The sequence below is a fragment of the Puma concolor genome, chromosome D3 (assembly GCF_028749965.1).
Source record: "Puma concolor isolate L17-30 chromosome D3, mPumCon1.1.hap2, whole genome shotgun sequence".
In the NCBI taxonomy this organism is placed as follows: domain Eukaryota; kingdom Metazoa; phylum Chordata; class Mammalia; order Carnivora; family Felidae; genus Puma; species Puma concolor.
Genome location: NC_141678.1, coordinates 82,074,494 through 82,218,672, shown reverse-complemented (window position 1 = coordinate 82,218,672; position 144,179 = coordinate 82,074,494).

Below are 144,179 nucleotides of genomic sequence, written 5' to 3'. Positions count from 1 at the left end.
TTACCTGAGACGAGGATTTTCAGTTACTCACAATATAAGATGTTCTGTCTGCTAATTTTTCCCAAGGTTTACAGAGGACAGTGGCATACAGGTCTTTATTTCTCTTGGAACCCTCAAGTCGCCAACGCAGCAAATGAAATATATTAAGTATTTACTAAACTTCTGTTGCTTTGGTTTTAAGTGAAAAGAATTGAACTTAGCTGATAAAAACTGGCAAATTACAAGTAATCATAGAAAGGGATAGAAGAAACAGGAAAATCATTAGCGGGAGACATTTCGCCTGAAGCCTTTTAATGTTTGAGGAAACATCTTCATGGACGATAACTGCTATATTATAGGACTGAACAATAATTCACATTCATAACGATAATTCTGAGTTGCCAAGAAAAAGCATAATTATGACCAAAATTCTAAAAGTCAAGAGTGCAGACAGAGTTTTGAAAGTTTTTGTGGTTGTTATCATTTCTTTGTTAAATATGCAATGGTTGAAAATAAGAAGGTTCAGTTTCTGGAAGTCATGTTTTAGCTCTCTGGAAATTTTATTTATGTGTGACAGTTCATTCTCTGAATACACTAGACAGACAAAATCCTATAACACTTATCTGGAAGGCAATGCTAATAAAAGTGGGAAATATTATTCTGGAGAAACTCCCATTCATAAGAACCCTGACAACAATAGATCCCGAGACATTTAAATAAGCCAACTACTTTAAATAAGCAATATTTTCTCATTTGTTCCTAATGAAGTAAAATTCTGGTAGTTACATGTCTAGGGGAAAAAAATGTTCCTTTGATGTGACCACATTTGGCAAATAAAGCTAGAGCACTCTGATGCAAAGAGGAAGATGAATTACAGGGTTGAGTTGTGCTTTTAACAGACTAGAATATTTGGAAGGTAAGTTCTAATGAGAAATACAAAGGATATATTACATACAAACTATACAGGATTGTTTTTAAATTATCAGTACATTGATCAGTAGACTCAGAAATGAACCAGAATTTAACTGTGATCAACTGAAATGTACATGAAATGAAAAAAAAACAAAAAAAAACTGGGGGTTTTTCCTAAGATGATTATTACAATTTAGCTTTATTTACATATTAATTATTTTAATCCATTTAGTTCATTTGACGCTGTCCTGTGATAGGCACTGTGTGTCGTGTTGCATATAAACAAGTCGACAAGCTGTAGCCTGTGGCCACTGACTACACAAAGATATAGAATGTCTGGCTGTTCCAATGACACTATTTTTACAGGTTCCCTGGAGTCAAAAGTACAGGAGAGACTCCATGAGAAGATTTTGGAGTTTTTAGTTAAGTTTCTTTTTTTATTTTTTAAGTTTACTTATTTGTTTTGAGAGACAGAGTGTGAGTGGGGGGAGGGACAGAGAGAGAGAGAGAGAGAGAGAGAATCCCAAGCAATTGACAGTACAGGGCCTGACGCAGGACGTGAACTCACAAACCATGAGATCATGACCTGAGCCGAAGTTGTTTGCTTAACCAACTGAGCCATACAGATACCCCTAGTTAAGTTTCTTAACAACTTGGACTATGGTCCAAATAAAGGGAAATTATCAATCCTTCAAATCAGTCCATGGGACAACACCCTAGTCAGTCCTTCAGGTCTCCCAAAGTTAATATTATTTCTTCTTCCCACACAGCTTTGTTCCTTGTTTTCTGCTTGGCAAAAGTGACTAATCCTTCAAGGCTTGAATCAGCTATAACCTTTTCTCTGAAGCCCTCTCTAAAATTCCCTTTATCAGGACTAATCATGTCATAATGTGCCTCCTTACAGCATTCCACACATGCCTTCTTTATTAAAGCACTTAAGAGGTTGCAGTGATTGGTTATTAGTTTATGTTCCATATGAGTTCATGGAAGTTAACAACAACGTCTTATTCATTTCTGTATCACCATCTTCCAGAATTAGTCCAGCTTACAAGAGATTCTCAATAGTCTTGGATTGCTCATAAGAATGGACCCTGGACCAGGGAGCATAAGGGTCTGCTCAAGTAAGGAAGCTCAAATTTCCTTCCCAAGGATGTTCCTAAAAAGAGCTGATAAGCACCGAGCACTCCATCAGGGAGGAATGAACAAAGGCTTGATTCTCCTTAACAGGTATTCAAGGGCTATTTTGCCACTGAAGTGCCCATAGAAGACCCATAGAAAACCTCAATATATGATGGATGTAAGACAGGAAGAGCTATTCAGCACTGACTCTCTGGGCTGGGAGCGAGAGAAGCTCTGAACCTTGAGGAGTGAGAAATGGCCTAGAGGGATCCACAGGAGGGTAGTCTGGTTGAGGGAAGGAGCTTTATTCCCAAGTTCCACTGCACTGTATTTGTGTTAGCAGCATAAAGACAAACACCACCATTGTGGTCAGCTTAAAAAAAAAAAAAAAATTAAACCTGTTTACAATCCTCTTTTAGTGATATATTTTTTAAGTGATAGAGCAGATTATTTACCTCTCAAAGACTCATTTTTCTCACTTAGAAATGCTGATGATTTTCTTACATGATTTTTTGTAAAGATTAAATTAATATATATGAATGTTCTTGGCACTCACTCATCGTAATTATGCAGTGAATGTTGGTTGGATATGAGTAATTTGGCAAGGGTGAGAATTTGTTTTAATCATTGCCTGGAGGCCTGGTTGACACAGAAGAACCTGAAACCTAACTAAACATTTAAAACGCTTCCTGAGACCTTGAAACAAACCCCTCCCATCCGTATAGGGGGAGTGATCGGGTCTTCCGCAGTTAGGTTTGACTCCACCAAGGATGAAAGTCAGAGCTGGGAGCAATCCTGAAGATGATTCACTGATGCTAACCAATCTTTTGTTTAAATATCATACGATTAAAGAAACACTTACTGAGAGCTTTGCGGTTCTTTGCAATGAACTATGATCACCACTTTACTATAATGAGACTACCCAGCCATGTCTCCTTTCTATTTCTTCTGTTGTTGGAAATCTTCCTAAAATACGCTAGTCTTCTTTTCTGCCTTAGAAGATGCTGTCCTGCAAATATAATTGAATCTTTCTATGATGAGTGAGCATCTTGTACTGCCTTGGGGGGATCGTTCTGTGTCTCCAGAATTGCAGTATAGCGTTGTAGTTATAAAGAATAAAGAAGATTGGTCTGTGGCTATTTGACCTCGGGACATACCTTGATAGTCTTTTGAAAAAAGAAAATCCTTTCTTCCAGCTTATTTTCTTGTGAATTTCCTCTTTACTAAAATTAAGCACAGAAGAAACACAATCCTAGTTAATTGAAGCTTTATTGGATTCCCATTGATGGGCGGTGTAATGTACCTTATTTTGGAATAATAGCTTTGGGATGGGAATGTGGGAAATGGTCTTGCAAATGCACCCCTGGGTTCTTTATCAGAGGGAGGAATTTCATATAAACATTTTCTATTAACTGTTAAAGGCTTGGAAACACTTAGGGAGTTGCTGGAGAGTTTTGACGACCAGCTTTCTCAAACGTATTGATAAATGCCTGTGTCTTTCATAAGGGGCTGGCATCGTTTCCTTGTTCTTCTGAAAATCTTTGATTCAGAATATGAAACTGCCAGGCCATGCTTCATTTATCTCAGCCTATTGTCTACAAAGTGTGACTTGATAATTGGAAAGCCCTTGATCTTTAATGATTACTCTAATGCCTTCATGTGCTTCTCACAGCCCCTCTGAGCCACACAGCAGGCCAGAAAGCATTAAGTATAAGCAGCAGGGCTATTTTAATAGAAATGCTTTGCTACAGTGGTTTTGTAATGTGAACACATTTTTACTTTAAAAACGAGGCTGTTCAAAATGATTGCTTTTGCCTCAAAATGAATCCAGGATGTCCAATGTCTTTACAGTAGGAAATGTCCAAGTGTAGGTGCTGCAATTAGTAAATAAAGTCCAGAGTCTCTGCCATAGGGACAGGTAACCACCGAATTGATTGATTAATTGATTGATGATTTGCTACACAGAATCTAGATAAGCGGGTTAGAAACTACATTAACTTGAAGCCCTGCTTCCCTACCTCACCCTCCTCATGAATCATTTAGTTTGCTGATGGTTATGTGCTTGATTAAATTATGCACTTGATTAAATGATATTCTCTAGGTCTAAAGTTTTACTACAGAAGCGTCTAACTTGCTTGAATGCGACTTACCCTAACGAAATGAAGGCTCTGATCTCTGCTGTCACTCACTTACATACAATCCAATAGTGCTCCTTCTCTGTCTTTCACTGGCATTGCAAAAGGTTCCTCTATACTTCAAATTCCACTGAACAGGATTTCACCTTCTACCACCTTTCACTCTTGCCTCAAAAGGGGAATGCATTTAACTCACATACCTGGAATCAGGGTTATTCTTTTGGATCCTTGATTTCCCCCAAGGTAGGCCTGGCCTAAATTCCTTCTCCTATAAGCTCAGAGGGAGCTCACACAAAAGGCTGATTATGTCCGCACTTATACACGCTCCTTCACAAGCGTCACACACCAGGAGGACATCCCAGTTAGAGAGGTGGAAATCTGACCCACTTTGCAATCCACTTCTTTGTGACTCGATGCATTAGCATACCCAAGTGAGCTTGAAAGATCTGGGATGTCCTACAATGGCCCCCAAACCCCTTCCTTCCTTAGTCCCTCACAAGTAGGATGTCATGGTGGGTGACTTCCCACATTCCCAGAGCAATCAAAACTAATTAGGAGTTCCTTTGATGTGCTGTTGAAATTCTAGATTTTCCGACTATTCTCCACCTCATAAAATAGACACAATGGGGAAAAGTAGCATTCTTTAGATTTTCAGGCCACTCTTTTCAGAGTTGAGGATAGTCAACAGTTGTATGAAAAATTGCCTTCATTTATAAAAGGAGTAGGCTTACAATTCAGAATCAAAGCTAAGGTTATCAGAGCAGGAAAAGGCACTCCTCCTTTGGTCAGACTTCACTCACTCTCCTAGATCCTGAGTTGACAAAAGCACTCTTTGAGATTTTTATGAGGAAACCTGAAAATTCACAGGAAAATTAAAAGAGAATTAATTGCCAAGTGTAAGAATTACAATGCAAATTTGGCCTTCAAGGTAGCCCGGGGCAGTGATTCTCAAAGTGTAACCTTCAATCATAAGCCTTACCATTACCTGGGAACTGGTTGCAGGCCCCGTACCCTAGATGTTTTTTAAGATGTTTTTAAGTGTTATTTACTTATTTATTTAAGGAAAGAGAGAGTGAGTGGGGGAGAGGCAAAAAGGGGGTGGGGGGGTGGTGAAGGGACAGGATCCCAAGGGAGCTCTGTGCTGACAGCAGAGACTCTGACATGGGACTCGAACCATGAGATCATGACCTGAGCTGAGGTTGCACACTTAACCGATTGAGACACCCAGGCGCGCCCCTGTACCCCTTGATTTTTATGTGCTGGAGGTCAAGCCTAGCAATCTGCTGGAGGTCAAGCCTAGTCAAACACAGACTGCTGGCAAATTCTCCAGGTGATTCCAACTATGCAAAGTTACAAAACCACTGCCTTTGTGAAAATGCCTTGCATTGTTCTATAGCAAAGCTACTCATTTAGCTCTGGGGAAAACTGTCAGGATGCTTAGCTCCCTTAAGTGCACTAGTGGGAAGATTCAAAGAGGCATCCTCTAACAGGTGAATTGTTTGCAAGCTGTTGCCTTAAAGGGAAGGAGGGGGAGGACATTTAGGAAATGAAGTTCAGTGTTTACAAGTAGGAGTAACCGAAATTTTAGAGCCATTCTTTTCTATAAGAAGGATGAAAATAAGGTAGATAGAGATAACCACATATTTGGAATGAAACTGAATACATCCTTCACATTAGGGTTTACCATAGCTATGCACAATTTCTTCCAGAAGAGAAAGGTGGAAGAATGGTGAGCCACATAAGAAAATACGTGTTTTTCTTTGAAATGTCCTTACTAAGAATTTCACCCTGTAGAGTGATCCAGAAATGATTCCAGTGTGGGGAAAGTTTAATCCACCTCAGAAGTCTCTTCAGTGTTGTAATAGAGCCAAGAGAATATGCTGGCTTTAGCCCGAGCCCATGAAGCAGAATTTCTAAGAAGTTATTTTATGTCTTAGAACCTCAGATTCTTCCTTGAATTCATTTCGTCTGGTGAAAAGCACTCTTCATAGCTCTCAAAAAGTTCTTAATAATAATCATAACACATCTAAATACAGTGAAACTTTGGGGAAAGAAAGGACCAATTACTATTAAATCTGCAAATTTAAATCCTAGGGATTAGATCTTATGGGGAATGTTGGGAACCTTTGCATAGTGGAGAAAACAATGCACACCACCTGAGTCTTCTAATTGTTTATGCATCCTTTAACAAATGTTTATTGGCAGTTGACTTGAGGGAGCTGTTTTGGTCCTAGAAGCATGGCAGTGAACAAAATTAATTCCCTGACCTCCTAGAAGTTAATTCCAAGGAAGGAGACAGACCAAAACGAATAAGTACGTAATATGATATCACGGAGGGATGAGTACAATGAAGGGGTATGAAGTAGGGTAAGGAGAGAGTAGCTCTGTACTTCTGCTGTCATGACAAAGATCATTCTCTTCGTGGCTGCCATTCTCAGATTTCTCCTTTGGAATTTGACAACCGCATCTTGGAAAATACTACAAAGTTTTTTCTTCTTACTCCAGTAATTGGGTCAGAAATGGGCATCCCATCCCAATATGGAGGCTCATCTAAGGCGATCAGGCCCCTTCTCTCCCCATGTTTTGTACAAAAAATATGAGAAGAAATTGCCAGTCTGGAGTTTTTAAGAGATAGGAAGAGGACAGCCAGCCGGGCAGGGGCCATTAACAGCTATTTCTGGTAACCAGGAGAGCCTCAGGAAACATGTGGGGCTCTTGGCACTAGCATGGACAGTCAGTGCTGTTCCTGAGTCAGTCTCCCCTCGGATAAGGCGCTGCGAGGGCTCCCCTCAAAGTACTCTCCATTGGGCCTGAACTATCTCAGGTGGGGCAGCATATCAATCCAGAATCCTGGAGGGAGCATCCCAAGGATGGAATTAGAATGCTTTCTTAACCCCTGAAATAGGTCCAATTCCTCTGTTCCGTGTTCTCATAGCTGCTTAAACGTCACTGCCATTTAACATTCATCACACCAGAATGACTTGTGCTCTGTACCCCCACTCTACTGTAAACTTCATGCAGTCAGGTGCATGACTGCACCTGTTCTGTCTCGTCAATCTCCATATTTCCTGTCCTCAGCAGAATTCCTAGAAGATAGAAGGTGCTCAATAAACACGTGTTAAAATGTGTTAAAATAAATTGAGTTAAATGTGCAGGTTATTGTTATTACTGTTTTTATAAAGATGACCTCTTTCTTTTCTCTCCCAAAATGAGCAATTGGAAGTGTTAGATCAGTATCTGAAATCGCTGGAGTGTTTAAGGTGGACACTCCAAAAATGAAGCATGCCTGCAATAAAAAATTGTTTTATGCTGTTCAATGCAAATTGTTGCCTAGCCTTTAGATTCCTATCTAATCCTAGAAGTGCTTTATTTCCTCTGCCTTCCTCATTTACCTGTACATATTTTTTTTTATTTTTTTTAACGTTTATTTATTTTTGAGACAGAGAGAGACAGAGCATGAAGAGGGGAGGGGCAGAGAGAGAGGGAGACACAGAATCTGAAACAGGCTCCAGGCTCTGAGCTGTCAGCACAGAGCCTGACGCGGGGCTCGAACTCACAGACCGCGAGATCATTACCTGAGCCGAAGTCAGACACTTAACCGACTGAGCCACCCAGGCACCCCACCTGTACATATTTTTAAAGGGCCTACGTTTTTCCAAAGATGGGCCCAGGTATTTATTCAGTGGATGTGCTAAAATTAGATTAAGAAACAATTTCTCACTCAGAAATTCCCAATTGAAAAATATCTCAGATTCTACTGGAGTAGAGTAGGTGCCTGTGTATAATGAGTAGATACTGTGCTTCAGTCATCCAATTTAGTGACCAGACAGTACCAAACAGGCAAACAAACAAAAAGTTACTCTAACCTGTCTTTGAAGGAGAATACCCTCATACGTTCACACCTGTGTTTCAATTTCAGAACAAATGCAGGAGAGCTTTCCCTTGTAATTTTCTCGAAGATTGTGCATAGGGGCAAGCAGTCTGGGTACGGTATGACAATCCTTTTAGGAGTCAGTGTGCATTCGAAAACATGAAGTAACAGGCGAGTTGTTCATGACTACTTCTAGACCCTTGGGTTACAGGTTGTTGGTGACATTTAGCATGCGTCCCACATCATGCACATAGAGTGGGAGCAGAAAACCAGAACGCTGCAGCCCAGTATTTTCTGATATGAGCTTGTCCAAGGACAGAAGACACCCTGAATTGCAATTGCAAGGCCTGCATTTACCCTGCCTGTGGGATTCAGATTCATCTAGAAGGCATAGGGATTTCAATAAGCTCCAGTAGGTGATGGTACATTAATGTATGTCTCAACTGAATGAGAAATATAATTCACGATAGGGGATCTCACAGTACAGGTATCCCCCGCTTTTCAGAAGTTTGCATTATGCGACTTTGCTTTGATGAAGGACCTATATCAGTACCTTTTTTGCTAAGCCAAAGAGCTCCCAAGAAGGTTTTCACTTTTATGAACAAAAAGGTGAAAAGCAAAAATAGCGTTCAGCATTTGTTTTGAAGCGGGCCATTGCAGAGGCAGCGTGCACCCCAGCAGTGAGAGTGGCACAGCCAACCTCCTTCCCCAGGAACTGCACTCAGCATCTAAGCATCAAGCTGCTAGAGCTTTGAACTGTGTCTGTGAGCATCTGTGCTTTATTTGATTTATTTTGTGCATGTGCTAACAAGATGTGTCCTAAGGTATAAGCAAAGCCTAAGATTGGTAATTTTGGGGGGTCTGGGAATGCCTCACAATTTTTCCGTATCAATTAATGGTCATTGCTTCTTTGCTTTACGCCACTTTGGCTTATGAACGGTTTCACAGGAACACTCTACTTCAAGATAGTGGGGGAAATCTGTATTGCCAGGTAGAAGTGATACTTATGCCTACCTAAAAACAGCTTGAAGATCGTTCACAGTCTTAGCCTTTCTTTTTTTTTTTAAGTTTGTTTCTTGTTTATTTTGAGAAAGGATCCACATGTGTGCAAGGGGCGGAAGGGGCAGAGAGAGAGGGAGAGAGAGAATCCCAAGCAGGTTCCGCACTGTCAGAGCAGAACCCAACTCGGGACTCCGACTCATGAACGGTGAGATCATGACCTGAGCCAAAGCTGGACACTCAATCGACAGACCCGCCCAGACATGCACTTGTGTCAAATCTACCTTATCACGTGTGGCACCCGTGCTATGTGAGAGTGACCGTGAAGAAGGAAACATTTCCCAGTCCAAAACTGGAGATCTGTTGATAAAAACAACTTCTAGTCTGTGGCTCTTTGATTAATTACCTCACGTAGGGTGAGTGATTATAAAAGGCAAGAATGTGAAGATATGGTCCCTGCTGGGCCCAGGAGTAGCAACAAATGTTGAGAGGTCCTTGGTTCTATCTGTCCATCTCCCTCTCCAATTTCTGCTACAGTCATACATCAGAGCAATGCCTGCATTAAAGAGTCAATCCTAAAAAAAAAGTCCTAGCTACAGTCATGAAACAGACTATAAATAGATTCTTTATGCCCTGTAATGGGCTGAATTGTGTCCCCCCAAAATGCATAGATTGAAGTCCTAACCCTCACGGTGCCTATGTTTGGGCGTAGGATCTGTAAGGAGGTAATTAAGGTTAACTGAAGTCATAAGGGTAGGGTCCTGATCCCACAGGTCTGGAGCCACCTGGGTGGCTCAGTCAGTTAAGCGACCAACATCAGCTCAGGTCATGATCTCACAGTTCCTGGGTTTAAGCCCCACATTGGGCTCTCTGGTGTCAGCACAGAGCCTGCTTCAGATCCTCTGTCCCCTTCTCTCTCTGCCCCTCCCCTGCGTGCACTCTCTCTTTCTCTCAAAATAAATAAACATTAAAAAGAAGAAGAGGCATCCCAGGGATGTGTGTACACAGAGAAAAGGTAGTAACTATGCCACGACGTCGCTGTGGTTACTCTCTATAATTCAAAACTTCCCGGCTCCTCCTTCCACTGCTGCCTTCCTGGTACATCTTTTTTCCTTCTAATTGCCTCTTTTCCACTGTCTCTCTTCTACCCAGGCATCCTCGACTCTGTACATACCTTCCCAGCAGGCCTCTGAGTGGAACTGAGATGGGGCGATTAGTTTCCAATGTCCCAACCATTCTCAATTAGCTATGGCTTTCATAGTCAGGTGATCAGAGAGCCCCTGGTGAAATGGATGAGTCTCCACAGTATCTGTCCACCTGGGTCTAATAGTCCTGAAATAATAATAACTGACATTTATTAAATTATTTCTGTGTTCACTCAAATATTTTAGGAGATTTATGTACATTAGCTCATTAAATCCTTATAATCACCTCCGGAGGTAAATTCATGATAAACGTGAGAACTAAGGCACAAAGAAGTAACATGCCCAAAGTCAGAAAGCGAGGAGGTTGTCTGACCTTCGGGCACACTCTGTTCAAGACCTGAACCTAGTGCAGAGCAGTGTTACTCTAGACTCTAAATCTAGATTTTAACTGCCACTTTTTACTTGCTCTAGGAAGCCATCTGTGACATACAGAAATAGCAGTAAGTTTTTCAGTCAAGAGGCTTAATTTCGAGTATCAGCTGTATTCCTTATTATTTTTCAAATCTTAGGAAAAACACTTCACTCCAATTACCTCGTCTTTCTCAGAGAGGGAAATTACCATCTATCTGATAAGGTTATCGCGAGGATTAATTGAAATGGCATGTGTGAAACACTTTGTGAACACTAACACCCAAATCTGAATGGTTATTAGAAAGTATTGTGCTAACAGTAAAGGAACATACAATTTGGAATTCAAAGACCAGAATTTGAGTTTTTTCTCCTCTCTAAACTTCACTACTCTTCACCTATTAAGTGGAAATAGTAAATGATGGGTTTCTCAAGGACACTGCTGTGTTGTGGTTGTTTCTAGCTTCACAGTGTAGCCTAGGAATTTCCCTGGAGTAAGTTAGTGCTCTGTTCATATCTCTTTGGTAAAATGATACCTAGTATTTAAAATGGTGTTGTGTTAAATGACAAATATATCTTAATGTGCTTTGAAAAACATAAGGCATTATGTAAATAGTTTGTATCTTGAAGGATGATCATACAACATCTAAAATAGGACAGCTAATCCCTTTGGGATGACCCTGACCATCAAGGTCTCAAATAAATCAAAGAAGAGAGAGGGGATAGATATGATCCACAAGACAAATATGTATGATGTTATTAAGTTATTCAGATTTTGAAAGAAAGATCACTGCTACTATGTCTTGATTCCTAGAAATAGCATTCAGCAGATCATTCTTCAGGATGCCAGGCAAATTAATGATCGCCCTGAGAAAATGTTCAACCTTTTTTTAATAACAAACAGCTATAAGAAACCAACTCTCTTGCAAATAAGCCTGATGATGCTTCTGTAAGATCGAGATTGTTGTTGATTAATGTGTTTGGCGTTTTCTAACCTCTCCCCTCCTGTTCTGGTCATCTCTTGCTGCATCCCAAACTGTATAGTATAATTTAGTGTCTTAAGACAACTATTTTAGGGGTGCCTGGGTGGCTCAGTCGGTTGGGCATCTGACTTTTGATTTCCACTCAAGTGATGATCTCACAGCAGGTGAGATTGAGTCCCATGTCAGGCTCTGTGCTGACAGCCCAGAGCCTGCTTGGATGCTGTCTCTCCTCTCTCTGCCCATCCTCCACTCACATGCTCTGTTTCTCTCTCTCAAAATAAATAAATCAACGGTTTTTTAAAGCAGTCATTTCATTTAAAAAGTGATTTAGGGGTCAGGAATTTAAGGACTCAGCTGAGTGGTTGGTCTCAGATCTGTGCAGGGCAAGGAGAACCAGAGGATCCATTTGAAGGTGCATATTCATTCACACATCTAGCACCTGTCCCTTGGCCTGTCTCTCCACCCTATGTTTCAGTTATAATGTGCCATCATCTCTTGGTAAAGGTGGATGCAGGGCCTGCCCAGGTTCCAATGTGGGGAGAAATCAACCCAACCAGGTGATGAGGGAGTGGCAAGATCACATGACAGAAAAGTGTGTGGGATGGGAGTTTGTTGAGGCCGTCTTTGGAAATTAAAGTCTTCCACAACTACCATGAAAAGTTTAATTGAAAGAAATAACCCAAATAACATTATTGTACACTGACTATTGTTTTGAAGCATGTGATTACTGACTTCAGCCTAACAAAAAATTGATTTTATGATCTTTATTCATCAAATATTCATATACCTACTATGTAACTATCACCAAACCAGCTCCTCAGAATAAAAGTAAGACCCAGTCTCTGCCTGAGGAAGGTCACAGTCCAGTGGGAATGCTGACCAATTCCAATTACAATACAGTATCACTTACATAAAGATATGTATGTAAAACTTCCCTAGTACTTACTAAATAATAAATAATAAGGGTTCGGCTGTCTTCCTTATTAAATAGGAAAATAGACTCTTCTCCATGACACCAAATTTCCATCCCTACTGGTCTTTCTTTCTAGGTTACTCATAGGTACTAAAAGCAGTATAGTGGGGTTGAATTTAACTGACTTCTAGTTGCTGTAGGTTCTTTTGTTCTACCTAATAAATATAAATATCTTTGAAGTCACACACACAGGCCGTGGATTACTCTAGCATAATTTTGAGCACATAAATTGTAATCAACAAATATTCACATTCTCAAAATCTCAACTGTTATTTAGCATTCAGATGCGTAGGCGCCTGGTTACTCAAAGCTTGGTGAAAAATCTGATACCTAAAACCTTTCTTTCTCTTTCTTTCTTTCTTTCTTTCTTTCTTTCTTTCTTTCTTTCTTTCTTTCCTTCTTTCTTTCTTTTTCTTTCCTTCAACAAACTGTAATAAAGGTCACAATAGTGACAGAGAAGCATAGGAAATTTCAACCAAATCACACACACACACAAAAAAAAGAGGAAAAGAGTCCAAGGATATTTCTAGCAGTAAAAATCCCCTCCAGGGGAAAGAGAGCCCCACTTTTATGTTTCAGAGTAAACACTCAAAGACAAAGCCAAAAAAACACATGAAAATGTCTCAAATAATTACACAGCTGAAAACTATTTGAAATACAACTTACTGGCAAATTCTTCAGGAGAAAAGTCATATTTTCCGACATATTTCATTTGTGCATACAGCTAATAAATAGTTTCATCATTATTATAGTGAACAGGTGACAGAAGTCATGGGTGACCAGATAGTTGGTCGTGAGTTAGAGCCATTCTTTTCGTGGATACAAGTATCTATGTGAGAGTCAGGCAAGAAAATGGATTTAATTGCACATTAGTGTGTCCTTATAAATTCATTTCTTTCTTTTTTTGCAAATTAACAAAGCAATGAACTTCTTGTCCAGACAGGGAGCTCAGTAGAAACTACAGGGTGGTGTGCATGATTGTAACAGTGTCAGTTCTCTCCATAGGTTTTGTTTTATTTTCTACAAAACATTTTGTGTAAGTACACATAAAATGATGTTATAAACATCATATTTGCAATTCAACACAATGGAACCTTCTGCATAGTTTATTTCAAATATTTTGATAGTTTAACACTTTTTTTTGTAGAGGTGTATCTTCCTTTTTCCTTTGAAACGTAGGGCCCTGGGAGGCAGAGATGACCCCAACCAAGTTATACCTAAGATTTAGTATTTTTTTTCTTTCTTTTGTACTAGAACAGTACACATATTATTGAATATTAATTTCCTATTAAAAGGCATCAGAGTTTTGTACTTAATTTATCTGCCTAAATTCAAGATCGCTTCCAACTTGTCTTGGAATTACTTTCACTCTCTTGTGTAACACAAAGGTTCTAATGTCAAGTCAAAATAAAATGGGCCACCTTAAACTATCAGTGTATAGTTATAGAAAGAATAGTCCATATTTTTAATGGAGAGAATACAGTTTCTCCAAGAAAGAAAATGTGTCTTCGTATCTTAAACCTAATCAATAAGAGAGCCTAGGGTGTAAATCAGCATCTCCCTCCATCCCCACCTGGCTTCTGGCTCCCTGGTGTTCCAGTCCTCCCAGTCAGCTCCCTTAAACGATACTGCCTTTACAACTGCCCTATTCTCTACTTCTTAACACACATATTTTCTAAAATCAAGTACTTGCCTCTCTTTGCCATCATTCCTCTGGTTTTAGCAATTGGGGTTCTTCAGGACCCACATACTATTGGGAGAATAGGGCAGGGTAAATCTTTGGAGGACAGCTCTTTTCCTTGTTTTTGTGGTTCTTTTGCAAGTTGTGGTTTAATATCTGTAAGTGAAATAGATCCTTTTCCCAAGATCCCTGTAATAATATGCTTTTTACATCTGAAATCAAATAATTAAATTCCTTACACCATTCCCTGCTGTATTCAGTCCTCATGTTGGATATTAGAATTTGAATTTCCAACCCCCAAATAAAATGACATTAAAACTTGTTTAGGGAGCACCTGGATGGCTTAGTCGGTTAAACATCCAACTTCGGCTCCAGTCATCATCTCACGGTTCGTGAGTTCGAGCCCCATTTCAGGCTGTGTGATGATAGCTCAGAACCTGGAGACTGCTTCAGATTCTCTGTCTCCCTCTCTCTCTGCCCCTCCCTTGTTCATGCTCTCTCTCTCTCTCTCTCTCTCTCTCTCTCTCTCTCTGTCTCTCTCTCTCTCTCTAAAAATAAACATTTAAAAAAAACTTATTTAGGATTGGGGTGCCTGGGTGGCTCATTGATTAAGCATCCGACTCTTGATTTTGGCTCAGGTCATGATCTCATATCTCATTAGCTCGAGCCCTACATCAGCTTCTGTGTTGACAGCAGGGAACCTGCTTGTGCGCTCGCTCTCTCTCTCTCTCTCTCTCTCTCTGTCTCTCTCAAAAACAAAACAAAACAAAACAAAAACACTTATTTAGGATAGTGTAATTTAAAATGGTTTATTTGCTTTGAATGGCATGTTAAATTAAATATGATTATATTTTCAGAAATAGAGCTTAGGAAACTTTTTGTTCAAGGACAGATTGACAGTGGGGATGTGAATATATATTGGTGAATTGTGCATTATCTCTACTTATAAATTTACCAGCATATGTATACATCTGTAAATAAATTGATGCCCAATCATTGAATCTATGCCAGACTTTATATCCACATTAGTGACTATCTTAGAATTTCTTTGTGGCAAGGCTCCATCAGGTTGGAATGATGAGGTTGGAAGCTCATCTAGGGCTATATTTATGTAGCAGGTTCATTCTGTACTTAGACTGGATGTTTCTTTGGATTAGTTCATGGGGCCCAATGTTGACAACAGTAGGGAGTGCACCAAGAGAATGCTGTTCTTGGAATTGTGATCCCTTGGTGATGTACCAGTGATTAAGATGGAAAGAACATCCTTTCAGCAGCCTTACTTTGGAATCCCCTTCCTTCCTTTCTCTTCTGCAAGCATTTCTAAACAATTTATCAAATGTTTGTCCCATTCCCCAGCCCAAAGATTTGCATTGTTAACCAACGCATAGAAGATACTATCCCTAATCATAGTCTTCTGCACCCCTTTCCCAGCCTCCTTCTCACTTTTAGTGCTCTGGCTTTAAGAAATCAAGGGAACTCCTTAAGTCACCTGCAGAGATCTCATTCTGAACCACAGAAAAAGTGAATTGGTGAGTCTGAGTAGGCAAGTAAATGAATGAGACTTTAGTCCTTTCTCTAGGAAGCCCACCTGAGCTTTTCTCTTTCTTGACCCACAACACTAATGTCCTTACCTTCCTTACTTTCCAGGGCACTATTACAAATGTTATTGGAGGAAAGGACCAGAACTCAAGAAAATCCCAGACACATGCCTCTGAGGAAATAGGGTCAATAATGCAATTATTATATTCTATTAAGTAGCAGTAGGTGATGCATGAAAAAAGAGGTTGGAGTGTGGCAGAACAATCCTTATGATCCTTTGATGACAATGAAGTGGCCAGTTAAGAGTGAGTTTAGTCCAGGATGTATCATAGAAAATCTATAACTGACATTGTGGCAAACCTCCCTGTACTCGGTTCTTCTTTTCTGGTGCCTGTCATTACATTGTCCTCTTTGTTCTTATTCTTCTCTCAGTGGGTCATGGCCCAGTTGGAGAGCCACTCCCTTGGAAACTTACACTGAATAGATGTAGGTCTGGGTGGCACCTTGTGAGAGCAAGACCCTGGTGCCACTCAGTGGGTAGAGATGTTGCCCTGTGCAGCCAAGACAAACCAATGAAGTAGCAACACACCAAGGAAATAATATTGACTTTGGGGTGCAACAGACCACTTCAGATCCCGGCTGACTCTTTCAGGGTGTGTTCCTTTGATAATTTTCCTAAATTTTTCTGGGGCTTAGTATTATTCACCTGCAAAATAAGGGCAATAATATTTTGTAATGTTGTTCTGGGAAGTATAATACTGCGTATGATGCTTTTGTATGTTATAAATCTCAGTCCACAGCATATTAAATACTGCTATCATTATTTAATAAATATGAGTCTACTTGCTCTCACCTTAGTTTTCTCCTTTCTGTTCTCCTATCCATTACTACCACGGTCTGAAGAAAATGGGAAAAAGTCAACCACAGAATTCTGTCCCAATTCATTTATGCTTTGAAATAGCAAAAGACACTATCAAAGAAGACTCCTTTGATCAGAAAGAACTTTGCCCTTGCCAGAAAAAAACAAAGATTAAATTATTGAAGAAAGAGATCTTCATTAACCTCCACAGGGAAGAAGATAGCTCTTCTGACCCAAAAGGCTATTTTCTTCTCTGTGTAGGGAAAGAAACAATGCTCCATTTCTACCCTAAGGCAGGTCCTTTGCTAAGGGCCAAAAATGCTTGGTTCCTCCCAGTCTCCTACCTCTTCCAGGCTTCTTTTCTGTGTGGGACCTGTCATCATACATACCTTTGATGAGGGAACCTAAGGCAAGGTGAGGGCAAAGCCCAAGCTAGCATACCCGCCCCTGAAAGGAGGGACATGTGTGACCTTCCCCAGGCACTCCTGACTGCCCAAGAACAAAGAAAAGGATGGGAAACAAATGCTTAAACTGACAGAGTCGCCATCAGTTTACCAATATCTTAGTACAATTACAAGAAAAAGACAATCTTATCAACAGCCTAATGTCCAGAAACTCCCTACTGTCTTAATGTTAATGCTTTGCTTGAAGGAAAAACAACCTTGACAATAGCTAGGGCTCCAGTAATCTGTGAGTCCTTAGCATATGGAAAATCCCTTTAAGAAACTTCCTCTTGCCTTTACCTCCCCAACTCCATAGTATATAACCAGTCACTCTTCACAACCCCATTGCAGTTCTTTCTGCCCACGGGTCCTGTCCCCCTGCTTTAATAAAATCACCTTTTTGCACCAAAGACATCTTCAAGAATTATGTCTTGGCCATCAGCTCCAAACCCCCATCACCCCAAGACCCCATCATCTTCAACCCCTTTGTGTGACCAAGGGCTCTAACTATGCTTTTCTTCCTCTTTTTTTGTGGGAGCAAAGATTGATGAGCTTTAAATATGAGAAGAGAAACCTGAATGGGGAAATAATGTGTAGATTTCCATTTTTATCGCTATAAAAATATTTTCCTTTCCCATTCACCCCCCCCCCCACAGAATAAGTGTTTTTCTGTTCCATTATATTTCAAATTAAATAAAAATAAACTATAAAAAAAGAGAAATGTTAGAAAATGTGGATTCCTGCTTAACTCTGGCACTGTTGGACTTGTCACTATTTCTTGTTGTTGGTCAATAGAGGTGAGCATCTTAAAAATTAATGAAAGCACAAGACCTGAATCCTCACTAGATCCTACTCCAATTTTGAATAAAAATCATCAAAGAAACATTTGATTGGTAAACTCATGTATATGGAGTCGTGCTGAGATAACCAAAAACAGAGTTTTATATTCAGGACTCAATGTGGGAAATAAAATGTCCATCCCCATGATGGGGCTTTGGGGTGGTGGGTGTCCAGAGCAGAAGGCCAAGGAAGAATTCTTGACATGTCTTTAGTGCAAAAAAGATGATTGTATGAAAGCACCGGGACGAGACCCACGGGCAGAAAGAGTGGCACCGGCTTGTGAAGAGTGTCTGGTTATATACTGTGGAGTTGGGGAGGTAAAGGCAAAAGGGAGGGCTCCAGAAAGACCTTCATATGCTAAGGAGGACTCAAAAGATGCCTGGGGCCTTGCTGTTATTAAGCTAAGGTTGTTTTCCCTCTAGTGAGGCATTAACGTTAAGACACTAGAGGGTTCCTGGAGAAATGTTGTACTCTGTATTTGCTTCAAGTATTTGTCAGGGGGCTGCAGGTTATAAGGAAATTTAATTTTACCTGCCATATCCTCCTTGCCCTTGTGCCCCACATCGCTGTGGAGGTGAGGGTGATGTTGGGGCTCCAGGAAACTGAGTCTATAGGTTTCTGGAAATTAGGTTATTGATAAGATGGTCCTCTGCTTGTAATTTACTAAGATATATGTAAACTGATGGAGACTCTTATCTTGCATGACTGTGGTCTCTATCAGTTGACCATTTGTTTGCCCCTTTCCTTTGTTCTTGGCCAGCCAAGAGTGCCTGAGAATGTCACATATATCCCACCTGGTGGGGGCAGTGGGGGGCGACACAGTGTTTGCAGGGTGTCAGTTTGTGTTATGCTCCCTCATCCTCTAGAGCTCTTACTACTGTAACAGTACCTGGCTCAGTCCCATCCTGTTTGTTGTTAGACTCCATAAGGACAATTATGTTCATACCAAAAATGCAACTAAATCATAATATGGAGATCAAAATCACAAACACATCTTTCTCTCAAGGAGCACCTGTTGTAGTGAATTGAGATCAGACCTCAACTCCTGTTGGGGACTGATTCACAGATGCCCCAGCAAGCCTGACACAGGGGTAAGGAACAGTCTGCTGGCCCCGAGTCTGAGCTTCTTTCGTATATTCCTTATACCTGGGATAATTCAGAATCTCTTCATATGTTTCATTACATAAGATCGGGCTGGAAAAATATTCCTTTCCATAGAAATTGAAACCCCAGACAAATATAATGTACCAATTTGGTATTTAAACCATTTTCACCAATGCAGGAGAGTTCTTTCCTTATTATGAAATCAAATTCCTCAAACTAAAGGAGATTCACTAGCCATTGCTAAAGGTAGAAGTGTCTTCTTTCTTGACATTCTCATTCAGAGAGTTCTTACTGGGCTGTCTGCCTACTCCTAACCATCAAGAAATGTGCAATACGGGGGGAGATGGGACGAATTGGAAGGTAGGAAATATGGGATGATTTAAATCCACCCCAGGTTATTATGGAATGAAAAGTTCTGTCATCTGACAACTGTTAAGGAGTTTAAAAAGAGCTAGTGGCTGCTTTCCAAGTAAAATATTAGTGAAAATATATACAGAGGAATGTCAGCCTAATGGAATTTCTAAAGACAATGTTGGTGCAAAATGGTTCCAGGCCAAGAGTGCAGGTCCCTGATGATGAAATAATGGGAGTCTCCAAGTGCTGTCAATCAAACAAGACCCCAGTTCTACTCACAGTACTACCAGAAAGCTGATTATTTCATCCCAGACCCAGCACACTGGAAGCACTGGTAAATACCAACGTCCTCCCTTTCCAGCACGCTGCTGGGTCGTAAGGAAGGGGTAGTGACCCTGCAGCCAGGCCATGCTTCTTCTCTAACCAAACGTATAATTGACTTGAAATGAGGAGAAAGCGGAAGTGGGTGCCAGTGTGGAGGCAGCTTTTCCAGTGAACCTCTGGTGTGACTCGGGTGGATATCCAAGGAAGGCACATGACAAAGACCTCAGAATCTCTGGGTCCACCAATTATTTCTAGATCGTTATTTGATTCCAAAGGTTTTGTGAGATTCCCCCTAAAAAATCTGGTTATAGATGATTATAAACCATGCAGATCTCTGTGGTCAGGTCCCCATAGTTTTCGTGGGTTTCGACCTGATGCAGCCGCTGCTCCAACTCCCATCTCTACGCAAAAATATCCAACTGATGATACTGAGGTAAGTTCTCTCTTTGCAAATAGTAGGGATCTGTGAAAAATCTGTGGAAAGTAATTTGGGGTTGCCTCCCAGTGAATGCTCAAGTTCTAGAAGGCAGAGATACAATATTGTACATTTTGAAACACTCTTGGACCCTCTTGGCATTTGGTACAGTGGTCTGGGACACATGAATCCATGCTATACACATTTATTCAACCCAGTAATCAAGTTTTGAAAAATTCTGGTGAAATATACCAAAACCAACATGAGATGAAATGAGGGAATAGTCATATGGGGAAAAGCAGGTTGCAATTCTGGATAAACTGAGGAAACAAATTAATTCACTTCAGAAAAATAATCAGTCTTCTGAAAACAGAAGAGAACAATAGGTTATGGCCCAGCTATAGACTCCAGAGCAATCACAAAATACGCGTTTTTGTCATTTAAACATAAGTGGAGGACCCCACAGGGCCTTCATCAGTACCCTCATGATTTTACGCCAAACTTTGAACATCCTTCCAGATTGGACCATTTTCCTCCAGCATTACTGGAGAGGGGTATTACTCCCTCTGCTTCCTGTGTCTTCTGATTAGTTCCCAAAGTGGCTCCAGCCAAACCATCAATTTTAATCAAAGACTTTTGCCTTGAAACCAATAAGAGTTCCATCATTGTCACATATGACACCAAGCCAAGAGGAGACAAGAAGGGGTGGAGTGACTGTGGAGCAAAATGTACGTATTATATGCTTTTTTCCAGTAACAAAGGAAAATTGAGCATAAAATAGTCATGAGTCGCTGATGATATATAACCCTGAAACTCCCATTACCTAGGAAAAAGCAGCATTGAACTGCATATTATCACGAACGTCTGTTTTGTTCATCCACATAGGAAAATGCTTTTGAATGCAGCATCTTCAGTGATTGGCAGAGAATAATTATATTGTTCCTGCATAGTCTTGAAAGATTAAAAGGTAGATTAAAAAAATAATTTAAAGGTAATAGTGTACATAGTTATTTCTCTTCAGTTTGTGTAAATAATCAGTAACCAGAATGGAAAAAAGAAAAAAGCCCTCTTTGATAATACACATTGTTATGCAGGGTGTCTGTCATTTCAGCATAATCAGATGAATTTTTGTTTGCAAATTATAAATTATTCAGAAAGCTTCTTATTACAGTTATGTGGCTGTTTACTGTGGGAGGGAGGGAGAGAGTACTTCATTTTCCTGATGTACACTCTAAAAATGGAGACAAAAACAAAGCGTTTGGCACATTTAGTGGGAGTGCCTGTTCCAAGCTAAATACAAAGGGAAGACAAATGCAATAATTGAGCTGCATTTATGAAACCAAAATATAATTGCATTTGGGGATTTTGCGGCTGGTTCTTCACGTGTAACCGTCTTTGTACAGCAGGCTCCGGATAGCCTGCTCAGAGACTCACATTCAGAGGCAGGGTCATTGTCCTTTCTGAAGGTCACAATACAGATCTGACAGGAACAAGAACAGTGTCCAAAGGCGAACTGCCACTTTGAGAAGCAATCAAGCAGTTTCCACGGGGCTGATTGCCTCCAACTCCACCTCGAGGCAATTAACAAAGTGGCAGCCAGGTCCTGATTAATCAGCAGAGGCACTAATGAAGCAGCCTTGCCTGAGGTTTCCTGCGCTCTCTGATTCCTAACTGCCTCTTTAGCGAATGACTTGGGGCCCCTAGTGAGCCTCAAGCCAGCAGCCCCAATTCTGCTCAGGCACAGACTTTGATGACAGAGGAGAAAGTCCTGCGAAGTGGTGCCTTTGAGTTGTCAGTTGTGTCTCAGAATGCTCCTCATATAAATATTTAACCCGGGAGGGTGAAATGCCAGGAGATGGGGTTAGGATTTGAGTTGAGAACTTGATTTGCTCACCGAGTTCCATTGCGGAGGACTATGAGAATCAGAAGCACTAGGTAGCTCGTCAATCCTGGAACAACATGGGGGCTGGGGATGCTGACCCCACGCACAGTAGAAAAATCCACGTATGACTTTTGACTCCCCCAAAACTTAATAGCCTGCTGTTGGTTGGAAGCCTTACCGATAACATCAGCAGCCGATTCACACGTTTTGTATACTGTATTCGTACAATAAAGTCAGCCAGAGAAAAGAAAATGTTAAGAAAATCATAAGGAGGAGAATATACATTTATAATACTGTACTGTAAAAAAAAAAAAAATCCATATCCACGTGGACCTGTGCAATTCAAAGCCATGATGTTCAAGGATCGACTGTGTGCACAGCTCTGAACACGGTTGGAGCACACAGCAGGCTCCCAAACACAACAGCCACACGTGCTCACCGGGCTTTCTAACTATGGCCAGGAAATAGAAAGTGGAAGGTGACCACTGTCATAGATCGGGGCACTCCAGAGCACAGCCTGAGACAGCATTCAAGGGTGAGTCTTGTATTTAAAAGATAATTCCAAGAATTTCTGGAAAAGGAGAGGGAAAAGGGGTAACAAAGTGTGTATCATCAACTAAGTTGCCACTGGGGGCAACTGAGGCTTAATCCCACCAGAGAGCTCAGAAAACTGGTGAGGACATGCCCCCAGAGTTGTCCCCAGGGGCAGAATTGCCAGATTCAGTCTCCCAGCTCCTTGTATCACGGATTAGGAGCTGCTGGGGTGGAGCGAGAAATCCATCTCCTAGCGTGTTGGCTTCCTAGACGCATGGGCAGAGCAGTCTCTGACACCATAGCAAAACCTCAAGCAGAGGCACTGGAAGCTGGGAGTCCAAGAGAGGCAGAGAGAGAGGGAGATACAGAATCCGAAGCAGGCTCCAGGCTCTGAACTGTCAGCACAGAGCCCGACGTGGGGTTCGAACCCACAAGCTGTGAAATCATGACCTGAGCTGAAGTTGGAGCTTAACCAAGTGAGGCACCCAGGCGCCCCTACAACATCTGTGTCAACTACAACACCAGTGTATACATACATTCAAAAAGCATTTATCATCCAATTGTCCTTAACACCTTGGGTTAAAATCCATATTGATTTGTATCTCCTAAGCACGCCCTGAGTGGTAGCTGAGTTCACAGCCCAGAAGCCTAGTCAGTGGCAGGAAGTTGTTTGTGATTTTTTTTAATGTTTATATATTTTTGAGAAAGAGAGGGTACAAGCCAGGAAGGGACAGAGAGAGGGGAACAGAGGATCCGAAGCGGGCTCCACGCTGACAGCAGAGAGCCCAGTTTGGGGCTCGAATTCACAAACCCTGAGATCATGACCTGAGCGGAAGTCAGACGCTCAACCAACTGAGCCACCCAGGTGCCTGAAGTTTGTGATTTTTAAAAATTCCCTAGCTAATCCACAAAGTAGACTCCTACCCCTAGTTACATGAGTTGGATGGCAATTTTTTTTCAATTTGTTTTCGTGTTTATTTATTTATTTTGAGAGAGAGAAAGAGAGAGAGAGCACAACTAGGGGAAGGGCAGAAAGAGAGAGAAAGGGAGAGAGAGAGAGAGAGAGAGAGAGAGAGAGAATCCCAAGCAGGCTCCATGCTGTCAGCACGGAGCCCCACACAGGGTTAGATCCCATGAAGGAGCCATGAGATCATGACCTGAGCCAAAATCAAGAGTCGGACGCTCAACCAACTGAGCCACCCAGGCACCCCAGGAAGGCAAGTGTTTAATGTATGCTTGCAATAACTTTAATGGTGTTGGTACTGGCTACTATAGATAAATTTTCTGGTAGCAGATCCCTGGCCAAGTCTACACAAGCAAACAGGTTATCACAGCCAGACCAAAACATCTTGGTCTCTGCTTGGACCTGACAGTCTGGATTCATATATAAGTGTCCATGGTGGACAGTCCTAATACACCCTTGGACACAGCCGTGCAGTCTAACATGTGCAAATCCAAGTACAACCTTCCGATGCAAACCAACACTTCAGTATCAGTGATGAAGAGTCCCCCCAAAATCTCAGCCAGTATCCCATTGCTCATCCAATAATTACGAGTTTTTTCCCCAAACCAATCATTCCATAATATTTTCTGCTGCATACAATTTTACAAACAAGGCTTATATCACTCATTTAGTGTGTCAGAGCTGTATGTTGGAATAAATTACGAAACTCACAGGGAAAATCCAACTGACGTCCGTCATCAGAACCAAGAGAAACTACAATAGGCAATGCCTCTTACTTCTCATTAATTATTGCCTTTGCAGTTGGAATTGGACTCCGTGCTTTTCACTTCCTGTTCTTAATTGTTGTTTAGAGATGCTGAGGGCAATTAAACAGCTCTTGCCTTTCATTCTGGAAGGGGCTAGATTTGGTGGCAGTTAAAGCGTTAGGATCCCGTAAACAAATAGCTTCCTATTTGTGTCCCATCAGGATGCAAGTACAAGTCTGAATCTATAAAGATCTTGGTGGTCGGTATCCTAGCTGCCTAATTGACTCTCTCTCTCTCCATATGCTGCAAGCAAATAATTAGAACAAACAAAACATGTAACATTTTTACCTCCAAACCACCTGCTTCCTGAGCCTCTCTCAGTCTTCCTGGAGCAGTTGGGTTTAAAAAAAAAAAAAAAAACAAAAAAAAAAAAACAAAAAACAAAAAACAAAAAACAAAAAAACAAACCCACACACACAGAAATGGAGGGACTTCCAGGATCAAACAGGTAAAAAAGTTCCTGGTCACAAAGGCTAAAAAGAGAAATAAGGCTATTTTCTCAACAATTCAGATACCCCCTACCTCTGTCTAAATTGTCCGTGTAAATTAATTACGAAACGTGATTGCTAAAAGGTTCATTTCTCAGAAAAAAAAAATACCTCAAGTGTTTCACTTCATGTCTTAAACAGTTGATGTGTATAAACATGGTCATGTGGTCTGCAGCTCCCTCCTGATATGGATGTTCTGTACCCCTTTGCGTGAATTTCAGGCTTCTGCACATTTTCACTACCTAAATGTTGCCATGGATTCCCAGGGAGGGGTCCTGAGAAGTAACTGAATATCTTGAGGCTACAGATGCTGCCTATGGTTGCAAAGAATGTCGACTACTCACCTCCAGGGAGGCCATTCTTGGGTCTGGTCATCCTGGATTTATACACTTTCCTGCAGATAGCAGTACTGTGTTGTAAAGGAAAAATGGCTCTCTCACCAAGAAGCCCTTTGGGCTACTAGGGATATGTTTGCAACCAGTAATGATGTGGGCTCTGGGTTTATTGAAATGCTTGTTTGCCTAGTGCTGTGGCTGGATTCTAGATCACAGTTCTGGCCATAGTACCCTAAACTAGCATCAATGGGGTCTCCCAAAAATTCATACCTAGGAGCCCCTGGGTGGCTCAGTCAGTTAAGTGTCCAACTTCAGCTTAGGTCATGATCTCATGGTTTGTGGGTTCAAACCTCACATCGGACTCTGTGCTGACAGCTCAGAGCCCAGAGCCTGCTTCAGATTCTGTGTCTCCTTGTCTACCTGCCCCTCCCCGGCTCACGTTCTCTGTCTCTCTGTCTCTCAGAAATAAATAAACATTGAAAAAATTTTTTTTAATTCATATCTAACCCGAACATCAGAATGCAACCTTATTTGGAAATAAAGTCCTGGCAGATATAATTAGCTAAAGATACAGATGAGATCATACTGGATTACAGTAAACCCTGAATCCAATGACTAGTGTCCTTACAAGGAAAGAAGACACACAGAAGGAAGAAGGCCATGTGAAAACGGAGACCCCCATCCTCCACCTGGAGTTGGGGTGATGAGTCTCCAAGCCAAGGACTGGCAAGCACTGCTGGGAGCCACAGCTGGTGGAAGAAAGGATCCATCCATATGACAGGCTTCGGAAGGAGCGTGGCCTCGACAACACCTTGATTTTGAACTTCTGGCCTCTAGGACCTTCTCAGTTCCTCAGTGTCTTTGGAAGATTCAATCATGATATAAAAAGAATTTGCCATAGGGACTCCTGGGTGGCTCAGTCGGTTAAGCATTCGACTCTTGATTTTGGCTCAGGTCATGATCTTACAGTTCGTGGAATCAAACCCTGCTTCAGGCTCTGTGCTGACATCTGCACAGACATGGAGCCTGCTTGGGATTCTTTCTCTCTCTTACTCTGTCTCTCTCTCGTGCGGCCCATTCCCTGCTCCTTGCTCATGTGCTCACTCTCTCTCAAAATAAACTTAAAAAAAAATTTGCCATAAACCATATTGCCATTATTTTTTAGGAGTAATATTTTGAAAAAGGAAGGAAAATGTATAAAGATTTTAATAATTTAAAAGACACAAATGATAAATTTTTAAATTTCTTTTCAGTGGAAGTCCAACATCCATCTTTATTAAGGATTGTTAATAGAACATTGAAGATTGGTGAATTCGTTTTGATTTTTTTGATTTGGGGGCACCACCCTTTCCCATATGTTCTGTTGAATGGCCTTTCAGGTTTCAACTTTTGTGCCTCTATTGCTCTTTCAGTGGAAGAAATTAGCAGGCCTTTCACATTTTTTGAAGGAGGCATCAGCTAGGGTCCATAGGAAGAGTAATGGCTTAGAAACCGTGATGAATGCCAGTTCTCCCAGGGCATATCAGCTCTAAGTGTGCCTGTGTGTGCGTGGAGAAAATGGCAGATTTGAATAAACATCCTGAAACATTTTGATAGAGTTCCAGAATCTGCTAGCTACCCACATTTATTGTGTGCTTTATTTGTGCTTGATCCAGCTCTTCCAGTAATGAAGTCAACCCTTTCACTGACGATGGCATTAGGGAGAAAAAGTTCTGTTAAAAAATGGCCCAGTTGTATTCATTCAGAAAATGTCTTATTCAGCTCTTTGTGCAAAGCATGATATAGACACTGGGATAGATGCAGAAATGATTCCCTGCCTTCAAGGACCTTATATAGTAGCAAAACAGACACATAAACAATAAATCATAATAGAATGTTAAAATGAGTCATAAAGTAATCTTACAGGGCATCCCAATATCCATGGATGTCTGGGCATAGCGTAAAGACTAGAGAGCCATTTTCCCAAGAACTCAGTTGTATGCATGGCTGAAAGGCATTTAGCATAATAATAATAATCTCAAGAAAAAGGGTCAAAACGGACCACCGTGACCTGAGAACAAAACCTGGAGATCAAGTTATTCTGAGGAAAGCTCAAGGAAGGGGCTCAAATGATCACACAACCGAAAAATGTGAATTCCACAAAACATGGAATACCACAAAATGTGTATGAAATAATCGAATTTTATTGAAGACCGGTAAATACGTTTTGTCTGACCCTCTATTCTTACGCTGTCGGTCTGTCTCTTAGATATTATCCATACAAACAAGGAAAAAGAATGGTTGGAATTAGGGTACTCTTTATGTTCTATGTTTACATGTCTATGTTGGCATTTTTCCTGTAATATAACGTATGTTAAACAAGCAAAAACTTAAACCATTAGCATTTCATTTGAAGCAAAAATTGTAATGACTGTTTAATAGCCCATTATATGAACGTTTCACAATTTATGTAAATATCCCCCCCCCCCAAAGACCTTTAGGTTGCACCTTGTTCCCTTTGGCAACTCTATTTATTATCTCTATCAGTTGTCTAATTTGGAGTCTTTGGGGATCACTTTTCTCTTTATCTACTGTATTAGTTCCCCAATGCCATAAATTGCTAGGACACTCAGTGTCTGCTAGTGAAAGAATTAATATTAATGAATAAGAAATCCCAGTACTGACCCTGAGGGCACCATTGAGAGTGAGGGCTTCAAAAACAGCTTCAGTAAGTCTAGGATATATAAAGATCAAGTTGGGCTAATGTCCATAAACAGGAAGAAGCATTAATTTGAGTTTCATTTGTACTTACCACAAAGAATAACCATTTATCAGCTTAAGTAAAAGGGTCTGTGACTTGCCAATTACTTTCTTTGTGTGAACACGTTAAACATGGCAGGCTCCTGGAAATGCCTACAAAAAGAAAAAAGAGTCAATGATTCATTTCACATGAATTTCCAAACCTTTATTTAGCATTTCTTTATACCGAGAAATGGGCTTAGTGCAGAGGGAATAGAGAAACAAATGAACAAGATAGGCTCAATTCTTAAGGGACCATTTGGCTAGAAAGGGAGATAAGAAAACAGTGTGCTGTTAAAAAAATATGTTAGCAGATTCCTGGTACTTTTCAGGCATTGTTCTACATGCTAAGGAGATACAGGCATGTTCAATTTGGTACAGGACTCTATGCTCAATGAGGAAACCTATCCTTAATGTAGATACATAGCCACGAGCTTATCAAAAAATAAATGTGTTAGTGTAAGGTATTTACAATGATAAGGTTTCCAGGTTTTCTCTTTAATTCTATAAAGTTATATACAAAGTGTCAAGGGAAGATCAGTGTCACTAATTTCACCCGGGGATGCAAGCAGGAAAAACTTTAAGACGGAGATAAAATTTGAAGCGAGTCTCCATGGTTGAGTAGGGATTTGCCACCTACAAAGAATGGAGCAGGCTTTAAAGGCACAAAAACCAGGTTAGCGAAAGAACAGTGAATGTTTGAGAGACCAAGAAGAAATCATATTGTATGCAGTTTTAAGAGTTAGAGTGCTCAAAGCCAACTTACCCATCAGGCCCAGAACCAATAGCCAAGGGTCCATGATACTTTTAGAGATCTACAAAATAACCTAATTTCTTTGAAAATCAGAAGAAACTAAAAGAACTTTTAGATCTATGAAAATTTTAAATGTATATTTTAACATAATTGTCTTAATGTAATAATATATATTTTTTAATTTTTTTAATGTTTATTTATTTTTGAGAGAGACAGAGAGACAGAGCACAAACAGGGGAGGGCAGAGAAAGAGGGAGACACAGAATGGGAAGCAGGCTCCAGGCTCTGAGCTGTCAGAACAGAGCCTGATGCGGGGCTCGAACTCACGGACCACGAGATCATGACCTGAAACCAAGTTGGACACGTAACTGACTGAGCCACCCAGGCGTCCCAGTAATATTTTTATTTTTAAATTATAGAAAGAACCTGGGAAATTCATGATGTGTCCTGGTGATATTTATGTATCTTCTTATATTAAGAGGCCTCCCTTTTTCCAGAATAAAAAAAGCAAATCTTTAGGTCAATGAAAATGTTTTAATATATAATTTTAACACATTTGTCTTTAAAAATAAGAGTCATAAAATATAATTTTAAATATTTTTTTGAAGAAAGGTGCCCATATCTGTGAAGTGCCAAGGGCCCACAAAAGCAAGAATGTGTCTTTGATGGTGTTTCATGTGTGCCATCTTTTATTGAGAAGCCAGCCTGGTAATACTAAATTGAGATTGAATTAAGTCAACCTAATGGGATATTTTAGTTGGTAATGGAAATATAAAAGCAATACAATTAAATAATTTCTTAAAAATTATTTTTTTAGGAAAATCAGAACTAGCAAACATCAATATATATATATATATATATATGTATATGTATATGTATATGTATATATGTCAAACATATACCCATGTACATATGAGTATATATAATATGTATAGCAAACATCAAATATATATAAATAAAATATGGATTTCAAGGAATTTTCTCTATTCTTTATACTATCCCCTTTTTTCTTTGTCTGTTCTTCTAATCCTCATTTTATTTATTCTATAACTTTTTCTTTAAATAGCTGCCTTAAAAATAGGGAGGTAGTTAAGGATTTAAAATTAAATGAATATGTGAGCAATTTGCTTGATTTAAACTAACTTCTATCTAATTTATTAATCAGTAAACACTGACATCCTTAAATATGTATAAGGGTTAAGAGAAGAATCTAAATTAGTTTACATAATTTAATCTTTCAATTTACTTGTTCATGTGCAGAAAGCTAATAATAACCCCAGTTATGTAACTCCCTTTGCTAAGCAAAGTAAAGATTATACATTCTTTGTTAATCACACATGCCCTTAAATTGTGGTCTGAAAACACTGACACCTCCCAATGTATGTGTGAAATGGAGAATTTTACCATATTGTTGCTGGTTTCTGTGCTCTCTTATATAAAGCAGACTTCATTGTTTTTAAATAACATTCCTTATTTCTATCTGACTTAGAACTTGTACTTATCCTTGTTTTTCAAAAGTGAAACCAACGTAGCGCCTCAAAGCTGGTCCTACTAGTGGATTCAAATGTACATGCAAGGTTCTATGTGTCCCTCCATCCATCTAAACATGCACAAACACACACATACTCTCCTTTTTGCTAAGACATTGTCTCCAATTAAAATGAAAATACTACTTACAATAATTGTACCCCCACTTTCAGTATGTATATATTCACACCTTTTCTTATAAAAATTAGAAACGAATGAAGACAAAGTTACCAGGAACATGTAGGGTTTCCTGTAAAAGAAAACAGGCTCAAAACTGTAACAAGTGGTAGGAAACCTTATTCCTGCTCAAAGTTTCTTGGTGACTGACCTGAAGACAATGCTAGATAATAAAAGATAAGCAGCATATTACCAATACAGTCACTTACTGGATGGTGCTGTCTTTGGACAGACCACTTGGCATCTCTGAGCCTCAGCCTCCACTTCTGAAAATGAACATAATTATAATTCCTAAGTCAGAAGGGTCTAACGAGCGTTAAATAAATAAAATTATATATAAAGAAAGCTCTTTGAAAACAACACACCGAAACAATTATCGTTTTGATAGTATCTACAATGTGTGAATATGTGTGTATATATGTACACACATGATACACATCTGTTCTATCAATATCCATTGGACATATGCGTACATAGATTACTTAACCCCATCACACATTAGAAAACACCTACAACAAAACCAAACCCATTCACATGTAACAATCACGACCTGGCATGTTACTCTCCCTCTGATGGACGACCTATTTCTAAGTAGGAATTGGTGAATGAAGAAAATGAAAAAGTCTAGGAGCCAGCAGATATTGGGTCTTGTCCAGACCCTTGCTGATTCTCCACCGCGTGTTACTGTTCTCTTCACCACTCATTAGCGCCAGTCCAAAGGAAGAGCAGGCTCTTTGCAAGGCTTGCACTAACCTTATAGGCCCCGAATGGTTTTCACCCTTTCCCACTTTGATATGATCCAAATTCTAGTACCCTCTGAAATCTCTGTTGGGCAAGACCCAACCATAACTTGAAGTCCGGTTTTGGTATCTGTTTAAATGATCAGTCAGCACTTAGACTAGCAGAAAGGAGAGTCTATGGAGGCTTTGCGTTCTTTCCTTTATAGTTTAAGAGTTCTCTCTCACATTCCCTCAGTGACTGTGCATGCTGGTAGTAAGTGTTGATCCTATTCTAGGACGACTTGCACTTCTCTGTTTTTCATTCACAAGGTTTGAGATCATTTATGCAAGTGTTCATATATCTAATGAAGAAACAAAATAAACAGGGCTATGGTCTCATTTGTGTTCCCCCAGAATTCACTTTTGGAAATCCCAATGCCCAATGTAATGACATTAGGAGGTGGGGCCTTTGGGAGGTGATTGGGTCATAAGAGTGTAACCACTGTGAATGGGATTAATTCTTTTATAAAAGAGTCCCCACAGAGCTCCCCTGCCCCTTCACCATGTAAGGACACACAGCAAAGGCAGCCATTTAGGCACCAGGAAGCAGGTTCTCATCAGATACCAAATCTGCTAGAGCCTTGTTGTTGGACTTCCCAGAACCATGAGAAATAAATGCTGTTTATAAGCCACCCAATCTACGGCCTTTTTGTTACAGCAGCGCAAATGGACTAAAAAACGAGTTCACGTTTCTATAGTTTGACGCCGAGTTTCAGAAATATTTTAATCATTTGACTATCTCTTTTTTTCCCTCTGTTCATTCACTTTTCATATTTTTCAACCCATTCAATATCCCAAAACAGGAAAATGAACGAAGAAAAAAAGGAGAGCTTTTCTATTCTACAGTCGGTGGGGGTGGGGGGGGTGAGAAATGAGTGATCAAAATGACAGCCTTCCTATTTTCTGATCCAGAACTTCTCAAACTTGTCTCATTTGAATCATCTGTGATCATCCTTTGGGCAGCTAACCCCAGTCCCCCTCCTGCTCAAAAATAACCTAACATAACCTCCAGGGGATCAGCACGAACTTACGTGTTGAGTTTAAGCTTGTTAAGATTTTTAACAAGTATCCTAGGTGATTCTTTTTTTTAATGTTTATTTTTGAGAGAGTGAGCGAGCTGGGAGGGGCAGAGAGAGAGGAAGACAGAGGATCCAAAGCAGGCTCGGCACTGTCAACGCAGAGCCCAATGTGGGGCTTGAATGAACCGACTGAGCCACCCAGGTGCCCCGAATTGTTGGTGATCCTTTAATCAGCAAATTTGTGAAACTGCCCTAGTCTAAAGGAGGAAGTGCTGTTCAAACTTGTTGCCTGTGATGGGTAATTTTGACTGTATTGTATACATATCTTTAACTAATATGGAGCTAACAAGTATACTGTTTGCATTTTTTACTTTGTGGGGAGGAGATTGCAGGAAGAGGAGTGATATATCCGGGATAATTGCTGAAACTCAAGTTCCTGAGCTCTGCAGGCAGAGACAGGGAAAAGCAACGGGAGCTTCTCTTGATGTGAGTTTAGACAGGAGGGAGGAGTGGGCTCCCCATAATATGGTCTGTAGAGAGCTCCCACAGAGAGCGTGAGAGGTCCCCTCCACCCACACTGGACAGAGACGGAGATTGGAATGTGGCTGTGTGTTGTGCTGTAACACTCTTTGCTTCCCCTATAACGCTTTGGGGAACTTAAAGAATTTTCTTGAAAGGCAAAATGTTGAAAACAAATCACTTCCTTTTGGAAAAGCCAGAGCTTCCCTCAAGGAACACTGAACTGTGCGGACTGAAAGTAGCCACACGCTTTATGAGGAGGGACATAATCCTGGATGGACACCAGAAACACCATACGTTTCAAGTAGGAATTTCTTGGAACAGTCGCCATTATCAGCCCAAGATATTCCAGGAAGTTGCTGCCAGTAGAAGTGAGAGAAACTGCTGAGAGGATCCCCCTGGGCTGCGATAGCTGCCAAGGGAGGAGTCTCTGAAAGCTTCCAGTACATTTCACTTTGGAGCCATTGGCAGGAGCACTTGCAGACTACAGCCACAGTTGAAAAGCTACACAGAACACCAGAGCCAGAGGGTGCTAACTGGTACTATGAAATCTCTCTTCTATTATCCCCAGTAACTGTGGACATCCTGGAGGAAATGAAAGATTCAAGATAAACCTTATATAACTGCATAATCCCACCCATCAACCATCTATCATTCTTCCATGATCAAATATTTACAGAGCCCCTAGACACTGCCAGAACATTTTCTGGGTGCTGGAGATAAGGTGGTAGGAAAGGAGTTGGTAGCTGCATTTTTACCAGGATTGAGCTTCGTCCAGACAAGCACAGGAGAGAGGTTGAGGAGTGATTAGAAGTATGGACCATGGCCACAGGGGTAACACACGACTATAAAAACATGTTGAAGAGCAATAAACCAATCCTCTTTTGGAATGAGTAAATTTGAGCTGTATGGGTAGAAGGTGGTGGTCAGAGTGGGATTCTTGAAATCAAAGTCTAGAATTCTAGTAATGAATTTATCGTGATGAACAAGGATGTGACCACAGCAGAGGGAGGCAGAGTAGAAAAATGATTTACTGCAAGTAAGGAGGTCAAGGAATGAAGAAGCCAGATTCCCAGATATATCATTCATGTAGATAATAAGTATCTCTCCTTCAGGCAACCCGAATGGGTCTGAAGGTTCTGGAATTCTCAGTTACAGTCTCCATCCAGATCTGTAATACCTGAGTTCCCAGAGAGAGATATGGAAAAATCATGTGTATAGAAAGGACAAGCAACAGTCTGGAAACTGTTGTAAGGTTCGTGAATATACACATTAGAGATGTACGAAGACCTGCCTCTTGAAATATATTCTCAATCCATCCAAATGAAGGAGCACTGAAATTCTCACTGTAGAGTTTCTCCTTTAGACAAAGATACCCTGTCTCCAGAGAACTTGTTGCAAAATAAATGTATTATGTTGCATGGGGAAGTGTGTATTAGGACATTAACATTCACAGGACATTAAGTCATGACAGTTTAACAGATTGACTAGTTGTCACATAATCTGAAGCAAGACTCAAGAAAACGAAGTAACTGGAAAACATCAAGGAGAAGGCAAAAGGAGGCTGGCTGGGAATGGCAGCTCCCCGTCGGGGAGCCCTGATTATCCCACCACCTGCAGGGTAGGAGGACGGTCTGGGAGACAGCAGCTTGTGGCAGGGGGTACATGGCTCATCTGTAACATGGAGGTAATACCTCACGCGGAGTATGAGATTTAAGTGAAAGAATATACATCAAAATTCTGGTTGCACATTAGGCGGTCTGTGAGTATCAGCTCTCTCTTGCTCACCTGCTTCTCTTATGTAGAATCCATATTTGGGTTCCAAGATGATTTTACCCACAAACACACACACACACACACACACACACACACACACACATGCATGAATGTTACTCTGAAAACACAGACAAAAGAATCTGTATCATTTCACTGCCATGCATGTAACTGTTCATTTGACTGGGTCTATAGTAATCATTTTGCTTTCTTTTGAAAGCTCCTCTGTCTTCAAATAAGATATTTTGCAACGTGTTTCAGGAAGGGAACTTTACACAAATGAGAAGATAGTGCATTCCATTTATAAAATTCTAAAACAACTTAAACTAACTTGCGATGGAAAATATCAGAACTGCAGTGGCTTTGAGGTGGGGTGGAGAATGAATGGAAAAGAGCACAGGGGAACTTTCAGAGATGACGGTAATGTCTGCATCTTGGTAGGGTTTGGGCTGCAAAATTCACTCAATGCGCATTTGAGATTTCGTTGCATAATATCGTAAAAAATCCAACTGTAGTTAGTGGTATACATGGTAAAGTGTTTAGCAAGAAACTAATATTGGCAACTTACTTTGAAATGCATCAAAAAGCAAAAGGATGGAAGGGTGCCTGAGTGGCTCAGTTGGTTAAACCTGTGATTCTTTCAGGTCAGGTCGTGATGTCCCGGTTCATGAGATTGAGCCCCGCATCAGGATCCACTCTGATAGTGCAGAGCTTGCTTGGAATTCTCTCTCTCCCTCTCTCTCTCTGCCCTTCCCCAGTTCATGTGCTATAAACAAACAAACAAACAAACATTTAAAAATATATATATGGAGACAAGGGTGTATAAATATGTGATAAAATAATTATAGTAAAAATTTATTGGCAAAATCCAGGTCGTGGATATAAAGCTGTGCACTGTAAAATTCTTTCAAGTTTTCTGTGTACTTGAACATTTTCCTAATAAAATAACAAAAAAAAAAAAATAAGTACATAGTAATAAGATAGTCTCTCACTTGACCTTTCCTGGTTTCTATCCCATTTTTGAGCAAAATGTTGAAATTGTTTCCTTAAAATAGCTGGTAATGAACATTTTAGAAACAGCAGCATTTGATTTGAAACAAATGCATTTTCATCAATAGAGAAGCATGCGTTCAGCCCTCAGGTGGTATGTGTGAAAAACACTTAATATTGGAGAGCTTCTTGTCACTTCTTGATAGCTGTCAGCTCCACATCCCAGGTGTTCAGCAAACTGTAATTTCCAGGGCTCTCTGACTGAGGGCATAGAGAACTCTACAGCTGACCTCACAAAAATATTATAGAAATCTACCTTCCATGAAAAACTAACCGTATCTAAGAAGACCAATATTTTAGTTCTTCGGGTGGTCATGCTCCCACAAATACATTTTTATAAATATGGAACCCCTTCTCCCATCCAGCTTACCCAACAAAAAGGCTTGTGTTACAAATATTCAAAGTATTTCCTGTAATAATCTCAGTTTCCAAAAGATGTTTGTAATTGAGCACGCTCACTTTTAAAGGTAAAGAGAAAAGACATGAGCCACCAGTGTAGAATTTCTAACGCCTTCTTCCTGGAAACATAACCTTCCACTCTACCCCTCCCTGGTTTTTCTCCTTACCTCTCTTGGTCTTTTACTTTGGGAGTGGTCCAAGGCTCAGTTTTGGGGTCTCTTCCTTTTCCGACTTACATTTATGATGATCACACACAGTTTCCTGACATCTTAAATGTCCTAAATGTCATCTAAGTGCTGGTGATCAAAATACATCTTTTTAGCCCAGACCTCTCCTGATTTCCAGATATGTATACTCAGTTGTCTACTTGACGCATCCATTTATAGGTGTAATTGTCACATCAAACTTAATATGTGAAACTAAGCTCCTGATCTATCCCCCACTTCTGCTTCTCCTAAGGTCTCGTCCCCATTTACATTCACAGCAATTCCAACCTTCCAGATGCTCAAGCATAAAAACCTTTGGATTCGTCTTTTATTCCTTTCTGGCACAGACCACATTTTGTCATCCACCAATCCTGACAACTCCGTCTTCTCCATGTAGCTAGAGTCCAACCACTTCTCACGTCCTACGTCACTACTACCTTGGTCTGTGCTACCATGATTTCCCATGTGAATTAATGTAGTCTCCTAAACTGGTCTTCCTGCTTCTTCCCTTTCTCCCCTATTCTCAAACCAACCACAGTAATGATCTTGTTAAATATGAGCTGAATTATCTCACTTTTCTGTTCAAAATACTCCAGTAGGTTCCTTCTTCATGCAAAATAAAACCCAAAGGCATTAAAAAAGTCTACAAAGTCCCACACAGTTTGGTACCCCATTCCAACCTAATCTGTTGCCTTGCCCTCATTCATTCCATTCCATCCACCTACACTGGACTTTTTTCACTGTATATTCCCCCTCAGTGCCTTCATTTCACATTGGCCATTTCCTCTGCTTGGGACCCTCTCATTCACAAGACTTGTTCTCTTGCCACCTTGGGATCTTTACTCAAATATCAGTGGAGCAGGTGGGTCTTCTCTGGCCTATTGAAAACTACATGCATCTACTCCTCCCCAGTGCTTCTTCCTACCACCTTCCCTACTGTGTTTTCTCTGTAGCACTTGACATTATGTAACATATTATGTGTCTTTGTGCCTATTTTCTGCCTTCAATGCCTCTAGAATAGAAGATTCACCAGGGCAGGCATTTTTGCACATTTTTCTCCTTGCTATAAAGCAACGGATTGAGAACTGAACTTTACAAAAACGGTATCATTTCAATTCATCAAGAATAATGAAGGATACAATGGGAGACCATGAATCTCTTTCTATTTCAGCCCAGTCAAATCTATCCCAATAATTTAATTTAGTATCACTGTGTTCTGATAAGAAGAGATCAAGGAGAGGTTACGTACACACATTCCTTAATTCCGTATCTTTCTTAATCTTTTTTACTATTGTTACCACTGGTAACCATTTATCTTATTTATCTATCCAAGGAAACATCTAGCCTCTATTTCCTTTTGTTTTAATCTCAAGTGATCATATGCAACTCCAAATTCTACAGATGCTTTATTTGACTTTGCCACGGTCTGAAACTGACCTAACCCAATTGGGTGGTCAGAATCTTTGATAAGTATCAGTAGCCTTCTATGTAAAAGGTAATTCATAGCAACAAACCCGATTCTCACATTGCTGCCAGATGGTGTTTGGCAATGAAAACCAGTCTCATGAAACATAATTATGTAATCACCTCAATATAAAGACTTTTATTAGCAAGAAGGCCCAGCCCTGCAACCTGTTTGCTATTCAGAAAAGGTCTTTTTCATTCTGACATATCAACTCACAGCTCATATGAAGGCTTATCCTGCTGGCCCTTGCAGGCATTTGTGTCTGTGTCTTTTATCATGGTAGCTTTTAGCATTATATTATAGTTAAAAGTATGTAGAGAATTCTGGCTTGGAATCTTTACCCTTCTGAGTGCTATTTCTGTGACCTTGAGCAAATTCTTAACCTCTCTCTGGTCCAGTTTTCTCACAGAGAATGTGGGGAGGATGACAGTAACACCTACTTCAATGTACTATTTTGAGAACTACCTGAGGTAATGCACTTAGAATGTTCTTGGCTATGTAAATATTTATTGAGCTTTTATGATATACCAAGCATTGCATTAAGCAATTTACACACATTATCTCATTTATTAGGTAAATATTATCATCTCCATTATACACAGAAGGAAACTGAGGCTTAAAATTTGTATTTTGCCGAAGTTATCACAATTAGTAATTAGTGGAGCCAAGATTTAAACCCAAACAGCCCAACATCAGAGCTCAATTCTTAATCAATAAGGTATGCTGAGCCTTCAGTCAATTTCACTTAACTTTAATATATTTGGATGATATGATTCAATCCCTCCTACATTTCCCAGACAACACATGGCTTTGATTTTCTAATATTTCTCTATGATAAGCAATAGTTGCATTTTTATATGAGTCAACCTGCAAAGCTATTATTTTTCTCTCACCCTTTGCTCCATTTACAACAGCTGATAACCAAAAAATTCCATCTGATTCTCAAAAGTCATCATTTTTTCTGCATGATTTCTTGTGTTAAGAACTATCTAGGTAGTGGGGAAATGTGTGCATTTGGGTGTAAAGAATGCATCAAGGCACAGTGTCTTCGTATAGTCTTCAGACTTAGAAAGGTTTCTTCTATAGAACATGTCAACTATCTCTTCTTCAAGTCTCTTAAACAAACAGCCAAGGAAACATCATACTGGGTAATGAAGATTTGGGGCCCAGGAGCAGGAAACCTATCTTGCTAAGGAAGGTTGGTATTAGGCAAAAGTCTGGAAGAATATTTTGAAATAAGATGAATATCGTAACACGAACAAGCTTGAAAACTTGTCAGCTTCTACCGCCGAATGCTTTGACTTACAACTTCTCTTCTAGCTCAGAGAATCTTTGGTCTCATTATATAAGGAACTTAGAGTTATCTTTGTCACTTCCAATTTTTTTCAAAAGTCTCATGTTTACATAGTTTAAGGAAAACACTTACCAGTGATTTACACCTGTGTAATTAATAACTTTATATCTAGAAGGACAAAAATCTTACATTTTGTTTACAAACCCAATCATCTATAAGTCAGAGCTCTCACACTGCATGTTCTTTACAAGACTGAAGAAGAGCTGGTTTCCATCTAACTTACGGATGATCCAGTTTGCCTCTTGACTATCTTTTGATTTTTTTTTTAATCTTTTTTAACATTTATTTTTGAGAGAGAGAGGAGAGAAGACAGAGCACGAGCAGGCGAGGGCAGGGAAAGAGGGAGACACAGAATCTAAAGTAGGCTCCAGGCTCTGAGCTGTCCACACAGAGCCCAACGTGGGGCTCGAATTCACAAACCATGAGATCGTGACCTGAGCCGAAGTCAGTCACTCAACCAACTGAGCCACCCAGGTGCCCCTTGAGTATCTTTTGCTTTCTAATGGCAGCCTCAGTTTTCTTGGTAGAATCCATCTGTAAAGCTTATTTCAGCTTCTTCTCTGTTTGTAGATTTCAGACTGGCCTATCATAAACTCACATTGGAAGTAAGAATTCCCACGATATGCCAAGGAGCTTTCCACATGAGTTTCTCTCTTCCAGGATCTAGGTCCTTAGGAATTCTCTGGGAACCAAAAAGGTGGTAAGGAAGTCTACCTTCCACACATAAAACACATTAAACTTGGCTGTTCCCAGATACAAAAGATAACTCAAGGACAAAACAGAGGAAAAGATACTAAAGGTAATTCAGGAACAAAACAAGGGAAAATGTACAGCAGATTTTTCCCTATCTTAAAAAGTAGGGAATTGCTAGTCCTTCAGCCTAGGCACATTGAAGTAAAAAGGTAGAATCACAGAGCAGAGCAGCAAAGGCACTTCAGGAGACCCTGTGATGTGTTGCCTTTTCAGGTAAGCTAAACCCTATTGAAGGTTACATGGGAAGTATACAGTCGGGGTGATTTGAACCTGCATCTACTGGCTCTTAATACTCCTTGGCTTGTAACATTATTTTTACCCTCCACACTATGTCCATGTGACAGATTTCACAGTTTTAGCATACGGTCTCTGCAAAGTGATAGAAATCAATCCCTTGCAAACCCATCCCTATGTCAGCCATGTCAGTAGACACAGTAAAGTGCTGGCATTCTCTTTACCCCTAATTGGCAATGGGTTCCAACCATTTATGGACACTTTTAAGAAAAATCTTTCTGTCGCTACTCCCTGAAATAACAAATTTTTTAAATGTTTTGTTGCTAAGACATTTGTGAAATCATCAGTATTTAAAAAATGGCTTCACGGTATTCGGGAGACAAACTACCACAGTCCTCAAAGAATGGTTTCCAAAGTGCATGGAGTCCTTTAAATGGCTCTGAGACCCCCCCCCCCTTCTGTCCCTGTTTTATTTGTGATGTTGAAGGCAGATTTGCCTCCTCACTTCAGCCAGCTTGTTGCTCTTCTGGGTTTGCATACAGGCGATATAAACTTGTATCTACCTCCCCAGTGAAATACATTGGAGATGCATCTGTATAAAGTCTTGCAGTATAGACTCTGATTTTCATCTAGGGTTATTACCGTTATTACTGTCATCATCATCATCTTTATTATGTTTAGGGGAACTTTGTGACTTATAACAAAGTATGCATAAAAAGTTCAGGAAACCAGAAGGAAAAAATGATGTATTTTTATATTTCTAAAAATAAAGTTTTACTGTTAGACAAAGTGCCTTGGGCCATTTGTGTATGTTTTCCACTTTGTTTCTTTTTGATATGTGTATTATTTATTTTTCAGATGAAACCTAAGTTCCTTCTTGATTTTCAAAGTTCATAAGCTTTAAAATATTTCCATGTATGCTAACTTTTTATTGAACATCTAAAATCTATGCCATCCGCTTTAGTTTTTTAACATAGAAGTTATACCTATGAAAAAAGTTTCTACATTATTTGCTGCCTTATTCTTTTTTATTACAGTTTTTGATATATTGTTAATATTTGACTCAAAGTACTTCATATTCTGCTTTGACCTTGCTTTTTATGAGTTCAAACAAATATGTGATTATTCTATTTTTATAAGGATGTTTTGCACTATCCAGAATAAAGTGCAATTATAATGATAAAAATATTGAACTTTCACTTCAGTTTGATAGTCAAAATCCCTCTCGTGACGTCCTGACACATTTGAACAAATAAAGGTTAAAAATACAAGTGTATATCCAACAGTAACCTCTGGACACATGGTGGAAAATCAAGCATGGAAGTTCTCAGAGTCGGGAAGCGTATGATCCAATCATCGTTGGGGTTTTATATCCTCTTAACATTTCTTTTGAAAATCTCAAAACCACCCAAATCTCAAAACCACCCACAGTCTCCATTTGCTGCTCTCTTCGATGTTACGAGAATGCTTGGCTTAATTCTCACAGAACTTGTAATGTATTAAGCACCCCGTATATCCTGGTATATACCAGATCCTTCTTTATAGTCACCCAAGTGTAATTAATCAGAAGTAGGTTTTGTTTTGTCTGCATCATACAGGAAACAACAGAGCTTCAAAGAAGTTCAATAGTTTTACTGGGAAGTGGCAGAATCAGGGCTTATCTTGACTGATAATAACTCCTGTTCCAGCATACAGTAAATTGGAGGGAGAAGAAAACACCAGTGTTTTGGGCTTTATCTTTTCTTAATCTTACCAAAAAAATTAAGTTTCCTGATTATTAGTAAGAATTTTCTGAAAGTATTTTTCATACATTGAAGTACATTGGCTCGTTTTGGAACATCAGTACGTTATTGCATAATTTTGAAGGATCAAAATTCACCGTGCATTCAGAGTGGGCATGCAAAATGTTGGTCTTCTCAAGAAGAATTTCTGTTCAATATCCATTCATTATTCACTAAACATGTACTTAATAGCTACTATGTACAATGCATTATGGAGCTGTTTAAACCATGGTCATAAGATGTAAAGTTTGAGAACTAGAATGTACCATAGTGACCATTTAGTGTAATTGTTTTATTCAACAGATGACATCTTTTTTTTTTTAAGTCATCATTTACTCAAAGTCTCCTGGATTCTAAGTCTGCCACAACTAGATCAAAAGTGCCGCCACAGGAAAAGTCTACCTGTTTGCAAAATATTTGTTGTTCTCCATTATAACATTAACGTCAGCAGGCCATCATGTCACGTGTTCAACGTAGAGGTAAAGGACCCTGCACACAGCCAGATGGTTTTTCATGTATGGAGGCCACTTCAGACACTCAAGTATAGAATGAACATCTTTCTTAAAACATAACTTTCTTTACACAAATGTATGAGGATATTAGTATATATAAGAATATACAAATGACCACTGTACTTTTTAATTTTATTTATTTATGTTTTTACTGTTTTAGTGTTATTAGTGGTTTTTTAAGTTTATTTATTTATTCTGAGAGAAAGAGAGAGAGAGAGTATGCAAGTGGGGGAGAGAGAGAGAGAGAGAGAGAGAGAGAGGGAGAGAGGGAATCCCAAGCAGGCTCTACACTGACAGTGGGGCGCAAACTCACGAACTGTGAGAGCATGACCTGAGCTGAGATCAAGAGTCAGACGTTAACTCACCGAGCCACCCAGGCACCCCAACTATCCTTAGTGTTTAAAAAAAAAATCCATCAATCACATGTGCCTCACACTACCCACGCTTCACAGGGACTCACATTCTCCACTGAAACCTACTTTTGCATTGCTGAGTCGGCCGCCTACATTCCTCAGTGTGCCTGTTATCATATGTAAAAAAATATAATCACATAGTGCCCATAAATAATGAGATATTTGGCCTCTTACCAAAAACATATAGGGGATAAACTTAATTTTCTGTCCTCAAAAAAGCTTCTTCTTAGACTTATTGGTGAAATATAAAATTTTTGTTAAAAAGCCAAATTATTTTTGCGGGTGACTGGATGGCTCAGTCAGTTAAGTGTCCAACTTCGGCTCAGGTCACAATCTAGCGGTCCGTGAGTTCGCGCCCCACATCAGGCTCTGTGTTGACAGCTCAGAGCCTGGAGCCTGCTTTGGATTCTGTGTCTCCCTCTCTCTCTGTCCATCTCCTGCTCATGCTCTGTCTCTCTCTTAAAAATAAACATTTTTTAAAAAGAAAGAAATGGCCAGATTATTTTTTGGAAAAGGTTTCTTGTTTGAAAGTTAAATACATTTCTTTAAAAATTAGAGGTAATCCTCACAAGTTGTTTTTACTGTGTGTTCTTTTGAGTTTCATTTTTGCATCTTTAGACTTTTTTTTAAATTTTTTTTTTAATGTTTTTATTTATTTTTGAGACAGAGAGAGACAGAGCATGAACAGGGGAGGGTCAGAGAGAGAGGGAGACACAGAATCCGAAGCAGGCTCCAGGCTCTGAGCTGTCAGCACAGAGCCCGACGCAGGGCTCGAACTCACGGACCGCGAGATCATGACCTGAGCCGAAGTCAGCCACTTAACCGACTGAGCCACCCAGGTGCCCCGCATCTTTAGACTCTTAAGCACCCCCACAAACTGGCAGTAGCTTCGAAACATAATGCGGCTCCTTTATGTTTTAGCATTTTAAGTATGGCTCACTCAGTCCCACTTCCGTTTTGCTTAATCCTGCCCTGCATATGGCTCTATTATGACCAAGGTGATTTCATTCTCTCCATTTCCTTGAATTGCAGAGCTACATGTATTAGATACCCCCCTTTTAAAGAAATGGGACATTTTGGAATCATTAAATGACTGATGGAAACTTAAAAATTTCATTAGTGGTAAAGTTCAGTTCAGATAGAATTCTCTTGCTTCCATAATTAATATCCCACCTGTTCAGGAAGTGAGCCTTTTGTTCCCCCTTGATTTCCACCCAATCTTAAATCACCCTTTCTGTAGACAATCATATTTGGGTCATTATCTTTATCTTATCTTTATCACTGATCCTGATTGTTCTAGAGAGAGAGAAAGCATAGTTTTTAAAAAGGGGGAAATCCTGTGTCTTACACAAATGCAAAATGATCACACGCAGGAGATTTTACTTAAATTCATTAATTAATAGGAAACCAGTGCAATGTTATGACTGATTCAGACAACATTTGAGAAGCTGGGGTTTTTATGGGATGATAAGATTCCCAGATTTGATTCAAAACTGGTCCACGTCCCACAGGATCATAAACCGTTGGGCTGATCTGTTCCATCGCAGACAAGTTACTTGTATCTCCACTTGACAAAATTCTACAAGTCAATGTTTAGCTGCATTAAGTCTGGGGCTTTTTGTCAAGAACAAACAACAGGCTAAGAGGTGTAAGCAATCCCAGGTAGCCTCTGCCTCCGTGTGACACTTAAAGCACATGGCACCCATCCTTTTCTCTCTATTTTCCACTTCCACATGATTATTCTGCCAGAGGTTATTTCAAAGTCATGCAGTTGCTCTCAAAATTTAGGAACAAAATTTTGCATATGGTCATGGAAGTATAGGTTCCTAACCTGAAACTAATGCTATCCGTTTCCAGCTCAGATTCCACAACTTTTTTAGTAATTCCTTTCAGAATCTGTAAAAACAGTGTGAGCAAATGGATTGAATAAAGGTAGTTACTGGATTTCGCAGGAATGTCATCGGAATGAGCTTAAAAATATGTTTAATGGGGCGCCTGGGGGGCTCAGTTGGTTAAGCGTCCGACTCTTGCTATTGGCCAAGGTCATGATCTCGGGGTTCATGAGTTTGAGCCCTGCATCAGGCTGTGTGCTGATGGTGCAGAGTCTGCTTGGGATTCTCTCCCTCCCTCTCTCTCTGCCCCTCTCTCTCTCTCTCTCTCTCTCTCTCTCTCTCTCAAAAATAAATAATTAAGCATTAAAAAATAAAAAGAAATAAAAATATGTGTAGCTGATGAACACGCCTTCTCTGTAAAATACTAAGATGCAAAATAGACAAAGAGGAACACTTCCCTTCGAAAGCCCACGGATGGAGTAGCAGGTCCTAACTCAATGTGAACACCTCCGGCAGGAGGTGGGTTTCTTTCAAGGCCATAAGATGGCTTAAGACTGTGTATAATCATTTGTATTTCTCTGATAAAGTTCAATTCCAAGAAAACTCAGAGGTAATTGCTTCCACGTTTGAAATTTGTGTAATGAGTCGCTCATTGAAATTCAATGACTTTCTCGTGTCTGCTTTTTCCCATGCCAGTCTCTTTGAAGATGTATTGATGTTGAGAAAGTGATTCAAAGCTTTGCATGCAATTCAACATAGTATCTGCGATATTCAGTTCATTGAAGCAGAATGGAGCTCAAATGTGCGGATTGGTATTTGTATCTATAGGCAGGGGAATGTCTTCCCTTCTCTTTCAGGTTTTAATGTACAAAGTAGTTTGACTACTTAGATGCATTCCTTGCCATCAGCTTTGAAGATAAAGCAAACCAGAAACATTTGTTCAAATTATTGGCAGCTTTTTTTTAACCACTCCTGATAAAGAACTTGACTTTCTAATGGACATCATCATAATAATAGAGAATCATGGGATTCCTTGGGAAAAACATTGGAAATCTATTTGTAAACAACCACTCCTGATAGTTTAAAATACATATAAAAATATATATGTGGAAATACGTGAAAGAGTTTTATTCCTGGTAACAAAAACAGGCCAGGAGAAAAACCCTGAATGGCTTTTCTACAATCTTACAGAAAAATGGTAATCAGTGGGTGGTCAGGGGGGACATGAATATTATACAGTAAAATGTGATTAAAAAACACCAACCCCATTACTTTTTCCTCAAATGGATGGTTGTGATTCTCCAAAACTCTTCTCACTTTTAAATCCCTCCTGTCATACTCCCCAAAGCACCCACCCACTTTGCTCCTCTGTCAAGTCTTTCTGGATCTTTGTTTCTCCTTCCAACGGTTCTCAACCCACTGGTTGCCCCTGTACATAATAAGGCTGAGAGCCAGAAGAAGGCTAAGAGCCAATGCAGGTGGACAGCATTAGGACATCCCTTAGAGAAAGGAGGAGGGGGAGTTATTATTAAATTATATATTGGATTAGACTAGATTATATTGTTTTCCCCCTGTTACCCATGGAACCATTTCAACTCCTTTTTTTTTCTTTTTTTTTTGTCCCCTCCTGATCATTACAAGGACAGAAGAAACCAGAAAATTGAAATTACTTTCTTCCATGTTTCATACTTTACTAATCATTTATCGTATCAGTTATCTTTACTTCCTGCTGTGCGACATGCTGTCTCGTGGCCCTCGTCTTTGCTCACACCACTTTTTGTGCCTAGAAAATCTTGCTAGTTTTTCTTTCTTTCACCCAGCTAACTCAAACTTGTTCTTCAACCTCTCCTAAATTACTTCCTTGAGAAGCCTTCTCTGCTAGGTTGAGTGCCTACTCTGGATGCCACCACAGTTAAATAAAGTAAAACCCATTTTTGGCTAAGAGTATGGCTAGTGGTCTCTATAAAAAGTAAACAATAGCGTTTTGTTAAAACTAAGTAATGACAATTCAAAAACTACATTCTGCAATTATCAGTTATGGCCAAAGGTTAAAAAGAAAAAGATACCTGCTTTCTAACATTGTACAAAACAAAAACAAAAACTGAAAGAGAAAAGAGCATGGACCATGTGCACGGTCTTGACTTGTACTCAGCTCCATCATTTACCACTTGTGTGATGTTAAAGACATACGGAGAATCACTACATTTTTTTTCAACTTTTATTCATTGTTTTAAGTTTATTTATTTATTTTAAGAGAGAGAGCATGAGCAGGGTAGGGGCGGTAGGCCGGGGGGAGGAGGGGGGGGAGAGCGGGGATGGGGAAGAATCCCAAGCCGACTCCACACTGTCTATGGAGAGCCTGGTGCAGGGCTCAAACCCACAAACCAGGAGATCATGACCTGAGCTGAAGTCGAGTTGGATGCTTAACCGACTGAGCTAACCAGGTGCTCTGTTTCCAACTTTTAAATCGGGAAAGTAATATCCATCATATATAATTGTCATAAAGCATCAATATGACACGACCTATAAAGCGAATTGCTCTTTTCCTGACACTTATTGAGTATAAGATAAAGATTGCTTCCTTGACCCACCAAGCTTAGGAGGGGTTCCAGTAGTTGTATATCTCGTGCACAAGTAATATACCCATTTAGAAAAATACTTTACTAATTAAAATTTTAACAAAACATATCAGTGATATGTCATTGTTTGGGTAGGAAAAAGCCCAGTGGTCACCCTGACCATTTCCTTCTCCAGCCATTTGCACATTATTATATGGAAGCCACTGCCATGACATTCATGTGGTTATCCTTGACCTATGATTACACATATGCATCTTCAGTAGGACGCTAAAATAATAAAAGCAAAAATACTATTTTCTTCTAAGAGATCTAATTTCAGTAAAAACGTGGACTGAGTTTTATATCTGCATCTTGTCATCTGCAATTGCCTTTATTTCCTTAACTACTGCCCAGAGTGCCCTCAGCAGCCTCTGTGGTGTCATAGCATTTCCATGCTGGCTTACGCAAGGGACCTTTATTTCTGAATCACTCATCAAGGAGTTAACTAAATAAAACCCAATGTGTTTGTGACACTTTGAAGTAAATGTTTATTCTGTTATATGCCAGCTGTCCAAGCAGATATTTGCTTCAAATTAATTTCAATGACAATGTTAGTTTGGATTTATGTTATTTTTACTGGAATTTACTTATATAATTCAATATTTATTAGAATGAAAAGTAGGGTGACCAAATTACTTATTTTTCTTATAGATGTCTCTCAGTCTCCTTCAAAGATAACAAATGTTCTCACTTATTCCTCTGTAAATATTCTAATTTAAATTTTTATTGGCAAGAAAATTTTCCAGGCAATTTTCTTGTTAATCCATTAATGAATATGCTTCTGACAGATGGAGCTTTTCTTGTAATTAATGTTATTTTTGCCTACAAATAATATCAAGTCTTCTCTCAAAGCAAAATGTTCTTGTTGCCGACTCAGGCTATTACTCCCTTGACTTCATTTCATTACTGAATTTCTTAGAAGTGTAATCTCCAACTCCTTCCTTGCCCTTGGATCCAGTCTTTAGCCTAAAGATGTTTTACCTTCAACTAGGTTAGCTGTGCATGGAATCCAGAAGAATTTGTAGGATTAAGGAAAAAAAAAAAAGCCTTCCAGTTGCTTTACCACAAAATAATAATACATTTCAAGGAGAGATAAGTATGTGGCTCTACTCCCAACCATGAAATGTTCTTGCTCTGAACTGGGCGTGCCTCACGCCACTCTCCAAATGTTCCGCTGACATCTCAGAAAGACTCCCCCAGCCCAGTGGGCACCAGATAAAGAGAAAGGTATTCTTCTCTCCTTTTCTTTTTCACTGTGAGACATTTCAAGCATACGGAAAATATATACACAAATAAGAGAAGTACCCAATGCATACAGTCCAGCTTTATTCAATCTTACCATTGTCCCATATTTTCTTTTGTTCTTCAAGGAAAAAGCCATGTTGGATATAGACACGGCCCTTTGTGTGCATTGACCAGATCCTGTTCTTTTCCCTTCACCTCCTGTGATCTGGTTCCTGAATTTGGTGAGTGTTTTAGCTTCCATGTTTCCTGTGTGTGCAATACAGATAGATAGATAGATAGATAGATAGATAGATAGATAGATAGATAGAGATATATATAGATACATATATATCTATATATATATACACATACACACATATGTATATGTATATATATATGCACACACACACATGCATATATAAATACACACACAGATAGATATACCACACAGATATATATAGATAGATAGATAGATAGATAGATAGATAGATAGATATAGATATATAGATATATAGATATATAATTATTTGTATGTTTTATATGTAAATTGTATAATTCTAAAGGTATGATTTTAACTTGAGGGTTTTTAAATTCTTAGCATTATGTACGTTCAGACTTACCCACATAGCTTATTTTAAGGGCTATATGGTATTTTATGGTATGAAAACACCAGAATCCGTATGCCCATTCTTGTGTTATTGGGGATTCGGTAACTTCAGATTTCTGTTATACTAACAACACCACAGTGAACTTTTTGTTCACGTCTCCATGGGTGCGGCGTGTGAGGCTCTCTCTAGGTTATATTATTATTCCTAGAAAGGAAATTTCTACCATACATTATGCACAACTACAGTTTCCAAGAACTAGGGAATTCTTGAGAGAAGTTGTGTAAATTTCTCCCAGTCTCGACAGTCTTTGATTTCTCTGCTCCCTCAACCACAAGTCTGATAGTCCAGTTTTTCTGTGTTTTTTTTTCAATTTTATGTTTATGATCTGACAGCTCATTATATTTGCAATTACCAATTCTCTGGTTATTAATGATATTCAGCCTTCCTATTAGTTGATTCAAATTTCCTTTCATATCTTTTGTCCATTTTGCTATAGGTTTTTTTAAATATCGATTTTTTAGGATGTCTTGATACGCTCTGAATACTAATTCCACTCTGAGGCTCTTCTGCTGTTGTCTTGCCCTTGGGAAAATTGCCACTGTTGGGAGTGGCAACAAAAATAGTACATTTTGTCCTATTTTTCCTGTTCCTCTTCACTGTGTCTGCTATTTATTGTTTTAAGAGAAGTAGACAGGGGCAGAGAGAAGACGATTAGAATAAAATCACCAACCTGCATTTGCTAGCATTGTCTTCGCCTTCCTTCCAACTCATGAAAATTAAGAATATTTCCAAGGTCATATAACACCCTTTTGGCTGAATGCAGTGATTAAAAATGAATGAAAAGCTCTCAAAAGTACAAACTCTCTTTCCCCCACTACATCATGGAATCAGAAAGTGATATAGCAAGAAAGGACCTTTGGGTTCAGGAGGCTGAACATTCCATTATATAACTGAACCCCTAAGACCCAGAGTTGAGTTTGTTTCAATAAACCAAACTTCCGGTCTGTCTTCTTCCTTCAGTCTCCAGCACTTTTCCCTGTTTGCTTTTCCTTTGTAATGCTTATAACTATAACTATTCAAAATGTAGTAATTATTTTAGCACATATTAAATCATCTTAACTATTTTCTGTCTCCTCCACTGTAATGCAAATTATATGAGGATAAGACCACTATCTTGTTTTGTGCTGGATTTCCCACCACAAAGAATATTAGTAGGTGCTCACTACGTATTTGTCTCATGTACTGACTGCCTACTGTGTGCCAGCTGCTTTAAGAAAAAGTTCTTGGCCTTAAAAAATTATTGGTAACTTGTCTACATTCATAGTTAGTTATAGTTTCAAGCCAAGAGTTAAGTTATTCTACCTTCATATTTGGGAGATGTGCTTCAGTGAGGGAGCAAAGGCAAGAATCTATAAATGGCAGGGGGTTGGGGAAGTAGGACAAAGTATTAAATGCTTTAAATTTATTCAGAAATGGACAATACTGGGACAGTCAAGATCAGAATGTGTGGATCACTTTAGTCAGGGGATAAAGGTAGGAGTAGATTTCCAATTAACTAATGAACTTGGCCCACTAGGGTGAGCCTGAGTGACAGATTCACAGGTAATTTGGGTAAACTTTGCAAAAGTCATCCCCTCCTTTCTGTCACACTTCCCTGCCTCTTGGTAAACTCATAAAAGCCACAGGAATTTTTGGAATCTACTAAGGGAATGTTGAGTTCTGGACTTTTTCCACTTATGCAATATTTTTATAAGTTTTGTGGTTACTTTAGCACATAGTTACATGATTGCTAGCTGCTCTGGAGTATAGGAAAAACTTCCCCAAATACAGTTACCTGTGCAGGCACTTCTGGCATCATATAAGGTACAGGCAGCCACAACGGAACTCGTAAGAGCCCCACAGTGGGGATGTGTCTGAGGTTCATTGTTTCAACCAGGATTTAAATTCCATCCCTGAATAAGAAAACTTGGAATGCCTGTGCCTGAATTCATACAGCTTATACATGGAAGAAACATGATACCTGTCTCCCTAAATGTGATAGTGATGAGGGAGTGTGGGGCAAGCTGAGGGCAAAGTACAGGCTGACAGCAACCCACCGCCTCCCCCCCCCCCCCGCCGCCACCTCCCCCAGGTGGGACATGTGTGATATTCCCCAGACACTCCTGGCCACCCAAGAACAAAGGAAGGGGGTTTAAGTGCTCGCCATGGCGATGTGGGAAACTAGGGCAAATGAAAAATTAAATTCCCTTACTGCCTACAGCCCTTTGACCACTCCTTGAAACAGGCAGAGTAACCTCCCTCTAGGAGCTCAGCTGCCTCAATGATGACACTTTGTTAGGGGCAAAAGGGAATCTTGGCCTCACATTACCTGACCCCCCAGGATCCTGTCAGTCTACTTTAACATATAAAAATTCCTTTGGAAACTTCCTTTATCTCAGCCCCCCCCCCCCCCAAGATATGTGCTTGCAATCATACTCCAAGCTTATGGACCCTTGATATACATCTGAAGGGTCTCATGACTGAGGTTGTACTAAACGGTAAGAAATGGCATTTTCCTAACAAAACCTAACTTCTCAAGGTCCTGGAAACCTTGCTTCCAAAATACCTTACAGACTTATTCTAGCCCTAACCCCCACCCCACCTGAGGATATATAATCAGCTACCCATCACAACCCCAGCACGCTTTTCCTGCCCATGGGTCCTGTCCCCCTGCTTTAATAAAATCACCTTTTTGCAACAAAAACATCTTCAAGAATTCTTTCTTGGTCATCGGCTCCGGACCACCCCACCATCACCTCAAAACTTCATCAATACCAATCTTAAAATTTTTACGTGATAACACCAATAAGGAGTTGTGAAACGAAAATAGCTTCTCAAACCATTAAAAACTAAAATTAAAAAATAAACTATTCTAGAAAAAGTACCTAACTATATTTCTGTTCTCTCTTTAGAAAGTGATACTAGAAAAGCAATGTCTTAGAAGCCACAAACCGAACTCGGCTGCAAAGATAGATAGAAAACAAAGTTTCGTGAGTTTCAGGTGGAAAGATAAGAAAAATATAGTGCTGGCTTAATGACGTTTGTCATACTCAGATTTGTTGTTATTTTAATTTGTGGCTTCTCGCGCTAATTCAGTACTTCTAATCTAATTCTGTATTTGTCATTTTGCAATCCTTTTTTTTTTTTTTTTTTTCTGTCTCAAAGACTCCTCCCTCCCCCATCCTGAGTCTCTGGGCGTCCCTGAGGGCCAGGTGTTCCTTGGCTTGGTCAGGGCTGTGCCCATTACATTCTGTCTCAACGCTGAGAGAAGGGAAGGAAGCACATTTGGTGGCTTAAGGGCAGAACCCTGAAGTGGCATAGGTTAGTTGTAATCTCATGCCATTGTCAAGAAATGTCTCGAAATGTTCCAGGATTTTTTTTTACCTCAAAACCTGGGGGTCGTGATGTCACCATTTCCAAGAATGAAGATGTGGACACAAAATGAGCAGCGTATTGCAGTGTAAGATCAGAAAGTAAGAACAGTAGGAAAGCTCTCTTTACAGAGAGGGGACATTTGAAAGTGAACGTCCATAACTGTAGGCAGGGGCGTTTGTTTCTTGTATAAGGTTCTGGTTGCCCCCCACCCCCGCCCCCCCACCCTGTTCCTTCTCAGGTTCTACCCTCATTGGCTTGACAGCTCTAGGTGCTGGGTTGTCCGTTCCTGATTGGGTCCTTTCCGTTGTATGAGGGGTGGTCTGTGGCCATACTGTTCCTTAGGGGTCGTACATTTTGTGGTCTACTTATGTTTAGTCAGCTCTTTTGTCAAATTCCTGAGGGAAACCTCAGGGGGAGTAGGTGATATCTGTTACGTTCTTAAGAGGAACCTTATGCCCGAGGGGGTTGGCTGTGGTCAGACACTCCCAGCGTTGTTCCAAAATACGTGTTTTTCTCCACCCAGGAAGCTCAGGTCCTAACCTTTCCCTCTCTGCCTATTTTATCCTATCTTTTCCTAACATGCGAGTTGTTTCGGGAATATAGTCCTTTGTGTAAGACCATATGCTCAGCCAAGACTCTTACTTTAAGGAGAAGGGATTTTGATAGATAACTAGCAGCCCCACCATATATGACCCATTAGAAAGGGATCATAGAGACCATCTCCTTATTGTCCTACCCTTCTCCCCTGCCACATGTCACACCCCATAAAGGGGGTGTATCTTAACACAGGCAGACAAGTGGGCATCCGGCCTTTCCTGGTTATGAAAGATTCACTAACCCTCAAGGAAACCTCCGTCATCTACCATATCTAATTACGAGAAAGTTATCTCCCATATTTGTGCTGAAATTAATTAGAGTATATTTCCAGGTACTGAAGGATGCAACATTAACTTTCCCTTTTTCACATGCAAATCCTTTTCCTTTCCTTTTTTTTTTTTTTTTTTTTTTTACTTGAGTATAGTATTGAGTACACAATATTACATTAGTTTTGGGTGTAAAACATAGTGATTCAACATTTCTATGTGTTCTGCTATGCTCACCACAAAGATAGCTACCATCTGTCACCATACGACACTATTACAGTGTCACTGACTAGATTCCCTATGCTGTGCTCTTTATTACTGTGACTTACACATTGGATAACAGGAAACCTGTATATGTCTTTCCCCATCCCTCGTGTTGTTCACCCCCCTCCCTTCCCTCTGGCTGTCATCACTTTGTTCTCTGAATTTACAGGTCTGATTCTGCTTTCTGTTTGTCTATTCATTTGTTTGTTTATTTGTTTTAGATTCCACATATGAGTGAAATCACATACACATGTAAATCATTTTCATAAGAAAAATGTAACACCGTGAAACTTGCTCTCTGACCAAGTTCTTGCTCTTTGAGTGTAGAGGTCCTCCAAATATTTTTCATGAGATGGTTCCAGAACTGTTACTTCCACAAGATTCAATTCCTTTCTGAATATAATTCATTCTTTCAACTCCCCTTTTAAAATGTGAATGTGGTCTGAGAGTATGGACACAGATGGGCAGCTACCCCCTGCTGGATGCTTTTATTCTGTTTATGATGCCCAAGTGGGTTCCTTTTTTTTAATCAACCCTCCTCCTAGTAGATTCCTTCTAAGATTGTAGGGACTACTGAAGTGCTATAATCTTTTTTCACAGAAACTTCTGGTGAGCGAGCATCCCCACCACATACATGTGTAATTGCAGTTAGCCCAAGTCCAATATCTGATCTGTATCTTTGTTAAATTTCTTTTTACCAGATTTAGCCCATTGTTTCATGCTATCAGTATGTTTTCAAGTCAGGATTCTGAAACCAAGGACATTAAACCTCAGATTCGTGGCAACACTAAATTTCACCGCCGTGCTTTCTCGTTGATAAACAGGTTGAGCAAGAAAGAATTGATATGAGAGCATTAAAAAATAGTATTAAAATAATAGTTCCCTCTTTGCTGACTAATGAATGTGTAAAAAGAGAAAGAAAATGTATTTACCTGCCATATGTCAAAGGTTTTGAGTACATTTTGTCATGTAGTCTCCACGGAAAGGAATCTAAAGCACCATCTAAATTATCGTTTATCTTACAAATGAGGAAGATTGGGTTCAGAAAGTTCAAGTACAGTTCCCAGGATCATAAAGCTAGAAAATAGCGGAGGTGTCTTCTGATTTACCTTAGTTTGGTAATACTTTCAAACAAGGGAATCAGCATCAGTTTGAGAATTTCATAAGGGCTCCTCAGGTATCTTAATATCTTAATATGCTGATGTCTCTTCATCCGCAGACGTGGAAATAAGGAAAATAATGACTCTGACGGGCTGCTTTGTCAAAAATCATTCAACTACTATCCACAGAAAAGGAAAGAGATTATTGCACCAACCTGTCTCCATATTCTCACTTCACATTGCTGCCTTCTCTGGCATTTACTGTCAGTGGTCCATTCCCGCACCCACACATCCACAAGTACACAGAAGACCTGAAAAATTCCAGCTGCCTGACGAGGGAGCGTGGAGCAAGCCTAGGGCAAAGTACAGGCTAACAGCACCACCCCCCACCCCAGACGGGATGTGTGTGATATTCCTCAGCCACTCCTGGCTGCCCAAGAACAGGGGAAAGGAAAGAAAGCAGATGGTTGACCGACCGATCAGTCATTCAGGACACGGGCCTTTTTCAGTTTACAGATAACTTAGTAAACTCCAAGAAAAAGGCAAGCTTATCCATAGCCTCATCTCCAGAAACCTATAGACTCCATTTCCTGGAACCCTAATATCGCCCTCATCAAGATGGAAAGGGGTTTCAGTGCTTGCCATGGTGATGTGGGAAACTAAAACAAATGAAAAATTCCCTTACTGCCTACAGCCCTTTGACCACTCCTTGAAACAGGCAGAGTAACCTCCCTCTAGGAGCTCAGCTGCCTCAATGATGACACTTTGTTAGGGGCAAAAGAGAATCTTGGCTTCACATTATCCTGACCCCTCCCTCCCCCATCCCTGCCAGGATCCTGTCAGTCTTCTTTAACATATAAAAATTCCTTTGGAAATTTTCTTTATTTCATCCCCCAAGATACATGCTGGCAATCATACTCCAAGTTTATGGACCCTTGATATACATCTTAAGGGTCTCATGACTGAGGTTTTACTAAATGGTAATAAATGGCATTTTCCTAACAGCACCTAACCTCTCAAGGTCCTGAAAACCTTGCTTCCAAAATTCCTTAGACTTACTCTATTCTTAACCTCCTTCTGACCTGAGGGTGTATAATCAGTTACCCATCACAACCCCAGTGCAGCTGTTCCTGCCCATGTGTCCTGTCCTTGTGCTTTAATAAAGTCACTTTTTTGCAAGAAAGGCATCTTCAAGAATTCTTTCTTGGCCGTCAGCTCCGACCCCCGCCACCATCACCCCAAAACTTCATCATGCCAACTAGACTCACAGACACCTACAAAACACTCCAGCTGACGACACATTCCTCTCAAGTAGACCTGAAACATTCTCCAGGAAAGACCACATATTAGGGCAATAAAACAATCCCCAGTGCAGTTCAAATGATAGAAATTATACAAGGCGTATTCTCTGACCACCTTAGAATAAACTTAGTAATCAACAATGAAAGGAAATTCAGGAAAATACCAAGTATGTAGAAATTGAATGACAGATTCTTACATAACTAAAAGAGCAAAGAGAGAAATCATAAGGTAAATTAGAAACTACTTTAAGATGCATGAAAATAGTAACACAACATACCAAAACTTACAGAATTTGGTGAAAGCCATGCTTAAAGAGAAATTTGTAGCTATAAATACCAATTTAAAGAAGAAAGCTCTCAAATCCATAACCTAACCTTCTACCCTAAGAAACAAGAATAAGAAGAGCAAGCTAAGTACAAAAAATAAAAATAAGCAGAGGGAAGTAAATAATGAAGATTATAGTTGAAATTAATGAAATAGAGAATGGAAAAACAATAGAGAAAAAGCAACAAATCCAAAAGCCGAAACTTTGAGAAGATTAGCAAATTTGACAAAACTTGAGCTAGACTGGTAGAAAGATTGAGAGAAAAGGCTCAAATTACTAACATCCAAAATGATACATGAAACATTACTAGTGACCTTACAGAAATTAAAAGGATTACAAGGTAATCCTTTGCACAATTGTACACCAACAAATTAGATATAAACTACAGGAAAGGACAAATTCCTAAGGAGTCAGAAACTACTAAAGCTGACTCAGGAAGAAATCTTCTAACAATCTATTTGAACTTGTAATGCCTCTGTCAAATAAAAGATATGGCAGGGGGAGGGAGCTATTACCCTAGAGGATTACTCTGGGAGGGGGGCCTGTTGCCGTGGGGAGAATGCTCTGACCTGGAGATTTGCAAGTGTCTGTAAGATCAGGCAGAAAAGAACTTTCCTTTTATAAGAAGTAAACAAGGCCAGAAACAACCAGTGTGGGAAAGTGTGATGTGCAGGACAGTCAGCCAACAGATAGGAAGTGTTTTACCCTGAGGTCGGCCTATTCCTGGATGGACCTTTAAGGAGGGTTTGTAAGCAGCTCAGGCTCAGAGTGGGTAAAGTTCAGGGACCTGGGGAAGGAGAGAAGCTCAATCAATGTTTGCTTAACAAGCATTTTGTTCAATTTGGTCGTGGGGACAAAACATTTCTGCCAGTCATTTAGGAGGCAAAAAGTAGGGATCTGGAGGGTTTATGTTTGACCTTGTCATAGAGGAACCAAGGTGGCATCCATGGGTCTTATCTAAATCATAGGTTTAAGGGTGGTTTCTTGCATTAAGCCAGCTCCTGAACACCAAGGGATTCCTGAACACAAATCTTCATTGTTTCCCAGGATCACAGCTGTCAAATAAAGTCCAATATTGTCCTCACTCTATTTTTCTCAGCTTTAGCTTATCCACCCGCAAAACAGAAAGTGCACCTGATTGGTAGCTTACTAACTTCCTTTGGTGAGGAAACTCTTTTTTTTTTCTTTGTGTTTATTTAGTTTTGAGAAACAGAGAGTGTGAGCAGGAGAGAGTCAGGGAGAGGGGGGACAGAGGATCGGAAGCAAGCTCTGTGCTGACAGCAGAGAGCCTGATGAGGGGCTCGAACTCAAGAACCACAGAAACCACACAAACCGTGACATCGTGACCAGAGCCAAAGTTGGACACTTAACCAACTGAGCCATGGAAGAGCCCCAGAATACTCTTTTTAAAATAAAATTCAACTGGAAATCCTATATGCAAAACAGATTAAATTGGAAATTCTCTGATGGAAGAGGGAGGGGAGGGCCTCTCCAGCTGGCACACCATATAATGTGTTCCTGCACCCTGGGTCCATATAAGGAGCCTAGAACTTGGTCAGTTAGCTTGACTTAACTTGAAACAGGCTTCCTCCTGACTCTAAGGCTTGACCTCCCTTTTCTTAGAGCATTTACTTAAGAAAACATAAGTGTGTATTTTTGCTCTGCCTTTTTAAAGTATAGAGAGATCGGACCTGTCCCGACCCACCTGGGTGGCTCAGTTGGTTAAACGTCCAACTCTTGGTTTTGGCTCAGGTCATCATCTCAGGGTTCATGGGATCGAACCCCGCTTCAGGCTCTGCACTGACAGTGTGGAGCCTGCTTGGGATTCTCTCTCTCCCTCTCTCTCCGTCCCGCTCCCGCTTGTGCTCTCTCTCTCTCTCTCTCTGTCTCAAAAGAAAGAAATAAACATTAAAAAAAATAAAAAGTAAAGTGTAGACAGGTCTTCTCCCAGCTTTTTTACCCAGCTTTGCAACCCAGGGATGTCTTTCTCAAGGAGCTGGAGTCATCCCTTTGAAATGTAATTATTGAAGGAGACATTACCCCTGTCTCCCAGGGTCTGGTAAGGTAGGAATCTAACTCCAATAAATGCCAATTAGGAAACACAGATAGTGTAATCCATTGACTCACTCCACCCCACTGTCCTCCAGTACATTTCCACTAGCTCACCCAGCACCAAGAAGCCCTCCCACCTTTTCTTTTAAACCAGTTGAGCTCACAGTCTCTTGAATAAAGTCTGCCTTGCCTGTGTAACTGTCCAGTGCAATTTTTCTTTGACACAACTCCTGGATTAAATTATTGGCATGTTTCTTTTTGCCGTTCTAACGTTCTGCAAACATGAGAAATCAGTAATAGGTCTGCGTTCTGGATTCAGAAAAACCTGGGAATAAAGATGGTAAATTAGTTTTGCTTATTAAAAAAAAGAAAGAAAATGGTAACTAGTGAAGAGATCTTAAAGTGACCAGAGAATCACAGTGATATTCTTCTCCCCTCTTTCGCTTCTGAAATTGCCAGAGGCCTCTAAATCCATGCTAGTCTTTCCTTGCCATCTCTGCGGATAAATCTCATGGTTCCATTTATGTCTTGCTACCCTGCGTTGAAACAGGGAGGCCCAGATGCTTACTATAGTGCTCTGTCCCCGCACTCAGGACAAAGGTTAGAAAACTCTTCTTGAAGGTTACTTTAAAAACAGGAACATTTGCTAAGCAGATTCTGTGTCAGACACATCCCTCTTTTAACAGCCATATTTGGGGCTGCAAGGCCGGTCCTCTGACACTGAAAATTAATGCCTATATAAATAAAACAAAGCAAAGCAAATCAAACTGTAGCTGCAGCAGAAGGCCCACTCAATTCCCAGGAGGAAAAAAAAAATCGTCTTTTCAAGTCTATTTAAAACAATGCTATTTCTTTATTATTCATTCCTTTCTGCCCTTTGCCTCTCAACTCCCCTTCACCACCTTTAAGATTTGCATATAAATGGCACTCTTTTTATTTCTTCAGAGTTCATCAGCCCCTGGTTGCTTATTCCCCACCTGAAGTCTAATCCTTGCTTTGCAACTTCACAATTGGTTGCTGTGGAAATGATTATGTTGTCACAAACAGAGGATTAGAACTTCAGGGTAGAGAATAAGCAGTGGGAGCAGGTGAACTCTTAATAAATAAAGATTCTGGTATCATGTAAATGCACCTAAATAACAAAAAGAACTGTCACAGGTGGGAAGGGGAGGAAAAACAGGGGGAAAAAAAAAATCAAAATACGATTGCTAAGCATTTCCAAACTGGAAAATTGTTAGCATTTACTAGCAAGAAATCATTTTGCCATGAAATCACAAGTCTGGGGTTAAAATAAAAAAACTCCGTACATCAGTAGGGAAAGATTGAGTTGCTTTGGATTCAGGGGACTCTAAATATTTAAAGTGAAAGATGTAGAGAAAAAAATAAAGAAATGGAGACTAATCATAAAAATGATAGCAGTTCCAATCCCGATCCCCCAAATAATTCGCACACACACAAAATGTCAGCATTAGCATCAAAATTGTCACTGTCATTTAACAGTATTATATGGAAAAGTCATTGCCAAAGTCAGGCAACATCTGATCATAAAATAATTGCACTGCATTTATATAGGCTTAGAGCTGCACCCTCCACGAGTGAAAGTAGAGAAGGCAAGTGTTTCTTCACTCTACTAACCAGGCCAACCAACCAGAGAAGCTCGAGAGGAAACCATTTGGGGAGCTTGATTGGCCGGTGAATGGGATAAGGTCAGCCAAACAAGTGGGTTTCCGAATTGTAAACCTGCAGGTGCCCTCAATCTCCATTGGAGGTCACAGAGAAGTTCTTGAAGAGATTGAGAGCAGCATATAGCATGTGGAGTCGCTTTGCTTTTCTCTAGCATTTTCCTTCACAGCGGTGCCTTCTCTCATTTTTCACTAAGCTTGTAAAGAGGATACACACCCACATTGTATAATTGCTTTTGTACCTTTATGCAGGAGTCCCTCCAAGGGACCAGCACTGTTTGCACTTGATTCACAGTGGATAGGAGCACATTTCCCCAGAACCACGTCTGTTTGCCTGGAATATTCATCGCTTGCCATTAAGCCAGGGTAAAAGAGTTCTTGTTTTCTCCTATTTGAGTAAGACTACGACACTGCCATCCATTCAAAGACAAATTTTCAATACTTACTGGACTGTTCAAAAGCATCAGTGAAGCCATATCTGAAGCCATAAAATGACATTTGAAGCCATCTGAGGATATTGGCAATCACAGATCCAAGAAATAGAAAATTACAGTAATTATTGGCCCTTGTGCTTGAAAACATCAATTCTCTTTCTCTTGCCTGAAATTGTATGATCTCTCTACATGTGGGACTTGTAGGATGCACTAAAGAAAGGAGCCCTTTGTTAGTAATCAGATAATATTCCTCTTAAAAGTGGGGAGAGGGGGACAAAGAAAGACTGAGGAAATCAGCCCTTTCTTATAGCAGCCTTAAAAGAAAATGCTTCCGCCACATGCTGTGTCAGCCTGAGCCTCAGGGAGAAGAAACTGTCTATCACATGGCTACAGGCTGGGACAAGGGAAGGGACGGCAGAAGACAGAAGCACCCCTCCCCCTTTCTGTCAGTCCACAACCTTGGAGTCGTAGCCCGCTTCAGCTGATGGCTTGCCTTCATAGAGGTGTCCTGACTTCCAACAGATACGAGTATGTTATTGTCCCCCCCAATCCAGATGACCTGTCCTGAGAACTCTGAGTATGGTCACACTCTGAACAGTGACAAATGTAGACGGGAAACAGGCTCAGCTTTCCCATTTCTTGGGGAAATTAAAGACATTTTAAACAACACAAGGAGAAGACAAGGACCTTGGCAGTGAGCTAAAGGCAAAGAGGGGAAGAAGGAGCCGGGTTTGATGTCTATCACAGTGGCGTCCTTCTAAGGAAAGGGAAAGGTCCTTCCTGAGGTTGCATGAAATCAGAAAAAAAACACAACAACTGTGTCACCCGACAGAGAACATGAAGAGCTACTCGGGGCAGCTTCGATGACAGAAAACTGACAGTTTCTATCCGTGTGAAAAGGCAAGTTAAACTCATTTACAAGGTTCAGTCCACTCCTTTTCAAACCAGTTCGGGAACTGGAGCAGGCAGTGGAGTCACCACACCGGCTTATTAGCATTTTTAGCAGGAATGTCAGTCAAATGTGGAGCTGGGCTTTTCGTCTTCAGGCTTTTCCTCTTTGTATCCTCTCTGCCGAACACGACCTGGAGGCAGAGGTCCCTTTCATTTTTATTTTTTTATTTTTTTTTTCAACGTTTATTTATTTTTGGGACAGAGAGAGACAGAGCATGAACGGGGGAGGGGCAGAGAGAGAGGGAGACACAGAATCGGAAACAGGCTCCAGGCTCTGAGCCATCAGCCCAGAGCCTGACGCGGGGCTCGAACTCACGGACCGCGAGATCGTGACCTGGCTGAAGTCGGACGCTTAACCGACTGCGCCACCCAGGCGCCCCCAGAGGTCCCTTTCAATAAGAAACTTCAGAAGAGTCTGGTTATAGCATAGCTCCAAAATTAGGTTCTTCTTTAAGACACTTAGGATACGAAACCCTTCACTGGGGACGTCAAACCATCCGCAAGGGGGATCCATGCCCTTCTTTCACTCAGCAGATATTTACAGAGTCCTCACCCGGCAGGGGGAACAGAGAGGAGGAAAACGGAGCCACCCTGTGTGGGTCTTCATCGAGTACAGGAGGCTGACAGGAACACGTAGATGCGCGGGTAGTTAGTAGATGAGCGTTTATTCACGTCACGTGAAAATTCCATGCACTAACTCAGGGCCAGCGATTGGCATCATGCAGATCACAGGCGCTCTCGAAGGCGAGGGTTCACCCAACTAGAACAGATCAGGAACCCCCTCTCCCGGTTGCCAAAATTTGAGCAGCACGGTGTGTAGAGAAGAGCCCAGCCCTTGGAGCCAGATTCCGGGATCCGTATCCTGATTCTGTTACTCAGTAGCTGTGTGATGTTGGAAGAGGTATTTAGGCTGTTTGCCCCTCTGTTTCCTCATCTGTCAAATGAGCATAAGAGCAGCTCTAACTCTCTCCCCAAAGGACTGAAAGGCTTATTATAAGAACTTTGTCCAATGCGTGATAGATCCCACAAGTATTAATTATTGTGATGAGACCTTCGAAGTTCATGATTCTTTCATGATTTTCTTTCTTTTCTTTTCTTTCTGATTCTTCCCGTGGAACGTGAAAAACCAGTCTCCTAAAAGATCAAAATGAAACATTCTTTATGCCTCCTGCCATCTCACTCACTCACCCCGTGTGTCCAGAATGCCCCCCCTTCTTCGGATCACTGCTTGCATCAGGAACTCTGTGCTTCCCTTTTTCTCAGCCACGTGCTGTTTTGTATAACACTCGGTGCCTTTCTGAGGTAGTGAAGAAAACAAAAAGGCCCAGTAGGTTAATTTGACTTTGAAAGTCCATTTAAGGTATGAGATACAGCAAAGAATGTTCAGATAATTAATGCTCACTGCTTTCAACTGCACTCACATAAAGTCCTATGCACTCTAGAGCGTGGAAATTTTTGCAGATTACCACGTTCTGCTGAAGGTCTCTCCAAATTAATTATAATCCAAGGATAGTTGTGATTATGTTCAGCAGGAATGGAAAGCAAGAGGAAACATTGTAGGGGAAAATAAAGTATGTCTCAAACAGTTTGGTATTCTATTCTGTTTAACTCTGTCAGTGAGAGGTAGCTGGGCCCTCCCAGAGCTTGTCACCTGTATGATAAGGAATTTGTCCCTCAGATGCAACAAGATGATGCCCCCTTAGTTTTAGAGGAGATGAATATTTCTGCTGGTAAAGGACTCCTCCTCCTGCCTCTACAAATAAGCAGTGAGGAGTTTGGTGACGTTCTCTGGAGAGCCCAAGGGAACCAACTCCTTTGCTGAGACTTCCACCCACCTGCACCACCCACACCTTGCGGCACATTAATCTGCTAATATGAAGACGTACTTTTAGCAGTCTGTTTCCCTCTTCAAGCCAAAAAAGAAATATTTTCCTTAGGCACTCCCTTTATTCTTCTTATGCAAAGAATTGAAGCTATTTCACCTGCCTCCCCATCATCTCTATGGTGTGATGGTATGCAACAATATTGTGCTGCAGGATGGTGTTGAGGGTGTGTGTGTGTGTGTGTGTGTGTGTGTGTGTGTGTAATCTCTTTGCACATTCATACACAGCTAAGATTGCACATATAATTATCTCTTTACAAAGAGCTTAAGAAATAAGGATACGAGATATCCAGAAAAAAAAATGTTCCGTTTGGGAGAAAAAAAATATTACAATAAACAACACTTTGTATTTCTCTTTTTTGTTTTTCATAATTGAAGTCATTAACATGTAAACCAGATCTTTCTCTTTCACAGTTACTCTGCTCTGGCTGTAGTTCCCTTGTGGACTGTTGTCTCTCTGTTGCCTCACGTCCCTGACCAGAATCTGTGTGGATGGCCTTTTTTTTTTTCCATTGGCCTCTTCAGTACAGTGAACCCAGAGTTCCAGCCACTTAGGACCCTGCACTCTAGGGTCATACATGCCAAGTAGGAACGAGTGCAGTGAGTAGATTTGCTCATCCATAGTTACCCCAGAACCCTGCAAATGTCGGAGCAGACCCAGGCTTGGAATGAGATTTCTTGGCTACTCACTCCACAGTGACAGGGCAGTCACCAGCCCATTCCTGAAATGCAAGAGTTAGCTTCTGTGACATGAGTCACTGACCAACCTTGGGGCACCATTCACATAGACTCAAAGGGGTACACCACCGTCTATGGGAGTCCTGCCAGCCCAGTGTCCCCTTTTCCACAAATGGGGTCACATCTATCCCACATCCTTTTCCTCTCTTTCCTTGACTTATGACACCATCTGTTCTTGCGGAAGGACCTGGTATTAGAATTTTACTACAGTGAAAATGTAAGCTGATGCCAAATTACTCAGAGGCATTTCTAAAGCCCTGTAATTGTGGACGAAAAGATGTCATTCTGTCAATAAACATTATTGCATTCCTCCCAAGCGTCAGTCACCATGCTCCATTCTGGAATTAGGAAAACTACATTCAGAGAGTGTTTACAAATTTACAAAAACCTTTTCATACTTAGAGAATACCAAGAATCACAGGCTAATAGATGTGATGCCCTTGCTTTGTTGCCTTTGTAATTTGAGTAGAGTGGTCATTGTTTTATATTTCATAAGAAGTTTAAAATTACAAGATTGCTTCAATCAGATTTCCAATGCAAATAGACTTGAAATGGACAAAAATAAATACTCTAACTTAACAGAAATTCTGTGAACTAGAAACAACCATCAGATCAACTGTTCTCCAACGAGTGAAGTGAGGAAGGAAAAAGATTGGTGTTTTCCATCAGTACAAAAAAGCTGAAATTTATGTGAAAGATTTTCTTTTTGCAAATGGCAATCCTATATTCAATGTTATCATATTGAAAGTATGTTTTCAAAAAAACATTTTTTTTTTGCTATTTTCCAAGCACTGAGATCAGCGTCATGAATGTCAACTTAAAAATGTCATTCTGGGGGCGCCTGGGTGGCGCAGTCGGTTAAGCGTCCGACTTCAGCCAGGTCACGATCTCGCGGTCCGTGAGTTCGAGCCCCGCGTCAGGCTCTGGGCTGATGGCTCAGAGCCTGGAGCCTGTTTCCGATTCTGTGTCTCCCTCTCTCTCTGCCCCTCCCCCGTTCATGCTCTGTCTCTCTCTGTCCCAAAAATAAATAAAAAACGTTGAAAAAAAAATTAAAAAAAAAATGTCATTCTGGATTGTGAGAAATTTAGTATATGTTGTTATTTGATTTTGCAATAACATATAACATAGATTGAAACGTTTATAGAATATGTGGAACTAACTCCCCAAATATCACCAGACAGCCTTAATTGAAGAGTGAGGAAAACACCATCAGTCCTCTTAGGATTGTCTCAGAAGAGAGGATTCAGAAGTGGGATAGTCACTGAACCTCGGGTTCTGGTCTCAGGTTATTTTAAGGCAGATCTTTCAACACAGGAAATTAATTGGGAGTGGCCACAATTTCTGATATAATTTAGTATTGGTGGACACAAGACCAAGGAAACCATTTGCCCCAGTGAATAGCATTGTCTCCAAAAAATTGATCTGTAAGCATTTCCTGAAGCAAACACTGAAAATATTTACTGGTTCATGGTCTCCTCTGTCCCAGGAAAATATTCCTGAAGCAAACAACAAAATTATATTTATCTAGATGTTCTACAGTCTCATCTACATTACATTAACACAGGTGATCTCAGTTCACAGGTATCTTTTGGTTTGCAAAGATACAACTGTTAAAGTAATAGACATTCTTTTTTGTAACATATTTATTCATACCCTCAAAATTATTAGGTTTTGTTACATGAAAGTCATTGTCTGTAACGTAGGGAAAGCCAAGATGAATTATAAGTCCTAACACTGAGAAGGTTAGGCAATAAGAAATATTAGATAAAATGCAGATAAAAATCTGCTGCCATAAAAAAAAAAAAAAAAAAAAAAAAGAGATAAATTCCTGAGGAGAAAGTTCTGAAGAGCAAAATATTTTATCATCTGTGAGATTTGGAGATAGTTTTGCAGGAGAGGTGATAACCTTTGAAGGAAGTGAGATCAGAGCACGCAGAGATGAAGAGAGAGACATCCCAAGTGGAAGGATGACCCTAAGCATGGAAAAATAGGACTTGTGAGAAATGAACAAAATTTGCAAAAATGGGTGGAAAATAAAATCTTTGACAAATGTGGAAATTATATCCTGGAAGAATGTGAAAGTGAGGCTAAATTATTTTTTAGGCTTTTATTTGATAGCAAATTAGAAACAAGTTGATGGTTGAATAATAAAGACATAACTTCATATGGGCCTGTGTTCCAAGCAGATTCATCTGGAAGCTGTATGAAATATGAAACTGCTTTCTGTTTCTAGAAATATTGCATACTAGATTATCTGCAAACTTTTCTTTTGCAAAATATCCAAACATGTTGAATGAAATATAACAAGTTTTCTCTCAAATATCCAGCTTGCAAGAAAGTAAGGGAAATCTACAGGGTCTAAAAATAGATAAAATTGAATCAGCATCCATTTACCCTTCAAGGGTGTTCAGAGGCCAGGATGAGGCCTTGCAACCCTTGCAGGCTGGTGACTTACACACTTGTATGGAAAGCCTGAAGAGCTAAAGTCTAATCTTTCAGTGAAGAAGCAGAGTAACCAAGCAAATCTATCTACCAATAGAAGGAGACAATAAGAAACAGAACTAAGAATCCTAAACCTTATGTATATGATTGCACACCATGAGATCTTCACTGATATTTGTAAACTCAGTTGTTATGTGATATGTAGACAGCTGATCACTCAATTATTATTCCTACCTGCTCAGATGCCTGAGTTCTGTAATTACAGAAAATTCTAAACATTAAAAATAGACAGAATAGATGAATAAACCCCCATAAGGCCATTACCAAGTTTCAACAATAATCAATGCATAGTAAACCTTGGTTCTCCTGAAGTTCCACTCATTCTCTTCCATCCTAGATTATTCTGAGGCAAATCTCACTCTTTGCTTTTATTCCAGGAATGCTTCGGTGTGTATATCTAGAAGGTTAAGACTTTTGAACTGTCAACATTACTATTATAAAACACAAAAAAGGGGGCCTGGGTGGCTCGGTCGGTTAAGCGTCCGACTTCGGCTCAGGTCATGATCTCTCGGTACATGAGTTCGAGCCCCGCGTCGGGCTCTGTGCTGACTGCTCAGAGCCTGGAGCCTGTTTCAGATTCGGTGTCTCCCTCTCTCTCTGCCCCTCCCCTGTTCATGCTCTGTCTCTCTCTGTCTCAAAAATAAATAAACGGTAAAAAAAAATTTTTAAAAAAACACAAAAAAATAACAATTATTTCTTAGTATTATCAAATTGGGGTCAAAACTCCCCAAATATCCCATAATTTTGTTTGGTTTTGTGTTTGCTTGGAGTTTGTTTGATCATGCCAGAATGCATTTGATTGATAGGGCTCTCAAGTTTTTAATCTGTGGTTTCTGCTCTTTTTTTTCTGGAAATTTGTTTGTTGAAGAAAGTGGGATATTTGTCCTTCAGAGTTTCTAACATTCTAGATTTTACTGATTGCATTTGACGGATGTTGTTTAAGGTTAGCTTGTTTGTTTCAGAAAGAACATTCCACAGGTGGTGGTATATATTTTCTATTGAACCACATCAAGAGGTGCATAGTGTCTGTCATTCGTTAAGATCAATCAATTGATTTAGGAGTTGTCAGCTTGCTTTATGCATTATAAAAATCTCCATTGGATTTGTAACTTGTTGATCATTTCTAGATTCCACTTTTCCAGCAATATTCCAAGAGCTGGCCTTTCTATTAAAAAAAAAAAAAAGCAACTTTTCCATCAATGGCTTTACACTACTCTGACACACAGTACATACGGTAAGGTCAAATTATTTCTTGAGCACTTCCCTTTATTTACCAGTTTTCAAAATAATAAGTTGGTGTTCTAGGATCCTCCGTAGGTCGCCAAAGAGGTTATTTTGACATGTCATCTATCCTATTTGAGTGTGTGATAGTAACATTGTTGATGTTTTAATTCACTGACAGTGGAATCATTTTGATTTTGTCTTTGATAACTTTCTTACTTCTTGGCACAACAAGATGTTCTAGGCTCATCTGACCCTTTTCCTTCATGATGTCTAAAATCTGTAACTTTCCCAGAGAATATAGAGACTACCGTCTAAGTAATAGGGATGCTCACTGCTTCTGGACTTGTCACTGTTCCTTTTTGCTTTTCTCCTATTCCACCCATCCATCTCCCCTCTGGCAATCATCTGTTTGTTCTCTCTAGTTAAGAGTCTGTTTCCTGGTTTCTGTCTCTTTTTTCTTTTGCTCTTTTGTTTCTTAAATTCCACACAGGAGTGAAATCATATGATATTTGTCTTTCTCTGACTTATTTCACTTAGCATTATACTCTTTAGCTGCATCCATGTTGTGGCAAATGGCAAGATTTCATTCTTTTTTATGGCTGGATAATGTTCCATTTTATATATATATATATATATATATATATATATATATATATATATATACACACACATATATATATATATGTATATAATCTTCTTTATCCATTCATCCATCAGTGGACACTTGGGCTGCTTCTAAAATTTTGGTTATTGCAAATATGCTGCTATAAACATAGAGGTGCATGTATCCCTTTGAATTAGTGTCTTTGTATATTTTTTTTTTTTTGGTGCATACCCAGTAGTGCAATTGCTGGATAGTAGGGTGGTTCTATTTTTAACTTTTTGAGGAATCTTCATACTATTTTCCACAGTGGCTTCACCAATTTACATTCCCACCAATAGTGCACCAGGGTTCCTTTTTCTCCACAAATTCATCAGCATTTGCTTCTTGTGTTGTTGACTTTAGCCATTCTGACAGGTGTGAGATGAAATCTCATTATAGGCTTGACTAGCATTTCCCTGATAATCAGTGATGTTGAGCATCTTTTCATGTATCTGTTGGCCATGTGGATATCTTCTTTGGAGAAATAGTCTGTTCATGGATTTGTCACTGTTTCTGGGCCTTTTCAGTGGGCCAAGTTGGAAAACAAATATTTTTAAAAGAGAAAATCTATCATGAGTTCATACTGATAGTTTCAATTCAAATTTAGAATTCAGAGTTTTTACTTAGCTTCTTTGATTGTGTGTGTGTGTGTGTGTGTGTGTGTGTGTGTGTGTGTGTGTGTTGCATTTTCTGTAATGCTAAAACTCTTGGTTACTTACATATGTTTGAAATTTCACAAAACACAATCACATGCAAATACACAGAAAAGAAAATAAAGGAGGAAGAGTACAGACAAAAAAAAATCATTGAGAATACTGTTTCCTAAATGTTCCTCAGTTTTTTATCCCAGGCCCTAGTTTGGGAAGGAGAATATTTTCCTATTTCTTTTTTGTTTTAGTTTTATTTATTTATTTTGAGAGAGAGACAGAGAGAGCAGGGAAGGAGCAGAGAGAGAGAGAGAGAGAGAGAGAGAATCCCAAGCAGGCTCCACACGTCAGCTCAGAGCCCAATGTGGGGCTTGAACCCATGAATTGTGAGATGGTGCCCTGAGCCCAAACCAAGAGTTGGATGCTTAACTGACTGAGCCACCCAGGTGCCCCCCTATTTTTCTTTTTTTAATTTTTAAAAATGTTTTATTATCTAGTTTTGAGAGAGGGGCAGAGCATGAGCAGGGGAGGGACAGAGAGAGAGGGAGACACAGAATCTGAAGCAGGCTCCAGGCTGTGAACTGTCAGTCCCCCTATTTTTCTTTTATTAGAATTTTTAAAATAATTTGTTTGTTTTGACCAAAGAGCAAGCAAAAGATATGGCTTAAGAAAAAAATACTTCATTCAAAATAAAACATAATACAAACTTTAATCATGTATACTAATCTGAGTGATGAATTTCCTCATAGGGGGCAAGTTTTTCTGTCTTAGTTGCTGAAGGACATTTGTCTCCAGACATTTTCTTCATGCATACTTTCAGTAGAAAGTGTAAAGTCTATTTTTATTAAATTTATTTAATATATACTGTACCATTTTTCAAATATAAAAATTAAGAAAGTTGAACAGTATTTTAAAATAAAAAAAAATTTTGGGGCACCTGGGTGGCACAGTCGGTTAAGCGTCCGACTTCAGCCAGGTCACGATCTCGCGGTCCGTGAGTTCGAGCCCCGCGTCAGGCTCTGGGCTGATGGCTCAGAGCCTGGAGCCTGTTTCCGATTCTGTGTCTCCCTCTCTCTCTGCCCCTCCCCCGTTCATGCTCTGTCTCTCTCTGTCCCAAAAATAAATAAACGTTGAAAAAAAAAAATTAAAAAAAAAAAAATATTTAAAATTTTGATGGCATAATGAACCCTTCTGCTTTCACTACGACACACACACACACATTTATATAATTAAATGTGTTGTTTAGGCCTGGTTGTTTTGTGTCTTACTAATCATGACTGCTACGTGTTATCTTTAGCTAATACCTCAAAGCACAATAAACACTTAGGCAGGCTTCATCCCCAACTGAAGTGTAACTATAGCCAAATATCAAGTAATCTCTTTGTTAAGTTAGAAAGTTTGAGGCCTCTTTCTTGTCTGTTTAGATGATCATTATGTTACATTGCAGTGTGAGTGACAAAGAGCTTATACAAATAATAGGAGAAGCATTGGTCCTACCATTGTTTCTTGGTTTGTTTGTACTTAATTACTCACTTGTGGTTGTTAATTCTCCTGGCATTTTTAAGCATTTTCTTTTGTGAGGGCTTCTTTTGCTAAAGCTAGATAAAATGATCTGTAAATCTATTATCAGCATATACCTAACTGAGACACAAGGCATTGGTCGTCCAAAAGGAGTGAGGGCACCGACTGCACCCCTACAGAGGAACCCCCTCCATTTGTCCAAGCCAGGTAGCAGGTGAGCTCCCCCATATAGGAAAGGAGAGGGCCAATGTAGTGACATACATTATGTACTAGTAATGCCTGTCTTCTTTTTCTATTTTGGTTTTGAAAACAGAGTAAGAGTAAATAGAAAATAGAAGATCCGGGGCACTTGGGTGATCCAGTCGGTTAAGTGTCTGACTTTGGCTCAGGTCATGACCTCAGGGTCGGTGAGTTCGACCCTGCGCCGGGTTCTATGCTGACAGCTCGGAGCCTGGAGCGTGCTTTGGACTCTGTGTCTCCCTCTCTCTCTACCTCTCCCCCGTTCATGCAGTCTCTCTCTCTCTCTCTCTCTCAGAAATAAATAATAAAAGCATTTAAAAAAATAAAGTCTTAAAGAAAATAGAAGGTCTATAATTTTCCTCATCCATGTGTGCATCATATTTTGTGTCCCCTTTGGGTGTATGAATTCCTAGACACAGAAGAAGGAGAACACCACATGATGCACGTTCACATCCACGTCTTGTAAAGCATCTTGTCTGCACACTGCGAACATCTCCTTTGCCAGCCAATATCTTGACAGGACTTCCTACAGGACGTGCTCTGTCCCCCACCCCACATTTCTGCCAAAATTCACACTTGCAAATCACTAAATGGGAGGGTGTTTGCAGAACTCCAGGTGAGAAAAAACTAACTAGAAGCTTTAAACAGGAGGAGAGTAAAAAAAAAGTATCTGGCAGCATATCTGACATAACTTGGCAACTTATTCAGTGTGTGGGATCAAAGAGAAAAAAGTTTTTGAAGTATTGAAGTTTTGTGCCCAAATGCATAGAGGGTTAACGTGGGTGGAGGCAGCAATGGTGGTGGCCTAGATAGAAATAAAAGACTCATAGTAGGAGTGATTTAAGGGGAGCGGGGGGAGTGTCAGTCCACTATTGAACACCAAGCCTTATATCCGGGGATTCTTTGAGTGTTTCCTTGGAGAAGTAAAACTGGAGTTTGGTGGATGGTCAAGTCTGGAAATCAATATTTCAGAGTTCATAGATTTGCAATAACTGACACCTATGGCAACATAAATAATGTTGAAAATGAAGAAAGGAATGAAAACAAAGGAAAAAGCTATTGCTAGGGAATTATGTTTTACAGGTTGGAAGAAGGGTGGAGATCAACAGTTACAAAGGGGAATCTGGAAAACAATGTCCTCAAGGCAAAAATAAAAGGACTTTCCACAAGAGGGTGCCCAATAATGTCCAATGTAGGAGGGAAATTTTTAAAAAGTGAGAACGAATTATCCATTATAATTGGTACCTTCAATATTATTGCTTTATTTATTTTTCTTTGGAAGAGAAAGAAAATTCCAGATAACAGTGTAATTTTCAAGCTAATAAGCGGGGAGGCAGAAAGCACATACAGGTTTTTCTTTAAAGCAATTTGGCAGTGATAAGAAGACATGAAACATAGATAGGTTTGATTTTCAGTTCATGTTGGATGGAAACAAGATAAGATATCAAGTTTTTGGACTTAACAAAGACCCAATGGGATATACAAATTAAGTATAAAAAATATATAAATCATTCATTGCTAGTGGAAATGCAAAATGGCATAGCCACTTTGAAAAACAGTCTGGTGGCATCTAACAAAGCTAAACATATTCTTACCATACGAACCAGATATTATGCTCCTTGGTATTTACCCAAAGGAGTTGTTACTTATGTCCACACAGAAACCTGAACACAGACATTTATAGCAGCTTTATTCATAACTGCCAATACTTGGAAACAACCAAGATGTCCTTAATTGGTAAATGGAAAGACTGTGGTTCATCCAGGCAATGGAATATTATTTAGCGCTAAAAAGGAACGAGCTCCCCAGCCATGAAAGACACTTAAATGCATATCGCTAAGTGAAAGAAGCCAATTTGAAAAGGCTACCCTCTGCATGATCCCAATTCTATGCCATTCTGAAAAGGGTAAAACTATGGAAATAATAAAAAGATCAGTGTTGCCAGGAGTTAAGAGGAAGGGAGGGGATGAATACATGAAGCACAGAAGGATTTTAGGGCAGTGAAACTACTCTGTATGATACTATCATGATGGATATGTGTCATTATACATTTGTCCAACCCATAGGACATAAAACACCGAGAATGAACACTAATGTAAACTGTAGACACTGGGTGATAATGATACATCAATGCAAGTTCATCAAATGTAAGAGATGTACTTCTCAGGTGGTCAGTGGAGATAATGGAGCAGGCTATGCGTATGTGGGGGAACAGGATATATGGGAAATTCTATACCTTCTGCTCAATTTTGCTATAACCCTGAAACCACTCTAAAGATTCAAATGTATTTTTTACAAAATAAAAAGGATTGTTGGTTAGAGCACTGACATAATACATTATTTCTCAAATTTGTGTTCACATAAGCCTCCTAAAACGGAAAAGTGTGCTGCTAATCCTGGGGTTTTAATATACTGTAAGTGCTTTACAGTCATGACAGCTATATAGTGACCTTAAACTCTATCTGCAAATCGTAGGAATAGTGCACAAGCTGAGAAGAGGACCCCTTTGCTTTCCAGGGGAGACAACCAAGTCTTGAGTTCCTCATCACCTGACTCCTCCTCTTTTTGTCTGATAATCAGTGGCTTGAATCAAGAGTAGCCAACATTTAGAGACCTTGAGACCGAGGTTAGGAAAGGGATTTGCCTCGATGCTGGACTGATGGACCAGGAGGAACACCTTAGCTCACCATTGGCTCACTGTTGGTCCTTTGGGGTTCAGAGCATTTGCAACTGAACAGTGGTGATAAGCTTCATGTCCTGGACTAGATCCTTGAACAGGATTGTTATTCCTCACAAAATCCACGCTTGACTATCTGCCAGTGCTTTATGTACCCTGCAGATTATGCGTAGAAATCCTACTGTAAGACTTCTAGACTAATTAAGCAATATAGAGGTCACAGGTGTTTGTTTAACACAATTTACCGTATTTTCTTGTTTTCACTTTCCAATGCTTAAGATCCAAGCACTATGTCAGCTCAGGAAAAGCATATTTCTTCTATCTTACATGCAAGTCCAAAAAAAGAAAGACCCCAACGACAGAGGCTTGGAGATTTGAACAGAGAAAGAGACATTAATTACATCATTGGCATTTTGGACCCAAGGTAAGAAACAAACGTTAATCATAGAAGTTATCCCTGTTCAGGAGCGCCTGGCTGGCTTAGTCAGAAGAGCGTGCAACTCTTGATCTCGTGGTTCTGAGTTCGAGCCCCACGTGGGTTGCAGAGATTACTTAAATAAATAAAACTGAAAGAAAAAAGAAGTTATCCCTGTTCAGAAAATACTAATGCAAGTGCTGGAATACATGATGCAGGCAATTAAGAATAGAACCTGGTAGTTTATGAGAAACAGAGAAGCAAACAAATGTAGGTGTTTAGAAAATGGAATATGTAACAGGCTGGTGATAAGACAATTTAATTAGGAATAAATTAAACTAGGAGTAATAAACCCACACACATGCACATTTTAAAGCAAGTGATAATTTTGTGTGCTGTGAACCTGCCTCTTAGACAACCAGATCTATAGTAATTCTAATTATTTTCCCAAAGCCACACATTTAGGCAACCTGTGTCTGCAACTAGCCTTACCCCCTGTATAAGCATTAAACCTTAGAAGGATAAAAATCCTAAAATGAAGCCACATGGATTTAAACAAAAAGAGACTTTAGTAGAGCTCTCGGCATGATATGCCAGGAGGTAAAGTGTTCTCAGGGACTCACAGAACATTCTCTGCTCTCCCTCTCTCTCCTGCTCTCTTGTCTCAATCACTTGCTTTCTCTCGGCCCTTGACTCTGTTCCTCTCCGTAGAATGAGTTCGTTCAGTTCCCATGTTAAGAAGTTCCTGCTCTCCTCCTTGTTGGAGGCAAAGAGAGAGACCCAGATAGCCCGCTCTGTGTAACCAGTCCAATCACGGAGAACACAGACTGATCACCCTGGCTTGAGACTTGTGACCTTCCATGAACCGATCAATGAGATTAGGTGGATAGTATCTATATTGAACAGAGCGAAAATAGATGCCCACTAAATATATAATGATTTTTTCTAATACTTTAAGCTCCTATTAGTAATTTAGAATTAGGATTTCATCATAGCTGGATAATGGCATTTTTTATTGTTTCTTGGTGGCCTGCTAAGATTGAGTACTCCTGATATATTTTAAGGAATTATTTGCTGTAGGGGTAGTAAACTTGCTTTCTCAGCCTCCCTGGGTAGCTAAGGTACAGTAAGGAAGCCAATCATCTCAGTTTGCCGTGAACTAAGGAGCTTCCCAGAATGCAAAGCTTTCAGTCCTAGAATTAGTACAGTCCTGAGCAAACTGGGACAGTTGGTCACCCTAGGAGCAGAGTGACTGGTTTCTATTATTCAAACATCCATATAGGACACTGATTCAGAGGGGGTCTGATTTGCAGAAGTAGGTGAGGCACTGTCTTAATCTATTCAGGCTGCTCTCACAGAATGCCATCAACTAGGTGGCTTGTAAACAAAAGAAATTTATTTCTCACAGTTCTGGAAGTCCAAGGCCAGGGTGCCAACAATTAGTGCCCTGTGAGAGCCCACTCTCTGGTTCATAGATGCAGTCTATCTTCTCACTGTATCCTCATGTGGCTTAAAAGGTGAGGGACCTCTCTGGAGTCTGTTTATAGGACACCAATCTCATCCATGGGGGCTCCACTGTCTTGATCTAGCCACCTCCCAAAAGCCCCACCTCCTAATACCACCACCTTAGGGATTTGGTTTTCAGCATATGAATTTGAGAGTAACATGAACATTCAGTGCATTGCAAACCCAGAAATCTATTCTGGTGCAGATGATGTTGAAGGTACTCAGCATCCCAACACTGATGAGGCCCGCAGGGGTCCGATCCATGTCACGGGCATGAGAGGTGCTATTTATGTCCTGAAGTAATGACCGTGCCATCATTGTCACTGGAGAGGTTCTGTGGTGTAATTTGGGTAATGTTTCGGCTACCTAGCCATCAAGACTGGGTCTTTATCCCCTTCAGAGATTCCATGAAGTACTAAGTATCCTTTAACACATTCCTTTCTTTCCTAATTGTGAAAAGGAGTTCTGATTTTTGCAAGCATCAAGCTTGATGCTCTCTGAGAGTCGGAAAATCAGTTCATCTGATCCTCAGTTTCATCATCTCCAAGATGAGAACAGCAATGTCCTCTCTAGCTGCATCAAAATGTTGCTGCGAGGGGCATTCGGGTGGCTCGGTCAGTTGAGCGACCAACTCTTGACTTGAGCTCAGGTCATGATCTCATGGTTCGTGAGTTTGAGCCCCACGTTGGGGCTGTGCACTGACAGTAAGGAGTCTGCTTGGGATTCTGTCTCCCTTTCTCTCTGCCCCTCCCCTGCTTGCTCTCTCCCTCTCTCTATCTCTCTCTCTCTCTCTCTCTCTCTCTCTCTCTGAAAATACATAAATAAACTTTTTTTAAAAAGTTGCTGTGAATCTGAGAAAGGATGATATATGTGAAAATACAACACTGTAAAACTCAGTAAACATTAGATAATTATGAAGGTCTCACTAGATAGGACGGAACCATCTTTAAATACTCTGAAAATTAAATGTTTTCACTTCCCCACAAAATGGATCTTGAATGTATTCCTAGGTTGCCTGGGTAACACATTTTATCCTGATAAATAGGTTTTGGTATTTTGATTTTACCATCCCTTATAAACTTCTCCTCAAAGAATAACATATCCAGTAGCCCCCCACCCCCCATCCCCTCCATGGTTTTATTTTCCATAATCTCAGCTACCTGCAGTTAATCATGGTTGTAAAGGAGATGACCCTCCTGACTTATGGTCAGAAGGTCAGTAGCAGCCTATCACTATGTCACCATGCCTATGTCATTCACCTCTCTTCAGCTCATCACACAACATTTTATTATCTCACATCATCACATGAAGAAGGGTGAGTACAGCACAATAAGATATTTCAAAGAGAGGCCATATTCACATAACTTTTATTATAGTATATCATTATAATTGTTATATTTTATTATTTTTGTTAATTTCTTCTTGTGCTTAATTTATAAGTATAGGGGAAAAAACAATGTCAGGTTTGTTGCTATCTGCAGTGTTGGGCATCCACTGGGGGTCTTGGAACATATCTCTCATGAATAAAGAGAACTACTCTACTTGGGAACAAAAGAGAAGAGTATATCGCTTTCCGTCAAAGCATCTGGAAGAATTCTTATCTCTAATAGAAAAGATGCAGTGTCGCCATTATTTTCTCATGGATAGTCAGTCCTCATCATATTAAAAAAATTTGCTGGTTTTAGATCTGTTGCTTATATAAGATAACATTATGACATATAAAGAAAGTGGGGATACCCATTTTAGTATCAGTAGGGCTTATCTGGACAAGCCCTTTTATAAAGACAGGCCCTTAAGAGATGTTTCCAGTAGGTCAGTGATACAGACTGCTACTGACCACAGCATCAGCCTTCTTCGATTCACTGGTACTCCTATGATTCAAGCCATCAGAGTTCAGTCCTAAATGATTTCTTAATGGAAAGACAACGCATACGGTGGTTACCAATGAGATGATCTGGTATCCATTCTTTTTTTTTTTTTTTAAATAGAAACAGGTTTTCTTTCCATCCACATATTTATTGAGGCGGATTCCATATTAATTCGGTGTGACCATGCCCTCCAACCATGGAGGTGAGCCTGACCAAACTCTTCTGCTCCTATCAAACCATGCTCTTTTGCCTCGAGTTCCTTGGTTTAGAGATGAATAGTTCACCTAAGTTGGGTGATTATTTTTTCCCCCACAAGATTTTTGGAGCGATGTTATCTGGCAAGTATGTATCTAGTGGATCACAAAGTAAGATGTAGAATTTGGGTGTTGTAGGTATCTGAGAAAGTGGATCTTTATGGGTGGAAATGACTCCAGTGTGTAGAGAGAGGCGCAAACAACCTTGTAGTCTCCAAGCATTGGTTCCACAGGTCCCAAATGCTCCACTGAGGCCCAGTCCTTCCTGGCCACCAAGAGTCTTACTTAACCAAATGGCCTTTAGAGTCACAGAGCCAAAGATTCTAACACTGCCTTTGTTCTTGACCACCTCACAACTCCATCCCCGAGATTCAGTGCCTTCATCCATAACACTGAGGCAATATAACCTCATTAGGTTATTATTAGAACTCAAAATGAGATGTGAGTAAAATGTCTAATGCAGTTCCTTTCCCTAACAGGTGCGTAACAAACATTTTGTTTTATTTTCTCTTTTCTCTCATTAGAATTACTGAAACTGCTCCTTAACTTGGCCCCTCATTGCCATTGTCTCCTTCCGTCCTTTGCATCCTAGACAGAGCAGTCCTCTTGAGCAAGTTCTGAGCACATCACTCACCGGATCAAATACCCCCAGTGGCTTTCCTATATTTCCAATTAAATTGAAACTCCTCAAACTGGTATTTAAGACTCAAAAATTTCCCTCTCCAGCCTCTCAACAGCTACCCCCATATCATACCCTGTGCTCCAACTAAAACCAGTTAGTGGATATTTTGTGAACACACAACATTATTCATGTCATTTCTTACATCTCATTTGCCCCAAATCCTCTCCTCTTCTCTTTTTCCCCTGACAAAAATCTGCCTATCCCTCCAGGCAAGCCCAAAGATCAGCAAATATATAAAACAATCCACCTGGCACCTGGTGGAACTATCTGTCCTCCGCACTCTCATGGTCCTCAGGTTGTTTTTCTTCTTATGTAAAGTTATGTGTGTACGTGTCTTTATTCTCATACTAGTATGTGAGCACCTTGAGATTCAACTTTAGGCGATATAATTTAGTGATCAATACTAGTAGCTTTGGAGTCTTCGGGCATCTCAAGGTTTAAATCCTGGTTTTCCTAGCTCTTACCTGAATGGCTTTAGAAAAAAGTTCTTAATTACCCTAAGTCTCACTTGGCTCAGCTGTATAATGGGATAATAATATTTTATATTATAGGCTTCTTATGAGGAATACATTAGATGGAATATGTTAGTCAAATATCTGAATATAAAATGTTCCTTGTTGAAAGAACAACTTAATTGTTTGCAAGATATTTTATTGAATAATTCAGTTATTGAATATTCATGTTATGAGAGCACGGTGGCTACTGGGAAGGTTGTATGAATGATCAGCCACAGACAGAGCTGGGTGTCTGAAGGGCATTGTGCACAGTTAGCATTCATTCATTCATTCATTCATTCCCTTACATGGGGATTCGTTCAACAGCCACTTGTTTTTGGAAATTAGGAGTCAGCAGGCATTATACTAGAAGCTGGTCAAAACTATGCTTCAAAAAATCTAAAATTTTCTGCCATAAGTCAGAAACCAGTTCTTCTGCAATGTGGATCATTTCCTTGGGTCTAAAGGAAATGATTAGTCAGACGAAGGGAAATGTAATAAATGTTACCATTTATCAACAGGTAGAAGTTGATTGCTTTATGCTCATTATTTATTTCTGTTAATTTTTGTACAGATCCACAGGTCAATATAAATATCTTTCTGTTACAACTGAGGACAGCAGAGGTCAGAGTTTCAATAACGTTTTCAACATCGCTGAGTTCACCAGTGAGTTGAAATTTCATGACGGTTCTGTTGGCTCCAGTGGCTTCTCCCTCTCTGTGGTGTGGCCTTCAATTCTGTGACAGTTTCACACAATCAAAGAGGTCAGGAATCGAAAAGTACCACTTCTTCATATATGATGAGAAAAAGAGGCCCCAGTGAAGTCAATAGAGTTGCCAAAGGTCCCCAGCTAGCCACCACATTTTAAAACGACGCTGCCACACAGTGTGGAATAATAGCATTGTCATTGAATATCTGCAGAATGGTGTTGATCTCTGCTTCAGCTGATACTTTCTCTAATAAACCCCATCTGCTGACCTCACTGTCTGTATTTACACATAAGCCATTGTCAGCAGTCTTCATGCCCCCAGGGAGGAGCAGACCAGCTTCCCCTTGCATAAAACCCATGACTTCACTCTCCCCGGAAGACATCATCCCCGCTAGGCCCCCGAAAGTGACGTCCAGAACCCATCTGCACCTGACAAAGATTTAAGTGGCTTGACCTTTGTAAAATGGAGCTTAACTTTCTCTTTCAACCTTTCTCTAAGAGGCCTTTCCTCTGCGCAGGGAAAAATTATTCATTTGAAGGCTTAAGACTCCTATGGCCTCAACAGTAGGTAGGTTTTAAAATGTTTGAATATGAGCAATAGAGACTAACTGCTACTGCAATAGCTAGTCACTTGACGTTTTAAAAGGACACCAGAAGTCGTCCTGGTCTTGCTCCCAGCTCGTGGAACCCTAGGCCAGCTCATCAGAATATCTCTCCACCACCCGGGGAAAGACAGGGGGCCACTCTACCTGTAGGAGTTATTTCATTGCTGCTTTCTTCCCTTCCGCCTTAACCTGAGGTCACCACTCGGAAACTGGTTCTCCCACAACGCCGACCATTTCCCTGGGTCTACGGGGAGTGCTAGGACAGAAAAAGCCCTGTAATTTCAAAAATACTGGCAAATTCTGATTTAGAGTCTGAGGCAGGTCTTAAGGATTCCTGGTAAAGTTGTCACGGTTTCCTAAACTGGGATGCTCACAAACAAACACTTTGACCAAAGATAGAGATCTGCTAACACTCACTGACATATTTATTCTTTTCTTTTCTTTTTTTTTTTTTTGTAAGTTTATTTATTTTGAGAGAGACAGTGATAGCAGGGTTAGCGGAGGAGCAGAGAGAGAGAAGGAGAGAGAGAATCCTAAGCAGGCTCTACACTGTCAGCACTGAGCCCAGTGCAGGGCTGGAACTCGCAAACAGCCAGATAGATCATCACCTGAGCCAAAATCAAGAGTCAAACATTCAACCAACTGAGCCACCCAGGCGCCCCTGTTTTCAAAAAGGAAACTTAGCCACTCAATTGCAACAAGTTGGGTATTTTGGGGGGAAAAAAAGAAATCGCTTCTTTTAGAGGTGCACAGCTTCTCAAAGCTCTGGAATTACCATTTTCTTGGTTTCCACATATAAAGGTTTGAAAAAATAATTAGATTCAAGACATCCTATTAGAATTGAAGGAGAACTAATCATCTGATTAGCAATTAATTGGTAGGAAGTGGAGGGCAGGGCACCCTGGTCATAAAACCCATTGAAAAAGGTTTTGTTTTATTTATTTATTTTTAATTTTGTTTCTTTTGTTAAAATGTTTTTATTTATTTTTGAGAGAGAGAGAGAGAGAGAGAGTATGAGTGGGGGAGGGATAGAGAGAGAGGGAAACATAGAATCTAAGGCAGGATCCAGGCTCTGAACTGTCAGCACAGAGCCCTATGTGGGGCTTGGACCTAGGAACCACGAGATCATGACCTGAATGAAAGTCAGATGCTTAACCAACTAAGCCACCCAGGCACCCCCATTGTTTTATGTCAAATATGATTTAGCACAATATATTGAGAAGAAATGATTTGGCCCATGCACTATAGAACAATACTACACATCTAGGCACTAATTCACTTAGCCAGCAAACATTTTTTAACATTCATGGGTTCTGGAGCCAGACTGCCTATGACCTGCCACTGTGGCTTTACTGCTGTGACCCTGAGCATGCTACCTTTTGCCTTGGGGACTCAGCTTCCTTATCAGTTAGATGATAAAATGAGAGTCCCCTACCCCATGTAGGTTGTAGTGAGGATTAAGTTTGTGTGTTAGTCTCCTAAGGCTGCTGTAAAAAGTACTACTAATTAGGGAGCTTAAAACAACAGAGATTTGTCTCTCGTGGTTTTGAAGGCTGGAAATCTGAAATCAAGAGGTCAGTAAGGCTATGCTGCCTCCAAAGCCTATAGAGGAGAATCCTTTCTTACCTCTGTTAGCTTCAGAGGCCCAAGACATTCCTTGGCTTATAGACGCATCATTAATCTTTGTCTCCATTTCTGCATGGCATTCTCCCCATGTGTCTGTTTTCACGGGGCCATCTTCCTTCTGCGGCTCTCTTCTTATAAAGACACTAGACATATGGAATTGAGGGCCCACTTTACTCCAGTGGGACCTCATCTTAGCTAATTATAGCTGCACCAACTCTATTTTCAAATAAACTCATATTCTGAAGTACTGAGGGTTAGAACTTAAGCATATCTTTTTGGGAGACCCAATCTAACCCATCACAGTAATAGTTTGCTGATATATGTACCAGGTCATCAAGGTAATTAGCATGGCAAGCAGTCAGTGATTACTAGATCAGTGATCAACTAGCCTTGATGTGCCTTGAACCTTATGTCAGGGACTGAAGGTGGAGAAAGAGATATTATGCAGCCTCTGACATCAAGAAGTTCACACTATCATAGAGATAGTTTGGCTTAATCTGCTTATTTTGCAGAGGAGAGGGAAGAAAACCATAAAGCAAGTAGATTATCATCTTTCTGCGTTCATTTTTAGGCATTACAAAAACTTAAATCTGTGGTTTTGAACTCCAACTACAGATATTCTGAGCTCCTTTCGTTTGGTTTTGTTTGGTTGGTTGGTTGGTTTTGTTTTTTTGTTTTTGTTTTGTTTTGTTTTGTTTTGTTTTTTGGTAGAATGGGGGCTGGTTTTGACCCTGGCAAGTTGTTTTCACAAATGCGTCTGGGTCCTTCTCTCTGGGGTCCTTTACAATCCTAACATCCTGTAATTCTGGTATAATGTACAGTGTTCATGTATTTATTTTCCAAATTTGATGTTCCAGGCAAATCATTTTTAATGTTTTTGCCTGATCTTGTTTTTGCTTGCTATTCCTATTCAAACTTCCTTAACCTGCATTTGAGCAGCTATATTCTGACTATATTTCCAATCCCGATAAAATTATACCTGTACTAGTGTTTGTTTCCTGGTGACTTCTTTGAAAAACAAATGCCCTTTGAAAATAATTGCTTTTCTCCTTTACTACATAACCTAGCAGAGCAATTATCAGGCTGGTTTTTGTTTTAAAAAAATAGGTATAAAACTAAAAACCTCGTGTGATTTTTTTCTGCATTCTTATATTGTAAGATATATGCTATCTAAAGAACTGTGATTTCTACTTATGTGAATAAAACAATACATTCTCTTAGAGATGTATTCTTGTATTTTATCTCTTAGTTCATCAGATACAATATTTCCATCTGAAATTCCCTTAAGATGAAAACATAAATTTAAGCATCCAGCAAAATTGTTCTAAAGGCAAAATGTAAATGATGTGACTGAATTATTGCAGAAAAGGGGAGTTTCCATAATTCTCCAAATGGCAATTTAAAATTTATGTTACTTGGTTTTGCATCCAGGCACTTATTTCTACCTTGTTCTCCCACCCTCTGCCCGCCCTTTTCATTCCTCTTTAAAACACACTAGAAAGGAGTAATGTGCTCAGAATGTCTTTCTTTCTCTAGGAGTCTATCAAATATTTTGTATTATTCAGACAGCTCTGTAAATTCACCTTTTGCACAAAAGTGTCCTTAATGGAGTTAAATTCAATGAAGATTACTGACCACTTGCTATTTTCTAGACAACATGCTGGGACATTGAAGACACAAAGATGGGATAGTCTGTCTGGGCTGAGGGAAGAAGGAAATAAAGAAGGACAGAAAGAAGGAAGGAAGGAAGGAAAGAAAGAAAGAAAGAAAGAAAGAAAGAAAGAAAGAAAGAAAGAAAGAAAGAAAGAGAAAGAAAGGAGGGAGGGAGGGAGGGAGGGAGGGAAGGAAGGAAGGAAGGAAGGAAGGAAGGAAGGAAGGAAGGGAAAGAAGGAGAGAGGGAAGGAAGGAAGGAAGAAAGGGAGAAAGAAAGAAAGAAAGAAAGAAAGAAAGAAAGAAAGAAAGAAAGAAAGGAGGGAGGGAGGGAGGGAAGGAGGGAAGGAAGAAGGAAGGAAGAGAAAGAAGGAGGGAAGGAAGGAAGGAAGGAAGGAAGGAAGGAAGGGAAAGAAAGAGGGAGGGCGGGAGAAAGGAAGAAAGAAAGAAAGAAAGAAAGAAAGAAAGAAAGAAAGAAAGAAAGAAAGAAAGAAAGAGAGAAAGGGAGAGAGAGAAAGAGGAAGGAAGGAAGGAAGGAAGGAAGGAAGGAAGGAAGGAAGGAAGGAAGGAAGGAGAGGGACAGCTTTGCTGGCCTGCTCCTCCTGCTACACATGCTCACCACTGTCCAAGGTCCTAAATTCTTATTTAGCATCCTTTAAGTGTTAGGCCCCTGAGATACCAACAAATTAATGACATTCCCACTATTATTAAGAGTAACACGCTCCTATATTTTAAAAGGAATGAATATCAAAATGAAGAGCCACTTTTTAAGTCCCAGATAGGCAGATCACACAGAAAATGTGGTGAGATTTCAGAGATGTGAGAGGAGGTATCCGTGGAGGCTCAGGTAAGTTAAAAAGCAGAGCTTTAAAGTCCTAATTCTTGTCAGAGTGACACAAAATTAGGAATTTGCTAAGTCTTGGGGCAGGAGCATTTAGTAAGGGGCAGCGGAGTAGCGAAGGGGCAGTGTGTGAAGTGACCATGGGAGCAGTGGAGACTGCAGTTTGGCTCAGCCTGGAAGTTCACATACAGAAGACCAGAAGACAAGGCAAAATGACAGGTTCGAACCCCTTGTGGCAGAAAGCATCGATGAACTATGGAACAGAGGAATGAGGAGTGATCTGGCGACTTCAGGATATTTATCATCTCTTTATAGCAGAGTGAATACAATTACATCCATCTGTTCAATATTCACTGGACACATTATATGCACATTATTTAGAGTCACTGTAAATACCGCACTTCCTTAAAACTTACTTCTGAACAAAGAGGGGATAGCAGGTGGAAATAAATGGACTTTGGGGACTGACAGAGCTTGGTCCACATCCTGGCTCCACCATTTCCTAGATGTGTGACATTTGTTAAAATTACATAATGTTTCAAAATTTCCTTCCACATTCTGCTAAATGGGGATAATAGTGCAACATCAGAGTATTGACAGATCACATTAAACACCATCAAGTCACCTAACACACCGGACAGGACAGAGGTAGTTCTCGTAAGTTGTCATCATTGATGTAACGTGGTCAAAGCAGGTACGTTGATGTGGCTGCTCAGAGGCCAGACGTTATGCAGGTGCAACCAGATGGTAGACCTGTAATTGCTATAAGAATGTCCTTGGAGAACCAAATGTTTTAAATGAATTGTGAAAGAAAGTGTTGAAATCAACCACGATCTCACTTTTAAAATACAAACACTGTCAACACCGTAATGCTTTTTTGTTTAGATTTTTTCCCAATATCCACTAAGATACTTTTTAAAATGCTGCAATCCAAGCTGATGGGTCAATTTAACATCCAAGCGTGCACTCTGAATTCCTGAGAGGGTGCAGGGGAGTAGGGATCTGTGTGTCTGCATCAGCAATGCAGGGGAGTAGGGATCTGTGTGTCTGCATCAGCAAAACAAGCTGCAGCTAGAGCCTAGGTAATGCTGAGAAGACTGAGGGGGGAAAAACACTAAGAAGAAAACCGATAAAGCAGAGGACACAATTTGAAATGACACCTGTGTAAAATAGTGGAAGAAAAGAGAGTCTTAGAGCAGAAATGAGGAAAACAAGCAAGATTCGGGGTGATAAGGGAAGTGACTTCATTAACAGTAATTTAGCTTGATGTTTGTTTTAATCAGGAATCTAGCTGTGTATCATTGAGATCCAGACAGAATCTAAACTGGGGGCCTAAAGAGCAGGAAAAATGTGGAGTAGCAGGAAGAAAAATAACCCAGCAGAGAAGGGTCCATGACCAAAACTAAGAGTAACAGCCACTGGAAACAACGTAGAGTGTTTTAAGCCACATTGCTTGGTGTAGATTTATGCATTCAGAGCATCTCAACTACACATAGTTAAGATCTCTGAATTTCCTCAAGCTCTACTGGTTATACACAAGCACTGACATAGGTGGACAGATTGAGAGAAAGTATTCTAGACAGCCCATCGGTCTGCCAGTCAGCAATATTTATTGAGCAATTCTTAGGGTCTAGGCACCTGACATAGTGCTTAACACACAGCAGTGCGTGGGTTGAATTACGTCTGTCCCCAAAATATGTCTAGATCTTAACCTTGAGAACCTGTGAATGGGACCTTGTTTGGAAGTAGAGTCTTTGTAGCTGTAGTCAAGTTGAGATGAGGTCAGACTGGATTGGGGTGAGACATAAATCCAATGACCGGTGTGCTTTTAAGGAGAGAGAGGGAAGGTGGTTGTGGAAAGACAAGCAGAAACCAGAGTAGGGAAGCTAGTTGCAAGGCTCATCAGCCACCAGCAGAAGTGGGAGGGACAAGGAAGGACTCTTCCCTGGAGCCCTCAGAGAGAACATGGCCTTGTTGACGGCTTGATTTCAGACTTCTAATCTCCCTAACTAGGAAAGAATGAATTTCTGTTGTTTTAAGCCCCTCGGTTTGTGATGCTTTGTTACTCCGGCACGAGGAAACTGATACATTCTGTGATCTCGTAGAGCTTGTATTTTGTCCGTGGTAATAACATATAGTATAATAACATATTATATATAATAATATATAATATAATAACATATTCTATGTAATAATATATAATAACATATTATATATAATAATATAATGTTTTGAATAAATAAAAAAGAGCAGTATCCAAGAGGGGACTTGACTGGTTTGATGGGTTTTCCAGGGCTGGCGTTTGTGACCAGTCAGGCACACAACAACCAGAGGGGAGAGTTTCCAAAAGAAGGAACAAATTCAAAGTCCCAGAGACTTTACAGGGGAAGAGGAAAGAGAGCGTGGAATTGTGATATAGTAATAAATCTATACCTGATCTTTGTCCCCAATTCCTGACACAGAGCTCTTAAAAGCCTTAGAATTTCTTCAGTGATGGGGTCATAGGGGCATCTGTTATTCTTCAGAATAATTCCCTTTTGACCATACTTGAATTTATGTTACAGATGTGACTGCTTGAGGATGGCATCTGGTTGCCAGAGGAACCAATTGTATGATAACAGGGTTGCAACTTTCAGCCCTGAGCTCCAGGGAGGGGATTTAGGGACTATAAATTGAATTCAATCACTAGTGGCCAATGAATTCACCAGTTATGCCTACATCGCGCGACCTCCATAAAAACCCAAAGCGAAAGGGCTCAGAGAACTTCCAGGTTGGTGACCCATCATGGTGCTGAGAAGGTGCCGTACCCAGAGAGGCTCTGGGAGCTCTGTGCCCCTTCCCACATGCATTGCCCTACGCATCTTTTCCATTTGGCCGTTCCTGAGTTGTATCCTTTATAATAAGCCAGTAATAGTAAAGTGTTTTCCTGAGTTCAGTGAGACATTTTAGCAAATTATCCATCTTGAAGAAGGCATTGTGGGAACTCCTGATTAATAGCCCATCAGTCAGAAGTCCAGGAGACTTGCTATTGGAATCTGAACTGGGGACAGCCTTATGGTACTGAGCCTTAACCTATGAGGTCTGCACACACTCCAGGTAGTTTGTGGCAGATTGCTTGGCATAGAAAACTCCCACATCTGGTGTCAGAAGCGTTGTGTGTAGTACAAGAAACGCAGTTGTCTTTTTGATGAGTTTAGTGCATCTGTGAATCAGACGGAGGGTCAGTTTGCTGTAAGTGCGGCAAGCGGATGTGGATGGAGATGGGCTCAAAGAGGACATTGGGGCCAGGCCACTGATATCACAGGAAAGAGTTTGGAATCTGTATTGATTGCAATGGGATGGCCCAGAAATGTTTAAGAAGGGGAGACCAACTCACTCGAGGATGATCTGGCTGCAGTGTGGAAATGGATTTAGGGTAACGAAGAGAAGGAGGGAGATCAATACAGAACCATTGCAGCATGATTGGCCTCATGCCATCTCTGCTGTCAGGCTCACAAGGACACCCAGTGGAGACGTCCATGGGTGCTTAGCCGTATGGTTCAAGCTTAAGAGAAAAGGAGGAGAACGAGATAAAATTTGAGACTCAGTAGTGTAGAGTTTGAATCCAACAGCCATGAGACTAGATGAGATTGGAAAGAGCGTGCAGCAGGGCAGAAGAAGGGTAGAGGCTGAGTCCAGGTTCCCCATCATGGACCATTGGGTGAGATAGAGCCAAAAAATATGATGCAGAAAGAGCATCCAGGAAGATAAAGGGAGTATATCACAGTACTGGGAGGCAAACATTTCAAATGGGAGATGGTGGTAAAAAAAAAAAAATGCTGCTCAAAAGCTGAGTATGATTTCTGACCTTGAAAAGAGTGGTTTCAATGGTGCAGGGTTGTGAACGTCTGACTGGAAAGCTTAGAGCAGAGAACAGGAGTGAGAAAGAGTGAGAAAGGCCAGGAAGGCAAGTACAGTCCAACTGTTCCTCCAGAGAAGAAAGAGTAGAAAGACCTGTAACCAGAGGCTTCATTTTAAAAATAAATTTGGGGAAAGCTTGAGAGAGGGTAATAATCAGTTTCAATTGAGAAATGTATTCTCGAGCTACTGATTTCATAGATGGAACCTGACATGGAAACTTCCCTGTTGACTATTCACCCACCTTGACTGTCCAAGTATGAGCAATATTACATGCATCCCCCCATTTGCCTGTCCCTATTGAGTAAGGAAAACCACTCAGGAATAGCCTAACATTTTAGAATGTTTTACCTTTATTACCCAATTTGATTGTAGGATCTATGTAATCATAGCCTTTGTTTGTTCTATTAATATTGGTTGTAAGGAACCATTCCTTAATGCAACAGGTATTTAGATCAGTAGCCCTGGGTAAATGGCATCCTTCAAAAATGCCAATAGCTGGGGCACCTGGGAGGCTTTGTGGGTTAAGCCTCCAACTCTTGGTTTCAGTTCAGGTCATGACCTCACTGTTCATGAGTTGGAGCCCTGCATTGGACTCCATGCTGACAATGTGGGGTCTGCTTGGGATTGATTCTCTGCCTCCCTCTCTCTCTCTCTGACCTCTCTCTCTCTCTCTCTCTCTCTCCCTCAAATAAATAAACTTAAAAAAAATTTAATGCCAATAGTTCGTAAAGAAGGTTCTCGTGAATACAAAAGTATTTGAATTAGGGACAAAGTTTGCAGTGGTGCTTCTGACACCTGCCCTAAGTCCTCCTGTTGTGAGGAAACTGCTTGGCTCTTGGACTGCTTACAGCTTATGCCAGAGGAGGACCATGAAATATCGCAGCGAGAGAGACGATTTGCATGACTTCCATAGGCTTTTATTAAATGTGCCTATTTTTGGTAGTGTACCATTTGTTCCCAAGTTTCTCTTGGTGCAGATCACTGCTAGCTGGGTTGTCTACCTAAATTTGAGGAGCCATGAGCATTGAAGAAAGTCCCAACACTGCCCCAAAGGCATCTATTTTCTGATTGCAGAAGGTACTCTTCATTGCAGAATAACAATAGCTACTCAAAACTCCAAACATTTATTGAGCTATCAAGTCCCTATTCCAAGGGTTCTATATTTAATATTTCATTCGGTAGTGCTAACAGCCTTGTGAGATTAGTGCTATTATGATCACAATTTTACAGGTGAGAGAGGGAAGACGTGAAGGGTTTAAGTAATTTGCCTGCAATTGTTAATTTTATGTGTCAACCTGGCTGAGTCATGGTGCCCAGATGCGTGGTGAAACATCATCCCATATGTTTCTGTGAGAGTGCTTTTGGATGTGATTAACATTTAAATTGGTGAACTTTGAATAAAACAGATTGCCCTGAATAATATGTATGGGCCTTATCATCCAATTGGTAAAACAATAGACTGACCTCTCCTAAGCAAGGAGGAATTCTGCCAGCAAATGGCCTTGTGATTTGAACAGCAACATTGGCTCCTTCCTGGGTGTTTGGTCTGTTAGCCCACTGCAGATGTTAGATCCCCATAATTTCTGGAGCTGGTCCCTTTATACACCATACACACACACACACACACACACACACACACACACACACACACACACTGTTTCTCTGGCTAATACATTGCCAAGGTCACATAGCTAGGCCACAACAGAAATGGGATTTTAGCCAGAAAAACTGATAAACATGCATGAACACACTTCCTTCTGTGATCAATACCCCAATTTTCTTTTGAGAATCTACTCTTCTATCCTTCCTCTTGTATGAGGCTTTAGAAGATCCTGTTAAGATCTTCTAGATCTAAGATTCTCTAGCTAAGAGTTGGACTAGGATGCAAATTAAGGAAAGAAAGACTTCTTCCTGGAACAAATGAGGATTTAAAGGGGTTGAGTGATCTCTTCTGACAGTAACAGCCTAAAAAGAAGTTCACTGGTTTCTCCTCTTGAGATCCCCTCAGCATCCCTGCTTTCTGCTCCCCTTTAGGGATTTCCTTGAATTATGTAAGCTTCTCTGTATGTTACCAATAAATTTCCTTTTTTCCTTAAGTTTTTTCAGAATCTTTATTCTATTTTTTTGTATTGTTACTGGTGTTGCTGTAACCAGAGAACCATAAATGACAGGGATTTATATTAAGAATATTCTATAGGGGCACCTGGGTGGTTCAGTTGATTAAGCATCTGACTTTGGCTCATTTCATGATCTCACAGTTTGTGAGTTCGAGCCCCGCGTTGAGCTCTGTGCTGACAGCTCAGAGCCTGGAGCCTGCTTCATATTCTGTCTCTCCCTCTCTCTCTGTCTGCCCCTCCCCTGCTCGTGCACTCCCTCTCTCTATCTCTCAAAAATAAATAAACATTAAAAATTTTTTTAAAAAAGAATATTCTACATAATAAAAGAATCCCAACAGAACACACTTGAGGCTGCATAAGTTACATCGTGGATATATAATGTACTCAACCAATTCTCTAGCATGGGTCATTCATGTTTTCTCTACTTTTGCCATTCTTGTACACACATACTGTCTCCAATATCACCAATTTGAACATGCAAATGAGGAATGGGGAGGATTACATTAATTTACATTTTCTCTGCAATTATCTGTTTATGCGGAGTCACCTGCTCGCAGAAATCAACTTCCTCATCCCGTGTGAATATAAGTGGTGTCTCATGTGCTTTCTCAACAGCGAGTCCCTCTTGTGACAGTGTTTTCAGCATCCCTCTCCATGCTCTAGTGCTGACTTGTGAAGTTCCTCCCCTCAGAAGTGATCCTCCCCAGTGAGGAAGACCACCATCCCCACTGCGGATGGTGGCCATGCTCAGAACACCCTCATGCATTGCAAGGGCGCCAATTGTTTGCGCTCTCAAGGCCATCAGATGGTCCTCAAGTTGCCAGAGTGATCCCCGTGCCATGCTGGAGTGAAAACACTACACAACTGTTGAAATGAAGATGCCCTACTTGTAATTCTCGGGTCCAAAGTTTCCTAAAGTGAACTATGGACAGGATTCTTTTGGTTTTTGCCTGACTCGGTTATTCTCAAGCTGAGGTAGAGGGAGAGGGAGAGTGGACTATTCACACATGGAGGACAGGTCATTTCAGAATTGGGGTGGTTGGGAGGAGAGGTGTGTGTGCACGTTGAAAATCATATTCAGTATTACAGTTTGATTTTGTATTTGGGAATTAACATGAATTACCTATCATTTTCTTAAGATGTGCCAGAGGGAGTAAAGCTAGAAAAAGTTTCGATTATTAGCTACAAAGAAAATGTAGTGATTCCCAGCTGGAGGCATAATTTTTTTAATGTTTTTTAACGTTTATTCATTTCTGAGAGACAGAGTGAGACAGAGCATGAGCGGGGGAGGGGCAGAGAGAGAGGGAGACACAGAATTCGAAGCAGGCTCCAGGCTCCAAGCTGTCATCACAGAGCCCGACAATGGGGCTCGAACTCACGAACCGTGAGATCATGACCTGAGCCGAAGTCGGACGCTTTAACTGACTAAGCCACCCGGGTGCCCCTGGAGGCATATTTTAATAGGGAGGCTGATTGGACTCTCCTGTAAGAGCATGAGCTGTTTGGTTTATTAAAAGCATTGTGTTTTTCCAACCCTGTCTCCATCAGACTCAACCCCAGCCAATGGAAGTGACAACCTACAGATGTCATGCCAATTCCCCCAATCCAATCCCTACTTTTTCCTCAAAGTAAAAGGTCTGTGTACATATCAATACATTTGAATAGATGCCAAAAGTAGATCAGGTCCGAATAACTGTACCCTGAGAATAAACACAAACTTTTGACATTAATGAAAGAAATTTTAGAAGACACCAATAAATGGAAAGATACTCCATGTTCATGAATTGGAAGATTCTCTGGTGTTAAAATGTCAACTTAAAATGTCCAAAGCAATTTACAGATTCAGTACAATCCCTATCAAAACTCCAATGCTCTTTTTTCAAAGAAATAGAACAAATCCTAAAATTTGTATGGAAACATAAAACAACCTGAATAGCCGATCTTGAGAAGAATGAATAAAGCTACAGGTATGACTCTCAGTCAAGCTGTATTACAAAACTATATTAAAACACTATGGTATTGGCATAAAAAATCTATATAGATCAATAGATCAACATAGATACCCCAGAAATAAAATAGTGTAGAGAGCCCACACATATATAATCAATTAATTTATGACAAAGGAGCCAAGAAGATGCAATGGGGAAAGGGTGGTCTCTTCAATAAATGCTATTGGAAAAACTGGACAGCCACATGCAAATAAATGGAATTCGAACACGATTCTATACCACACACAAAATTTAACTCAAAATGAATTACAGACTTGAATGTTAGACCTGAAACCACAAAGCTCCTAGAAGAAAACATGGAAGGGAAGATCCTTGGCATAGGTCATAGTGATGATTTTTTGAATTTGACACCAAAAGCAAAAACACAACAAAAGCAAAAATAAATAAATGGGACTGTATCATACTACAAAGCCTCTGCACAGCAAAAGAAACCATTAACAAAATGAAATGGCAGCCAGGTGAATAGGAGAAATTATTTGCAAATCATATCTCGCACAAGGGACTAGTATCCAAACTATATAAAGATCTCATGCAACTCAGTAGCAAAAACAAAACAATTTTTTTTAAAACTAAAAAAATAGGCAAAAGATCTATTAAATAGACGCTTTTCCAAAGAAGACATTCAGATGGACAACAGGTACATGAAAAGATGCTCAATATCCCTAATCATCAGAGAAATGCAAATCAAAACCACAATGACATATTCATCTCACCTCTGTCAGAATGGCTATTATCAAGAAGACCAGAAATAACAAGTGTTGGCAAGGATGTGGAGAAAAGGGAACCCTTGTGCACTGTTGGTGGGAATGCAAATTGGCGTAGCCACTCTGGAAAACAGTATGGAGGTTTCACAAAATATTAAACATAGATCTATTGGCAATGATCCAGTAATTCCAATCTTGAATATTTATCTGAAGAAAATGAAAACCCTAACTCAAAAAGATATATGGACCCCTATGTTCATTGCAACATTACTTATAATAGCCAAGATATGAAAACAACCTGAAAGTCCATTGATGGATGATTGGATAAAAAAATATGATACATGTATATGTGTGTGTAAATATATATATGTATATATATATATATATATATATATATACACACACACACACAAATAAAATTTGATAAAATTTGATAATAAAATATATATACATAAATAAAATTTGGTAAAATTTGATAAAAAATATGATACATGTGTATATATACACACACACACATAAATAAAATTTGGAATATTATTTGGCCATGAAAAAGAATGAAATCTTGTCATTTGCAACAACATGAGTGGACCCCAAGAGCGTTATGCTAAGTGAAATAAGTCAGACAGAGACAGACAAATACTCTTGATCTCTTTTATAGATGGAATCCCCACTCCCCAAAAAAGCTCACAGATACAGAGAACAGACTGGTGGTTGTCAGAGGCAGGTGATAGGCATCATAGAGTTATTTATAATTTTAAAAAATGTTGAACAAATGGGTTGCTTTTGTAATCAGGTAAAAACTAAATGCTGCAAACACAAAATAAAACCCTAACTTTTAAATTTTGTTTTACCGTATTCCAAAAGTACTTTCAAATAATTTAAATGATCAAAGGATGGAAAAACACTTACAAACAACCAAACTCCCACTGACTCAGAAAGCTAGTCACTTTTAATAGCTCTTTATATATTTTTGTAGTTTCTTTATGTAAATGCAATAATTTTATCTTTTCTCTCCTTTTTTAATACAAAAGAGAACACACTGCCCAGGTATCTGTGTCTTGCATTATCCAGTGAATAATCTTATCTTGAAGATCTTTCTGTATCAGTACACGTTCTTTTTGTGGCTGTATAGTATTCCACCTATTGGAAATAATGTATTTATTTAGTCATACTTACATTATAATTTTTTGGTCATCTTTTATGGTTCCAAATTTGAACCAGTATGCAAGTATAAATTGCCATTGAACCAATGAGTACTGGGTCACCATGTATATTCATATGTAATTTTGATACAGTTGGCCCTCTATGAAGGTTGCACTGACTATATGCCAATCAAAGTTATAGAAGAGGACTTTTTCCTCCAGTTTATCCAAGTTGAGTTGTCAAGTTTTTCTATTTGCTCACCTCCTAGATTAAAAAAATTATCTCATTTTAATATTAATTTGCATCTCTCATTATGAGTGAAGTTGAGCCTTTTTTCATATTTTAAATAATATTTTCATTTCCCTTTTCTGTCATCTATTTAGACACTGATCAGTTTTGTATTATATAGTTGAGCTTTTTCTTTTTGACTTCTAAGAGTTCTTTACATATTAAGAATATTAGTTCTTTGTGGTATGAACTGCAAATAGTGTTTTCCAGTTTGTCCATTACCTTTTGACCGGGCTTACAGTGCTTTTGTAGTGCAAAGGTTTTATTTGCTTCTTTGTGTGTTTGCTTTTACTGTTATTGGTTTTTGAGGATCATTGTTTCTCTCCACAGTGTTAAATTTCATGATGAACATTGGTGCGTTTCTATTTTCATTGATTTTATTGGCATTTAGAGAGAACTTCCTACCAGAAAATGAATATCCATCAGTTCCAAGGAATTTGTTTGTATTGTGTGTTTAAAGTTTTCATTTCCTCTGTTTTCTCTATTGTCTTTCCAAGACTCCTATAATTCAAAAAGAACATTTACTGAGGTATACGGAGGAGGCAGTGGGAGGGGGATTCCAGGGAACCAAAGGCTCTTAGACCAACATTGAAACAATTCCCTTGATTATACTCTGTCTTCCCCTGCATGCTGTGGGGTCTGGCACCTCTGATTCCAGAGGCCTTTTGGCATTCTGTAGGGTAAATCGACTTGCTGCCCATCAGTATCTCCCTCTGTAGACATTTAGGTTTGCCTTCCTACATCTCCCTCGGTCATTTACTGTTTCATCATCATCAATTCTCTGCCCTCACATGCTGTGAGTTGGGGTTACAGATGTCTCCCAGGTTCATAGAACATGGAATCTTTGTTTCAGCTTCTTATTCTGTTTACGATTCCCGGGTGAGTTTTAGGAGAAGAAGGAAGAAGCCAAGAATCACACTCCTCTCTTTAGGGACCTTTTGGCTAATAGAAGCAGTGCTAAACCAATATTCATTCACCAAACAAAAAGAAATGATACATTTGTTTTCTGTATGACTTGTTGAAGATACTCTCCCACTTTATGAGAAAATTATATCAACTCTGGAACAAATTCCTTTTATAAGAAATCAGTTTTAATCTCAGCTATTAATATCCAGGGCTCGTAAGAAAGCGTGTGTTAAAGATGATAGCAGCACGTTTTAGTCAGAAGCTAATTACCTCACAGGAAAGTTGTCTCAATAATGTTATATTCTTTTACAACTTGACATGGAAAAATGGCCAGTGCTATTCCAACTAGGGATAGTATAATTGTGTCACAATAGCACTGAAATGGGAAATTAACTCGCACGTGCATTATAGAAATTTGCCTCCTGTTGCCACTGATGGAGATGAGAAAAAAGATTTTTTTTCCTTAGAGTTTAGAAATCTTGAACATAATTTTCTTCGTGGACCCAAGTAGTTTATTCCTAAGGAAATTATGTCTGCCTTGTAATAAGTCTCATGCAAAGTAACTTATATGAATATCTAATATGCTTCATCGGATAGGATATAAAAATTAAAACTAAGCTCCATAAACCACAAAATTAGCAGCAATAATCACTAATATGTGGCCTCATTGTTGCTTCTTATACAAACTGCCTTCAGTTGTAAAATTAATATTGCACATCTAAACTTGGCTTTTTTCCAAGTTTACTTCTCAGTTCCATTAATAAAGAGGATTCTATCATTCCTGTTTGGGATTGTTTGGAAGATGACCACAGAGAAACTTGTGAGGTTGGACAGAATATTTGATGCCAATTCCCAAACACCACTAATAAGTCATTTGCTTTGCTTAAGGGTGCATACACTGAGATTTAATTATTCATTGGCACAAAGCATAAAATAAGTAGTCCATTAAGAGGTTTGATTCAGGTAAATGCAGAACCTAACACATACATTAGCCAATTCACCCTTCTCTAATAGATTTTACATTACTTAACAAACTGTAAGGTTTATTTGCCCATTAACATTGATGGGCTATACATGCATAATTCCCCTTAGCATTTATGGGACTTGCCCCGGATAATCCCCCGCACCGGCAGTGAGAGCAATAGACTTTTAAACAGGCCAGACTCTAAAAATGTACATCGGCACTTGGTCTGCAACACTCCTCCCAGTTCATCAGCTTCTCCTGTTTTCAGTCAAGAGATCTTGTGACTGAAGTGCATCCGTAGGATAAATAAAAGTACGAGAGGTTGGAAAATGTACAAGAATTGAGTTCCAAAGCACCATTTCCCAGTTTAAAGAAAGTAAGGCTTCAAACAGAACAGCAAGTTATTCTCACTACTTGAGCTCTACCTGCCCTTTTCGGGGGAGGCTCAAAGGTCAGAACTAAGGAAGGACACTTTCTGCGGGAGTTTTAAGAGTGCTCGATAACTTCTAACTGCGCCTGTGTTCAGGCCCTGAATCGGTCTGTTTAGGGGATGGAATGGAATCGGAATGGAAAACCAGAGAGGGGAGCTGAGTACAGTCATCCAAACTAACAAGACTTTTAAGAAGAATGAATGACAGCGTTCTGACCTAATGACCTGGATCACATGGGGTCAGATGCTTTTCCCTGTTTGTTTTTTCCCCAAAGGTAGACAACAGGCCAGTACCATGAGCTAACTGGTATCGAATGGAAAGTTTGAATTCTAATTTGTAAGGTTTAGTCATTTTCTGGTGGTCCTTGTAACAGTGGTAATAATCATATTTTAGGGATTGAATTTGATTTGATTTTGGAGAGGATAAGGTTTTCTACCTAACCTAAGTTCTTGCTCTAACAATGACAGAGCTTCCTGAGTGCAAGGCAGACAGGAAGGTAATAAGAAAAGTAGAAACTTTACTAGAAACAGTCTGATAAGAATACAGACAGGCGGCAGCATCCAGTAATTGTCCTAGTGGTCAAGACCTTATCAAAACTTGTAACAGTAAGCAAAGGAAGGTTTAAAAATAACATTATGGTCAGAGCAACGGCTGTCAGCTCTGTTAGAAGAAAGGGCAGCTAAATCTGGAAAGACATCTCTATCTGGAAAGGACAGTGCTTGGGGGAAGATGAGAGAGAGATGGAACTTCAGTTCTCTTTAGAACGTTGTCAGCCCATACCGAAAATAGCACTAATTATGTTAAAGGATTACAGCCCCTTGTACATGGATGTAACATCATCCAGAATTTTTACTCACGTTGTGCAAATAGTGTACCTGCAATAATGCTCTAATGGTCAAGCAAACTTGAGAAGGTTACCTGAACTTCCAAACCAACCAAACATTTGGAAATCTAATTATGTAATTGACACCCTAACAATCTCTTCACACTTCAGCAACAGAATCTTACTTATAAAGACCAGAATGTTTCGATCTATATATAGCAATGTATGAAGAAATACATATCTATCTGTGTATGTCTCCATTTGTCATGTATGCATCCATATATCTCCACTTCTTCTAGCCTCAGGAAAATAGAGATAACTAATAACTTCCCGACATAAAATAACACTTTAGGCAATTCTTAATACGTCTATAAAATATATATTTTTTCAAGACAAATAAATCTAATTTCTTTTTTTTTTTTTTTCAAATTTGCAAGGGGCGCCCGGTGCAGTCAGGTAAGCATCCAATTCTCGATCTTGGCTCAGGTCATGATCCAGCGGTTCGTGAGTTCGAGCCCTGTGTCGGGTTCCACACCTATGGTGTGGAGCCTGCTTGGGATTCTGTCTCTCCTTCTCTCTGCCCCTCTCCCACTTGCACTGTCTATAACTAAATAAGTAAATAAATAAGTGAATAAATTAAAAAATTGCTGTTATGTTTTATTCTGTTAAGTATCTCCCTAGTTTTTTGTATTCATATATTCTTTCAAATTTTCCTAAGGACTGTCTGTGCCACTAGGTAGTAATTTTAAAATAATAGATATCATTATTACTTTTTATAAACACAATAATAAACAATAAGTCTTTAAAAAATTAAGTGATAGAATATCATGAAATTTAAAATAATCAGACCCCCTCATCTGCCGGAGAATAATTTGAAAATACATAAATAAAAATAAATCCCTAGTAAACAGTTTCTTTTGAAGGGACAAGTTGTTAATTAATCATTTGAAGGGACAAGTTGTTGGTTATTCGGTATTTGAATAACATGTTAGGGGTAAGTGGGGACATTCTAGTCTTATATATAAATGCATATTATATTAATGATATATTAACATTATACATTTACATATCACAGTATTTTCCTTTATGTTTTCAAGTATTTTACCATCTTCAATCTTTAGAACAACCCCATTACTCAGGTAGGAAAAGGATTACATTTCTCATCTGACCCATGAGGAAGCAGGGGTTGGAGAGGTTAAATAATTTACTAAAGCTTCCAAAGTGAATCTTTGAAAAGAATGGATATAATTAATGTCTCATGAGTTCCTTCTTTCTAAATGTGAATGTCATTTTCTCACTTAAAAAAAAATCTTATGTTCCCAAATCTGTATGTTTATGTGGAGTACATTGAATTATCCAATGAAGTACATTGGAGTACATGGGAAGATCGTTTATATTCATCTAATATTTTTTGCCTGCATGTATTACTTGATTTATATTTGTGAAAAGGCATTATTTCCATTTTATAGTTCAAGAAGCTGAGGTCCAGGGAAGTTGAATGTTTTGCTAAGATCCTGCAGGTAGAGCATGTTGTGACCATACTGACTGATCTGTTTTTAGATTTAAAAAAAAAAGGACTTTATTTAGGTGTAGATAAATGATTGTCAGAATTAAGCTACTGTTACTGAAGTTAATGGTCTAGATTCTTCACATCCTCCTGTTTGTCATCTTTAGTATTTCGTTTCTCCCTTGAACTTGTTACCTCATGACCCAACAATGGCTACTGTAGCTCCAAGCACCATGACCACATCTGAAAACAGGAAATGGAGAAAGGGATGGGGAAAGAGGTTGGCCAGAGAGTCAAAGATCAGAGCATTCTCCTTTTGGTCGGGTAGAAAATAAATATTTTCTAGAAACTTCCCTAAAAGATCCATTTACATTTCTTCAGCAGAAACCATCTCAAGACCCCCTCCTGATCCAGGGAGACGTCCCCAGTTTCATACTGACAGATGAGCAAGACAGAATGGGATTGGGAATGGTGTCTGGGTTTGGCATTCGTTTCTTTTTCTCATTCTTGCCTTATTTCTTATATTTGACCTGAGTGATTTCCTGCCAGGACTCCTTCATGAAGAGTGTCTCAGAATTCATTTGCTAAGTTTCTTCCCTGTTTGACAGATTCCAGAACGCCCTGTCAGTGGGACTTTACCCAACCTACCAAGGGCACTCGGCCCCCAGGTTCTCCTCACAGACATGTCACAGAAGGCTTAGAGGAGCTCAACAAAATTAAATTCCTGGAGTATGCAATACGTGCTACTAATGGAGATTTCTAGTGGGATTGTGAAAAAGAGGCCTTTGAACTCCAAAAGGAATTCAGATATAGCCATCATCCATTCTGGCTGACCATGGGCCTGAGGCACTGTAGCAAACAGGAGCGCCCAAGGAGCAAGCCTTGTTTTGCCGAAGTCAGTGGATGGCCTCATGCTCCAAAACAGAAAATAGTCAGTTACATCTTCCCATTTGGGGACATCTTTTTCCCCAAATTGACACTCATTCTGAAAGTTATTTCCTTCTAGTCATAGAGTAGACTATAAATGTCTCCGTACCACACTGCAGATCAGTGACCCATGTAAGAAAGAAAAAGAGAGAGGCAAGGAGATAGAGAGAAAGAAAGATTAGTGAGAGCCATAGCAGACTGCGTAAAAGAGGAATTTATACATTTCCACAATAATAAACAGTGGATATTTGCCAAAGCACTTAGAAGTCAATAGACCTCTTCAGTGTCATTATTCAATTAACATTTATTTAGTGCCTTCTATCTGCCAGACACTGATTCACAGCTGAATTATATATAATCCTAGCACTCAAAAAGCTTAATCTGGTGGGGAAGATATATACACACATAAAAAACACACCTACTCAATCCTCACAATGACCTTATCCTCTGAAAATTGACATATGGACTGAAAGTAAGCTGAGAATATGGAACCTTTGGTTTGTTCATCCCTTGGCAGTGAAAGAATCCTGCCTCCTGAGTCTTATAAACACCAGCATCCTCTTACTTGAAGACAACATTACAACCCCTCTCAGATCTGTTGTCTTCCAGTGGATGCTTCCTCTTCTCAAGACTCACCACAATCACCCTGTTTTCCCACAGACTCACAGCTAGGATCAGATATCCATATGCTTCGGGGTGAGAAACTCAAAGACTAACATGGGGAGATATAGTTTACGCACCGAGAGAATTGCAAACTTTCGTTAACTTCTACCATTTATTTATTTTATTAGTTATTATTGGCATAAACCCAGGAAATATGTGTGGGAATGGATTCTAAGGGAATTAGACCTAGGAGGACAGAATACTTATTCATCAAATTTAATGATATGTGAGCACTTGCTAGAGGCTCTGGATTTAAGCTGTTGGTCTGTATGGCTGGTTGTAAAACTTCTTTTGGTTGGTTGACCAAAACTTGGACTTAACAGTGGGTTAAATTTAATGAGGTTGAGATGCCAGATCTCTTTGGTATAATGTAGATAGAGGAGGAAGCCCAAAGCTTTAGGGAGATAAAAATAAAGGAGTGGATAGATCATGCCAAATCATCTCTACACACACACACACACACACACACGCACACACACACACACACACAATTCTTAAAGGGCCCAAAGAACATTCCCTTTATTAATGCATTGAGAAATAAATAATGCAATGAGGAAACATAAGCATCTCCACAAAGCTCCATGTGTCTACCCTCTGAAGACTATGTATGATGGTGGGGGTTAGACTCAGAGTAATTTGCTGGTGAGATCAACTCCCTGGATGGCACAGAGCAAATGGCGGTGCTATCCAAAGACAAGATGGTACAGCAGGGACAAAATCATTTTTGTGATATTTTAACAAGTAGGGATCTTTGGTGGACTATCTAACTGACTACATAGTCCTAGAAATGAGGTGGATGAGGAACCTACTAAAATGTAGATCTATAAAACAGGTCTGGTGACCATAAACCAGATTAATAGTCACCAAATAATAATATGAACTAGTACATAGGGAAAACAATGAGAAGGAAGGCCACACCTCATACTGAAAAGATGACTGAATTTCAAGTCAAGAGACCTAAGCCTTCATCTCAGCTCTGCCATCCGCTAGTGCTATTACCTTGGACAAGCCACTTAGCTTCTCGTGCCTTAGACACTTGACTTGTAAATTGAAAAATCAGAGTTTAACTTGACGCGACCCAGCTCTAAATATTCTGCACTATATGTGTCTGTGCTTCTCGTTCTTGTGCTCTGTACCCACACGCTCAGTTGCCCCTTCTTAGAAGGCCCCTAATGACTTAGTGTTTTCTTCGTGTCACTCTCTAGAAATTCTCTGTTCCCCACCGCCCCCAGTCCTGTTCTTTACAGGCCTATCCAGTTCACCACTTCTGGAGTCTTAATCTCAGGTAGGGTATCTATTGTGGTTTGTTCTTTTTGTAAATCTCGTCGTGGCCCTCAAAATCCCATTCTTGGGTGACTTTTCCTGCAGGCAACGTGGCTTTGGGAATAACCCAGGTTCACCACGTCTGACTCCAGGCCCCTGTCCTTCTCAGTTCCCCTTGAAACTGCAGTGACCTGTGTTTTCTCTGACTAGAATTTCCATTTGGCATCTAAATCTGTTCCCCACACTATAACAGTATGTTCCACTAGTGTTACACAGGTTGGTATTAGAATAATTTACAATTTTGCCCTGCTTTCAAATGATGTATGGAGGATTTCCTGAATGAACAGTGACTGTAATTGCTGAGGATATTGAGCTTTATCAGCCAATTACTGAGCACAGATGATTGCTTTCAAGTATTCCTCACAGCGTACTTGAAATAAAAAGCAACTGGCCCAGTTATGTCAGTGAATTTCATTGCTTCCACCCATGGGCTTGAGGGGGAGAGGAGGCAAAAAGCCTTTGCACCAGAGAAGATAAATCCAGCACGAACGGTCTTTGCTTTCCAATTCCTATTCCCCATGACCAGTATTTTCACAGAACCTCCAGGGCTGGCGTTTTCTGCTCTTTTATAATCCATTTCTTTAATGGCAATGTCAGGCAAAGGTCTTAGTAAGGAGGCCTTTAGCTTGTACTCTTTAAAAGGGCAAAAACAACAATATAGTTTTTCAGAGGAGAAGGAAAATAATTTCCACATCCTTTTTGGATGTTTATCCTTTTTGGATCCTCAGTTTTGTTTCCTTCCCTTGATTTTCATGGTGAGAATAATTTGGAGGTGTCTCTCCCCCTGCTTACTATTGGTGTTTGACAGTTGAATTATTCCTCCTGTTTGCCATAGAGTTTTTCCATGTACTGGTGGTGTAGCTTAATCATTCATCTATAGCCCAGTTGTAAGTACCGTAAGCAAAGTGGCTGAAATCAGTAGATCTTGCATTTTACGACTGCCTAACCTTGCGTCACGCTCAGTCAGTTTATCGTCTCATCTTAGAACTTCCTACAAAATAGGAAACCAGAGGGTGCGATAACAGGGAGAGATGAATAAAGGAGTGTGTGCTTAACAAAGAGTTAATCATAAGGCTGGAGATTATAAGCCAAACTGCATTGGGGGTGCAGTGTCGGGCAGGGCAGGAGCTGGTCACATATCCAGAAGGCTAATTGATAGGGGGAACTACAATTCACAGGTAGTGTAATGAGATGGAGAAAATGTATTTGCCAGGAAGTCTCTAAGGGACATGACCCTGTTGTTGGAAGGAATGTTTTGGTAGGCACTTGGGGTGCAGTTGGCATCCTCGAGACACATGCTCAAGTTATAACCTTTGAGAGTTAGAAAAGAAGGTATGTGGGGTTAGCTGCAGCGCTGCCTCTCTTGGCCCAAGTGCAAAATGGCAGGTCAGAAACAAACTCTTTATGAAATAAAGTTCTGTTACCAGTAGACCCCTTTTCCAGATCCTCCTCACCCCCTGCGACTGTGTTAGATCTCTTTATAAATGACATGTTGAAAAATACTTAAAGAATGGATAGAAGTCTAAAGAGAGCCAATTATTGTCCCACCAGCAGCTTGCTTGGTCTTCCTTTAGTTTCCAAGACACTTGTCACCTTAGGTTAGCTTCTGCCGATTAAAGACAAATCTATATTTTCTACATCAAAAAAGTCTACAAGGGCCAATAGGAGCAATTGTTCAATTAAAAAAAAATTTGGAGGACAGGTAAGAAATACATCCCTGGTATGGAAGCCTTTTAACTCTTTCTGTGTATGTATACAGTAACACACACTGGCCCATTCCTGTAATGAACAGCTCCCCCTTAATCCCTTTGAAGGTAAGCCTCTTAAAAGAGCACATTAGTTTTTTCTATATCCTCTCCTCTTATTATGCCTCAGCCAGCCCAACTCGGTGGCTTCCATTGAATTAATCCTTCGAAACTCTTCTGGAGACAGTGACCAATTGTCCTGAAATGGCCAAACGCAAAGGCCTTGTTCTTGATCATGGTGTGCCACCCCCCCCCTTAGTAATTGCTCAAGGTCTCTTGGATTATGAAAACAATACTCACATATTCATAAATTCAAGTAATGTGAATAGATGTATTCAAGAGTCAATTGAGGCCAATTTTAGAATCGAGCAAACTTTGCCCCGAATTGGACAGCGGGATCCATCTTCTTTGCCTCAAGACATGGCCTTCACTTCCACTTCAGGCTGCCAATATCAGCACACAGCTTCTACTTTGGGTGTGATGGAGAGAGCCACTCCTCCTGCCACCAAGTAACAAACCCGTTTCAAATCTGCCGTATAAATCCAAATGGCATTTACATCACCCTCTGTCATATCCAGATAGCACCATCCTGAAACCAGTCGGTCTTCCATATCCCTTATGTAGCTTTTCCTTTAAGTATACAGCACTTTATAGGATTGCACGTTTCATTTCCTGGGCTAGCAACATGGGTGATGCCTGTATTCGTTCCTTAACGATGCTGAGATTCCATCCCAGACAGCTTCCTTCATAGGCTTATTTCCTTAGGATAACAGCTCAGTACACTTTACCTTCTGCACAATAAATATATTCTCTGTCCACCTCTGCAGCCCCATTTGTATGGCCACCATTTTCTTTTTCTCTCTGTTTCTTCATTCCTGTGAACTGCTTCACATTTAACTGCTGTCCACCTCTCCCAGGAGCCAAGCCACCCCTGGCTGAGCTGTTGCAACAGCCCCAGATCTGCCTCCAGGTTTCCTCCCCAGGCAACTTAGACATTCTTCTGTAAATTAGTTCCTTTGTCTTCTAATTTTCTTCACAAATGTCTTCCATATTTCCCTCCCTGGTAAATCTCCTCCACTCCTGTGTCCGTTGTCTTTCAATCCCCATGCCCCCCTTTTCCTTGTCCCTTTCATTAAGGCCTGATGTTACACAGAGAACTGTCACACTCTGACCCCAACATTTGCTTTTAGTTATAGAATCAAAATTAACATTTTCATTATTGCAAAGGCAGTAAATGTTCATTATGAAAAATGGAAAATTCAGAAAAAGACAAATCAGAAATTAAAATATAATTTTATTACCCATATATGATATCTATAAATATACAGATATTACATGGAGAGATATACATGGATATTATATATATATATATATATATGTATATATGTATGTATATACTTTCTTCTAAACAGAGTATCGCCTGTACTCTGATGTGGCGTATATCATATACTCACTGAATAATCATGGATTCTCCTATAGATATTCCCAAACCTCTTGCAGTTATGTGAGGCCATATGATTATTGCTATGATGCATGTCACTTCTGGAATGAAACATAAGCTGTGGCCCGTGACCCTCTGGCTGCCTCATTTGCAGACAGTGGAACTTCCATCAGCCTGTGTCTTTGCACAACTATGTGAAATGCAATGTCCCATGTCATCCCTTCCACCATCGACCTAAATTGGATCGAGGAGACTGGAGTGCAGTGAGATATTTGGTTGGAGTGTAGACTTTGGAGACATGTCATAACATAGATGGTATCCTGAGCCACAAAACTGGGTCAAGTGAGGGATAATAACTGTAGATAGTGGAGAGAAAGGCCAGTGGGGCATACCAACATTAGGAGAGAGGAAAAAGTTGTAGGAGCCAGAAAAAAAAAAAGATGCAGAGCCTTCTTGGGATTCTGTCTCTCCCTCTCTCTCTGCCCCTCCCCCAGTCATGCGCATGCTCTCTCTCTCTCTCTCTCTCTCTCTCTCTCTCTCTCAAAAAAAATAAACTTTAAAAAATGAAAGCCAAGAATAGTTCATTGGACTTAGCAACACAGAAGCCATGTTCCCTTGTGTTGTGGGTTGGTGTGCAAAAACCTGACTAGAATGTGATCAAGCTATGCCCACTCTCCTCATAAGAGGTATACTTCATTTCTGTCACACTGTTACTTATCTCCAGCATTTCTCTTTGCTTCTTTCTTTTTTTTTTTTTTTTTAATTTTTTTTTTTTTTTTAACGTTTATTATTTTTGGGACAGAGAGAGACAGAGCATGAACGGGGGAGGGGCAGAGAGAGAGGGAGACACAGAATCGGAAACAGGCTCCAGGCTCGGAGCCATCAGCCCAGAGCCTGACGCGGGGCTCGAACTCACGGAGTGCGAGATCGTGACCTGGCTGAAGTCGGATGCTTAACCGACTGCGCCACCCAGGCGCCCCTCTTTGCTTCTTTCTTAAGATTCTTTTCTCTTTTCTTTACCTTGCCCCTCCGTTCGTAGGCACTGTCTACTTTACCCATTAGAGCCCTTGGCCTATCAATCAGCTGTTTTAAGTTCCGAGTCTGATAAATCCCATCGTCGGTATCACCTCTGGTTCTGATGTTTGCTTTGTTTCTTCTCATTTTCCTATTTGCCTTCATAGCCTTGCGATTTTTTTTTCTGGATAACCGGAGACGATGTGCTGGGTCAAGGGAACTGCTTTAAATAGTCCTTTAGTAATGTGGTAGTGAGGTGTGGGGGAGGGTAAGAGTTCCCTGGTAGTATGAAAGGTCTTCTAGGGAGCCTGTGCCTCTGGACTGTGAACTACAGTGTTTTTCCCTTAGGCAGGGACAGGCTGGTGAGAGTGAGCCAGAGCTGGGTACTTCCCTTCCCCAGATCAGTCAGGCTCTAATAACACCCCAGCAGGCTAGGCTCTGGTTAACCAGTCTTCCCTGCAGGCGGGTCTTGTTAAGAAGAACAGAGTGCTCTGCTGTATTTCAAAATCCCTTTTACCCTTCCTCTACTGGAAGCAGAAGATTTTTCCTGAATATTTACTGTGGGAACCCGGTTGAGTTCCTGAAGGTAAATCTCACAGTATTGGGGGGGGCCCACCTGTGACGGGGTCCCCTGGAGTTTCTACCTCTCAGAGGTATCTACGCGGAGCCTCTAGCAATTCACCAAGTACTGTTCAGGTTTTCCTACCCAAGCGCTGATCTCCAAGGTGGCTTCTGCTTGTGAGTCTCTGTTCCAGTTAAGCCATGACCCACCCCCCATAGTCACCTGTTTGTCTCTCCAATCTTAGGGGCAGTGGATTGCCCTGAGTCTGCCCCTCTCTTTTATAGATCTAAAAGTAGTTGCTGGGGGCGCCTGGGTGGCTCAGTTGGTTGAGCATCCAACTTCGGCTCAGGTCATGATCTCGGCGGTTTGTGAGTTCGAGCCCCGCGTCAGGCTCTGTGTTGACCGCTCAGAGCCTGGAGCCTGTTTCGGATTCTGTGCCTCCCTCTCTCTCCTCTCTGACCCTCCCCCATTCATGCTCTGTCTCTCTCTGTCTCAAAAATAAATAAACGTTAAAAAAAATAAAAAATAAAAATAAAAAATAAAAGTAGTTCCTGACTTTTTAGTCTTTTTGGCTTTTAATTTGTTGTTAGAATGGAGTTGTGACTTCCAGTGTGGAACCAGAAAACACCTAGGTTGAGTTTTTAGTCCCTTCATCTGCCCTCACAGATATTTTAGTAAAAAGCTGGGGCAGGCCGCCTCTGGGTCAGCTAACCAGACAGCATTTTGAATGAGAATTTAGTCATCATTAATTCTAAATTATTTGTTCACATTGTGGTTTCATCCCAGATTAATCATCTCGAAACAGGAATTACGTTTTATACATATGTTGGTGTCATTAGCCCCCAACACATTGCCAGGCATATAGTAGGCACTTAATTTTTTTAAGGAACTGAATTCTTTTTTTCAATGCCAGGCAACAGTATAATAAGAAATATAGACAGGTTGAAACACTAGAGCCACTTGAAGCTGAAAAGCCCAACTCGAAAACAAAATAAAAAGCATTTAATTCCCTAAAATTTGGCAGAAAGCATAAAACTCATTTATTTCTCATGGCTGAAGATAAAACTGAAAGCCTGCTTATGATATTTGACCAATAGCAAATGTGACCCTTTGGTAGGAGAAACGTAAGAGCCCCCCAGAGCCACTTTTGACCATATTTCCGTGGCCTTGCTCACCACATTGTTGACAGATTGACCACACAGCTCAGTAACTCAACCATGGGTTGGCCAGTTGAGTGATCATTTAGCCAATAATCAAAATGCACGGGGAAAGGATCTCTGTGACATTCTCTGCTGCATCAGAAGTGAGACCATAGCTAATTAGAAAAGACAATATCCGTGTTGCTGGATTTAGAGCACTAGCCGGGGGCAGACAAGGGAAAAATGAGTTTATTTCCTAATGCAGCTAAGTCTTACCTTTACAGGCATAAACCAAAGAGGAATAGAAAATAAATGGCACATAATTTTGCATTTTTATAATAAGTTTGAAACTAAACACTAGGAAACCTTGTCAGCCCCTGCTAAGCTGATTCCAATTAAGGCTTCTGGCAGTATTCCAGCTGTTTTACTCCCTCAAATAGCACAGAGCATAACAAGGTTTATGAAGCATTCAAAAGTCAAATACCCTATTAACATAAACATGTAGTGAAATCAACTCTTCTACCAATTTTCAGCTTGCTTTCTTTCTTTCATTTAGGGTGGGATGATAGAAGATGATGTTTGCCTCCTTTGTGGGGCTTTTTTGTGTTTGCCAGAATGCAAAGCAAGATTTCCATTTGGAACAGTACTGGACTAACCCCGTGTACCTACTCAACAAGGGCACATTTCTTACACTGAATTCCTTCTAACACTAATTTTGATACCAAGGCTTGGGTTTTTATTTTCCGTAACAGTGCTGAATCTAAAAACAAGAAAAAGAAGAGTCAGTGGTTCAGGCTGAAATGTTTATTGTTGTGATTCATGTACCCCTCTTGATGTGCTTGGAAATGCATTTGTTAACTTACAGTGCCAACGCCAAGATTTAATGTAAGAAAGGGTCATTTTCTTTGCCATAGAAGTCAAACTGAAGAATATAAGCAGGTAAAATATTTAAAATGAAAGAAAAACAAGGGAGAATTGAGGCAATAATTTTTTGTAGAGATTGAGTGTAAGAAATAAGGAAGAAGGCTATTTTGTCCAAAGCCAGCATCCTTTTGGCAACCCCCTAAAAAGGTGATAAGTTAAATGGTGAATAGGTCTGCCTTGGACAGTATCCCAGATACATCTTCCTCTTTGATTCAGTACAACTCAATAATTTAAAACAGGAACTAACTAGGTAAAAGTCATGTTTTCTTTCTCCAGTGATCTATAGTAGACATTTTCTTAGAGAATGTGAAAATGGCTTTACAAATGGAAAAGAAAGGAGAGAAAGAAAGAAAGAAAGAAAGAAAGAAAGAAAGAAAGAAAGAAGAAAGAAAGAAAGAAAGAAAGAGAAGGAAGAAAGAAGTTTGTATGTATGCATTTATACAATAAACAGAAATAAGTATGTGCATGTGAGTCTTTAATGTGTTTTATAGATGATTGTAATCAAAATATTATTGAATATTTATTCATTAGGTTAAGAAAAACGTAATAAAAACCTAATTCTGGATTTTTAATTTATAGCGGCCACTTCCAAGTTGAACTAATATGTTTCCATGAAAATAGTCTGGTGACTGCCCAAATAAATAGAGTAGCGTATACATTTTGACTGAATCATTTGGTGTTCTCATTAAAATACAGATAAGAGGAGGGTATTTAAAAGTTTATCCCCTGCCCTTCCCTGGCATTTCTATACTAAAATTTCCTATACACACTGGTTTCTTTAGAGACTTAATTATCTATCCCAATGAAATAGTAAAATCTATAATCTTATAACTCATGGGTTAAATAAATGTCTTTAATGCCTACTGTATACGAGGCACTTCACTGGAGTGTAAGGATTCCATAAGACCTCAAGGAACATATCTCTGGGTAAGGGAGACAGCCACAAACCATTCCATAATGTGACAAATGCAACAATAAAGTTGTATACAAGGCTCAGTAGAAGCATAAAAATGCTGGAGAAGAGGGAGGCCATGGACCACAGCAGAGCTTCCTGGCTACACAGGCTGAGTTTGCATCAAACAGCCTGGTCCCAGTCCCCACGCTCCAGTTAGGAATTGTGCGACCTTGGCTAAGTTTCCTTCACTGATGAAATGGAAATGACACCATGTGCCTCACTGGGTGTTGTGAGGATTGAAGTGTTCAGTGCTTGTGAAGCACTCAGTGGACACTCGCAGTTCCTGGTGGAGTAGTGGTAATGGAACTGCTCACAGAGACGGCCATGGCCATGCGGAGTCTTAACGGCGAAGCAGGAGTCGCAGTGTGGAGTAAAGGAGGACCATCGAAGGAAGAAAATCAAAGCAGTAGTACACAAAAGACAAGGGCAAAAATCATTATGATATATTTGGAAAATATGTCATAATTTGGATTTGTATAAAATCGGGAGAACCTGACAAAGATTGCCACCTAGATATTGAAAATAGTGTTGTGATTTTTTTCCCTATCTTGAAAACAAAATGAAGGGGCGCCTGGGTGGCGCAGTCGGTTAAGCGTCCGACTTCAGCCAGGTCACGATCTCGCGGTCCATGAGTTCGAGCCCCGCGTCAGGCTCTGGGCTGATGGCTCGGAGCCTGGAGCCTGTTTCCGATTCTGTGTCTCCCTCTCTGTCTGCCCCTCCCCCGTTCATGCTCTGTCTCTCTCTGTCCCAAAAATAAATAAACGTTGGAAAAAAAAAAAAAAAGAAAACAAAATGAAAAAGCATGCACATCGAGAGAAAAGTTCTGACGTTATTTTCATTAATACGATGTAGTCTTTGATAGGGTGGACGACTCCCAGCCCAAAACCAAACATATTTTATGACTTTATCTTTTGTAAAAACTCTACTATAATTTATGATTCTGAAAGCATTTATCTTAACTACTTTTAGACAAACTTAGATAAAGTGATATTCTCCTAGTACGTTGACTTTCTTTTTGTAATTTTATGCAGTTAAGCATAAAAATGTCTAGGAGCACCTGGGTGGCTCAGTCAGTTAAGCATCCAACTTCAGCTCAGGTCATGATCTCACGAATTCATGAGTTTGGGCCCCACATCAGACTCTGTGCTGACAGCTCCAAGCCTGGAGTCTGCTTTGGATTCTGTCTCTCTGCCCCTCCCCTACTCACATTCTATGTGTCTGTCTCTCACAAATAAATAAACATTAAAAAAAATTTTTAAGTATAAAAATATCTAGAGAATGATATAATTGACACCCATAAACACACCTACCCTCAGCCTAAGAAACGAATTACATTTCACTTTGAAGCTCCTTGTGTACTTTTTGCGGATCTTGGCCGCAGCCTACCTCCCCAGAAGTGTGCGAGAAGGGGTCAACCCACGGAAGTGGGGTTGCTCCAAATCTGCACATTCTCAAGGAAAGCCCGTCTTCGGGATTGGCCCTTGGCTAACTCCTGGGAGATGAGCTCAGAGCCCTTGGAAGAGTCTACCTGATAAGAGAGCCTTTATGTTGCTGAGCTTTTTCATCAAGTGGCACCAGTTTGATCAGTAGGGCCTGTTTTTGCTCTGGGGGCTTGAGTCTGAGCAGCCGAGGGCTAGAGTCTCAGGCACCTGACAAGACTCAGGTGAACTTTTCTGATGGGCATTGCTCCATATGTGTGGTCCCCCTAGGAGAAGACACGGTGAAGCTTGCACCTGGATTCTCCTAGACTTCTCCCCATGCAGCTTGCCCCTTTGCTGATTTTAATCTGTCCCCTTCTTCTGTGTAATAAACCATAACCGTGAGTATAAAAACGTTTCTGTGATCTGAGTCATTCTGTGAAGTCATCAAGTCCAAGGGCGGTTTTGGGGTCCTCCAACACAAGCAGCAACTTCTGGCCTGAATTTGGGCTTATCATTATCATGCATTTATTTAAAAAAAATGTTCCTACTCATGTAAATACAGTACAACAGGGCGTATTTGAAATATGCACATCTTACTCTTTACGATTCTTACATAATCTGCTTTGATCACCCAGGATTATTTTGTGAGATTTACCTACAATGAGGCAAGTGTCTTTAGTTCATTGATTGTAACTTCTGCTTAGTGTTCCTTTGCTCAGTATGCCATAATTTAATTATTCATTCTTCTGTTGATAGACATTTAGATTTTTTTCTCACAGTTTGCTTTTGCGATGGTACAAAAAACATTTTTTATAGGTCTACTTAAACATATATGCAAGACCACCTCTAGCATTATATTTTGCCAAATTGTTCCCCAAATGGATTGTATGATTTCCATGTCCAGCGACAGTATATGAGAACTCACAGATGCCACATTCTAACCATATCTGGACTATGAAATTCACTTTATCAGCCTGACGGTTGTGAAATGGCATTTCACTGCATTTGGCCGGTAGTGAAGGGGAGCATCTTTTTATTTTATTTTTTTTTAATTTTTTAATGTTTTTATTCATTTTTGAGAGAAAGAGACAGAGTGTGAGCAGGGATGGGGCAGAGAGAGAGACAGGGCGACAAAATCCAAAGCAGGCTCCAGGCTCTGAGCTGTCAGCACAGAGCTCAACGTGGGGCTTGAACTCATGAACTGAGATCGTGACCTGAGCCGAAGTCGGGCGCTTAACCGACTGAGCCACCCAGGCGCCCTGGGGAGCATCTTTTTAAGGTATTTATCAGATGTTGAGAATTTTCTTTATGTTAATCTCCTGCTCATATTCCTTCCTCATTTCCTCATTGAATGTGTTGCTGTTGTTGTTGTTTAATTTGAAGAACTCTTAACACAGTAGGCTTTTTAGCTCTTGCCACTTATATGAAATGAAAACGTTTGGCTTTCTTTTTCCATTTGACCATTTGATAGATGGAGGTTTGCTCACTTTCACTTTAACTATTTATTCTCTGCCTTAGGGTGTGTGCCTTCCTATATTGTGTAAGACATCTTTCACAGCTCAAGGTTAGCTCATATATTTTCCTCTAAATTAGAACGTCAAATTTTTCGTTTTTCAATTAGCTCTCTAATAATATTTCGGTTGATTTCTATGTATAGTGTGAAGGAAGGACAGATTTATTCTTTTCTATATGTACCACACAGTTGTCCCAATGCCATCTATTACATAGTTCATCTTTTCTACACACTTGGTAATTTCACTTCTTTATTTATTTTACTTTCCTTGGGAAACTTTTGTTTCCTGTTTGTCTGTGTATACCAAGACTTGATATAAAACATATTTCTTACTGTGGGTCCATTAAGAAAAAGTTGAAACCAGTCACCCCACAATAGAAAGATTCCTGTGAAGAATCTATATAAATTTTAAAAATCTACATTAATATTTATTGTTTCTATCATGGACTCACTCGAGAGATATTACAATGTAGATTGTAGTTCTAATTGTTTCTTTTAAGTTTGTGTATTTTGAGAGAGAGAGTGCGAACAGGGTAGGGATGGAGAGAGAGTGAGAGAGAAAGAATCCCAAGCAGGCTCCACATTGTCAGCGCAGAGCCCTCTACGGTGCTCGAACTCCTGAACCGTGAGATCGTGACCTGAGCGGAAATCAAGAGTTGGACGCTTAACAGACTGCGCCACCCAGGTGCCCCTATTTTTCATTATTTTTTAACCTTATTTTAATGGATGTGGGTACTAATAAGCTGCCTTTGTATGTATACAGAGTGAAAGATCAGTTCGTCATAAAAGTTATATCATAACTGTATTCTTAATGATTTTACAGGAGGGGAAAACTGTGTCTGTTCTGTTTCCCACGTAGTGCCAGTGCACTGAGTACTTCCTGGGACATGGCAGTCATTGATAATGTGTTTAATGAATAAATAAAACATGACAAGAGTAAATACTCCATCTTAAAGTCATGTGTTTACATTCCCTTTTATCCCTGCATGCCAGTTTTCTACCTTTCAATTCCAAAGTCCGAGAGAAGAGTAAGCTTTGCCGACATTAAATTTGGAGCTTTCCACACATGCATTCCCGCGAAACTAAACTAAGAAATACTTTAAACAGGAAATGTCACACTTTTCACATGACCACATTCGTTCTTTTTGGACTGGCCTTTCTCCCCTCTGTTCTACATCCTAAAACCCAGTAACATCAGAAAAACCTCTTCCATGTGCTTCCCTAGCTATTAGCTAAGTCACTGCACGAGTGGTCTAGATGTGTAAGAACATACACCTCTTCATTGTTACTTAACAGTTCCACGCATAAGTCTTAGTTCCAGTTTCCAAACTCCATGATGACAATGACCATGACCATGATGTTAATCCTCCTCCAGGGTCTAAAACTGTACTGTTACCGCTCAGAGGCATTTCATACATGCCTGGTGAATGACATAGTGAAGGGACTGAAGCCTGATTGCCATTAGTTCGTTAGACCCAGGGCCACAGAGGCACTGCTTCCTTCTGTGACACGGGTGGGGCATGATTTGATTTATTTATTTTTCATTTTTTTAATGTTTATTTATTTTTGAGAGAGAGAGAGAGAGACAGAGTGTGAGTGGAGGAGGGGCAGAGAGAGAGGGAGACACAGAATCTGAAACAGGTTCCAAGCTCTGAGCTATCAGCACAGAGCCTGATACAGGGCTTGAACGCACAGACTGTGAGATCATGACCTGAGCTAAAGTTAGACGCCTAACTGACTGAGCCACCCAGGAGCCCCATGATTTGATTTATGTATGAAATTACACCTGTGTGCTGTCATTACAATTATTCTCGGGCCCCACTGAGAGTCGGAGGAAAAGTTGAAATTTTAAAATAATTCCTTCTATTCATCTCTTTTATGAAATTTCATTTTTTGTTATGAGGCAGTATAAGGCATATTACCATTTTATTTGAACATTTATTTTGACCAGATTGCAAATTTTCTGTTAATTGAGTCTTGAATTGGCCAATATGCCATTGTAGATTTGGTCCATAGCTTCTGCACATGGAATTTTTCATGGACTTTTCATCCACATCTGCTCATCTAGTTTACTTCATCTAGTAGAGTGTTTCCCTTACACACAGGGGCAGAGGGAGGGGGAGTGAATGTTGAGTGAAGGATGAAGAAAAACGAGCTTAAAAACATTCACACTTAAAATTGCATCTATATCCAGGTTATGCAATAAAACATTAAATGAGCTCCGCTTTTCTTTTTGTTGTCATGCTATATATGTCCATATTTTGTATTATAGCAATAACACGTGTTAATTGAAAAAGCTGAGAAAAAGCAGATAAGCAAATAGAAACAAGTTACTTAAAATCCTACTATCCAGAGGTAACAACTGTCTGGTTTCTGTTGCATATGCTTCCCAAACCTTTCTCTGTAAAATATATATAAATATAATTTTTAACAGCTCATACTCATAATTTTGGTCACAAATATTCTTCAATTGACAATTTTCCCACTGAATGTTGTAAGCTTCTTTCTATGACAATACTACATGTATATGAATATGTGATATACAAATATGTCAATATATCATATTTAAGGATTGCGGCTTCTACACAGACCCATGTAGCATACGTAGATCAATCCTGTTTTAGGAAATTTAGTTAGTTTTCAATTTTTCAATAGGTTTCACATTTTCACAGTGACCATTTCTGTACAACTGTATTTACAAATATATAATACTTCCTGGAGATAAATTTTAGAAAGAGGAGTTGCTAAACCGATAGCATGATTTCTTTTCCTTTACATTTTGGCATAATATACCAAATGGCCCTCCAGAAAACTTATACCAACTTGGACTCTTTGTTTTACCCTCCCTAACAAAGTGCTAGGTATTATTGCCCTTCATTTTTCAGGCTTGGCATTTAGGTAAAGAAAAGGGCATTTCCTTTTTTTGTTTTTTTGTGGGTTTTGTTAAACTATTTTCAATTACTGGCGACGATGAATATCTTCTCGTGTGGCGATGGGCCAACTTCATTTTTCTACTAGATTAATACTCTATCTTATTGATTTTTCAGAATAAGCTTTCTTCCAGAGACTGGCAGTCTAAGTTTTTAATCCAATAAATAAAATATTATTTTAATAAAATCCTTCATTCCTTGAGTGAGATCCACTCCCCGAAATATTTGCCTGAAGGATTCCAACAAGAGACCGTTGACTGAATTCCCTTCTCACTCCACTTTTCTATTGTATTCCTTCACGGCGCATAATGAGAACCGTTGTAACTTGTGTTATTTTCAAGATTAATAGGCTCACGATGCAAGAGATGCGACATTCCGAGCATGAAGAATTATTAACAAGCAACAACGTTTTGAGAAATGTTCTCGCATTTCAAATGCTTCATTGCTTCATTGACTAGTGAACACAGGAGCTCACTTGGAGGCAGACGTTGGGTTTGCACATATTACAATTGCAAACAGTTATCCCCAAAGTGAACATAGAGGAATTAAAGAAACAAAAAACAAAACAAAAAAAAAGACATAAAATTCCCTCATGGGAAGAAATATTACACTGAATTTGAAAAATGATTTCTGTCTAGGAGGTGCTCTCTCCATCTAAAGCTGCTGTGCGGTCAACATAAATGCATTGGCGTGGGCTTCAGGAGCAAACTAACCGTGCCCACCTCAGATGGTAGTCAGTGCTAGCATCTGAAGGGCTAATTCATCCTGCAAAGTGTCATCTTGACAGAAATGGTAAATCTAGTTTAAGAAAAGACAATAATGCCCCTCAAATGATGCAGTATACTTTGGGTGGGCATATATATGCGCATTGGGGGCGGGGAGTGTTTCTGTTTTTTCAAGAAGATTCTCAGAAGGGATAAACACTCTGTTTCTTGTCATCACTCTCATGTTTTCCCATGTCCCACTTTCTCTCTGGAATGATCTTTATTTTCTTGTCTCTGTTTCTCTTGTGTCAATCAAAATAACGTTCTTCCTCAAAATCCAGGTCAAAGGTGATTTTGTTAATCCAACCGTTTGAACTCAGCAATCAGAGTACATTGTTGCTGTTCTGGACGTGAGCATCAGTTTCCCTCTCCGTCAATAATAGCAATAAAGTCACACTGCAGTTGCCCCTTTGCATGTTAGCCTCCTCTAGCAAAGTGAGGCTAGAGGCAATATTTTATTCTCCCACTCTGTCCAGCACCTCCATAACCTTGCGCTTTGGGTTCTCTGCATTCAAAGTGGGGGTGCCGAGAGCAATTACTGTCTATATGTATGGATGAATGAAATTTCACATAGACAGATGATTCTTTGTCATGTGACCAAAGCTTCCTTCCCCTTCCTTTTACTTTTCCAGAATCTGCACGCGTGCCCAAATCTGTACCGTTACCCCATCCTGTGGCTGCTGCCTGGGATTTCAGTTTGCTGTCATAGTTGCTTCCCAGGGCCCGTGCTGTCTTAGTGCTGGACCTCTGAAAAGCCTCCCGGTGACATTCTCTGCATTGGTCATCATTCTTTGCCTCCTTGAGTTTCCAAAGCGAAGGCTAGTTGGGTGACCAGTTGAATCTGTTTTTTCCTCCAGTGCATGCCAGGGAGCCCAGGTTGCTGAGAGAGAATCCCTTAGATGAGACATACAAACACTGCCTCATCTGCAAATCTGGATTCTGTTATTTACTCCGTCAAAGTAGCATTTATTCCAATGCGGTGTTTCCTTGAAAAGTTAAATGCTGTGTGTTAAGCATTTATAGATGGCCAAGTGAATCATCACTCCTATGGCGTGGTTAGAACCTGTGACTGTCCCATTCACTTATTATTAAGTCAGCAACACAATGCAAACCAGGCTGAGTCCGCACCTTCAGGGATTTAAACTGACACCTTAGAAATCAACTTGGATATAAAAGAAATACTATGCTAATGCCTGGATGATACCATTATATCTTGACATATTTTTCAGTTCCACCTGACCTGTGGTATGTCGGTAAGGAAAACGCATTGACTATAAAAGGATAAAGTTGATATTATATTGCGCTTTCTATCGAGTGATCTTGCAGAGGTCCATAAAAAGTTTTTTTTTTCAAGCGTTTTATGGTGATGATATTATTTTGCAGCAAGTATGGCAAAAGATTCAGAGTTCAAATACTTTTAAGACCCTCCCATTGATTGCCTTGGAAATTTCAGCCAAGTTCCTTAACACTTCTAGCCCTCAGTTTCCTCATCTTTACAACAAGGGTTTCTCCATCACCTCAAGATGTCATTTCTGGGGATGACATGTGAACACGTGTGATACAATTAAAAAGAATAGACTAGTGTGGGCCACAGTCCATGACAACTATCGTGATCACCTTTTTTTGTCTCCAGACATTCACTAGTCTTTTCTGTCTGGGATGAAGTGGTCTACCTGGACCCTAAATATTTGAAATGAGTCTAAAAAATAGAGTCCAGAGGTGAGGCCTTAGAGAGAAGCTGTTTCCCTGTTGCTCCTACCACCTCAGCCAATCATTACTCACCTTGGTGTTCACGTGAAGGGAGTGTTACTCAGGGGAAGATTAACCTCTGACTTCACAACTCTGCGCTGCTTCTGAAATCAGATTTGCCACCCTAAATGAACTCGTCAAAATGGTGATAGCCTTTTTGTATATCCCAGGCTGTTTAATTTACTGTGCATAACTAGCCACGCTCTCCCTCAGGGGAAACTCATAAACGATCTCAAGCCTCTGATCTTCCCTGTTAACAGTGGACAGAGCAGGTAAGTCACAGTCAAGGATCCCAGCGGGGCGACAGGAGGCGGCCCCTGCAGAAATCCTGACGTCAGGGTTAACAGGACGTTGGGTCTGGGCTTCACGTTCTCAAACTGTAATGAAAGATATGCATCAGGCATCCCTTTAAAAATGTATTTGGGTGCGAAATCTTGGTCTTTCTTATTTTATTTCTTTCTTTTTTTTCATCCGCGAGCTTCTCTGGGTCACATCATGCTTTAAGAAAATAAAAAGGCTTCGTTAGTCAGGCAGTATCTGTAACAGATGTCAGTTCAAACTCAGCACCCTAAAGGGAAGCAAAGTACACCCTTGGCAGCCAGAAATGAATACATCCTGAATCCAACAAGACAAACATGTCCAAAGGGCTATTCTAACAGATTTGACTCCACATTGTGAAGGGCTTGAGTGGATGTGGCAATAAAGAGTAGATGTATATTTCAACACCCTAGGAGTTCATTTCTGTCAATCAGTGGCTGGAATTTACTTTGAGGATATTACCTAAAGGTGTTTTTGAATCACTGGACATTTGGAAGCCTGGTTTGAAACATGCATTTAAATGGAAGCAGAATGTTTTAAAAGCTTTCTGACCATTTGAAGCTGTTATTCTGAAAATAACATTTCAGAGTAATATAGCTAATGCCATTGGACTTTCAGAGGGGGAGGCTGACACTGAGTAAGGTTGAATGAATTGTTCCACAAATGTAGCAAGGAAGCAACAGAACAGAAGCCAGACTGGCTATTTTGTGTTCTGCCACTCTGCCATACTTAATCATGAAGGAATAGCATTAAAGAAGGAAGGTTACTTTTTAAGTGTTAGAAAGGTTTCCAAGGGGGGAAAAAGAAACCTGGAAGAAAAAATTAAAAAAAAAAAAAAAACCCACTAAGAGAACTTTTGTTAGGACTTAGGGTTGGGATAGAGAGAAGAAAGGGAGACAGAGGCTGTGGTCTTTGTCTTTGAATTTTACCTTCCCCAAAAAAGAAGAGGTGCAAACGAAAAGGAAGCTACAGACCAGGCTTTCATCACAAACAGGAACAGCGGAAGGATAGAAGTGAGTAGAAGATCCTGAATTCAGAATCGAGACATGCAATTTCAGATTTCATTCTTATTCCTCTTGCAACTGTGGAAGGAGGTCAAAATCTCCAGAAACCGTAGTTCCTTCATGTGTAAAATTGGGGATTTTTTAGTTATGTCTACAATTTTAAGTTCTATACTTACTTATATTTCTGGCTTACGCTGATTCCCTTCTGAGGTTGAAATTCAATAGTGTTCATTGAGTAGCTTTGGAAACGATAAAATGCTATGTATATATCCATGCCTTTATTACTTTTGTAAATACGGCCAAAGCTTTCAGGCCATGGCGCTCTACCCCCGGGCTCAGAAGCACAATCATCCACCAATGCGTAACATGCACCATCTCTAACCTTTTCTGCAGTTGTATTTCTTTCCTATTGCTGCTGCAACAAATCGTCACAAACTCAGTGGCTTCATCACAACTTCAGTGGCTTAAAACAATACAAATTTATTATCCTAGATCCATGGAAGTCAGGACTCCTGAAATCACAATGTTAACAGGGCTACCCTCTGTTCTGCAGGCTCTGGGAGAAACCTTTTCTGGTTCCTAGAGGTCACCCGCATTCCTTGACTCATGGCCTGTTCCCTTGCATCCTTATGGACCTATGCCTCCCTCAACACATTTCCTTCCCTTTCCCTTTAAAAAATAAATTTAATGTTTATTTTTGAGAGACAGAGAGAAACAGAGCACGAGAGGGACAGAGCAGAGAGACAGAGGGAGACACAGAATCCGAAGCGGGCTCCAGGCTCTGAGCTGTCAGCACAGAGCCCGACACGGGGCTTGAACCCACGAACCATGAGATCGTGACCTGAGCCAAAGTCGGACGTTAACCGACTGAGCCACCCAGGCGCCCCTCCCTTTCCTTTTAAAGGGCCTCGTGTTACAATGGGGCCCACTCAGATAACCCAGGATAATCTCCCCATGTCAAGATTTTTAATTCAACCCTATCATAGTAACATATTCACAGGTTCAGGGGATTTGGTTGTGGACATCTTTAGGAGATGCATTATTCTGTCTACTACATTATTAACCCCATTTTGAGATAAAGAAACCAAAGGTCGTAGTAGTGAAATAATTTGACCAAGAAGTGAGGCAGGCATAAAGGAACACCACCACATACACTGATGATCAGCCTCTCCTAGATTCATTTTAGAGCTTCAACAACAAGCCCTGAAAGAATTGAGCTGATCTGCAGGAAATTAATTGTCTGACAGAACAAAACTCAACATTATTTAGAAGAAGAAAACAAAATCCAGCCTAGGCTCCAGAGTCGAACACGCAATCAAAAATCACAAACAAGCAAGGAAGCAAAACGATATGATCCATAAATTGGGGAGGGAGGAACAGTCAATAGAAACAAACCAGACAGGATAGAGATGTTGGAATTAGGATACACAGAGCTTAAAACAGATGAACAAGTAGGTTTTGTTTTTTTTTTTTTTTTTATGTCCAAGGTCCAATATTCTAAGAAAAAAAGTGCTTGCTTCATTGAGATTCAGCAAATTATTTTTTTCAGATTATCTTTATTTGATTTGAGGGATAGCGAGCAAGCAGGAGAGGGGCAGAGGGAGACAGAATCTCAGGCAGGTTCTGTGCCATTAGTGCGGAGCCTGATATACGGCTTGAACTCACGAACTGTGAGATCATGACCTGAGTCTACGTCAAGAATCAGATGCTTAACCAACTGAGCCACCCAGGTGCCCTAATTCAGCAAGTGATTTATTGAGCACTTTAAAATGTGCTGGATATATTATCTGAGAATAACAAAATAAACAAGAACAAAATCATCCCCTGCCTTCATGGAACTTGGAATCTAGTAGAGGTCAAGATTAAACGTGCACTTTTCCCTTAATGCTATGGATTCAGTGCGGATAGGACTAGCACAGAAGGAATCTGACTTGTTTGGAGGAAAAATAAAATTGGAAGTAGAAAAGTAACAGATTTCTCAAGAAAGTTACTCCAAAATTCCTATATTCTCTACCTGTAACTTGCCTTGAGTTTGTACCCCAACGTTCCTTCACAGAGGTAAACCAATTCCTTCTCCCATGAATGGCTATCTCAGGGTACCATTTCTTCTTCTTTTTTTTCATGTTTATTTTTGAGAGAGAGAGAGAGAGAAAGAGTGCAAGTGGGGGAAGGGCAGAGAGAGAGGGAAACACAGAATCGAAAGCAGGCTCCAGGCTCTGAGCCGTCAGCACAGAGCCCAACATGGGGCTCAAACTCATGAACCATGAGATCATGACCTGAGCCAAAGTCAGACGCTTAACAGACTGATCCACCCAGGCACCTCTCAATGCCCATTTCTTAATGTGAAGTGATAGTGAAAGACAAGGGTCTAGGGCTGCATTCCAGACTGTCACCCAAAGAAGCAGCCCCTGGGCTCTGGAGGGGACACAACATAAGCCATCATTGGTTTATTCGGGAATATAAATAGTGCAAGCCACCTCTCTGAGACAGAAAATATGAAATCGGAAGCATAAGTCTCCTTTGAAAAGAAAATTATCTTTAATTAAAGAAAAGCCGTCTTAGTTCAGGCTGCTATAAAAAAATTACCATAGACCAGGCAGCTTATAAACAAAAGAAATTTATTTCTCACAGTTCTGGAAGCTGGAAAATCCCTGAGTGCCTGCAGACTCAGTGTTTGATGAGAGCCCACTTCCTGGTTCATAGACAGGTGTCCTCACTGTGCCCTCACACGATGGAAGGAATGAGAGAACTCTCTGGGGTCCCTTTGATGAGAGCACTAATCTCATTCATGGGGCTCTACCTCCATGACCTGATCACCTCCCAACGGCCCCACCTCCACATGCCATCACATTGGCGATGAGGTTTCAACATAAGAAATTAGGGGACACAAATATTCAGTCTAGCATAGAAATGATGAAGGAGTCACTTGGGTCCAAAATACTTGATTTATTCAGGTAATGCTTTGTAAATTGCCTTCCCTGCGCTGATGAGAAAGCCGAGGCAGGTAGAGTATCTATGACCCACGGCACTAAACAAATTGCCTATTCTCTGACTAATCAATTTGAGGCAAAGATAACAAGCAAGATGAAGTCTGAGGGTGTTCTGTCATTTATCAGAAGTTATAGAACCTCTCAGTTGAGCTTTCCGAATTCATTGGAAGGAGGTAAGTCCCTTTGTTTCAGATTTGTTGACTATGGCACTTCTCTTTCCTATCCGAAAAATAACTCTTTAAGAAACATGGGGTTTTTTCAAATTTTTTTTTAAAGTTTATTTATATATTTTGAGAGAGACAGAGAGAGCATGAGTGGGGCAGGGGCAGAGAGAGAGGGAGAGAGAATCCCAAGCAAGCTCCTCGCTGCCAGTGCAGAGCCTGATGTGGGGCTTGAACTCACGAAACCACAGGATCATGACCTGAGCCAAATCCCAGAGTCAGATGCTTAACCAACTGAGCCCCCAGGCGCCCCTAAGACACATCTTTGGATACATTTGAAATGTTATGAAACTTTAAGAAATTATTAAAGTAGAACACACATAGGGAAACTGTGAAACTTCAGATGACTTACAGCTGTAAAACATGTCTACCCTGGGAGGTGGTGATGTTTTTCAACCGCACCTGTTGTTAAGCAGTTACCGACTCAACCAACAGACAAAGTCATGTGTTTCCCCTCCTCCCCCTCTTTTTTTCCTATCACACCTAGAACTAGCTCCTTTGTTTCACCTACCACATAAACCCCATGTTGCTTCTGTTATATAAGATGACAGCATGCTTTTCTGGTTTCCCTCCGCAATGGGTCAGGTAGAGTTTTGCTTCGAAACCAGTGCCTTTATTCCCTGCAAAGAATCCTGTGAACCTGTGGATTTGTACCTTGCCGAGTCCTGTGATGAGTTTACAAGGCATGATGACATAATGTGAAGCTTCAGATAGGTGAGCCTCGTCTAGACCCTTTTTGGCACAGATGGTTTTCTCTAGTCTGTCCTGCCCAGCATTCCCTGAGACACCTCTGCTCCCCAAAATTTTCCATTCTTTCTTTGCCTTGTCGATTATTGCGTCGGCTATTTGGGTGGTGAATCATTACAATAATGTTTTTTTTTTTTTTCTTTTACAGAAAAAAAAAAAGAGACACCACTTCAGAGGCTTGTCTGTCCCCTGCTCACGTGTCTGATGAGAGAAGTACAGGTACACACGTGGCAGACAGAAAGCAGTTCCTGGAAGTCCCGGGACCCGGGTCTGCACTTTCTCCTGTGAAAACAGGGCTAGTAATTATAGACGGCCCCGTTTGTAAACAGACAAAACCCATGGAACTCTGTTGTTTCCGTTACCCAGGGTCTCCGCCAGCTTTGCTTGCAAGCAATGGCTAAAATCCAAACCTCCAAAGGGCTCAAATACCGAGGAAAAAAGAAGAGCTAAAGGCTGTGTATAAAGAGTATATTTTCCTCAGTGTCAGCCTCATGCACACCTCTTACGAAGGATAAAAGTATCACCTGGTGTAAGATGTTCAGCCACATTGGCCCCCAGACTTCTGTACTTAGAACAAGGCTTGAGGAAAAGTTAGCATGACTATCACCCCCTTCTGCAGCCTTCTTAACAGACTGGCAGAATGGCATCTTAAGGCCTCAGGAGATGCATGATTTGAAAGCATAGTAAAGGCACAAATGTCATGCAAATAGATGTTGCAGGAAAACAGAGTTCTGTGAGAACGAAGGACCTCAGAGCTTGCAGGTCTCAAGTAGCCTCTGTAAAAGGTCAATTAATACAGGAGGGAGGGTCATGGCCAAGAGCGGCCCCCCATCTGCACAGGTGAGCCGGAGGAACAGCCGCTAACACACTCGCCTCCTCTCCTGCGCCAACGCCGGCTCATTCGCCATGCAGACCAGGCAGCTGGTGTCAGAGGCATGTCTTTGTAAACATCTCTACTTTCTAAAAGAGAACATAATTCTGCTCCCCTGGTGTATTTCTTCATGTATAGCTGTCTGAATTGAAAAGGCAGATGTTTTATTTGGGGAATTGACTGCAAGGGTGATTGCTTTCAGGTGAAACAGTTAATAAATTAAAATTTAGGGAGCAAGAGACGTCTCCTTAGGGAATAGAACGCCACCAGCTAAATGTGGGGAGAGCGGAGCTCAACCCAGTTGTTCTTGGAATAGCCCTGTGGATAGTTACATAATCAGAAGGTGGGGGGGGGTGTGGTCGTATTGATTAGCTGTCTAAAAATGGCCCTGCTGCTAAACCTGAAGCCAACATTGTGTTGCTGAAATAAAACGTGTTGTACAAGGCTTGAGCCCCATACAAAGGCAAGGGCTGTATGCCGCGCATCGTTGGGCCTGGGATCTCGGTTTCTTTGGAACATGGATCTCTCCCATTTGGAAACCTGTCTGCCTTAATCCCACATCCACCCCCACCATCACTGCACTATCTTCGCATAACCCTTCTCAGAAAACAATCCTCGAAGTAACCTTTACCTACCATTTGCAAAGCCTCCTTCCCTGCTCAGTTTTCAGCAGCCTCTGACTTCATTTCTCCTTCTGCCATTTGTTTCACTGGAACCCTCTCGGGAAAGACCCATTGGCCCTCGTCCCGCACAGCCCCTGAGAGCACCCTTCAGTCTTCACATCATGAGACTCTGTGACAATGTCCCTGCCGGCTCTTTCCTCCTTCGGAAAATCCATCTTTCCCTGGTCTCCAGGAGCCCACATCTTCCCGGCGTTGCTCCTGGATTTCTGGGCATTCTCCCTCCATTCCAGACTGCAGAAGCTCATGGTGCCGCTGAATAAATTTGCTCCATAAATAAGAAATGAAGGAAGACAGTGAGTGAATGAAAGGTTAAATTCAACTTCTAGAGGAAGTATGGGGGAGGGGGCTGTGCCCCACGGACAGGTATTGTGATTAAGCTTTGGGTACCATGTCTTTTTTTAAGTTATTTATTTATTTATTATTATTTAGAGAGAGAAAGAGAGAGAGAGATACAGCATGAATGGGGGAGGGGCAGACACAGAAGGAGAGGAAGAATCCCAAGCTGGCTCCATCCTGTCAGTGCAGAGCCCAAGACGGAGCTCGAACTCCTGAATTGCGGGATTATGACCTGAGCTGAAATCAAGAGTTGAACCCTTAACCAGTTGAGCCACTGGGTGCCCCAAGCTTTGGGTGCCAGAATTCAGAGGTCTGGAACACAATCTAAACGGGGAGAAGGGAGTAGGTTCTGGAGAACATGTCCCTTGTCCTACAAGGGGGTGCAGCAGGAAGTAAGCCAGTGAGGGCCCCCATATGCCCAGCGCAGGGCAGTGGCCCCATGGAGCCCCTGGCTGTGGGACTGGTCAGTCGTCACCATCTTCTGCTGTCGTTGGTGGAGGAAACTGAGACATCCCTTTGGTTGAACTTAAGAAACCCCAGAATCAGGTTCAGAAGCCCAGGAAAGCTTCTCATCCATTGTCAGGGCATGTGTTGAAGAACGGGGTACCCTGGAAAGGTCCATGCTTTCTGCTGGGTCCTGGCCCATCACAGTTTCTATATGTTCTATATATTTCATACATTCTATTCTTATCCTACTGAATTGCTTTTCTGATAATTTTTTACATTCATATCTTACGTTTACATTCTAAGCGAAAATAATAAATGATGTGCATGAGGAAGGCTCCAGACAGTAATTAGACAATATTGCTTTTCACCCTGCCTGGAGTCTGCTAAAGGACCAAACGAAGGAAATCTTACAAGCAAAGGTTGTGGAAAAGAGACGGAGAACTTAATCAGACAGAGGTTTAATTAAAAACTAATGAAGTGAAGAAGCTGGGCTTACCCAGGATGAAAATTATCTCATTGTACATTAGCCTGTTTGCTCATTATCTAAGCTAGTATTTTCAACTTACTCATATGCATCTAGAGAAAAATAATACTTTATTTAGCAAAACTGATCATGTACACCACCTAACTGTATCTATTTACACACGTGCACTCATTCATTTCACATCACGGAATGGCAACATTCGGGAAAGTTGTGTATGTTGCATATGATTTGATGCTACTAAACAGGGATATTTATGATGAAAATGCAAAAAAAATTCAATGCCTTAGACTTGAGAGGATCCAAAGGCTTTGAAAATCATGCCATTGTAGGCCAGGGGAAAAAAAAAAAACTTTTGAAATGGCCCAAGTTTCCCCCTTTCTTCTATCTCCAACCACGAAACTTTTGAGATCTACACATCCCTCGAATACATCGAGCATTTCTACACATCGTGTTTTTGCTGATGCTAGTCTACATAACCTGAGAATGTTCTTCTCCCTTTATCATTGGATAAGATTGTACTCATTCTTCAAATCATAGATCTAATACTCCTTACTTGTGAATTCTCCCCCCACTTCCCATGCTACTGGTCAGAATCAGTCATTGCCCATTGTTTCTACAAAGCATGATGTAACTTACAACTCTTTGGGTTCAAGTGCCATTTCTGCCACTTGCTAGCTATGTGATTGTGGATAATTTTGGCCCCTCAGTTTCTTTATCTATGAAATGGGGATAATAATAGGATATACCTCATGAGATCCTCCTGGGGCTTAAATTAGCTACAAAAAACAGGTGAAGAATTTAGAAACAATGCCTAAGACATCATAAGTGCCCATGAAATGCCAGCTGTCATTATAACTTGGCTTTGTTACAACACATCATATAAATGATTACAAAGTCTTCTATTCATTAGTTTATCAGAACTTTGCTTTATTATTCCCAGTTCCCCAGTGCTTATCACAAAATAAGCTCTCAACAAATTTTTGTTGGACTGTAATACAGTGGCCCTAAACTTCCTTATACGAAATATCTTAACGTTTACAGTGCAATGAGTCTTTTTCTATGAGTTGTTTGTTTTACAAGCAAATACAAATAGATAATTTTACCAAAATTAAAAACTATTTACAATTCAAGGGCCAGGAAAAATAGTCTGAATTCACAAAATTTCTATTGTACAGTAGTTTTGTTAAAGATAAGTAATGTGGCTACTCAACAAGGGGTAAACCGTGGTTCTGAATGATGAACTTACTAGGTTGTATAATACTGCCCTGGCCTATTTCACTAGCATTTTCTACAGTGATATTTTATATTGGTCATACTTTGCAAATATTTTGAAAGAAATTATTTCAACCAAATTTTTCTTGGAGATGCATATATATATACTATCTATATTATACACACTGTATATACTATATATAATATATATAGTATATATATATTATAGTATAATATAATTTAGTATATATGTATATAATATATATAGTATATATATAATATAGTACATATGTGTGTGTGTGTATCTATATTTTTTTTATAAATTATTTTCATACGGTGAATGAAAGGTTTGATCTGAGATTCTCCCAGCTAGCAATCTGAGGAGTCAGAAGATACAGTATCATTTGTTGGTGGACAGTTTGTTTTTTTGCAAGAATAGAGTGAAGATGTGAATGCCTCATTTGGAGATTTTCTAGGTAATTTAGCAATGGATAATTTAGGTACTAGAAATCCTGATTATATGGAAAGCTCTGCTCCAGGTTAGTACAGAGTACGAAAACAGCCATTTACACGTATAATACGTAGATATAACAACAGTCTTTATCCATAGATAGCAGAGTGAATGGCAAGGGGTCCCTGTATTTTGGTGGAGTGGAAAAGAAGGACTCCATCCGGAGTTAGATCTCTAGTGACCAGGAGCAGAGTCCAGAATATAAATTAAATGACAGCATCATGAAAAACTACTTAGCATCAGAAGCATAACTGCACTGCCCCCTGAGATGCCTCCGTGTTGATCCTGGCCCACAAATGTGTTGCTAGTGAAGGAGTGGCTGTTTCCTCCCCTCCCCACCCAGTAGCTGCTGGGGTGTTTCAGAGAAAAGGAGCTTAATACTTGCACTCAGTGTGAAGTCCTCAGATCTATATCTGCCGAGATGATGGCGTTTTCTCTTCAGTCAGTGGAAGACCTGGTTTAACGGGAACGTGTGTGTCCAGATCTGTCTACGATAAAAATGAGAGGTTTCTTCACCGAGGTCATTAACATGTTGTTTAAACATTCCCAGATGTAACTGGGGAAAAAAAATGGACAGTGATTTAATATCCTTGGCTCTCCTCTTTCCTTATGGGCAGGAAGTCATGAGTCTCCCCTCTCTGGGCCAGTATTTCTCCTCTCAAATATCAAGACTCCCACTGCTTCTGACCATTGAAGGTGGTACTATGAGGACTAAAGAAATCGTTATTTGTAGATTCTTTTGAGATATAAAGACATGGAGAAAGCTGTGCTTTCTCCACAACAGGTAGAGACGTCTGCTGTGAGAAAAACCTCAATGGGGGGAAGCCCTGGACAGAGCTACTGAGATGAACCCGGGTCTTTGGAGAAGGACTCAGCTGATCTTGTGTAAAATGGGAATTTCTTTTTTTTTTTTTTTTTAATCCTTTGGAAAGACACACAAAGACAGAGAAGGGGGTGAAGATGGGAATGGAAGAGAGAAAAGAGGAGAAAGTACATGGCGTAATCCCTTGTGACGTCACTAATCCCGGGGGAAATGTGAACCCTTGCACGTGTATGCAAACAGTGGTGAAGCTGAGCGTCACTCCTGGGCACAGATCGTGGATGCAGTCTCAGGATGCAGTGACAGAAATGATCCTCACAAAGTAGCTCCTCCAGAATTTGTGGAAGTTCTGGGGGTGACTTGGGCTGATATAAACAGGGGCCTTGATCCTCAGTCAACTTGACTTAGATCTCTGACCTCAAAGTCCTCGAGTGCTGTTGGAGGGGAGGCCGGGTCTGGATTTCAGGGAGCAATGCTTTCTCAGTAAAATTAACTAACATGGTCACAATACGGGGACAGGCTTAACACTCCTTGGAGTGCTGTCTAAAATTCCAGCCTTCAAGTTACACAATTGTGGTACACATTGAAGAACAGAGCGAGTGATTCTTGAAAGATTTGGCTTGTATCTATTTTGTCCTCCAGGTTTTTCTACACTTAGATGTTATGATTGAAGCTAGAGTTACAAACATCCTTTGTTATGAAATCCACTTTAAAAACTGCCTATCTCTAAAACTACTACCAAGAAAATTGGCTTTCCCCCATATTCGTTCCTTAATGGCCTTAAAACAATTATCTACTGCTATTAAAATGCATGTCAACATCAAAGATATTATACTTTGGTACATGGTTCCTATTATAAGCTATCACTATAAGCAAAGAATTCACTACCGTGTGATGTTGAACTTGACATTTCTTTTGGCAGCATTAAAAAAATAATGCAGTGCACTGAAGGAAATGCCTGGTGTTTAGATCAACATAAGGAAATAAGAAAACTTTACAGTAAACCCCTTCTTAAGATAAAGCATCATAACTATCATTGCCTTCTTCTGCTTACTGTAGGTTACAATTCAGCTTCAGAATGGTCTGTAACGTTTTAGGACATAAATGACCAATTACATAAAAATAAGCAGTGAAAAGTAGCTGCAGTGATGAAGATCCAGTCTGAGAATGGCTTCTCTGGACACCTGTTTCGCGTCTGCTAAGTGAAGGCGTTACTATCCGGGAGGGCGCCTCACCTGTCCTGGAGGAGGTATTGTAGCAAGGATGGGTCACTGCACAGAGGCCCCCAGGAGCAGAGGGTTCCCAGTCTATGATGGAGAAGCCACAGAGTGTGGCTGCCATCTACAATAAAAGCCACTCTCCAGGGCCTTGTTCAGCAAGAGGCTTTCCTGGGGGCTCTGGCTTCACTCCGAATCACCCCCTCCAGCTTCCTCCGGGCCCCTCTTTCCACATCAGTAGAAACCATCCTGCTTCTCCCCATGACCTCGGTCCCCAGGATGGTACACAGGCTTAAGTGTTTGTGTTTTTTTTTTACAAATTACACTCTGTCTTGATCCTGGGAGTGAATAAAAGATGTTTTAATTAAGATAATTAAAAAATATATCAAAAATTAACAGTAAGTCAAACAAAGCACAGGAAACAAAACATTGTATAGGCACAGTAATGCTTCGTCAGAGTCCCAGAATGATGCAATTAATAGTTAACTGGAGGCATTTGCTTTTCCACTGTATTTACACGCTATCTGGCATTTTTTTCTTCAGTTATAAGCAGCCTGTTGAATGTAGAATGTTCCCCCATTAGAATGTCTCTGATTTCTTCTTCACATAGCATTCTTATTTCTGATGCAGACAATATTTGTTTTTAAAAAAAGTTATTTTCTTTCTTCTCTGAGAAACTATCAAGTAAGAATGCATCCAAAATGTCTTATAACCTTGATAATAGCAAATTGTCCTCTCTAACTGGAAGCAAACATTTAATTTTAAAGATTATGGTTCTACTCATTTGATTCATCTATTTATGGCTCTCGTCAGCCCTTGAAATTGCTGAACATTCTTATTGAAACTTTCTTCTTGGTGCACATAATTGTTTTCTTTGCCCAATCTCCTTCTACCTCAGGCTGGTCTGGTTTGACTGCAGGGAGTATGTGTGTCCTTTTTTTTTTTTTTTTTTTGTCTGACAGTGCAGTGCAGCCTTGGGGCTTGAACTCACAAGCCATGAGATCATGACCTGAGCTGAAATCAAGAGTGGGACACTTAACTGACTGAGCCACCCAGTTGCCCCCAAGATTCTTAAGGACAGTGCAGCAGCCACAGAATGCGGCATATAGCAGATGTGTAATACCTGGTTTAGAATGAATGAATGAATGAATGAATAAATGAATGAATGACAGAGAATGAATGAATGAATGACAGAGAATGAATGAATGACAGAGAATGAATGAATGAATGACAGAATGAATGAATGAATGAATGACAGAGAATGAATGAATGAATGACAGAGAATGAATGAATGAATGACAGAGAATGAATGAATGAATGAACGAACGAACCAGTTAAACAATTGGGGCACTCACCTATTCTGAAGCCGAGAAGCATTTATACAAATCCAGTGGATAAAGCACCAAGGGGTTTGAATCTCAGGTTCATGAGAATTGGAAAGACTTGGATTTATTTGGCCTTATCTTTTGTTTATGATTTTATCAGATGTGTAGGTTGTTAAGCTACTGCCTGTCATTCTCAACTCTCCCTTCTGAACTTCGCTCTTGATGCTGGTGTTGGGACTCTGTAAAACCCATTTCTCATTTGCCTGTGGTGCACTATATGAGGCAGGAAGGGAGCCAGAAGGCCGGAGAAGAAAGGGACACACTCTTTCCATACTGCTCACTGTTTTAACAGCATCACCGTAGCAAAGATCTGTCCTGGAGGCACAGTTGGCTTCTTTACAGATTATCCCCCAGATTATCCCCCAGATTATCCTCTAGAACCAACCTCAGAGATACCAGCACTAGCCCAGCAGCATCTTCCTGAGAGATCTGAGTCCCAGCAAGACCGTGCCTTCTCCGGCAGACAAGACTTCACCATTCACAAAGCTTCTCTTTAGCACATTGCCAGGCTCTAATAGACTGAGGTGGGAATGTGGCACGTCAAGTGACCATCCAAGGGGAGAGGCTTATCAGGAGTAGGAAATGTCACATCCACCGAGTCACAAGGTGGAGCAGGTGCACCAGTATGTCATAGATAATAGACAATTCTGCTTTCAGGCCAAGCTGGTCCACAGAGCACCAAAATATTAAACAAACTAGTGTCCCAAATCCTATGTTGCCTACCTCTTTTTTAATGTTTGTTTATTTTTGAGAGAGAGAGAGAGAGTGGAGGAGGGGTAGAGAGAGAGGGAGACACAGAATTCGAAGCAGGCAGGCTCTGAGCTGTCAGCATAGAGCCCAACACAGGGCTTGAAGTCACGGACCATGAGATCATGACCTGGGCTGAAGTCGGACGCTTAACCGATTGAGCCACCCAGGCACCCCTCACCTACCTCTTGAACTGACATCACTTCTTCAGCTTTCCTTTATGGCCTAATAGGTGAGGTGGGGAGAGTGGGGTGGATTCCCTACCCTGGAGTTTGTCAATAGAATAGAAGAAAAAAATAATCTGATCCTTTTTCATGGATGGATCAGCTTCAAATATTTGTGTGGACTGAAAATGGACAGTTGAGAAAGTACAAGTCCTCTCTAGGAAGCCCCAAAAATCATGAGGGTGGGGAAAGTGTCCAGAAAGTTACAGCTTTGAGGAATTCTCCTAGTCATCAGCCTTGGGTAAGGAAGATATGCTCTGAGGCTGGGATATATGCAAATTCCTGGCCAAGAGCAAATGTCTTGGAAGGCGACAGGCATTGAAGGTATAATATCCTAAGAGCAAAGTCAAGGACGTCTGAGCAAGAGGCCCTTGGATGGACCTATGGAATTATTGGGCACCAAGTACATGGGTCTTCATGTGTCCTACCAATGTCTGCCAGAGCATTTGCCACAGATGAACATAGTACACTAAACACACAAAATTACCCATCCAGTGAGATCAGACAGTTTCCGTCCTCACCACTCCAGGGCCTATGCAAAGGCCCAGGGACGAAGCAGTCATTGAGACAGGGATGGAGTAAAAACAAAACTCAATCAAGATGAACTGTCACTCTCCAAAATTTCCGGTGATGAAGAATATTGGACCTGTCAGCTGAGATAACCTCTTGAGTCCTCAATATGGTCTCATCTCTGGAGGAGACCAATCAGGACCTTGGTAGCAAGTTGATTGCAACAGCCCCTTTCAGCTTGGAGAGAATGCTGATGTGCTCTTATTGGATTGATACATATTCTGGCTAGGATTTTTCATCCCTGTCTGCAATGCCTCTGCACCGGGCTCCCAAACTACCTGATTTATTTTTACCAGATCCTGCATAATACATCCAAACACTAAGACACCCTTTTTATGTCGAAGGGGTGACACTGGACACATGCCCCATGAACTCACCGCGAGATCTGACCTGAGCTGAAGTCGGACGCTTAACCCACTGAGCCACCCAGGCGCCCCTAGAATTCCCTCTTCTGTTTCTGTTCAGGGACTGACAACCTTAGGGGTTGGCTTGCTGCCCTTCATGACACAGAACACATGGGACGAAAAGCTATCATACTGGCTCTGTATCCCTCAAAAGGTAGAATCGAGAGAACAGAAACAAGGGAAGAGTTAGGAGTGGGCTCCCTGCTAAAAACAGTGAACAAGAATCAGGATAAGCCTAGGATCTCTTTCCAAGCTGAAATGAATGTGCTCTTTTCCTTTTTAAAATCTGATTTAACACCATCATGGGCTGCATGTTTGTTCTCCCCAAATTTATGTGTTGAAATCCTTACCACCCATTGCATTGGTGTTCAGAGGTAGGGCCCTTGAGAGGTTATTAGGTCATGAAGATGGACTCTTCATAAATGGAATTGGGACCCTGATACTAGAGACCCCAGAGAGATGTCTCCTCTCTTCTTTCTCTACAATGAAAAAGTGGCTGCCCACAACCTGGAAGAGGGCTGTCACCAGAACCCGACCATGCTGTCATCCTCCACTCACACCCTCAGCCTTCAGAACAGAGAGAAATAAGTTTCTGATCCATATAAGCCATCCAGCCTGTGGTTTTCGGATAGAACAGCCCAAACTAAGACAAATGCTTTAGTATATTTATATGGTTGTGGGTATATCTCATGAGCACATGTTTGCACATGCACATGTAAAATAGAATGAACAGCCTAGATATTAAGCTCTATAGATAATATCTACAGATATTAGTAAACTTTCAGTTTAGTAACTGAAAGTAAATTTTCAGTTTGCCTCGTAGTGATCATGGCCACGCTTTTACATGGTGGCTCTATAGCAAATGTGTGTTGAACTGAATATCCATTTTATTAAACTGAACATCTTTCTAATTGAACAGTGGGCTTCCACATGAGGGGGAAGAAAGAAGGCAAAGAGAAGCCAGGCTTTTCACAGCTCAGTAGTGCCTGCACGTGACACATGGGCACTGAGTTGTTTTGACATTCCTCTCTAGGGTTCTTGATTTTCCACTCAGTCCCTCAGTGATTCTTTCCAACGAACAGTGTGCTTTCTTTAATGGTACTTCCTCAGTGGTGTGGCTCATCTGTCACCTGTAAAGAAGGGTATCATTTGGTTTACAATGAAGTAGAATAGAAGCCTTTGAAACGATGTTCAACAATGCATGTGCAATTTAAGCAAAATAACTCCACCCTGAAAAGGAAGCAATACCCTAGACAGTTGAGCATGAATTTTTCTGACCACAAACTTTTTTTTTGTTTTGAAAAAACATCATTTCACCAAAGGAAGAAAGTCCATGCATAAAAGGATGCTCCGAATGATTGTCGACTTGCTGTGCATCCGGGTCTCAGGCACACTTAACCCATCTTGTTGTGCGACCTGAAATCCAAAGGGATTAGTGCATTTACCGAAAAGAGGCAGAGCTAAGTAGATTTTTTTAAAGCAACACGACTTTGAGATATTTTTCCTTATAGCATTCTTTCTTGTCTTCCAGAAACTCCTTGTTGATTTTGACAACTTGACTTTGGAACGAAAACACAATGCTAGTGATTTGAACATCCCAGTGACTTCTCAGAATTTGCAAATACAGAATCAAATCAGGCACAATATGACACAAAACGTTGCAAATTTTGAATTCTTGCTGTCCTTTTTGGCCACCAAAGAAAGGGTGATGACAATCACTTAAAATATCTAAAGACAATAGGGGCATTTGAAAGCGAAGCAGAGACACAATCTGTTACTGGTATGAAATAGATCCTCCTTAGCAGACATGATGCTAAATGGATGGCTTGACAAGCAGAAAGTAGGGCACACTGAGCAACAAAATCACTTGGTCAGGTAATGTCAGGTGGTATGTGGGGAAGTTTATATGCTACAGTGAGCAGGTGATGGTGTATCTGACACATTTAAAGTATATATTTAAGATTGAGGAACACTTTGATCATACACTGAAATGTCAGCTGTGTATAGTTCCTCCTAACCTTTTAAAAATGTAGGTATAGAGGGTCTTAAATTCTCCCCTGTGCAGTAGAAGTAAGAGTTGTAATTTTGCCTCATCTGGAAATAATAAAAATTTAACACACTAAGGGTTCCTTACTCCAGCTTCCTTTACCTTCAAAACAAAAAAAGGAACTACTTTGGGGACAAAGTTACAACTTTGGGGAGAGTAATCCAGATTAGTTCTTTCATTAGACATACATGATTCTGAACTATTAAATGCTGAAGAAATTCCCATTCATTCTTAACACACAGATTCCTTTCTATCAAGGTAATAATGTTGGCTGGATGAAAGCCACATGTGCATGGGGGATGGAGAAAGGAAGGAGAAAAGAAAGAAAGAAAGAAAGAAAGAAAGAAAGAAAGAAAGAAAGAAAGAAAGAAAGAAAGAAAGAGGAAGGAAAGCAAAGGAAGGAGGGAAGGAAAAAGGAAGGAAGGGAGGGAGGGAGGAAAGAAAGGAGAGAGAGAGGAAACGTGAATATTTGAAAAACAAATACAATCACTTTCCGTGTTAGGCTGACATAAATGTTTTCTAGCTTGCCAAGGAGAGTGTAGGTTATTGTATTAAGGTATTAAAAATATGCTAAAACTTCTTATTAACTCAACATAAGAGATTCAATGACCCCTTTAAAAATTACCCAAACTAGGTAAAGCTACCAAAAAATTAGGTACACAAGTTTGTAAGTTCATCTCATTCATGATCCCGTATCAAAGATGTTCCTCTTTGAGCCCCTATTTTACAAATTCTGCTCATACACCCTCCTTACACCTCCAGCCTGCCTCTTCACTGCAAGGCCCAGTTGGCCCCAGGACTGTTGTGCTCTGGGCTTTTCATTTGCCCCCTTCAGTTGCACATTAGGCATGCACAGCCCATACTTACTGAGAGTGAAAAAGGCTTGTCAATCGGCTGCCCACAACTGCTTTCTCCTTTCTCACCTTTGGGAAAAGATGCTCGGGGAATATCACTGTAGGATCTGAAGGGGGCTGGGCAGTAAGGTGCTGGTGAAGTTCCAGGCTGTACACCCAACACCATTTTCTGCACAACGTAGGGGGGGAAACGATGGCCTTGGTTGCCAGCGGGCCAGCTTCATAGGTTCCTGACACCCTCAGTTTCTTTCTTTTTCTTCTGTGGGTCTGGAGGGAGCAGGGAGCTGTCAGCCCCTATCAGCCCTCTGTCATCCTCCCTTACTTTCCATAGGGTTGAGGAGCTGGCTGGAAAAGATCCATTTTGCCTGAGGCTTCTGGGCATGATATTAGGTCTGAGGGGAATTCAGATGATCACCTTTATCCACCACTGAACCTAAATGTAGAAGAGTCAGAAAGTCACAGCAACACAAGCTGCAGGATAAGACTGCAAAACATGAGCGCACATCACAGAAGGGGGGATTTGCATTAGGTATTAGAAGAAGTGTTTGAGTGAACTGGCGCCAAAGCAGGTTGTGGGGTCTCCATTATACAGGGACAAAAATAAGAAGAACAAGTTTAATTTAGGCTGTAACTGGTCTAAATTTAAGTACTTGGAAGCAGGGGACTAGTCTAGATGACTTCTGACATTTTCTCTCCCTGGCATTCTATTTTTAGGAGCAGTCAATCAATCGCATGCAGAAAAACATGAAATGTTCCCATCTATAGTCCTCCAAGTTCACTTTGAAATTCATCCAGGTTGTCAAAAATGCATCACGGTGTGTGCAGGAAATAATGCTTTAAGCTGGCAAAAACTAAAAGTAAGTTATGTGTTTACAGCGATGATGCTTCTATCAATACAAAATTATTACACTCTAGCCCTGACACCTATCAGAGTTATAATCATGAAAACATAGACTGTCATCAAAGTAGAAAAAGCTAAATTTTGTGAATATAGCAAGTTAATATAGGTAGGAGCAATATATTATATTTATATATATCATATATGCATTATTGGAAATGCATAACATATATATAAATTCTGTATATCATATATATCATGATATGTATATGATATACAGAATTTATATATATGTTATATATATAATTTATATATGCATATAAATATATATGATATATCATATGATATATATGATATACATAATTTATATATATGTTATATATATAATTTATATATGCATATAAATATATATGATATATATATCATAATGATATGATATATATGATATACATAATTTATATATGTAATGCATTTCCAATAATTGTCAACAGAACACCACAGTTAAAAATAAAAGGTGTGGTTGCTAAATATTCTATATTCCAAATTCGTCACAACAGATTCTGAAAAGTGCGCTTTTAGCAAAAGAGGCACTACGGTCTTGCTGATGTATCTGCCTGCACTCCCACCTCTGGGCAATACAAGAAAAATAGAAAAACATCTTAGGATAATGAGAAGAGACTGTCTTCTGTGTGAATGGAATTTGTGGAGCTCAAGATAAGGATGTTACCCCCCTTTCTGCAAGAGGGGAGGTGCCCAAACCATTCCACAGGAGTGATTTTTCTCTTGCCTGAAAATTGTGAGCCAGGGAACCAGCGGAATCTGTACCCCAAACTGGAAGCTTCAGAGAGTGAAGAAAGGTATTTGAGGAATTAGACAGTTGAATAAACCACTGCTAAGGAAGTGTTCATCTTAGGCTAAGGCCACCTAAAACAGGCGGTAGGGCTTTACTACCTTGACAGTGGCTCCTGATAGAGCTGAAGGGCATAGGGGCCTCCAGGAACAAAAGCCTGTGACATGGCTTTCTGTGTTAGAAAGGTAACCTCTGTGAGAGAGAGGGCAAGACAACCTCATCAGTCATGATGTGGGTGATGATCACAAAAAGGTCGAGCAATTGTACCAACCTAGAACGCACAACTCATTCTATGAAGGCACAAATAAATGCTTTCTCTCTTTTGCCTCCTCCTTGCAACCAGAGGACTGTGGGAAAGCAGAGAATTCCACATCACTACCTTCCAACAGCTTGTAGCTGGAATTGCAAGGGTGGCCTCCTCAGAGATAGGATGAGATCTTGGAGTCTGAAGTCTTAAACGGATAGAGCTAAATAAATGGTCATAGTCAAAATAGACTATCTTTATCAAGTGACTAACCAGTCAAGAAACTAGCAGGGATCTCTGAGAAGAACACTACTGCAGGTCAAAAGAGTTTTCAACATAGTGAAGCCCATATTCAGAAAAAAATAAAAATGTTCCATAGAGAGGGTACGGTGAGGAATTTACTAAATCTTTGACTGCTACAAATAAAGTCATTAGAGGTAAATATAGAGGGATCTGGTGACAGATCCCAAACTTCACTGGGGACTTAACAAAAACAAAGCATTGGGAGTCAGCATCAAAAGTTCTGAGCCACTGCAGTTACTAACTGACCTAGGAGAGTCTCTGACCCTTTCTGGCCCCTGTTCCGTCTTTGATGAAATGAAACAGTTGCATGAGGATCTAATCACATGACGCCCTTGAAGGTTTGGGTCATCTAGTATCCGTGGTGATTCATGTCTGAGCAGATGTGATGAGCTGAACTGAGCAACCCCAGTGGTGGACAAGAATGAAGCCTCCATTAAAGAGCAACTCTTTCTATTATTACTTATTACTGATAGTAAGATAATGTCTCTTCTTGGCCCTGCACACAAAATGTGTACCTAATGTGTACTTTGAGAGAATAGCTCATTGTCTTTACTTTAAGAGATGCTATGGACTGAAAATTTGGGTGCCCCCCAAGTTTATATGCAGAAGCCTAATCCCCAGCATGATGATATTTGAAGGTGGGACCTTTAGGAACTAATCAGGTCCTGAAGGTGGAGCCATTGTGAATGGGATCAGTGTTCTTGTGAGAAGAGACACTAAAGAGATGATTTCTTTCTCTTCACTATGTGAGCAAGATGGTGGCCATGTGCAAGTAAGGAAGGGAACCGCTACCAAGAAACCATGAAACCATGATGGCTGCCTGATATCAGACTTCTCTGGTTCTAGAATATTACATTATTGCAATCTAAATAAACATCTATTGTTTGAGCCAATACCCTATGGTGTTTTGTTAAAGCAGCCCAAATGATGAACACAAGACGTCAACAGCTGTTCTCTCTATTTTTGCAAAGCACCAAATTTTGCAAAGCATAAATCAACATGTTTTTCCTCCTGTTGACCCAGCCATTGAACTCCTACCTGGGGACTCAGGGCTCCTGCTAAATAAGGTCAACAGGGTTTACTGCTGTGAGCAATTGTTTTCTGCTCTCCTCTCCTGAGTACTCCGTAAATCTTTGAGTAGGAGGTGTTCTTCATCAGCTTCTGTCAATTATGTTTCCTTCTTTTATCCTCACAATTAGGCAAATGACTGTCCCTCAGCCCTGCAAAGTGATGCAGACTTCTCGCTTCCTCTGTAACGAGAGTCACAGGACACATGGGGTCCTGCAAAGTTGACTGAGCTTTGTATCTACACAGGCTTTATTCCCTCACCATTTGAGATCCTTTTCTATCAGGTTCTTTACACATTCTTCTCAGTTTGCTTTATGTTGATTTGAACTTCCCTTGTCTTTGTTTACACATTTGACACTTTTGCTTTCCTTGTGCTTCAAATCATCCAGTGTTTCCTCACTGTTGCAGGCTGCCTCCCTCACTGCTTCCTACAGATACCCATGCTTGCTTTCCGACTTTCTTTGGAGCTGCAATTTTGAGTGAATTATGCTTGACATTTAACATATGCACACAGAGAATATTCTGACTTCAAAGAATGCCAGGAAGCAGACTCCTCTGCCTTCTATTGTTTAGACAGGCACGAACTCCACTTTTTCTTTGATTTTCAGTGTCAACTGCCTTAGTCCCTGAGTCACCGAATGAGCTCTTCTTTGCTAGGGGCAAAGCAATGCTTACTGGCCCATTGATGTGTATAAATCAGAATTCGATCATGACACAGTCTTTGTCCTCCAGGAACCCAGAAGCTAAATTCAGACTATAAAGGCTAGAGGTAATGAGATTGAGCCTCTTTCCACTCTTTTAGGAGGAGAGTGAGGTATGAGTTCATAAATACAGGCACCATTTGAGAGGGACCTGGAAGACTGTGAAGAGAGTCCCCAGGGAGATGGAAAGTACACTGAGCAAGAAAGCAGAGGGTGGTGAGCAGAGAGACTCTGACCACTCCTAGGGACAGGAGAGATGACAGTTGTATTCCTTCCTCACAAAAACAACAAGTATTTGGTGAAGGACACCAAAAGCTCGAAGTGGGTGAATGGGCTTTACCAAGATGGCCTTAATGTTCCTTTCAGCTTGTGGAAACTCGAGACAGGCTTCATCCTGACTCTAGGCCCCTGACCTTCCTTCTCTTAGATCATTTACTTTAGAGGGGCACCTGGGTGGCTCAGTTGGTTAAGCATCTGTCTCTTGATTTCAGCTCAGGTCCTGATCTTCGTGGGTTCGAGCCCCGTGTCAGGCTTTGTGCTGACCGTGCAGAGCCTGCTTGGGATTCCTTCTCTCCCTGTCTCTCTGACTCTCCCCTGCCCACTGTTTCTGTCTCTCTCTCTCAAAATAATTAAACTTTAAAGAAATTAAAATTGGGGCACCTGGGTGGCTTAGTTGGTTAAGTGACCGACTTGGGCTCGGGTCTTGACCTCATGGCTCATGAGTTCAACTCCCACATCAGGCTCTGTGCTGACAGCTCAGAGCCTGGAGCCTGCTTCAGATTCTGTGTCTCCCTTTCTCTCTGTGCCTACCCTGCTCACACTCTGTCTCTCTCTCTCTCAAAAATAAAATAAACATTAACAACTTTTTAATAAAAAATCAAAAGTAATTTAAAAAAATATTTACTTTAGAAAACTTGTAACTGCAAACATTTTTTCTGTTCCTTTAAAATGCTGATAAATCTTATGGCGTGTTGCCAATTTTGCAACCCAGGAATTTCTTTCTCAACGACCTGGGAGGCATTGCTTTGAAAGGTAATCATCAAGAAAGATAGCGCCCCTGTCTCCCAGCTTCTGTGGGAGGGGAAAAGCCTAATGCTAGCCAATAAAAGCCAATAAATGCCAATTAGCTGACGTGGATGGACTACTCACCCCTCAGTATCCTTCAGTATTTTCCCAGTAGCTCCCTCCAGCCCTTAACAATCCTCCCATCTGCCTGGTGACAAAGGAGTTGAGTTCAACAGCCAGGTATTCAAGGTGCAGGAAGGCCCGGTACTGAAAGGTCTACAGTTCAGAGTAACTAAAATGCAGTGAGATTGAATTAGGGTTTCGTGATCTCTAGGAAGCAGATGAGGATATAAAATCATCAGAAGCCATAAAAGATATCTGAAAGCGAGCCAGGCATCTTTGGTGTCTCAGAACTGCCAATGTGATTACTCTTCTAAGCCGACATGCTTGGAAACAGTGATTGCTACCACCGGCCTGAGGCATCACTGTTGCATGAGCGGCACAATCACTGACATCCAAGAAGTCTAATCAACGGCTAGCAAGGGTCTTGATGACAGATGGGGGACCTGGCGGAGGGGCAGAACAGCTTGCATCATGCCTTGTCACTAATAAATGCAGTCGGAAACAAGGGACCTGCATACCCCTTTCGTTCCACGCTTTCAGCAGAAAGGCCTGTGGAAGCAGCACCATTTCTTTGACAAGGGTTTCCTGGGGTAGCCAGCTGAAATTGAGTGCCACCACTTTAGTGCGAGGGTTCACCCAATGGTGTGGCACAAACACGATCAGAAGGAGAGAAGGCGGAGGAGGCGACGGAGGAGGAGGGAAAAAACCAGGTTCCATGAGGGCTGGGTCTTGATCTGATTTGCTATGATTGTTGCCAAGGGCTAGAAGGATACTTGGTATACACCAGGTCCACCCAAATACTTACAGAGAAGGAGGAGAGAGGATGTGAGAGCCAGAGAGAAAGGGAAGAGGAGAGAGGGAGGGAAGAAGAGAGGGAAGGAAGGAAAGACAAAAAAAAAAAAAAAAATCAGAGACTGTATTTAGAGAGAAGAATTTGCCACAGTTGGGGAATCACACTCTGTATTTCTTGAAAGGCTTTTGAACATGTTACGATGTATACAATACATGTGTACTGTCAGTTTATTCCAAGAGGTGGGATCAGAAGGCTGTGTTTACAGGAGTTTGTGCCGCCAACGTCATCACCTGTGCTTTCTCTTAGCACGTTAAATTCTTTATCTTTCAAGCTTAAAAAATTGTTCCTTCTTGATGCTAAAGATATAATACCGGTCTTTCTGCTGAATTGGTTTTGACAGTTCAGCCCAGGGTAACTTCCGATAGCATAAACAAGAGCGTATATGGAAATAGTCATAAAGTCGAGAAAATACCAGATAACATTGCCAGGGCAGGCACTGAGCATCTGAATAAACACGAGCCTTGACTATCATTCTGAGCCCTCTGCAGGCATTACTTTAGATTTTGCTACTTGACTGGACACCAGAGCAGTGATACACAATGAGATATGAGCTCATGGGCCTTAAGGCACCCTTCTTTAGTGCATGGTGCTGGAATTCAGGATGATTCCAAAGGCCTGAGAACAGGTTTACATGATACTCATAAGGCAGATCAGGGCATTCCCCGGGGAACACCAGTCAGTGTGACTTTTCAGAGTCAGTGCACAATTGTATATCTGCACAGAGGTATGTGGGTGTGAACCCAGAATCTGATCAACCTTGACACGAATGGCAAAGTGCCAGATCACACACCAAAGACACGTAGTTACGGCACTGCTACTCCAGCAAAGCTGTAGCTTATCCAAAAGGTTACAGAGCCATCCGAGCATGTGTTACCCCCTAGAATGGGCCTGACAGCAACATCAAAGGTCAAAACTGATGGGAAGGATGTTGGATTTTAGTGCGTTGAGTAAGGATAAGTTTAAAAAATGACATCTGCGCAGGAGTAGAGATGCTTTTTAGGTAGCACTCAACCTGGAAGCCATTTCCCCCAGGTGAACGCAGTGGTGACCCCTATAATACTACCTGCTCTTGTTCTGTACAACAGAGAGACCTCAGGGCAAGGGGGCACAAAAAAAGAGGACATTAAATGCTGGTAGGGGGAACAGAGGGGAAGCTTTAGCATTTCAAGTTCACGCAACAAGGGTGAAAGCTCCGCCCTTGATATGAAGCACTTGCAGACCGTGAAATGGAAGCCTCTTCTGCAATTAGCAGTAAAGAAATAAAGAGTAGAACGCAAAAGGATGTGGGGGCATAGAATAGTGTAGAGAGTGAAAAGAATCAGCGTATCGTACCAGAAACAGAGTAAGAAACAAAAGTGGAACTTACGGACACCAGGACAAAGAAATCCCCATATTCTGATTTTTTGTTGTTATTAAAAGATCTAAGTTATGACAACCCCGTGGATAAATCCAAAAGCATGTCAAGTGAAAGGAAGTAGAGACACGTAAATGCTAAACAATTCTATTTCTATGAAGTTCATGGATCAACAAAACTAATTCATAAAGATGGAAGTCAGAAAGTGGTGAGGTTTGGGGTGGGAGAGATTGACTGGAGAAGGGCACGAGAGAGCTTTATGAGGGGATGAATATTCATCCCCAGGTGTGGTTACACCGTCTAAATATGAATTTAAAAGGAAAGAGGGATACCTGACTTTGGTGGATCCCATCACCATCCTATCAGCCTTTGGTCCGAGTAAGCGGGATGGTTAATCTTAAAGTGTCACCTTGGCTCTGCCATGGGGTCAGCTGTTATGGATGTGTCCATGAGTCTGTGTTTGGGTGAGATTAATGTTTCAACTGGAGGACCTTGAGCAAAGCAGACTGCCCTCCATAATGGCAGTTGAAACAGTCGAAGGCCTGACTAGCACAAAAGACTGACTTTCCCACAAGCAAGAGGGAATTCTGCAGAAGACTCAAACTTGAATTACGACATGGCCTCCTTTCTGGGTCTTCAGCCTACCAGCCTACTCTACAGATTTGGATTTGCCAATGTCCTGTCCATAATTGCATGAGCCAATTCCCTAAAACAAACAAACAGATAAACACACACACACACACACACACACACACACACACACACACACCCTATTGGTTCTGTTTCTCTGGAAAACTAGGTCGACTGTTTTTATGGAATAATACCTGCATGAGGTCTGTTCCGAACCAGAGAGGCACAGATTCTACTGCTGCTTCCTAGGAATTAAACAGAATGAAACCATCCTTGAA